General features: G+C 39.3%; 1 protein-coding gene across 7 annotated transcripts; it reads left to right on the top strand.

Annotated features, from left to right (window-relative positions):
• Positions 1–29,742: 29,742 nt before the first annotated feature.
• On the top strand, positions 29,743–125,627 carry GAB1 (GRB2 associated binding protein 1). 7 transcript variants are annotated; one of them, XM_084203927.1, is made up of 12 exons: positions 29,743–30,309; positions 85,876–86,170; positions 96,694–96,907; positions 99,973–100,053; positions 103,800–104,404; positions 106,263–106,348; positions 106,555–106,858; positions 118,155–118,244; positions 119,970–120,063; positions 120,403–120,526; positions 122,721–122,796; positions 123,412–123,534. In XM_084203927.1, the coding sequence occupies exons 1-11, from the start codon at positions 30,238–30,240 to the stop codon at positions 122,760–122,762; spliced, it is 2,007 nt and encodes a 668-aa protein (XP_084060053.1). In that variant the 5' UTR covers positions 29,743–30,237; the 3' UTR covers positions 122,763–122,796; positions 123,412–123,534. The 7 variants fall into 7 exon arrangements, with proteins under 7 accessions (XP_084060053.1, XP_084060048.1, XP_084060051.1 ...); XM_084203922.1 differs by lacking the exon at positions 120,403–120,526 and adding an exon at positions 123,742–125,627 and having other exon boundaries at positions 29,746–30,309; XM_084203925.1 differs by lacking the exon at positions 122,721–122,796 and adding an exon at positions 123,742–125,627 and having other exon boundaries at positions 29,749–30,309; positions 106,648–106,858.
• The last annotated feature ends 18,552 nt before the right edge of the window (positions 125,628–144,179 follow it).

Raw genomic sequence — 144,179 nt, 5'->3', positions numbered from 1 at the left:
GGTTATACTTTCTCAAGATAAGACATACTAATAATTTCATAATTTTTTTTTTTTATACAAACCAATAAGAGAAAATCTCAGAATGACCAAACTGGTATTGAAATAGGTCTGACCAAAGACTTTTTGGGAAATGAGTATGCCTATTTGCCTCATTTAATCTTGGTGGGTCACTTTATAGAAATACTGTGCATATTACTGTCAGTCCTTGGTCAGGAAGTCCCTTCCCTATCCTAGCTGCAGTCCTCCATGTAATGCAAGGTCAGATAGGGGCTTTGGCTGATCACTTTTTTTCCACCATGATTTTCACAGGCAGTCTTTATCTTGTACATTCCCCATTCTTTGATTACCTGACTCTGAGACCTGAAACAGGTTTGCAGGAGACAGAGAACACACAGCTACAGCTGTGTCAAGCCACATGCTCAGAAAAATTTAAAAATAAAGTGAAAAGTTATATTTTGCTTCTTGGCTGGATGCCCAAAAACCAGTAGATACATTTGGCTTTAAACCTCACATATCTCAGATGCAAATCTGTATAATGGGATAATAATACTCACTTTGCATAGGTTTTATACTGTTGAGGTTTTTTCAAAGGAGAGTTTTTCTGCCAAATTTCTTAAGCTTGTGAAAAGTTCAAACAAGTAAAATTCAACTGTGTAATTGTACTGACAGCAACAGGATTTATCAGCAGACTTGAGACTTTAAATCGGCTGCATACACATACAACCCAATCTGGAGGAACAATTATTCATGGTTTTGGGTTGGAAACCTTCCTGCCACAGAAAACCTTGTGAAGTCAAGAGTGCTCATTGTAGGCAGCATCTCTGAAGAGTGATGTTACAAAGTTCTGGACAGTCTTTACTGAACATGTGCAAATTACTGTTTTCCCAGACTTTTTTGCATCACTTTTTTGCTTTTGATTTTCAAACAGCAATCCCTTAATTCCCTATTCACCCCAAATCGCTGCTCCCTACTCAGAGCTATGTGTGGGCCAGCTTTTTCCTATGGAAGATTTAGTGTCAGGAAAACAGCATCTCTCTATTCAGCTGTATTTTTGGAAATTAGCATGGGCTTTGGCAGAAAATTTTATTTAGGGAAAAAAAAAACAACTGGAGAAGCCTAATGGGATGAAGGAAATCTGGTCACAGAGTTAAAACCAACAAATTACAGACAATACAAAAATGGAGTTTATAACGAGAAGGCTTAGGCAGCCAACCTAATAATGATTCTACTATATTAGTCTGTAATTAGATAATTTCCTTCTGAGGTGGCCAAGGAATAAATCCCTGTAAATACGAGATTTTGTAACACCAGTGATGAGATGTCTGGCACAAGTTATTGCCTGAGGTCCAAAGATGTATAGAAATATAAACTGCATTGTGCAAGCAGGAAGATGGGGGAGAAGGGGTGGGGATGGAGGAGAGAGCAAATTCTCCTTTTCAATGGCTGTGAAATTTTGGTTCAGCTTAGGTCTTTTGGAAAGCTGTGATCCCTGGTCAGACCTAAAGAACAGCATTTAGTCAGCTCAGACCTATGTGAACACACATCTTCTCAAGGGATGTGGGGGGAGAAAATGGGGCTGATGATGCTTGGCAATTTCTTCTACTTCATCACTTTGACACAGGATGTATGTGGAAAGGATAACCCCCATTGTAAATCTTCTCCTGTTATTAATATACTAGTTCAATTCTATGTGAGCAGTGCATGTCAGAATTCAGCCTTGTTCTTTATGCTGGCTTGTGACTGGTTCTTCAGACCAAAAAAATGCCAGGAAATAACATACAAAAACTAGGTCATTAGATGAAATATATTTAGGAAGTGCTGAAATGCCCAAAAACTCTTGAGGTTGTTGTGAGCATACCTAATCTAGTCCTCTTGTGTTGTGCATGTTATGGTACCTTCTTCGGGGACACGATCATTATCCTACCTGCAGCTTTCCTTCATATGAAGGAATCAGAGGTTCTGTGAAGGCTTCAGGTGGTGGGTAATAAGTAAGTCACTGGGAATTGGGAAGACTAAATATCTTACAGCTATTGAGCTCCCTGAACAGGCAATTCTGGACTAAGTGGCAGACTCAGCTGTAAAAGAATAATTTATATCCATAAAACAAATGAATTTACCCCAAAGCCTGCATGAAAGAGGGCTGAACAGCAGTTGTATGGGCAATCTAAGTTTTGGCAATAACAGGGTTTGAGAGAGTTTGATATTTGTTGTTTTCATTCTGTGGGTGGGCCCTGCACAATTGCTTGTGTGTCATTAACTTTGCAGAAATGAATAACCATCCAAAAGGCCTTTCCTATGCATGTTGTGTTCTTTACTCCATGAGGATTAACTCCTTTCTAGGCACAGCTTCAAAAGCAAAAATTATGTACTATTAAAGTAGCTCATTTTAGAGCTTCATATTTTTACTTAGATCTTAATCATTTGCTATTATTGTTATTAAAATATTCTGAAGTGAATTCAGATTTCATAAATATGGATTTTTTTTTATTTGAGCTCCTTTTGCATGCAAAGCAAGTCAGAAATGTGCACATAGCCTCTAAGGGGACTTAGTGGTTCCCATAGTATTTGTTCACAGTTCTTTTAGTGACTCAGCTGGAGACCCCAGTGATCTCTGATGTCTTCGTCACATTTATTTCTCTGACATCTCATAAAGTCCCAATTGCAAAAAGTCTCTTGTTAACTATTCTACATACAATCTTGTCAAGATTGTCAGAAAGGTACATTAAAAATCTGAATTAAATTGACAGCGTAAAATGAAATTGCTTGGGATAAAGCTCCTATTATATGCTTAAGTTCCCTCTTTCTGTGGCTCAGCATTACAACATTCTCTCAAGAGGGATGAATTGCACCTTTTAGCATCTTTTTTACTTTTGTTTTGTTAGTTTAAAACCATCTTTTAGCGCTTACCTAGCATATCTAGAATTTTTTCATGAAGCTTTTTAATAACCCTATGTTCATAAACCCAGAAATCCTGTACTGTGCAAAGCTGTGCGTACACAGACACATAGCAACCTTTTAACCTAAGCTAAAATAGAAATAACCATAACCCCCCTTCCCCTCTTAGGCCGTCCCTTCTCTTCAGCATTCATTTTGCCCTTGACCCTTGGTTCCATTAAAGCACATGTGTGATGAATGACCCTGCAATATCTAATATATTCAGGACATTATATATCAGGCAATAAACCAAAGGAGAAAGCTGCAATCGCTAGGGTTTTCTCTTTGAGGTGTTCCAGTTGCCTTCTGCCACCCAACAGCCTTCCACTACTACAAATCATAACTAAATATTCTCTTGTGTTGAGGTTTGGTTTTCCCTTATCTGTCCCAGTTACCTTTTCTCTGTTTTTACTGAAGTGCCTTCTCATTTTCTTTCCTTTTTTCTTTTTTTTTAAAGCAATACTACTTCTAGCTAGCATAACAAGTAACAGACTCACAGGTTGGGTCAGATTGGAAGGAACTACCCTAAACCCAGTTTCAGTTCCCACTTACACCTTTTGAATCTGACAGAACTGATTCCTGATTTATAGGGATGCAATGGAGAATGGAAATGAGCCAGTAGCTGAGAGCTCCTCTTGCTGGAGTTGTGATGTGTGACACCTATTGGCTACGGGGTTTCTTTCAGCAGAGACTTTTACAACTGCAGAGTTGCTGGATATATCCAATTCACTGAAAGAAATCACGAGAAAACTAGCTCATTGGAATTGCTGTTTAAGCACAATAAAACTGCTAGAATAACTATAAAATACTGATTTTGCTGACTGAATGTAAAGTAACATTAGGAGATAGTTGAGGAAGATAAGCACTATGGTCATAAAAAGAACCAATATACTGGATTGGCTGGGATAGAGTTAATCTTCTTTATGGTAGCTTGCTAGTGCTCTCTTTTGGATTTGTGACCTAAACAGTGTTGATAATAACCCCATGTTTTAACTATCACTGAGCAGAGCTTGCTTGAGGGTTTCTGTTTCTCATGCTGCCCCTCCAGTGGCTGCAGGCAACTGGGAGCTGGGAGGGGACACAGCTGGGACACATGTGCCCAACAAGAACACCTAGGAGAAAGGAGGAGCAAGGGAGAACTTTGGGAATAAGGTGTTTGGCTTTCCAAGTAACAACTACCTGTGACGGAGCCTTGTTTTCCCAGTGGTGGCTGCACACCTGCTTGTAACTTGTAAATGAGTTCCATATTTTTGCTCTTCTTAACTCACACAGCTTTTGTTTTACCTGTTAATTTGTCTTTATCAAAAAACACAGGTTTTCTGACTTTTGCCCTTCCCATTCCACCCTGTCCCACCCAGGGAGAGGTGAGCAAGGAGCTGACTGGAGCTGGTATCTTCAAGGACGGAGACTCCACATGCTCCCTAGTCCATCTGTAATTTTGCTTGGAAATAGTTCATTAAAAAATTGGGAATACTAGATATACTTGAACATACTTTTCCCCCCAGAAATTTAGGTAACATTGCTTTCTATTTTTCTAAACAAAATTCCAACCCTAAATTTGCTTTCAGTAGGTTAAACCTTTTAGACTAATTATAGCTGACTTTGAAAGCATACATTACATGTAATTTGTTGTTTTCTTATTCACTTGCTCTAATCAAGCTGCTCTAGAATATTTTTTTCTTCATTTTCTCTATTTCCTGTCTTCAGTGACCTTGCAAGTATAATAGCCCAAACTCTTTTCTGTCATGCATGATTGTTGTCACTAAAATTAGGTCTTTTTTCAGTGATCTTCACAAGGGCTTTGGTCCAGTTTCTCAGCAGTGCTGCAGAAGTCACGCACCTGCTCCCATCTCTGGTGCATCACAAACTCAGGTATAAATGTTCCATGTAGAACAAAAATACAACTATTATTACTTTTTAAATTAAAGCAAAAAAAAGCATTTCTTCTCTTTGACAGATATTGTATTGGCAGGGTGCCCGGATGAAGGAAGGAATGATGAATCTGACTCCATGTTCTCAGAAGGCTAATTTATTATTTTATGATACTTTATTATATTAAAGAATACTAAACTAAACTATACTAAAGAATACAGGAAGGATATTTACTGAATGCTAAGAAGATAATAATGCAAACTCATGACTCTCTCCAGAGTCCCAACACAGCTTGGCACTGATTGGCTGTTGAGCCAAAACAATTCACCGGAAACCAATGAAACGATCACCTGTTGGTAAACAATCTCCAAACACATTCCACATGAGCAAAACAGAGGAGAAGCACATGAGATAATTATTGTTTTCCTTTTTTTTCTGAGGCTTCTCAGCTTCCCAGGAGAAAAATCCGGGGCGAAGGGATTTTTCAGAAAATGTGAATGCCACAGACAAAAAAGTACCATCCAGATTAAAATGTGGTTGAAAAACTTTCTTTGTAAAACCAGTAATATGGTTATGGAATATTTTGCCTATGAGTAATGAATTGGAACACATACTTATTAGCCATAAAGTTGATTTTGCTAAATTACACCACTGCAGCACTCCAAACACCCTTTTTATGGTGGGGGTCCTGTTATGCCATCATCAGAGGAAGATGCCTACCCTGCCCCTCCTAAATAATCCTTAGTGCTCTATAAATGAAACAACAGGAAGGGCCCTAGGGATGTTAAATGTTTTAAACAAGAAATATGGTTTGCCATGACCCAATAGATTTGGATCCAGATTTTCTAAAATTCAGAATTGTTTCAGAGCTGAGTGGTTACCCCACAGCTACTTCTAATTTGGAAATTATTCTCCTATGTGTTTTTTTCTCCCTATGTGTTTTTTCTTGTCCTAAATATCTTTAGCAATTTTAAACTATGCATTGCCTGCTCTACCAGCAACTTTCCCTTTGCAAATATTCCATTAACAACTTCTACTTAAAGTAATAAAGTAAAAAAAAGCAATAAATTCAAGATTTCTTTCTCTCTTTCTCCCACTGTGCAGTCCACTCTCTTGCACAGAGTTCAGCTCTCAGTCCAGACCACCCACATCATGAATGAATGCTCTGATCTTGCTCTCTAACCACCTGGAACTGGATAACTGCCTTTTAAAATAGACTACACCCTCTTTTACTTCCTAATATCTCAGGTATATTTTTCAATACTTTAGGCCTTTGCAGACAAGACTAATATTCACTCTGCTGCTGTAATTATTACTACAATGTTTACCATTGGGGGGAAAAGAAAAAATACAGGACAAAAGCTATCAGCAGACAAAATTTTCACTAAACTCAGATTACACCTCATGATACATTTCTGCACAACATGAAAGTCAAACTTTTGATAGGGAACATGAGGAATTAAGCTTGCACACCTTTAATTCCTGTTGTTCTGGAGCCTGCAGAAATTTGGGGGCACATAACCTCTTGGCTCAGAGCACTTGGGTGTTACTGGTTGATGTTTGAGAAGAAACTGGTTCCTTCAATCTGCAAAAACACCTTGACTTTTGGTGATTTAGGCCTCAAAAAACTGTTCTGAAGAACAGACATCTCTCAGGGGCTGCTGTCACTCACACCTCTCTTAGATGCTGATCAAGAACCCTCATTCTTAGGGCTTCTTCTCTGAGAGAGGTAATGCTGAAGGGAATATTCAAGCTTGCCAAGGTTGGCCTGAGAGACCTGAGAAGCAGTGCCATGAACAGAAGGATCAGTAAAATGTCTCTCTGTTTCACAGGTCTGTAGTCTGTCTAAATTCCCCACTCCTTGGCATACCCACTGGAGAGCAAAAAGCAAGCTAGAATGATACAACTGTGATATAATTATCAAAAGATACCTAAAATGTCCTTTCTCATCTGCCTAACACCTTCAGAGATGAGCACTAGGAAGAAAATTACCTGTGCTCTGGGAAACAAAGAATTGTAATCTGCTGGGAATGGGCCTGGCATCAGACAGCAAGAAGGGTCCTGTTCAAGGAACGACAAACTCATAAAAAATGGCAATGATCCATGGAAATACCGTGACAAGTTTCTACCTAAAAGCCTCCATTCCTAGACAATATCACAGCATCATCTGCCATGTCTCTACTTTCAACCTATGTGACACTCAGAGAAAATAGGAGATAATTTTAGAAAGTTGTTTCTTCAGGTGCAGTGCAGAAGGGAGAGGATTAAGGAAAATAAGAAAGTGCTGATAAAGACATCAGATGTGCAATGCTGATCAACATCTCACTACATAAATAAAAGATCATTTATTGTAAAGATGGCCTTGATCTTGGAGACAAAATTCAGTCACAGTGTAACCTCAGTCATTCACCAAAAGGATTTATTTGGCTTTTATTTTTTAAATGTTCTCATCTTGTTTCTGGAAAAAGATGTGATAACAGATTTGCAATGCACCTGACCTACATTCTTCAAGTTTATAATGGCCCAGCCTAGTCCACATTCACATTCCAGTGTCTCCTCCTGGAAAAACAGAGGCACTTTCCAGATGTGTTTGATGTACTTCTGCAGTGTAAATGCTATGCCAAGGTTTCTTAATCACAAGCATTATTTTTTATTTAATTTGAGATTTTGCCTTCCAGTAAACTCATCTTTCCACAGTGACAAAGCCACTACAAGGTGCAAACTGGAAGAAGCCCTTTGAGGTTGATTACCTGACAGGATGGGAGGAGTCAGTCCCCACTGTATTTGCATCAGCAGGGGATACAGGCTCAGAGGATTGCAGACCACCATCAGCCAAAGGAAGGGAGGAGGGAGAAACACAAACCTGGAACTTTCCAAAGTATTTCTTCATTGTATCCTGGCTTATCTGTTTTGTCTTTCAGATTAAAAACTCAATATTTTTATAATCAGTTTTAAAGGAAAAATCAGCTCCCCTTACAGTCAAGTGTTTAGAACATATGTTAGCTATTCATAAGACTAATACTTTAAATTTGTTCCTGTCATTATTCATGCAGGAGGCTAAACAGTATTTAAAAATGGTTTAATACAGTTTTTGCTAATGAGTCTAAAAACATAACCTATTTTCCCAGACTAGATAGATGTTTATTGCAACACTGCATTTTAAGCTGCTTTCCACTGCTTGCAAGAGATATATTTTGTCTTTTGGAAAAGATCTTTTAAGAAGTGAGAAATTAAAAAATGCTGGCCTCATCAATGTTTACATCCAGAACACTTCCCTTTGCTTTATGGTTGCCAAGAGGCCAAGAGCTTTTATCCACTAAGAATATAGACACTTACACAGGCTCAGTTTGCTTACACAGATCTGTACATATTGAGATTCCCCACAGTTACCTGACTACAGAATGACTCTCCTACAAAACCATGCATTTAAATGGAAGGTAACATACTATCAGGCAAACTTTATTAGATTAAGTGGCTACTGAAGCGTGGGGGGGGGGGGGGGGGGGGAGGGTAATCAAAACATTTCTAAAGTAATAAAAATTAATTTTTACTGGATGGAAATTTGACAGCACATACTCCCTTGATACTCCCTTGCTTCTCTTTATGGTGTGACTCTTGCTTAGATGTCAAACTGAGTTGAGTCTGGAGATAAAATATTGTGAAAATGATGCCTTGAGAAGCTACCTAGAACAGAAGCTAGACAGTGTTAAAGGAATAAAGTAGGTATTTATTGAAAGGCCTTCAAAGGATTCACCTTGGGCAGTGCAAGAGCCTGGCTGAGGCTACACCCGAGATGGATGATGAGTCACGAGTTTTCACACTTTTATAAGTTTTGGTTCATTTACATATTGGGGTTAATTGTCCAGTTACAGCTTCAGGTTATAAAGTCCCATCCTCCCAGATTGCTCTCCTCAATTCATTGTTGTTTATACTTTTTTTGGGGTCTTGGTTCTCTCTCCCTTCTTGGCTGGAAAAGGACTGTTTTGTCTAACTTAACTGTGAAAAGAACTTGCTAACACTTTATATGAAGTTCAGCATTATATACTAATGCAGTACAAAATATGAAAGCTAAAACTTAAGGCATCAATAACGTAGTAGCTTCCTTTCTAATAACTGGTCATTCATATTCTCTACATTCACATTCAGATATATTTTCCATAAGTGTTTATTTTTCCCTTCATATCCCTCAGACTTCCCTTATGTCCTTCTGAAGTACTCTGCTATGTCAGCTGCACAAAGATTTCTGGCTATAAGCAATATCAAACAAACTGCTTTCAGTTCTCCTCCAGTTGCCCCCTCCCACCTTGCTATGACAAATTTCTTATAGTTGTTCCATATGGTTATTGCCATATCTAACACGACCAAAGTATATGTGGCTGCTCATGTTTGGAAATGGTCTACGTTTTTCTAGCACTGTTGCTAACATTAGTGTTCTTTATTTTACTAACCAGAAGGCACACAAGGATATTTGTCTGCACCACATTTTAGGTTATCCAATTTTCTTCCTTTGAACAGCATTAGCTTCTTGTAATTCACATTCATCAGGCTCTATGGAAAAAGCAAGCCTTTTGTCAGGAATTTTGAGATGTCATATTTTTATTTTAACTTTAATTTTTGTAAGGGGAACTAGCTGAACATGTTGTTTTTCCGCAGTTTCTTTGGAATATCATCCTTGGCTGGCCATATATGATTCCAAAGCAGCTGAATCTGCTATTGATAGTGACTTTTTGCTTGCCTTCTACTTCTATTTAGAATAATTCATTTGAATTTTGGTTTTACTGGGTTCAGACATGGCTCCTTGCTATCTGATTTTATTGACTCAAGTATTTGTTGTGTTTTCCAGTGAAAGACAAAAAAAGAGCATGATATTTTATTGCCATAACTTGTCCCCTTGTCAGCTGCTGATCACAGAGAAGCAACGAGCTCAGGGAGACTCTTGGGCATTGTGTTTTCTGAGAACAGTGCTGAACACCCCTTGCTTCAGACCCCTCAGTAGTGCTCCCTGCCCCTTTTGGTGATACATTTGTTGTTCTAGAGCAGTAATTTGCTCATACTCAGGGGTGGTAGTTTGGGTTCTGTTCTTCACTTCATCCTGGGTACAGGGCACTCCCTGAACAGAAAACCTGCATGCAGTATCAAAGAATTCATGCAATTGTTGTGACTCCTCTGCTCATGTCTCCTCAGGGAGAGCATCTCCTCTTATCCAACAGGTTTGCCAGTCCCCTGACACCTACACAGCTGCACGGGATCAGGAGCAATTTTTTGTTTACTGTTCACAGCAAACTTTCTGGTATGTTCTCTCTGCCTGGTGCTTTTCCAGGCTCGCTTCTCAGAGGAGAAGATCCTGTTTGGAGGCTCTTGAGGCTGGCTCGAGAGGTGCTCCTGTTGGGAACTGAGCAAGCACAAGCTGTCCCTGTGATCCATGAGGAAACAGCAGGCTCAATGCCCTCACAATTTCCTTCCTCCTTCAAGGAACAGGTGTCTGCCCGCCAGATCCAAACTTTTTCTTCTGCCTTCCTATATCATGAATATTTCTGCTGAGGCCATCAAAGTGACATCTCTGCAGCATCTCCAACTCTCCAATAGGATTTCAACACGAACTGGGTTCTTAGCAGAAATACACTGTGTTTTCCAGTTGGGTGTGAGAAAAACAAGCTCTCTGCTCTGCACTTCTTGTAGTAGTCCTCTGCATATCAACTAATCGAGAAGAAGAAAATCCCACTATTCCATACAAGTCTTCTGTTCTGCATCTGTACATCTATACATAGAACATCTATAAATATAAGCTTCCCTCACAAAGAAACTTTATATATATAAATACTATAGCATTAATTATTTGCTTGCAGAAGTTCAGAAGAGTCCATATTTTGGTGCAGATGTCCCCAAAATTTCCTTCCCCATGTGTTTGATTCAGCACTGTCAGAGCACAGCCTGCAGCCTGGCTGTGTGCCCTTCCTAGTACAATTTGTCATGCATTTGTCTTGCAGGGGGAATGTCTCATCACCCAGTGACACACATAGATTATTTCGTTCTTAGGAGTATGCTTCCGTTTGTTTTGTCCCAGTGGGAAAAAAAAAGACTTTGTAGATCTCACCCTGTAAAGACCACTTTGCTTCCGCAGTGCATACTCTCACATGGGAGAGAAGGGACAATTCCTTTAGGTATTCTTCTGCTGGGTGCTGCTTGAGGAAGTGTCATCCCCTCAGCATGACAGCCAGTTGATTTGACCACTTGGGAAACTTCAACAGCACAAACCCACATTTTCCTGTTCATTTTTTTTCCTGGAAAGCTGACTTAAAAATAGTGTGTAGCCACACACCCATGCAAAATGCAGGTGTCAGTTTTTAACAGGTTTTTTTTGCATGTGCATTATGTAGAGGTTTGCTATTTAAACACAGACCTTATCTGGAATATTGTGCCCTTTGAATCATATATGTTTGAAATGCTGTTACTCAGAATCAACAAAAATCTTCCTCTGGCTATTTTCATGGGTTTCTAACAGAAGGTGCTGAGTGACCCCAGTTTAAGGCATTCCAAGAAACATTTCTGTGTCTCTGTGGGCGTGTCTGCTTTCTCTAGTGCTGAAGCAGAGATGTGAACCTCCCTTGCCGTTCCCTTGTGACTCAGTCTGGGAATGCTGGCTCTGATGCAAGGGCAGAGGTGCTGAACTGCCCATCTCCATCCCTTGTAGCGAGGTGTTGAGCCTCTCCCACTGCCCCCCAAACCAGCATGGCCAAGAAATGCTCATGCTCTGCGAGGAGCAGACAGTGCAAGAGGTGGTACAGGAGTAAGAAGAGGGTGGAGTGGGGTGTGGTCCTTGCTGTGGAGCCAGCAGGTTCACTCCACAGCTGCCCTTGCTTCCCCTCTTCCCAGAACAGAGCAGGCTTCAGAGTACAGCATCATTAACCAAAATAAACAGATTAATCCACTTAGTTTGGCTGTTATCTGAGCATTTCCAACCAGATTTGGCATGTTGGCTGTGCTTTCTGGGGGAAAAACACAGCAAAAATAAACTTTCTTGGGTATACACCATGCTTTCAGATGGCAAACCTCTCAGGGTATTATCTTTTTCATATAAGGAAAATCCCAGATGAAAAAAATCAAAATATTTTCCGCCTTCTTGAGAGGGACTGAAAAATTTAACTGTCGCTGCCAGTCAACAAAAGGAAGAAATCACATCTAAATCTGATTAGACCATGACTGTACATTTATTAACACAGACCTTCTGTGCCAAGCTACTAAGTGAGGCCTTGATAAACAGTTAAGAAAACAAAACTGGTGACAGAAAAGAGGAAGTCAAAGGGAAGGGTAAAAAAAAAAAAATGCTGCACCAGAAAAAAATTTACTGTATGGTCCGGGGGTGACTTTATGATGCTGAATTGTATCCCCATTTGTCTGTTTATCCCAGAAATAAGTTTTGCGCATTTAAGACTGGTTCAGAGAATGAAAGGTGGGAGAGAAGAAGAGCACAGTTTGTTTGCAGAAGCTGCTCTCACTCCTCCACATACCTGCTCCTGGACTATGTTGTCTGTGGATGGACAGACAACAGGACAGAGCTCTCCTTTGCTCTTAGTTAGTTTTTAGCTAGCTGGGACAGAGGAATTCTCTGGACTGCAGTTTTTCTTTTTCTTGGACCTGTTTAAACCTGCTCTGAACACCCAGAAAGAGAACCAGCAGCTCTAGGCTGAGCCTGGGCCGTGGCATTTCCAGCCCCAGAGGGGCCGATAACAAACGGAGTGAGCTGAGCACAGCCCACCAAGGGCACTTTCTGAGTTTGCCATCTCTTCAGAGCAGCAAGAGGTTTTATTGTTTGATATTGTTCGGGGTTTTTTGTGCTGGTGGATGCTTTGCCTGTTAGATAAACAGGTTTTTTCCACACTTCTCCAAGGAGATTTTTTTCCCAAATCAACTGGGGGAGGGTCTGGTTAAATCTACTTTCTAGAGGAACCCCTTTGGAGGTTCTCTCCCAAATTTGCCCTAAACTTGGACAAGGGAATAAAAAGTGAAAGTTGGACTCTGAGACTTCTTCTCACAGTCCTAGGAAAATGAGGAGAGGCAATATGAACATAGGAGCAGTGAACTGAAAACCAAACAAGGGAAGATAATGATAGTCCTGTCGATATTTTAGGGAATCTTCTGAAGTCTTTGAGATGCTGACAATGACCAAAGATACATTAAGTGACAGGTACCCTGCACGCAGAGTCAGAAGTCTTTCTTTTAGAAAATGGTCCTGCTCATCCCTTGAAAAAAAATCACAGAAAGCAGAAAGGCTTTCTAGACAGTTCTTATATCTCATAGATAGGTATTAATCTAAGAGAAAATTTTATATTTTGTAAGAAAAAAGTCAGGCTTTACTTTCTGAAGAGTCATTTAAAGAGGTTGGGGGAAACAGAGCTCAGCTGAGTACCACACACTTACTCTCCAGCCCCAAAGGGAGGAAAAATATGGGGTTTTGCCTTTTTTTGTTGTTTGCCTTTTCTGTGAGAGGTTCAGGGTATATTCTATCCATTGGTGAAATGTTGTCTCCGCCATTTCACTCAGGCACAAGAGTACACAGCTTTCTTCACTAGGGAAGGAGATAATTTTGAGGTTAAGGGAGATAGCTACTGGAAAAGAATCCTATTTAATAAAGGAACAAGCAATTCATTTGGCAGAGCAGACAAGAAAGGCCTGACAAAGCAACAATAATAGCTTTAACCTCAGACTGTGTGTGGTCCACTGTAGAAGTGTTTTGAAAGCCATGGTTTATCTGTCCTGACTGAGCAGGGAGAGAGAGAAAAACAACAGACTTTGTGCCATTGCTGCCTGTGAATTTTTTGCCTTGTTACAGGAAAGGCAAAGGAAACTGTGAGGCCAACTCATTCTCTGCTTGAGATTGAGCATCCTATTGTTGCGGTCATGACAAAAACTAAGCAGTGGTTTAGGCTCAATAGACCCCACCCTAAGTTCTAGATTTCACCAAGAATACCCCAAGTTTAAAGGAACAAATTATTTTTTAATCATTGTTTTCCAAGAGAAGTTTAATTTAAAAGATGCATTTATAACTGAGTAAAATCCTAAGCCATGCAAACAAAACAATTATTGTGTGAAATAATTCCTGTCTTGTTGGGGTGAGGTCCAGAAGTCATATTTTGTCAGAGCCAAGCTGCAATGAAGTGACCAGAATTCTCTTCCAAACCTAGTAATCCACAGCTTCAAGGGCCAAATCCTGCCTTCAGCTCCACCATTGTATGTTCAAATCTTCTCCACTGACTTCACATTTGGCCCTATATATGGAAAACAAGATTTCACCTCCATGTCACGTTTTTCTCAATTTCTTCTTGGATTTCTCTTTCTCCATTTTGCTCCCAGATTTAAGACCAAGGTTTTAAATCAGTCAGTAGATTAACTCAAAGCAATAAAGAGTCCATATACCACAGGCCAAAAAGCCAGTAGAATTTGGAATGTCCTGGTGCCTGGAACAGAGGTCCAAAGATATAAAGCATCTTTTGCTCTGGGTGATGGGGAGCTGCCTCCTAGTTTTTGGTGTTGTTTTTTTTTTTTTTTTTTTTTTTTTTTTGCTTGTTTTTTGTTGTTGGGTTTTGGGGTTTTTTTGGAAGAAGGCAGAGAAACCCGGTGCCAGTTATTGCACAAACTAAAATATATTTTAATTAATTGCAGGCATCAGGGCCTGTCTGATATAAGGATCTCATTATAAGGATCTCATTTCACCATGTTTTTCAGTAAATTGTTACCATAATTGATTCTGCCTTAGGTACCAAACCTGGCTCTTCTATGTGTGAAGGCAATGAGGAAGAAGGAGTCTCCATTAGCAGCCTTTCCATTTGCATGGTTCACACAGGAGTGAAATGAAATCTCACTCTGTGCCTTCCTCCCTTTTCTCCTTCCCACCCTAATTATGAAAGAGGAGGAAAAGAAATGTGTGGGAAAATAACTTTGCAAACTTAAAGTTTCTTGAAAGTCTGATTGAATAATAAATTACGTATCCACATAGAGCTTGGGAGTTATCATTTTATTGCAAATCTCCCATACCTCCGTAGTGATATCTCTTGAGCAACCCCTCCCAGCACAACCAACAAACTCAAGCTCTCTTCTTGACCAGCTAACCCACTCTTTTATAGCACTCATCCATATTGGACACAGCTGTGGCCTATTAAGGGCAGGCCTGTTCCTAATCTTTGGTAATTAGTACAGCTGCAACTCCTCAGGGGTGATATTACCTTCTGCACTATCCCTATTCTTTTACATTATTTCCCCCCACAAGGAGTCATCTTTCTAAACTTCTGTCCACAACCAAAAATATCAGACCTTTTGGGGGAAGAGTGGAAGTTGGGGCAACCAAATGTCCTCACGCTGACGTGCCTCTGGAAGAGCATAGAAGTAAGTATAAGATTAGGCAACAAGCACTGTTTTTCAGCTCCACACTCATTACTGGAACTGGATAGACTTGCATGTGTAGGGAAAGAAATAGAAAATGATCCTGTTCCAGAAAAATCATTCCTTTCCTACACATATGAACTCAGAAACCTTGACATGATTTATTGTTTCCTTAATGGAAATTAAAACTCAGATATGTTGTTAAAAATATTTCTTTCAGGCAATAATGTTAGAGGTGCAGAAGCAACTGCAGAGAATGATCAGAGATCAGCACTGATGCAGGTAAATAACCTTTGGGAACTACCTAAGCAAAATATGGTTTTTTATGACACAGTGCCTCACGATTCACAGCCTAAATCTGGCTTCTATTGAAAGTGCAGATATGTTTGATCAAAAATTTAGCAAGGCTGCCTTTCCATATCAGAAACATATGAATCCATTAACTGCATTCCCATCTGCTTTTTATTCTTGCCTTGTTCTTTTCTGCCCTCTAAAGCTTTGGCTTGCTTTATATAATTTCACAGGGCTGTGTGTGAAGGAGTTTCTAATTATTGTTGGTTTTGTCATTACTGTTGTGGTTAGGGACACTTTCACAGGGATTGGGGATGGCGAGCAGAAGGAAGAGGGTGGGAAGCAAATGACAAAGTAGTTGGTTGCTTTGCAACTCTTCCTACAGCAGAATCCGTCCTGCCTCTTCCCACTTCTAGTCAAGAAATAGGATTCAAAAAGTTTGTCATAGCCCAAAGAAGAAGTCTGCTGAGATGCACTGTTGCACACGACTGCTCTGGGTTTTATCTAACTCACAAGTCACTGAAGGTTACCTTCTTCCCTTGGCTTCTTGTAGTAAAGCATTTCATCTATAAACAGCAGATGGGACCAAAAAAAAACCACTGACAGAAGAAAACTGCAGCAGACACAGTTTTGTGGTCACTGCACAATCTCAGGTTGTTTGACTGTAGAAACCTATTATTATTTTTATTATTATTTATTCAGTATTTTCTGCTGAGATTTTCTTTGCAATGACATTGCTTTGTTGCTTGTCACTGCTGTCACTTGTTCTTGTGCACAGAAGGCTCAAGGGCCCATTTCTCTGTGCCCTCCTATGCCCTTTTTTCTTCCTGGGGACATTCAGAAGTGCAGGGATGCCCAGGCAGGCCCAATGCTGCTGAACATAAATGCAGCCAGGCTTCAAGTTCACTTGGATGGAGGTGATAGATTGATCTGCTCCTGTTCCCCAGGTAAAAAGGGAACATGATTCATTGTGTTTCAGTGAATTTACATTAAAAGAATTTACCTAAAAAGCTCATACAAATCTTGTGCAATTTATGAAGTGCAATTTTTAAGCAAGAGGAGGGGGTTCTTAGCAGAGAAATGTCAGGTAGGGCTTTAAAAGGTATCCCTGCTTCTTCACTTGTGTGTTTTAAATACACATAGTTAATGTGTGTCCTAAATGTGTTGCTGCTAATGAAGTCTCTCCTACAGATAGTGTGAGATAGTCTCAAATATCTTCCATCAGAAGTACTTGCTAATTACTTTGCATGGTTGTACTAAGCAGAAATTTCTGTGTGAAAAGGGCCTGAAAATTAGTCGCCCCCACACAGTAAATAAACTCCTCCAAAGTTTTCTCCAGGTGGTAATAGGAGAAGAAAGACACTGGGAAGCTCTGAGATCCTGGCTAGTACATTTCAGGAAGAAACAAGACAGCATTATTTTTTCAATTCCAATAGTGGTCTAAAATAAAAACTCAGGATAGAAATTATACTCCAAACATTCAGTAACAATGCAGGTCAGTTTCCACTCTGTTCAAGGACCATGCCAGAAATTGCTATAGTGCTTGTCAAAAGAAACAGTCATGATCATTTAGGCAAAATAATTGCCTTTGACATTTCCTTTCCCAGTGAATAGTCTTTCTTCTGAAGCAAACATCATTACACTTCCTAATGATGGCCGTTGTCCAAAATGGTATAGAAGTGCTTATTCATTATTGATGTGGTTATCATTGGAAAATCCATGTTATGTCAGATTTTTGCTATTATGAGTAAATTCCAAAAAGCCCAGTGCTGACTTCTTTCACCTAAAAGAACAGATGACTTGAATGAGAAAAGAAAGAGCAAATCCATCCTAGCAGGGAGCAGTGCATCCATTTTGTGGATACAGCACTTAGTGCTTTATCCCTGTTCAAGTCAGGTGCAATCTTGGCCCCTGGATATTCACATGTTTCTGGCATGTTTTACCAACTTCAAAGCTCAGAGGAGAGATTTGCTGCTTCCTGAAGCTGTCTCCTTCTTCAAAAAGATGTTCCTCCTCTGGCATTTTCCCCAGACTTGAGCCTTCACTTGTAAAACCCTCCAGGTGTTTCCAGTGTGTGTGAATGCACTGCCAGGGTGCACTCCAAAGCCTGTATAACTGGTGGTAATAGGGGTATTAATTTTTAAGCCTTCTGTGGGTGAAACTGTGTCTGATACAATGGTAATTCTTGTATGGAGAGAATTGTAAAATCACAGAATTATTTGAATGGGAAGGGATCTTAAATGTCACCTAGCTCTAATTCCCCCACCAAACCTTCCACTCGACCAGGCTGCTCAGAGTCCCATTCAACCAGGCCTTGAATTCTTCCAGAGATGAGGCGCCCACAACTTCCCTGGGCAACCTGTGCCAGTGTCTGAGCTGATACTAAATCAAAAGCTATTATGGCATTCCTAATGCCCATGGTACCACTGTGACATGGCCTCACTGAGATTCAAAGGTCCTAAGAGGGATTGTCTATGTGGGATTGTCTGCCTTTGCTTCCTGTTCTCTTTGGGCTTGGTCAATCCCTCCTGGGACCAACATTTCACCTTCTAGAGAAAGCTGGGGCACAAAGCTGTCCTGGAGCTCCTCCAGCTCTGATGGCCTCTTCAGAAGTCACCTCTATGTCTTCATACATCAATTTGCCTCCTAGGCCCTATATGCCACAGCAGACCTCGGGGTACAGGGAATTCTGTGGGACAGAAGGTGGAGTCCTGAAAATCTGGATGCAAAGGTGCCACAGCCTCTCTTTGTCCTGAATGAGGAAAAAGGCTATATAGTTACCACTGCCTTACTTAGTGTGGAAAGATCTATAGGTGGTAGAAAGCAATGTACAACACCACATAAATCTACTGCTCTTAGTACTGATGTGCTGCAATAGCACATAATTGTTTGGGCATGATTTGACATTTTGTACAATTGCAATTTTGATTATTCCACAGGATATTCCTTACAACCAAGGAAATGTGGATTATGTATCATCACATGGATACACACCTGCCCTTCCACAAGCTGCACTGCTGCATCAGCACTAGCAGGTCTCCATGTCCATATCAATACAACCACAAAGGTTTTGCAAAACTTAATTATTTGTTTCAGCATAGGAAAATGCCATAAATAAATAGTACTGATTGTTTCAGTCTTCTAAGCTCGTTATACCTGTGGATACTGAAAAGGCATTTAGGCCCAGGAGATTATACAGGGCAAAGTTCCTTCTGTAATGCTCCAGAGGATTACAGGAATATAGTTACAGATATACTCACACATGCACCTTAGTGGCGTTCCATGTAATTGCAATGATTTATTAATCAAAGTGATACTTGCTCTAGTAGATCTCTTACAAAGCTGCTGATGTTCTACACCATGTTGATTTGCCAAAGTTGTGTTGCTGATTCCCATGACATATAGGCCTTCCTGATGTGGCAGGTCTGCCTTGGTCAATGATGGTTGCACTGTAGAAGTGGCACTGTCATATGCATGCAGAGCCCTGCACTGTGCAGGAAGGCATCCTGAACTACTTGGTGTTTATTGGTTCCCTCTCTACAGGCAAGCTGGGGGACCTGCTCTTACCTTACCAAGCCCACATTTTTGGAGCTGAAGGTCACAAATTCCAAAAAAGCTTGATCACAACATGGTACAAGCCTGTGTTTGTGTCTGCAAATAGTCTCAGGCGCACCAAACAATAGCTGGGTATCTAAATGGAAGACTGTGATCCAAGGCATTTCAACCACATTCTGAAATATTTTTAATGTGTGATCCACCTATCCCAAGCAATTTCACTTCCCCTTCTCTGGTGCTGTCTAGGCACTTTGACCAGGAAACAGCAAACACAGCATCTTTCTTTCTCATTCTGCTGTTTTCCCACAGAAGCTTAGGAAATTGCAATTGTTATAAATTGAGTTACAGCTTAGTTAGACCAAAAGACCAAACTTTGCACCATGATATGGTCTCTTATTTAAATTTACACTTTCTCTTCATGCAGTTGTGAGAAACATGCCATGTGCTTTCCCCCCTAGGTTTAGTATAATGCAAAATAACTTCAGTTCCCACCAGCTTCAACAACTAGGGCATTTCTTCTTATATGCTGCTGTTCTGGCAGGGGCTGTGTGGAAACAGCAGTACAGACATATAGTCATGTAAGAGCAGATTCATAGTTGTGCATGAACCTTTTAGTGGTTTAAGTTCACAGTCCTCTTGCATTTGGGCTTTTCAGTGTGTTAAGTAGAATAAATATGTGTATTTGCAAGTGTATCTCTTCTGGTTGCTTATGCAAATGCAGGGCAGAAAGACATTCCCCACCTCAAAAAACTTATGACCTAAGACAAAAAATCCGTGCACAATACAAGTACTGCTCTCCCCTTCATCTTACAGCTCTATTTACTTCTCCCATCCTTATTTCTGATTTTTGCCTTGTCTTTCTCTTTGCTTGACTAATAACAGCATCCACCTGCCCTAAAAAAACCCAACATGTTCCTTACTTGCATGCAATGTGGCTTTGGGAATGCTGCATCTAGGTTGTTACAGAACAAAGTTAAAACAAAATCACTGCTAGCCATTAATATCAGCAGACTCTTAAATAATTTCCTTTCATGGTTTCATGCTCTGTTTTTATTACATATTTAAGGCACTGTGTCCTTATTAAAATTACAGGATGTACAGGATGTTGCAACTAATGAAAATAAGTCATTGGAACAACTTCGACATTACTAATGAGGAACAGTTCCCATTTCATAAACCTGTTTTATGGGAACCTCTAATTATACATTCATAAGAAAATATGAACTGTACACAGTTTGCATGATCTTCAATTTTCAGCCAGAAAATTTTGGCGTAGAAGCTAATCATTTTCAAAGGGAAGCATGTGCTATATTGGACCAGAGTATGGAAGAATCTAGTTTACGCAGAACAGAACATATCCTTGCAAACGAAACCATTGTTGAACAAAACATGGTGGTGCAAATTTCAGTGTTTTGCAGTAAAGAGCCTGATTCCTCCATGGAGATGGAGACATATAATCATGGGCAGATATAAAAGTAATCAAAATCATAAGATGCAGGTGAGGTTATAATAATTTTCACCTTATCACATTAAGTGATTTCAAGTCACTTTTAACCTTTTCTTATGTCATAAATATGTCTTTATCAAGGCTGCATATGTGTGTAACAAATTAGACTTTAGCTTATTATCACCATTACTCTATATGCCTTTGCTCAGTTGGGTATGTTGGGCACTTCTCAAATGGAATTAAGCCCCTCCCTTTTTCCTGTTGTAAATGCACCAAGACCCAGACCAGGAAGTGCGAAATGGTACCACCGTACATGACAAGGCACCTACATCCCACAGCACACTGCGAGGGGCGGATGCTACAGGAGCTAGGAAAGACACACCATCACTGCTCCTTTCCTAGAGTCCTGGTGGAACACAAGTTGTGCACTCACCACCAAAAATGAAGGAAAGAAAAAAAAAAGGAAAATGTTTAGTCTCTTGAAGACTGTTTCTGTCCCAAGGTTCTTTCTCTCTCCCAAAGCTGTTTCCCTGATGCCTGAAATTTCCACTTGAGTCTTCTTCATTCTGGGCACGCAGTCTACTTCTGCTGAACTGGAGGATGCTGCTCCTAAGGATGAAAACTGCCTAAGTCATTCTTGTCCTTATATGTGGAAAGGCAGTCAGTTTGTAAGTTAGTCTACATTGCTGAAAAGCCTTCTACTACCTCTAGGTAAAAAATTCACACATTAAAAATATTAAGACAAATCAGGCAATTAACAGATTAGAAATATTAAGAAGCAGTAAAGTATAAATGAGTTTTCCCACTTTCTGGGGAGGTGAATGAACCACAACTCACCGTCTGTTTGCACCTTTCTCTCTGTTTTGTGTGAGGATTTTGTTTGCACCAGTGATTTATAAAGACACTGGCAACACATCCAGCTTCTAGAGGAACATGAATACCCAGAGGAAAATTTAAGCAATCTAAAAACACCAGGAAGAAGGAGCATTAAAAAACTTGCAGTAACATTTATAGAGAATTATAGTAGGTGCTACCCTTTAAAAACAGTGTTTATCACTACTTAGCAAAATTGTTATTTTAATTGCTTTTTTCACATGCTAACTCTAAACGGTTTTTTTTTCCCCTCAGGGAAAAAACCCACAAAAATCCCAAACAAAACCACAAACAAACAAACAAACAAACAAACAAACAAAACACACCAGAGGAACATTTTGTGAAATATTCAGTGATTGTGATTAAAAAACCTTAATGATACCTGAGGCCTATACCAATGGCTGTATGATGAACCTCAGAACTGAATGCCTTTTTCCCACAGCACCTGTGTAATAGATACTGGGTGGCAGGAATGCATGTGCCTGTCTGCCTGCAAGAACTACTGTTCTGGAACTGGTTCCAGCTCATAGCAAGTGAAGCAACTGATTCAAGCTACAGCTATGTTTTAAAAGTCCATAAGAATAAATATTTCATCCCTAAAATACCAAATCCTTTGCTAAAGTCTTACATGTCAAAACCCACAAAGAGCTGTCTGTCTGTGAAAGTCTGCAGCAAATATGGATAGCTTACAGATAAGCACAAGATTTATATTCTAAGCAAAATGGTGACGCTAAATCCTTTAAAATATAATGTAATAGTCTTTAGTAGAGTTAGATGAATTAATAAGTAGAAAACATTTATTTGGGGGTCAAATGTAGCTCTTACACTAAATCAGAAGTTTTCTGTGAGGAGTTTAATTCTTCTTTTTTGCTAATTGGGGCAATTTTGCTATGAACAGTTCATGTTGACTATTCACATATCAATATTGGAGTTGTGTGGCTGATCAAGTAAGCAATATTTTCATTTCTTTTCACCTTGGATGACCTTGTGGACATAGTGATGGCCTGATCAGTGACCTGGGATATTGTTAGTCTTCAGGAAACACTGGTGGATGGAGGGATAGAAATGGGGGATAATTTTTAAGAAATTCAAGTTTTTGCTTTTCAATACAAGTAGAACATTCTATTTTTTCATCTGTAATTTATAAGCATTCCCCCCCCCCCCCCCCCCCAATCCTTTATGTTAAAATAAAAATACTTGTTTCTGCCTGGAAAGAAGCAAGGTGTGTGGCATTTCTGTTTCATGACTGAGGAGCTGCAGAAGGGACAAAGCCTCCTAACACTTCAGCCTCACTCAGAATAGTCAAAGAGGCATCATTTTGTAGCAAGAAGAAAAAAGAAAGAATTATTATCATAGTGACTTTTAATGAACTCCTCAGGGTTCATCTGCATTTTGCAGTGTTGGAGAGAATGAGTTCATACCTGCCTTAAATTTTTCTTCCCAGTATTCCTCACATTCATGTCATCCTGTATTACTGATAACTCTGACTCTCATCCAGAATTAATGGAAATAATGCCAGAGAAAATGAACCTCATCCCTAAATTTTGAACCTGACCACTGATGTCACTTGTCAAATTACTTGTGGTTATCCCTTCCTCCCCTTGTTTCTGGGCTTGGCCTGGGGCATCCTGAGGAAACAGCTGTGACTCCACACTGTGTTACCCCGAGGCCAGGAGTTTCTTCCTCCCTGAGAGTGGCACCACAAACATCCAGTCTGATTTTTCCTTTGGGTTTTGAGGAGTACATAAATATTTGGAGGATGTAATTGAAACTCAGGCAATATAGGATGTTCCACTCACTTAGCTGAGACAGTCTGCTTTGCTCCACTGTGGTGCATTCCTGATGAGACAATAATTCCTGCCAGGAAAACTCAGATTTAGCCTGAAAGAGTTCAGGTCTACAAAAAGGATTTTTCTGATGGGACCAGAGTCCAGTGTGAGACCTCTTAAAATGAAACAAAATTATAAAAATTTTGCAAAGAAAGAAAAGCTTTTTCTCCCTATTTAGAAAGGCAGAAAAGAAGTACACCCTCCTGTTTTGTATGTTGGGGATTTAAAATGCTATAGTGATCTTAGGTATCAGACACTGATGAAACAATGATAATGGTAGAAACATATTTTAAATCTCTTTAGCTTCAGACTCTGGAAATCTCAGGCCAAAGCACTAAAGATTTTATAAATGCCTACAGAAAAAACTACATCTCACCTCTGTGATCTGTCCTGTCATCAAGCAAAGTGTTTGGCTCTGTCTCTCAGATCTTTTAATCCAATCTGTAAATTTATTACACCTTCCATCCCTGCTATTGATGAAAATTCTCAAAGATACTGAGCTGAGATAGATAATAGATAGATAGATAGATAGATAGATAGATAGATAGATAGATAGATAGATAGATAGACAGACAGATAAATCCACATTCAGGACTGAGAATATGGTTGTTTTTCTCACTTACACACTATGATTTTCATCTTCCCTAAATCTACATGGCACAAGCATGGCTGCTTTCCTCTGAGCAAGGTGTCTAGAAAATTTTATAGACAATGGAGATAAACAAGAGCTTCAAGAACATAATTCAGTTTAGCCCTCTGCCTTTGGAAGAGATGTGTTCCAGCTGCCAGTTCCCTGTATCTCTCACTGACTATACAGGAGGTGTAGGTGAGTGGTGCATATGCAAACCCCTACGCTGTCGGTGATGAACGTAGAGGAATCCCAGCCTTGCTGACTGGCACTGCTAGTTTGAATGCTGTGATAACAATCCCTGTGTCTGAGGCTGCAGGCAAGTGTCAGCACTACCCCTGAAACTGCCCTCACCCCAGCAGGAAGTGTTACTACCTTGCATTTCTTATTCTTTCAATAAAACATAAGATAAGGAAATGTGACTATCTGAAAAGTAGCAGCACAAAATGAGGGTGAAGCATTTCTGATGAAGGCATCCTCAAGTCTGCAGAGAAGGAAATTTGTAGTGGTGCCAATTTCTCTGTGAAGTACCAGATGCCAAAATGTGAGTTTCGGCCCTAATGTGTCCCTGTGTAGCCTGAGAACAGGTTGGAAAGGCACTTCCTTGCCATTGTCCCCATCTTGTGATGGTAGGTCCTCTTTTTGCAGTGTTTAGAGCCATTTATGTTTTCCTTAGGTGAGCCTCCAGCAAAACCATATATATTTTTACTGCCTAATTCCCTTGGTTTTGAATATATGTTCCCACTAGGTATCAAAGTATTCCAAGACATCCAACCCAATTTTGGTTTAAATAATTTTAATAATTGAAATTTGGGAGCACTGCGCATTGTTCTCGGATTAATCTCTTAGGGGAAGAGAGGAGCTCTGGCTAAACACCCTTTAACCCTGCCTGGCATTCAGACAATTTTCCTTCTCCCTTCAGATATTTCTAGGTAATCTTTTGGCTTCCCTACTTTACTTTCAAAATGCCAGTTGTAATTAACTGTTTAAGCATGGAGATTCCAACAAAGAAAAATAAGAAAAAGCATAACATCTAGTTGACATGACTTACTATTACACTTGCATTGTAAGCAGAATTATTGAAATTGTTGACTTGTACAAAATGGCTCTCTAGCCAAAATATTCTCTGATATAAGCCTACTATTTTTAAAGCAGTAACAGAAACCACCAGCCTGCAGTGTTACCATATTTGCTGTCTCTTAGACTTAACTTGTTCCTCAGGATTCTACATTGCAATAAATTTTTCTTTTGGGAGGTGTTCAGTACAAATTCCACCTTGTGCTTTTTGAGGACAAACCATGCTCAACCAGAGAGCCTGGCTGATGTGTCCTTTGACAATGTACAGCTTTGGAGTACTTGTCTCTCATGTGACCATACATTACTTTCTTTCTGGAAACATGATCATGTCTACAATAATTCTTATTTCTGTTACAAGACCAAGCCTAAGGTGGATGAATGATTAAGTTTCCATTGTGCTGAACTTGTAAAATCCTTCCTATTATAGAAAAAGTCCACACATTTTCAGTATATAGGTGCAAAGGCATTGTCCTTATGGAGGGAAAAGCTTCTGATTAATTTTTTAACAGCAAAGACCTGATGAAGTTTCTGCATGGCTGGCCAATCAGCCAGCTTGCTCCTTCTTCCTTTTCTAGCCTAGGAAAAAAGGGGAAATTCCCTTGCATGAAATAAGGTAGTCAACTGATCCTCTGGCAAAAAAACAGAGGACAAACATTTACCAGTGAATTTCCACTCCAGAAGTGGGAGTGAGAGTATTCCACAGAATACACAAAGGAAATCTCAATGTATTACAGCTACGCAGAACTGAAAACTGCTCCTTTTTTGTATGAGTTCTGCAGTATACTCGCCATTATTTGCCTACATCAATATTAAAAGTAATCACAGAAAAGAGATGAGGTAGCTTAACAACCAGTAAACAACTCTAAAGTGTGTGGACATGCAGTCATCTTATTTAATTATGTCTGTTTTGTTTTACTTTCCTCAATCTGTTTGCCAAATAATCTAAATAACTACAGTCTGAAACAGTAAATAATGTCATCCACAAACTGACCAAAATAACTGCATAGATTAAATTAACCTGGGAATAATCTTGAAATCAAAATGGAAGTTTTTGAGATGAAAATAAACATATAAATGCAGATTTTTGCAAACTTAAAAGAATCTTTTTTTTTTTTTCACTGATTCATTGTTACATAAACACCTAAAGATGTTTAGGGTTATAGACTGACATGCAAAATTTTTTGCTAAGCTAATTCATACTCTTTAATTAGACCTTTGGTTCTTTTTTTTTTTTTTTTGTCAAAGTACAAATTTTGTCTTCAGTTGTAAGCAAGGGGCATAGAGGAGTTTAGGGATCACTATCAGGAGCCACAGCTGTCTGTGACTGCAAGGTGAAACCAGAGAGGAATGCATAGATTTTCATTCTAGAAGTATAACACAAAGGTGGTGCTGTAGTAAGCACCATCTTATTATGCAAGTCCAGAATTCTTAAGCTATTTGCATGAGAAATTAGCATCATTTATATTTTTGAAAGCAAGCCCATGTGTATTCTCCTCTTCTATCAGCTCCTGCTTCCTTTGTCAAGGCAACTTGGCAAGCAAACTAGACACAAATGGATTTCCACATGACCTACTTTATCTGGCAAGATATATAAATAGTCTACTCCAAAATTTTGGAGAACTCATTTAAACATTTTGGAATCAGTTGTGGAAAAACACAAGGCCAGTGGAGGAATCAAGGCATCTTGCACCTGCTTCCCGAGCTGGGAGGCAGCACCGGCACTGTGACCACAGGTGTGTAGTCATCACATTCCATGTGACCATGGCACCACCTTGCTGGTTAAAGTGCACTTTATTGAGCATTGTGTGCACTGCAGGTTGGTCACAATGTCCAGTCACAGCACAGGGACTGTTTCAGATGGCAATGGCTATGTGGGATCCAGGAATGGCAACATTCCCAACATTCCCAATCCTGTAGCAGGATTTGGCACTGTAGGCAGAGAGGATGGATCCCTTCAGAGCTCCCTTCTCGAGCTGCTCTGCTGGCCACATCCTCTTCTTCAAAACCAACAGCTGTCATTGCAACATCCTTGTTAAAAACCGGCAAAATAACTTTTCCTCCAAGTAAAAAAATCCTCTTTCTTTCTCTCTTCTTTCTCAAAGGCCCTGTTCTCAAATACTAAAGACCTATGTAGTGCAAATAATTGAATTTGAAACACCTTTATCTTCCAGGCTTCCCAATGAACAGCACAGAAATAACCTGAGGGAACAAAGTGAGGGGAGAGGGTGGTCAGGTCCTGACATAGGGTTACAGTCCTTCAAGTCCTGAAGGGAGTTTGGTTCTTCCAAGCACAAGCTGTATTGCAGAAGAATTTCAAAATGGGGCATGCCTAATGTTGTTTAAACTTTCAAGACAGAAGTATGGCTCAAACAGCTATTCTCAACAGAGGTCTTCGAGACTTTTATCCTTAAGTAGAGGAAATTATGCCCTAGCCTAATGTGTCTGAGTGTAAAAATTTTTCAACATGGATGATCTGACTAGTGTAATTATTTCACCACTCTCTTCATAGAGAGTTTTACAGTTATAAATATGCAGGTGTTAAAAGTCAGATTGAAATATTGTGCTCTTTATGCATTTCATTAGCCTTAATTTCTTCAGTTTACCCTAATACTGGGCATGCATATTATGAACTGTGGAACACTGCTGGATATGCACAGAAATCCAAAGAATTAATATTCTTGGATTTTCTAGCTTTTCAATAACTTGGAAAGAGAGGTACAGATCTGTGCAGCCCTGCCCTGAGATGGTAAGTGAAGGCACCAGTGGGACTGTGGATGGGTAGGTCAAATGAGAGCAGAAAAGGAAATCCACTGCCATGACTAGGAAAGGAGCAGTCCGTGAGACAATATCTTAACATTTGGAAAATGTTCTTTGCTGTATTATGTTTTCTTCAGTTCCACAATGCAACAGAAACATTTTATGTCCAGTCTTGGGGCTTGTGAGTACGCTCAACAACTAAGTACAGTCTAAAAGGCAAGCTTTATTGTTTATTATTCATCACTATGACATTAACTCTTTTTCCCTAGCATGTGTTTTATCGTTACATGACAGGGATGAAACCCCCTCACAAAGCTGATAAACAAATACATGAAAACTTAAGCTGGAGTCCAGGCTGACACTGGTTTCAGCGTGTTTTAGAACACAAATGTAATGATTTGAAATTTGACCTCAGAGACAATCTTGTATCTCTGGACCAGTTAACTTGTTTGGTTGGTGCCTCCATGGAGACTGCTTAAGCCAAAACAAGCTTTCTTTGATTGGCTCTCAAGGCATGGGTTAATTAATGGGTTTCAAATGAACCATTGGATCATGTCACAATGCCCTAGTGCCAATGGCATTTTTAGTTAGTTCGCACTGACTCCACATGTTCTAAATACTAAATCTTCTCCAAGGATCTATAAGGGAAACTGGAAAATTTTGTGGTCTTATCTGGCACTTGGATAATCTCAAATGTTAAGATTATTAAACAATGGCATTAGTGGTTTAAACAAAAGAGTTGCACTGAAACCCAGCTTGAAATCTAAACCTAAGAATACAATTTGAGTTCATGTTTACCAACCAAATAACTTTTTTATTGTTTCCACCAAGCCCTGCTGAGGAAGCTGAAAAGGTGTGCAGAAATTCATGCAAGGATGGTTTGAATGCTAGGATTCATGTGCTTTGATTATTGCTAAAGGCCGACGTTCACCTCTTTTCTTATTTCAAATGCTTTCGGCAAAATATCTTTTTGATGCTCTTTCTTGTAGCGCTTAATAACGCTTCATAATGTCATAATTATCTTGAAAATATTTAAGTTGAAATTGATGCACAGACTTTAACACCTCAGCCTTTCTCCTTTATTTTTTCTTGTTATTTCTTCGATTGCCCCTATATGCTACAACCACTGCTTTTAACTTTTTAATACGCTTATACCTAGATGAATGGTAGCATCGTCGGGCTCCTTTCAGCCAAGGCACACTAGGGGGACTATTTTTCTGCAGTGGAAGATCACTGGGGCTAGACAACACAGCAGTGATCCCATTCCAGAACCTGCCATTTAGTAACCTGAAAAAAAAATTTTAAAAATCATAACTATTTTTGCTAAAAGTGTGTTATTATTTTTCTTTATTTAAGAATATATTATTAATTGATCATATTTATTAATTTCTTTGTTATTACTTATTTAACCATTTTCTGCCAGAGTGGAAGAGACAGAGAGCACCCACAGCAGAGATGGTGAACGACTTGGATAATTAAATATTTTTTTCCTTTTTTGCTACGGCAGTTTCAGACTTGCTAAGAGGAATTTACTTAGGCCGCGCTATTTTAAATGCAGTTTTAATAGGGATCTTTAGGTTGGTTTTTGTTTCTTTGTTTTCTTGCTTGGGGTTTTGTTTGTTTATTTGTTTTCCTCGTAGGGACCGAGCCCGTCCCTCGCCCCGTACCCTTCGCTCCCGGCCGCGCCGCCGCAGTTCTCACCGGCCGCCGACTACAGCTCCCAGGATCCCTCTGGAAGCGCCGGCCGGCCGGCCGTCCCTCCCTCCCTGCCTGCTTCCCTGCTTCCAAGCCCTTGTTGTTTGAAAAGGCTCCGGCAGAGTTTCGGGGGGAGCCGCGGCGCTCGGAGCGGCACTGGGCGGGGGCAGGCGGGGCCGGCCGGGGCGGCACCACCGCTCGGCGCCGGGAAAAAGGGGGCTCGGGGGGGACACGGCGCCGTGAATTCCAGGGCAAAGCCCTCCCTTCACTGGCCGGCAGGGAGCGGAGCCAACCCCGGGCCACGGCCCCAGCCTCGGGGCCAGACCCCCGCCCCGCCACTCCCTGCGGAAGGGAAAGCGAGGAAGGGAAGGCAGGAGTGCTGCTGATCCCCTCCTCCCGGCGCAGGGGGAGGAGGAAGAAGGGGAAGGAGCGACCGGGCTGCCACGGCGGCCGACGCTGAGCTCGGAGGGGCGGGCGGTAGTAAGCCCCCCGCGGCCCTCCGCAGCGGGAGGGTCCCGGCGGCGCGGAGGAGGCGCCACCGGCGAGGGGCGGTGGCTGGATCCTGGATCCTGTCCCGGGACGCCGAAGTTGCGGCCGGGCGGCGGCCGCCCCTGTCGTCTCTCTCGATGTCCGTGTAACTCGGCGGCGGCGAGGAGGAGCAGGAGGAGGAGGCGAGGGACCCTCCCGCCTCACTCCCGCTCGCCGCCCCGCTCCGCCGGGCTGTTGTGCGAGAGAGACAGACAGACACACACACCCTGCGCCCCGTCCCGCCCCGCAGCCCCGGGAGGCCGGGCCGGGCGCGGTGCTGCCGCCGCCGCCGATCGCGGTTCCCTGTGTCCGTTGCCTGAGGAAGAGAAGGAGCAGGAGGCGGAGGGAGCGCCCCGGCGGGCACCGGCGCAGCCATGAGCGGCGGGGAGGTGGTCTGCTCGGGCTGGCTCCGAAAGTCCCCGCCGGAGAAGAAGTTGAAACGCTACGTGAGTGCCCTCTCCCACTCGCGGGCCGCGCTCCCCCTCACTCCCTCCCTTCCTCCCTACCCCGCTTCTCTCCCGCCGGAGCTCGGCGCTCTCCCCCCGCTCCCGCCGGCCCGGCCCGGCTTCCCCGCGCGATCCCTCCCGGCCGGGCCCGGCCGAGCCGCCCTCCCGGCCGCCTCCCCGTTCCAGCCGGGACTTCTGCACGCCACGTCCCTGCCGCTTCCCCAGCGTTTGTCTTTTCTCCTTTCTTTTCTCCTTTCTTTTCTCCTTTCTTTTCTCCTTTCTTTTCTCCTTTCTTTTCTCCTTTCTTTTCTCCTTTCTTTTCTCCTTTCTTTTCTCCTTTCTTTTCTCCTTTCTTTTCTCCTTTCTTTTCTCCTTTCTTTTCTCCTTTCTTTTCTCCTTTCTTTTCTCCTTTCTTTTCTCCTTTCTTTTCTCCTTTCTTTTCTTTTCTTCCTTAAAAAAAGGACGCTGAGCAGTCAGATGTTTCAGCCCAGCTTTTATTGCTTTTCCAAGGGAGGGGGCGGAGTTTTCCCCTCTTCCCTCTGGGTCCGTACTCGGTATATATGTATTTTTAAACGTAAACACTTGCTGTCCCGGGGCTGGTGCCCGATCCCAGAGAGGGCGGGGGCAGCCCCGGTTCCGCGCCGCTCCCGGAGGGATTGCACCGGAGGCTGGTGGCCCGGAGACGGCGGGAACCGGGGATGCCCCCGGAGCGCTCCCGCTGGGGCGGGGGGAGCTCTGCCCTTGCTCTCCGCACCGGGAAAAAAGAGGAGGGAGTTGTGAGAGAAGCGCCTGTGTCTTTCCCGAAGTTGTTCCCGCTGTTGCTCGGTAGTGGCTGCGCTCGCTGTGGCTGCGGCGGAGCGGACACTGCGCTGCTGGCAAGAAAATGGAGCGCGTTTGCTGAGCGGGCAGATTCCATGACAGTGCACAGCCGAGCTGCGGGGCCGCCGGGGAGGCTGTCAGGTCACGTAGGAGGGATGGGTGATGCCAGGAGTCATCGCTGCTGGCTGAGCCCTTTCCCACTGGCACCCGGCTTGTTTCGCGGCATCTGTGTAATTGGGACAAAATGTTGGGCCTTTTTTTTTCTCTTTTCTTTCTTCTCCTTCATTCCCCCCTCCCCGGTGTTTACTTTTTTTAAGCAGCTAAACTTCAGATTTATTTGAGAATCTGTGAATACAGATCTTAACGTCACCACGTTATTTTTGTCTGTTACCGATTAGCAGTCTCTTCTTGAAGAACCGTTCTGGGCTTTATTTTAATGCCAAGAAATTTATGAAATGAATCTCTATTTAAATTAAAAACCAATATTTGGGGTAGCCTGTTCTCTGGTTCCCAATATCAAAAATCCTCTTTGTGTGAAGGAAAGAGAACATTCTGATAGGTCATAGCAGGGTTCTCTTTCCGTGCTGAATTGGACATGGACTGTATTCTTAGCCAATTCTCCATGTCTGTGTGTGTATTCACAGGATATCTCTTTACCAGTGTGGAGGAATTAAGAGCAGTATTCATGTTTTTAAAGACTTTTAATAAATTTTCCGCTCGAACTCTAAATCCCGTGAAGGCTGCTGTCTGTAAATGGACAGAGTTTGCCCCCATAAATCAATCTCATTAATCAGTCTCTTAATGTGCCAGCTTTTTTCCATGTAGCTGCCCCTTCAGTGTATTTATAGCTCCATTTCCATACTGGAATTACACAAGAACCTTTGAGGGGAAAACCCTGACTACAGCACTGGTCAAGTGGTTCCCTGTCCTAAAGAGGTAATGCCTTAATTTTCACTTGAAAGGGGGATCTGCTTTTTGAGTATCAGGGAGATAATATGGCAAGCTTATGTTAGCATGATTTGGTTTAACATCACCATGCATTGTAGGCCATAAGGTTGTGAGTTTAAATCCTACATGTTATTTTTGACTCTTTTCTGCTTGTATAAAAGAAAGGTACCACTTTAAGAAGGGCTTAAAGTAAAATTCCTCCTGTTTGTATGTAGTGCCTGATCTGTAGCAGGCTGAAGGCTGACACTCCCTTCCAAGACTAAAAGTGACCTTGCCATTATGGTTGCCGTCTTCAAGCAAACAAAAAGTTGATGTACTTAAGACAATGAACTTTAGCTGACTGCACTGGCTGGAGAGTTGGCTTGTGCTCCCTGTAATTCTATCCTTACACTAAGGCACAGCAGAGAACTGCCTTTTCCAAAGCCATGTTTTATGGTGGTGGTATTTCAAGGGGCTGCACCAGATGAAAAGATGGGAAAGTGATTTCAAAAGGAAACTGCTTTTCTGCAATTCATACTTTTCACAGGTATATATGAGAAATTGCAACTTCGTGCTCTATTAGTTGCAAGTATTGGGGCAAACCCAAGTTACCATCTGGGAATGAAAAGTCAGATATTGCCATCAAATATGGTTTAGTTCTTAGAAAGGGTGAAAAGGAGGACTTTGAAGCTAGTGCACAGACATATGTTTCACAGGGATTTTAATTTTTAGTTTGAAACTGTTGGACATTAACTGTTGGTGTTAAAGCTAGCTTATACTCATTTTGAAGCTAAAAAAAGTAAAATCCCTCCAACCAGCCCTGTCCTGCAGGTGGAATAATCAGATTTCCTTGAGTGTATGCCTTATATCATGAGTGTCTGTTTCGCCTCTTCAATGTTGTGTTCTCGTGTCTTCTTTATGTGGTTTTGGTATGGAATTACTGTTTTGACAGCTATTGGCACCTGCTGTCAGTTCCCTGGAGCTGCTGTTCAGAACAGTTTGTTTGAGGGAATAGACTGGTTGTTTCCAGCAGCAGATCTCTGAAGAAAGTACAGGTAACTTTTGGTGCTGGTGGGGGGGTCAAGATGTGGATTTAGCAGGGGAGAAGGAAAAGGGAGTTGGGACTAAATCCTGCATCGTTCTCCACAGCCTGTGCTCTGGTTTCATGAGTACATGAGAGAACTTGTTTGTGCAGAGAGATGGAGGACTGCTAAATTTCACAGCTTCTGCTATTTTCTTGTATGTTTTTCTTTCTTCCCTTGTTCCATTGCCTTAAAATTTGCGAATGTTTATGTGCTCACTTTAACTTGCTGTGATTTTTCTGTTTTCTTATTTTTAAAAATGTAATTGGAAAGCTCCTTTCTCTCCATCTGTCACATCTCCTAAAATGTGATAGTAAACCTTGGCTTCGTGGTTTTCTGCTGCATTGCAGTTCTGCTGTGCACGTGCCAGTTAAAGTAGCTGATGCTTTGTGGTGGCAGCACAGAGGTTTTTTACTGCCATTCTGCTAGGAAACCACCAGATACTTCAACACAGCTGTCTTTGGTAAAGCAAGAAAAAAAAGCTTGAGGGAATAGGAATAAGTCTTAAATTCTCTCCTAGAATGACTAAACTTTTATCTGGGGTAGGCTAGTGCTCAGTAGGACACCTGGATGTGCTTTGAAACAGAATCTTAGCATTGATGGTTGGTTTATGGAACAAGTTGTAGAAAGTCTACTAATGTAGTATAATAATTCCCAGTATTCTGAGAGAATCTCACCAGTGCATATAAATATCTCAAAGTCTGGTGCCAAGAGGTTGATGCCAGACTTTTCAGTGATGCTCAGTGACAGGATGAGGAGCAATGGCCATAAACTAAAAACCCAAGAAGTTTCACCTTAACATGAGGAAAAACTTCTTTACATTGAGAGTGGCAGAGCACTGGAATAGGCTGTCCATGGATGTCATGGACTCTCCCTCTCTGGAGGCATTCCGGACCCACATGGACATGTTCCTGTGTTACCTGCTTCAGGTGACCCTGTCTTGGCAGGGGTTTGGACTGGATGATTTCCAGAGGACCCTTCCAGTCCTAACTGTTCTGTCATTCTAATATGTCCTACTTAAAAATACATTTTATTGGATAAAAAGTAAAACTCCATCAAAAATACTCTGTGTAGGCTAAGCACTTCAGGATAAATTGGTTCCTGTTTTTCTGTATCTAATAGACTTCCCCATTCTTCTTACAGTTCATAAGATGATTTTAAAAAAAATTAAGAAACCTTAATTTTGGTGTAGGTGTGGCTAAAAATTCTGTGGTTATTTGACTATTCCTATTGATAGTTCATTTAGTTATTTTAAAGCAAGGAGTTTAAAAATGAGAAATGGGCTTGATCTCCGTAGGATGTAAGGGGCACAGATATGATTCAGGCAAGGCTACAGATAGCATCCTCTTACTTTCTGATCTTTTCAGTTGTAGACAGTGACTAAAAAAATGCCAGATTATTAAGCTAGTTATTGATGTTTAAACTAGAGGCTCAGACAGCATAGATACAGAAGTGGAATATTTTGGTGATTTTTTGTTTGGCAGTTGCTCTTTGGCACTAGTCACATGGGTGCATCTTCTGTCTTTAGTAATACTTACATGTGCTACGATATGTAAGGGTTTTAAGAAATGTAATATTCATCAGAATAGTTGTAATTTGGTAAAAGCTGCAGTGCCTGACCAAAGCCCTTTTTCTGGAAGACACCTGTTTGTGTTAAGCTTTTTTTTTGGTGATCTTTCATCAGCATAGTGAGCAAATTTAAGAAGCTGGTTAGTTTACGGGAAAAAACCAAGCCAAACTAAGATGAGCTTGTCTGACATCATTCAGTACAGTCCCTCTGGAACAGGGTCAAGTTAAGTTAACTTGAGACAGATGAGTATCATCAAGAAATATTACGTGACATCTTTTGTATTCTGAACTTGATTGTGCTTGTGCTACTCAAGAAGTTGCTGAAGACCTCACAGGGATTGGTCTTCAGGCAGGAAACTTTCCTTCTGGAAGGAAGTCTGACCCTCCCCTTCTGTGGTGCACTGGTCAGAAAACAGCAGTTTCACTTTTGATCCTTTCAGACATGGCTTAGTAAGCCCTAAACACGGCGTTTTTGTGGATTAGAGGAGGAAGTTGCATTGTTTTGTGTGCCAGCTGAAGATGCTGATACGTTCCTTGGTAGGACTTTAGGGCTGTAGCTATGTCCTGAGCAAGCTGTTAGGGTGTAAGGCTCACTTGAGGAGCATGGAACTCATCATACAAGTATTTGTCATCTTTGACAGGACATCAGCAGCTGGTGTTGGCTTTGCTGCCAAAGCTGCAGTACTCTTAGTGACTGACCTGTGGTGCATGCTCTGAATTAACTCCCAGCGGATGGTTGCAGAGGGTAAGAGCAGGCACCAGCATATAAAACAGATTAAGAAGTCTAATGTGTGCATAATAAGATTATCTTCTCCTAGTTATTTTAATTTTTATGTAGTTTACTATACTATTAATTTAAGCATTTCTGAGCTTGGGGGTGAGATGGTACCTGAACCACTTGAATGCTTTTTTTCCTTGGTGTAGATAGGAAAATTGGAGACCTAATTAACAGAAATTGTCCTGTTCCTCTTGAAGTGCAGGTGAATAATTGGATATATGAAATAAGCCAGATATTCTAGATATGTTAAATGATGTGAAAAATTTTTCCTAACATGAAATAACAACTCCTAATTTGAGAACACAGTAGCTGAGAAATGAAGGAACAATCAAATTCTGACTTTTCATGATGTTGAAGATGGTTTTCAATTGGATATATAGCAACTTATGGATAGCTTTTTGGTATTGTGTTTTGATAAGTCTGTTAATGAGATTTGGTGCAGCTAATCACAGGGGATTACAGTTCAATGAGAAACTAACAGGGAGCAGGGAGAGGAAGTGGAAAAACAAATCAGTGTCTGCTACTTTCTTGATGCTGCATAGTGGCTGCTCTTCCATGTGTGCACAGTCTTGCAGCATTGAAATTAAGAATAAGTAACATATGTCTAAGAAGAGGAAATAATGAAATAATTTTAATTTCCAGTTATATAGAAATGAGCTTGATTTGCATGCCTTTTAGTCAATCATCAGCCCAGAGCAGCTGTGTGAAATGTCAGTTGGATAAATTGAGAAAAGAATGTTTTATAGGACAGTTTAGCTTAAAAAAGTATAGATCTTGACTGTCAAAATGAGCATCAATTCTGGAAATCTTTGGTAGAGCAGCTAACTCTTTCAGCTGAGAGGTAATTCTTGGTATTCAACAGTCCAAGAGGGAGAAGAAAGTGACAAACAGAACTGTTTCTAGTGTTCTTTTTTCTCCCTCTTTAAGTTTTAAAAATGTTGTAATAATGGTCACTTCTGAGGCATGTTTTAATTTTGTCTTTTTTGACATAACTTTTGTATCACTTTATTAGAATCAAATGCACTCTTCTACAGGCATTTAGAAAACATTTACTCCCCACTAAATTTTACAGATGCCTTTGATAGAAGTGTTGGCAAAAAAGTGAAAGGAACATCAGTTATTCAAAACATAGTAAATTTAAGGAAAAGGATAGACCTGTGGGTTGTAGATGATTCTGGCTTGGGTATCTTATACTTATTTAGTCCTTCTTTCATCTTTTCCCAGTCTAAAAGTAGATGCCACTGAAATATATTGGGTGAAATATTTTCCTAAATCAAGAAGGGGAGTACAACTGATGAGGTGCAAGTTTTGTTTTGACGCAGAGCTAAGATTCACCTCCTTAGTTTTTCATTCCCACTTTTGCAGTGTTGCAGTGACAGTCTTCTTGAGTCCTTTTCAAAATTACCTTAATGTTTCTGTGCTTCAGTGAGTAAGCGTTTTATTGCCAATAGAACCAAGTTCAACTGTTGCAATTTCATTGCAGTGTTTCATTAGGAGGGACAGACCTTATGTCTTGCAAATTACTTGAACAAGGCAGGCAGAAAGATCACACAGAAAGGGATAATCTTGTCAAGGGAGGTAGGTAAGTGTTGTATACAGGTGAATATTGTAGGACAGTATAATTTGCTGCTGTTTTAGGAACTCTAATGTGAATTCAGCTCCTTATATGTACAAACAACTAGCTGTAAAGGAGTACTATGTATTTCTTTTTTCCTTTCTTTTTTGGTTTATTTTTTTTGAAAGATGGAGGGAGAATTCTGCCATCTCCCAGCTGTAATAATATACTATTTATTTTCGATTCCCTCTTTATCAATTCTTGATTAGGCTTTTACATTGGTTCTTTTATGAATTTTCTTGCTTGTTTGCTTCAGAAATAGTGTTCATAGTTGCACAAATAATGTTAGCATTGTAACTATGCTAGTTGTATTTGTGAAGCTTTTTTTTTTAAATACCACCCCCCCCCCCCGTTTTCCAATAAAAGATTCCATAGTATGTTTTTTGTACTTGTGTTTGCTACTAGCTGTTAACAAAGGTTTTGTTTCTCACGAAAAACTTTTGAAGCTCTTTCAAACGTGTCACAGTGCTTTTAGTTGTAAAAAGTACTCGTGTTGCGTTGTATCTGACTGTCTCCTTAGCAGTATCCAGCGAGGCAATGTTAAAATGTTAACGAGGTCACTTTCTGTGAGATCAAAGAGACTGAATTAGCTGAACTCTCTAACCATCTTTTTCTTGATGTGTTTTTGTTTTTCAGCTGAGGAGAAGGAACATATCTAAATGCTTTTTATGCCCAAAATTACAACTTTATGATTAAACTCCCTGAGGTTATGGTGACACATTTTTCTTCCTTTTTTCTCTTGGTATATGGCAGCTATTCGGGGTAAATGGCAAACAGGGTATTTGGAGTTGTCTCTCTCTGGTGGCACAGCAGCATGTAACTAAAAAGGTCAGGCACCTATGTCTATAGCTTTATAAGGCTTGTGTATTATTAAATATAATATCTGTGCATAATAGAGATAATTCTGTTTAAAAACATACCTGGAGAAGGAGGTGATACTTGGCTGGAAAGCTGTGCCAGGAACTAGCCTCTCTCTTCAGACAGCCAGGTTTAGGCCCCAAATCAAGAAGTGAATTAAATGAAAAGCTTTTGCTCCTTTTTATTTTGTACAGCAATTTCTTGGCAGACTGATTTAAGAACAACTACGCTTTTTCAGGAGCTGTGCTTGTTCTTTTGTCCGAGAAGTTCTAGGAAGCCAGAAAAAAGCTTTTCCCTCTCTGTGTTCTTTAAAAGGAGGTAGTTTTTGCCTTCTGCCACAGGCTGGCTAGCTCATATGAGAAACCTTGATGGGCCTGCTGTGCAGGCCAGTGGCTGTACCTGGTGGCTGAGAATGGTGGCCAGGCATTGGGATAACCTTGCTAGCAGGAGTAAAGCAGCCTCATCCCTTTGCCTGTTCCCCACACAAGTTTTCCAGCCATCTCGCCAGTGACATGAGGGTTGTTCTACTGCTTTGTAAGTGAAACTGACGCCAGATAAACCCTTCATGGCATGGAGATAGTGGATGTCGCAAAGTAAATCTGCTTTCCCGCCCACTTCGCAGCACAGCCAGCCTTGGGGCAGGGTGATGGCAGATGTGCTCCCTCCTTCCTCCTGAGTAAGCATGTCTTCACCCCGGGAGGAAAGCCGTGGGTTTCAGTGGAGGCCAGCAGGCTCCTCTCTCTGGTGCTACAGCCACCACCAGGCTCCTTAGTACTTCTGCCTCAAAGGAAAAGGGGGAAAAAGAAAAACAACACAAAATTTGACTTCGGTTTATTTTTCTATGTTGTCTGGGGTTTGGGATTTGAAAGCAAAATAAACCCTCTGTAGGTGTTTATTTCTGACAGTAGGAGGTCACTCTGGGGTATGGAATAAGAATACAGGAAGCTCTTCAAAAACAGTTCAAATAGATCTTTGATGCAATCAACATTGAAGAATTACAGAGCTTTTGGAAAAGTTATTAAAAGGGTTAACACAAATTATATCAGATGAAAAATGGATTTTGAGTTTCAAAATGGAATGCTACCCATTTCTTAAAAAAAAGGCAGTTCTGAATGTTATGTGTCAGTTTGTCACTTTCCCTTTGTATGAAGGATAACTGCACTGAGTCACGTACTGTGTTAGACAAATGTTCCCATTCACACTTAATGCATGTTTCTGTTACAGTTTTCTGATGCTTGTGTTTCCATGTAGATTCTTAAACAGGATCAGATGTGGTGGAAAAGCTGCACCTGGTTTTGGGATGGTGCAGGAAAAATTGCTGCTTTGTAAGGAAAGCTTTTTGAAACCAGTATAAGTCCTTATACAGAATTTAACAAACATTTATGATTTTTAAAAATGTGTATACATATCTGTGATCCTTAAAAATAGGGTAAAATACTGACAGCAAGTGTGCCCCTTTGCAGCAAACGCTGAAAAGTAAGGAATTTATTAGGAAAAAGCTGGTGGGGATAATTTATTTGATGCTTCTAATGGTTGTTATAAGGGTTGGTGTGTGTTTGTTTCATCAATAAGCAACCAAGAAAGAGGATGTCAGAGGAATGTATGAACTTGATGTGAATTGACAATTTGTCCTTGCATTGTTTAATTAAAAAAAAAAAAAAAAAGAGGGGGCAGAGAGAAAGAGAGGAGTGTTTGAAGTGTAGTTTGAAACAGAAGAGGCTGGTGTTTTCCCGGGCAAACAAGGCTGTGGAATGCTCTGCCATATGGTATCCACACTGGGAATGCAGGAGATTCTGGGGAGGCTTGGAGAGAATCCCCCATCTGTAAAGCATGAACAGTTGGAGGTCTAGGCTGTGATAAGAGGAAACCTCTAAAATGTCATATTGTAACTGGTTCCTTTGGTTCACTTGTGTGATCCCGTCTTTTCCTAGTTCTGCTGATGTGCAGGAAGAGTCAGAGGTAGGCTGTGAGTGTGATGCCATCTGGCAGTTCTGCTTTCCTAGAAAATAGTGATCTATATGAACTTAATTTGAGATTTGAACCACAAACTGACAAAAACTTATTCTTTTTGAATCTTTTACTTGTTACATAATTCTATTATTTCTTTTGGTGCCCTTCATTAAAGAAATGTTTTTTCTTTCAATTACATGTTACACTGGGTGATGTTCTCATGGTGGCATTAGACAAACTTCTTGTTTACAAAATCCTTCCCTGTTGCTAAGGGAGATAACTGTAGTAAGTGCAGGAGTAGGGATGTCAATAAGTGTATCTTACTGAATCTTGCATGTCCTAGTGCCTATCCCTTCACTGTTTGTATGCAATTATTGCTGAAAGTATTAGCATCATGCTGTGTGAGCAAGTTTTGCAGTCTATGCCTTGTTACTCAGTGTGAAATAATGCCCTCAAAGCTGAGGTCATGTCATGCTCTTAGTTATGATGTATATGATGCAGTTGTCTGTGTGCACAAATGAAGGAAAATTGCATAAGCTTCTCAGCACTGTGAGAGATAACTAAAATGACTCTTCCCTACCAAAGGCCTGTTAGCAGAGAGGACATACTTTTATTCCTTTAGGAGTCAGTTGTTACTAAAATAAAACATGTTTTTTCTTTTCTGGAGTTTGGCATGGGGAAGGGAGAAATGGGACAGGGGGAAGATCTAAACTGAAGAGTAGTATACAAGTGACTCATTAGTGTAAATTGGGAAACTTAACCCAGTTTTCATCCCAGGGTAATTTTGTCCTGGGACAAGTAACTACAGAGTTTTCTGCTGTGGTGTGTACTTCAGTGCTAAGTTAATTCACAGTCCTTTGAATTTTTCCTTGATCTGATGGCCCTGTTGGTCTGTGAATCTCTGCAGCTCCAGGAAAAAAAAAAAAGAGCAGGAATTTATTCCTATTTAGAAAGAAAATGGCAGGAAGATCTTTAATGATAATATAATGGAGGCACCACTATCATTACATAAATTTGAGAGTATTCTTTGGTGGGGTTTTCTTACAGTACCGCCATAACTAACTGTGATACAAATCTGCTTGTTTGCTGTTTTAGCCTTGAAATGGGGATGTTAATAATGCAGTTTAAGGAACTTAAAACTTCTGTTGGATCTAATGAACTGTGGATGGGAGGTGCAAAGTCGTAAGCAGCACTGCTGAGATTGCTTCCAACAACTGCTGGGAATGCAGTGCTATTCCCATTAGGGTGCATCTCCTGCCTTCTGCTTATGGGAAGAGGCTTTCCTGTCAGTCTCTGCAACCAGCATCAAACAGCTGGAGAGTGTTCCTAACTCCTTTAGCTGGCTGGAGAATGAGCTCTTTGATCCTTTGCTTCAGGTAGTTGTTGTTTAAAGGGAGGGCAAATAAAATGTTCTTCTGAAATCTCAGTCTGCTTAAATAAAATAAAGAGTAAGGAAGACTATGATCTGTCCTTTCCAACTGAGAGACTGAGCTGAACAGATGTTTCTTACTCAGTGATGAGGAGGAAAGTCCCTGGCTAGGGACTCTAGAAGGAGGGTTAAAAGGTGAAGGAATCCTGTGGGGGCCTCCTGCTGCAATGATGGATTCAGCCCTGCACAAGTAGGATCGAAGATACAAAACTTGAGTCTCTTCATCCTTTCCCCCTCCTCTCCCTCCTCCTCCTCCTCTTCCTCCTTCCTCTCATTGCAACTACTTTGTGTTTATTTTTCTACTTTCAAATTACATAATTTAGTCCTTCCCGTCACTTCCTAATGTCTGAATCATAGGTAGGTCTTCCTGCCTGCAATAAACAAACATTTTATTCCTGGCACCTTTCCAAACATTGAGATTGTGTTTATGAAGGTGGAGGGGGTCCCTCTGGCAGTGTGCTTGGGAAGCTAATTCAGTTGTGTACAGGTTGGGTAATCTGCTTACTGCATGCTTCTGTGCCCAGCTGATTTCCTTGTCTTTCCAATCTTCCCAAACTGATGGAGTTGCTTGGCTAATCAGGGCCAAGCAGGTGAATAGTAACAGATGATAAAAGCAGAGCATAAACAGTGGGTTATGAGCTTCTGCAGTTAATAACAGTAGCAAGTAGATTGCCTCAAGTCTTGCTGCTGTTTGTGGTGCCTCTTGGCTCTCTCACACCTTGCATATAGGTGCAGTGCTGAGGTACCTGGTGTGGGTCATCTAGTCATCTGTCTAGTCACTTGGGAGAAACATTCCTTGGTCTAACACTCAGGCTTTGCTCATTTTTTGTATTCTTTCACTGCAAGGCAAGAAGATAACACAGGATACTTTGGAGCATGTGTCAGCCTCCATCAGCCTGCTGTATATCTTGGACCACATTTGTAAAAGCTGCAAAATAGAAGTGTGTCATCCTCATTTTCCATGTTATTACTCCTCTTTCTTAGCTTTGAAAATGCTTTATTTTGTTTTTGAATTGACTGTGACTCCAGAATGATACAGAGAAGACAGCTAACACCCATGGAGGCTTCCTACCTCTCCTGTTGCATTTGCACACTTTTTACTGGTTACGGTTCTTTATGAAGAAAATTTATCTTGAGTCATCATAGACCAGCCTCACAATGTGTTGAACACTACAGCTCCTGCACAGCATGTGAAACTATTAAATGGACTTCATTCGGTAAATGGAGACAGTAGGGGAAAGATCCAGTCTTTTGTTTGGCAGCTTTGCACTTCTACCTTCCTGCTCATCTCTGCCTCCTCACTACCCTCTCTGGTTCTTACTACTAAGATGCAGGAAGGTGAGAATAAGTTAAATATGTTTAGGATAGATTAGATGAGGAAAGAATACCCTGAATATTAGGCTGACTTAATAGTGTTTTCTTGTAAAAGATAAAGAGATTGCCTTTTTCTTAAGCTACAATTTACCCTGACTTTTCTGACAGTGGTTTTTATAGCATGGGAAGTATATTCTCTATACAGATGATCTAAAAAAGCTACCAATGCCATTTTGCAGGTTGTGCCAATAAGACAAAGCAAGAGAATGTTACTGTAGTCTAGTTTAGTACCAGTTTCAAAAAAGACAATTGAAGCAAAAGAACCCTGCTATTACATGCCATAGGAATGCCTCATGTTCCAGTTTGTTCTGGCTGAGGCTGCATATGCACAGGGACGTGGGGCTTTCCCTTGTGCCATTTTTTCTCATCCAGTCAGTAAATGAATTAATGAAGTTCCTCAGAAAGATAAGTTTGAGAGACTTTGAACCTGAGAGCTTGTTTTAGTTGTGGTTGGGTTGGATACCCTTTTTGCCATCATTGCCTACTTGCAGTGTTTGCCTATGTGTAATGAAAGAATTTACATTTTTATTTTGCAATAGTAGGAGGAGTTGCTTTTTCCTATGGTTGAGGTTGAAATGAGTTTTCTGTATGTGGAGTATGAAAGTAATTTTCTTGGGGGTGCAATTTGGGTAATGTACTATTCGTTGTACATACTAGGGAATTGGAAAGAAAACACTGTGATAGAAGACAGCACCCTCTTAATAGTATATTCCAGTCTAAAATCATGGCAACCTCTTTCATAATAATACTGTACCATGTGGAAACAATTACATGAAAATATTTTCATCTGTTTGCTACATGCATTTTGGAAATCTTGAAACTTAACAGTACATATTCAAATGCCATGTTAAATAATGTAGAAAATATTTATCTGTCCTTTCTATGCCATGTGGTGAAAGTTTTGCTGAATCAGAAACAAAATGTAAGGGCTGGGTCCTGTGATTATAGTATTGTAGGGCCTGCCTACTACTGTCTTTTAAGCTTGTAATATAAAGTGTTTTGGTTAAAATGAAGATAGCACTTAACAAGTACAATGAAGCCCAATTTTGCAGTTATTTTCATCACTTTGTCTTGTAACATTCCACCAGTTCTTATCAATAAACATCACAGTGGTGTCCTAATCTTTCCATTGGAATTTGAGGTTATTAAATTATACTCTTGCACTGAATTTCAGTGATTGCATTATTGTCATTCATCTGATGACAACCTTTCCTTCTCAAAGAATGTTGGTTTTTTATTTCTTTGAGAAGACATAAGTGGTGTTAAAGTGAAATCTGATCGGGTGTTGTGTGATTGTTGTATGAACAAGTTGAGCAACGTTTCTGAGTTGCTTGTGAAATTTCAATAAGTCTCATTGTAAAGTGCAAGTTTTTCTCTACACAATTGAACTATGCAGCCTTAAGTTGCTATTAAACACCTATATAGTATAATGAAAAAAATCACGCTAAGCTTTATACCAAAACTTGTGACTGTGGACAGGTGTAAGTCAAGAAAATGGTTGTGGCTATAGTAGAAACATGCTTTCCCATGAAATAAAATCCAGGGATGTAGCCACTGTAACTGTGCAATAAATTATCATAAATGTGATGTCATAGTCTCTGCAACTTTCTGAAGGGGTTGTCTGATTTTGAAATCAACCAACTAGTTAGTGAATAACAAGCCTCTGAATTGACTGAGACAACAGCAGACAAGTCTGCATCATTTGGGGAAAGTAGTCATCTCCTTAGTGAATTAAACTATTTCAAAATAGAACTTGTTGACTCAATGTGTTAATCTTGGCTTTTCATGAAGAAATGCAGTATCCAACACTGATTAATTATTTTTTTTATAACAGATCCCTAAACTGCAGGCTATACAGTTAGGAAGAGACTGATTGGTAGAGAGTTCATTGAGGCTATTAAACGTAACTCTTCTGAACTGCAGTTTTTCTCTGGTAGCATTCAAACATTCTTATTCACCTGTAGAAAAAGATCCCAGGATGCAGATGGGATTGCAGGACTGAGCTTTTGATTTACAAGGACAATTTCACAAGGGTGAAATTACCCAAGGGTGTATCATTAAGATTAGACAGAACCCAGCAAATCTTTAACATTTCAATGGCGTAATTCAGAAAGTTTGTTTGGGATAATTATTGTATGTGATAACAAGGACATACTGCTTTAACTGTTGCTCTGTTAGTCATTTGCTATTGTAACTTTAAAAAAAAAAGGGAGAGTCCTCCTAGTTTATTATGGGTCTTCATTATAAATTAAGTGTTGTTAATGAAATTATTTGAAAGAACAAATTGAAATTCAATTGAGTGTGGTAAAACTTATCTCAATGTCCAAATAAGGATAAATTCTAAATGTAATAAAGCACAGTTTATGCTTTTCAGTGATTACCAGAACCTCTTGAGAGATATATATATATATAGATATAGATATATACATATATACATATATATAGTAATTAAAGCAGTTGAAACAGCTTAGGAATTAGTGATGTGCCAACAAAATAAATCTCTGTGCCTTCCTAGTATGAAATAGGAGAATCTTTACAAAACCTCCATTCCTGTGGTGTTCAGGTAAAAACGTGGGTAAATAAATAAGTCTTGCAGTGTGCCCAGAAGGTTATCTGTGAGGAGTTGGCTGGAGCAAAATTCGGAGCCAAAAGCTGTCCTAGAAAGTGAAGCCTTGGCTTTAGCCTGGCTCAGTCTTTCCTCAAGACTTTTGCAGATACCTGCAGATGCCTACAGGGGACATTTTCTAAGCTGGTACCCATTCATTCTCTTTATTTTTTTTTCTCTTTTAGCCATTATTCACTTTAGAAGCAATCAAAAACTCCTTGCTTGAGCTCTTTTACTTAGCCTTGTGTCATAATACCCTGCTACCCTTGTACCTTAATTAATGTCTTTCCTAAAAGGTAGTAGTGTTTTATTTTTTCCTTTTCCTTTTGGTCTCACTTTCCCTTGAAGATCTGCAGCTTCTGTGTCAGCTCGCATCTGTTAGTTTTTGCTCTACATTGCCATTGATCTGTCTGTGGATGGGTCCTCATGCTCTTTGTATGTAAACTTTGCATCAATGGCACACACTCAATCTCTCTGCTTCTAAATGCTGCCTTTTCTCAGACTTGTCTTCAGTACACTACTACCACTAATGTTTTCCTACCAAATTAAGTATATTTTCTGTTTTCTTGGAAGTTGGTTTTGCAACTGACATCTCTGTTCCTTTAACATACACCCAACATTTTCCTGACATTTAAGTCTCTTTACCACTAGAATTGCCTATTCCAGGAAATTGTAGATGGCCTTGCCCACGTTCATCATAGCCTGGGCATGTAGGCATTTACCAGACAGAGCTCACTGTAGCTGTATTTTTGTTTTGTTTTGTTGGTTTTTGTTTTGGTTTTTTGTTTGTTTGCTTTTAGTTTTTGGTTGGTTGTTTGTTTTTTGGGGTTTTTTTTGTGTCAGTCCTCCCTGAGCCTCCTTTTCTCCAGGCTACAGAGCTCCAGCTCTTTCAACTGCTTCTCATAGCACTTGTGTTCCAGACTCTTCCCCAGGTCCATTGCCCTTCTCTGGACATGCTCCAGAATCTCAATGTCAGTTCTTTTATTGAGGAGCCCAAACAACAGAATTGAGGTGTGGCCTCAGCAGTACTGAATACAGAGGGACAATCCCTGCCCTGCTCCTGCTGGCCACACTACTGCTGATCCAGGCCAGGATGCCACTGGCCTTCTCGGCCACCTGGGCACAGCTGGCTCATGTTCAGCTGCTGTTGACCAGTGCTCCCAGGTCCTTTTCAGCTGGGCAGTTTTCCAGCCGCCCTGCCCCAGCCTGTGTTGCTGCCTGGGGCTGTTGCAGCCCAAGAGAAGGACCTGGCACTGGGCCTTGTTGAACCTCACACCACTGGCCTCCTCCCATTGATCCAGCCTGTCCAGATCCCTCTGCAGAGCCTTCCTGCCCTCCTGCAGATCAACATTCCCAACCAGTTTGGTGTCATCTGTGAACTTGCTCAGAATGCACTTGAACCCCTCATCCAGATCATTGATAAAGATATTAATCAGGGCTGGCCTATATATCTCTAAATACCACAACTGTTTTTTCATCATAGATTCATAAAATGCAGTCTCCTTGAGGGTTGTATTTAAAGCCATTCACAACTGCACTGTATCTCTGTAGAGACTTATGTGTTATTATCTTTCCTGACTGCTCTAGCAGGTTTATATCTGGTTTTAAACTCTGCACTAAGTTTGCAATTAAGTGATAAAACTATTTTCCGAACTATTAGAACTAGAGGGTATTTTTTGCATTCTGTTCTCAATCATTGGACATTGAGATAAGAATTGATTTCTCCTATTATGTGTACAAAAGATTTGTAAGGTTATTCTATTCACTTATGTATTTTGTGAAATGCTCTCCTGTCTGTACTGAGGGAAGGAACTACATACAAATTTTTCAGAAGACTTCATGGTGGAACACGTCTCTTTCTCTGCTTGGAAAGTATGTAGCAGGCTTTACATGTGATTGCTCTTTTTTAGTCTAATCTAGGCAGATTAAGAGATTCCTTTGTAGTTTGGACTTTGCCCTTATGGAAATCCATGAAGGCCAAAATGGATTGAATTTGTGCATAGATAGAATTGACAGAATAGAGACTGGTGAGCACAGGAATTATCTCTGCTCTTTTGGGAGCACTGCCAAGATAAGCTGCTGTCCTCTGTATCAGCTGTGAAGTTTCTTTGTGGTCATCCTTCAGTAAAGCTCCAAATAGAGTACATGGTTCAAATTCCACTGACCTATAAAAGCACACACAAATATGAAAGCTGACCCCTAAAGGAATGCAATTTTTACTATAAAGCCAAATTTTCTTTCATTTGATGATCTCACTACTCTAATAATAAAATAATTAGGTTTTTTAAATTTTATTTTTAGTGTAACAAAACCTGAAGGCAATGGAATTCACAACATGCATTCATTCCGTCGTCTGAATGAGGTAGAAAGTTTTGGAGTCTTCAGGTGCTTTGACAGCATCAGTCATGTCTTCCCTGGACCATGCCTCAATTGGTACTTTTCTCCCACACTGTGTCATGAAAGTCTGAAGTGATTTGGAGCTGAAAGATACATTTCTAGTGGTGACATGGCCACTGGTACTACTGCTTTCTATTTTCACAAGTCTTTGAGAAATTCTCTAAGAATGATGTGTGACAAAGCAGAATTAATTACTATGCACAGGAGATAAGCCCTGTATCCTCTGCTCCAACCCTTCCAACTCAGAATATTCTGTGATTTGATGATGTCATCCAAGCCTGTTGTTGTCTAAGAGGAAATAGTTGCATGAGCCCCCTCACCAGGATCCTGCACAGATCCTGCATATAGTGACACAGATCAAGGCACCGAGGTCTGCTGCTGGTTGCACTAAAACTGACCAGGCTGCATGTTTTGAGTTTTGCAATGACCCTGACTGGGGGAAAAAGAGCTGTCTGCATATCGCTGGGAAAGCAAATTGGAAGTGGTCCAGACCTGTTTGTGTACTCTCCAATTGTTCTGCTGCATCAATCTATGCAAAGTATTCCTGAAAGGGGAGTCCAGGGTGGGGGGTGGAGAAGGTGATGGCTTGTTATTTTCTGGTCTTGCTAACCAGCAGTGTTCTTAATGGGAATAACTGCAAATGAAGAGGCTACTCAGGTGTAATGAGGTTTACCTAATGTAACCAATGTTTCAACTTGTTCTACTGCATGTTTGCTCTAAGGCTTGTTTACGTATTGTATAAGCCAAACTAGCCTGTCTTGTTCGGTGAGTGTAGTAAAGTCTGTACTGTAATATCTTACATAGCATTAACAAAATATGCTCCTGTGCTATGACACACTAAGGGCACATGAAATCTCTGTGCTTCACAGACATCTGAGAATGATTATACCAATTTTTTACAGATTGTGGGAAATCAGGCACACTCCAAAAATATCGTAATAACAGCCTTTTGTATTAAAAAAATGAATCAAGGGGCATGAGTTCCTGAGAGAGGCAAATGGGAATTGCAGTTTTTCTTATTGATTAGTCTGAAATGTAGTGAAAATGTGTTGATGGACAGTTTGTATCAAGTGAGGCGACTTATTTTTCTTTTTTTTAAACCCCTTTCCCAACCTCCCTGCCTTATTGGTTTCCTGGTGACCATTTGGAGTTAACCACAAGAATATTTTTGGTATTTCATATAATATAGCTACTATGAACAGCTTCTTTCACTGAGAAGATCTAGAGTAATAAGAACATAGTAGTCATTGTGCATAACACTTCCAATGCAAAGGAAAGTTTTATTTTCCTCTTGGACTAAGCTTCATGAGTTAATATGAAGCAAAATCTAGGAAAGAATTTTTCAAGTGAGCCACTTAATCAGAGCAATTTGATTGTTATTGTGCTGAAAAGAAAAACATGAAATTAATCTGGTTGTGAACCAAGTTCTGCAGGTAATATATGTTTTACTAGTTTTGTTCATGAGAGCTGCTTCAACTATAGAATCAGATCTGTTGTAAAAATTTGGGGCTTTGATGTCTAGAATTACTTTTTGAATCCCTTTTGAACATTAGTATGTAATTCTTGTTTGTCTCCAAGAATCTGAAGTTTCTCAAAAGAGTTGATGTTTCCCTCCAGAGAGTTATTCATAGTAGTTGTCTAGATGAAGTATCTAATTATAATCCATTGATTTAATGACCTTTGAATAAAAATGTTTTGATAAAATAGAAACATTTAATTATTATTTCTGTCACAGTAAAAAATAAAATATTTTAAATTTGTATGAAAGCAATAAAAAAATTTAATCAGAAAACTAAAAATACAGCTCCACTGAAGCAATTTATGTTTCCAGATATTTTTTTCATCTGCTCTTCCCACTCTCCCAAAAGGTTGGAAGGAAATGTAACTTCACAATTTTTGATTTTCCTGACTTTTTCTATTTTGAGAGCCTTCCTAATGTGCTTATTATAGTTTGCTTGGGGTAGATTGTTCTGAGTTTCTTAGGTTAACTTAAAATGGAGATAATGAGCCTATATTTATGCACGGTTTACCATGTGTCTTGCATCTCAATATTTCTGAGCAGTTTTCTGACCTCCATAATCTGTGTTACAGAAAGAAGGTTTGTGTAAAATGCTGGTTTTACAACTGGAGAGGCCATGACCCATAGTGATTTTTATCTGGAAGTAGCTAGAAGGGAAGATGTTCCCTTATTTGAAACTTCTCAGTAGTGTGGTTTTTTTGGTGGTTTTGTTGGGGTTTTTTCCATTATTTAAATTTTCAGTCCAATTATTTTGTGTGAGAAACTGCTGTTTTCAGACTATAGTGATGTTAGCCCAGTGTGTGGATACCATAGGGATGAAAATCTGGCTTTCCCTGGGATTCAGGGGTACTGGTGGAGCCAGCAAGGGGCAAGGAGCACTGTGAAGATGTTAGACTTTACAATTCTGTATCACAATGTCTGACATTCCTGTATGTTGAGAAACCTACAGGCAGAAGCTCAGGCTTGAAGTGAAGGAAATTGTGACTGGTAAATCTTAAACTTACTCTGGAGTATAATAGATTTATCTAGCAAACTGGAGATAGAAGAATTCCTTGCTGCTCTTATTGCCTTAAACTGAGAGGATACAGAGAAGAATTGAGTAATGTGGGCTGCATGCACTGTGGGTGATTGGATGGCTTTGTATATTTACATTTGACTTATTATAGTATAGTCATTCTTCATCTTCTAAAATTAGCAAAGCACAGCACAATTATAATACTTTCATGCTTCAGGATTAGCTTTGCATTTCATTAGTTCTTTGGTTCTTGTTTATGCTATGTCAGTTCAGGAAGAAAATGTTGAACTGGAATAACTTGTTTTGAAAGTTCAGTACAAGTGTGTGCTTTCTTCATCTCTAGTTTTGGATCTCCCACCTCTTCTGTTAATGTCAGAGTCTGCCTACCTGTCCTCTCTGTTGAGGCGTAGACACCACTGCGGAGCAGCATCAAAGCGGTTTATTTGCTTTCAAATGCATGCATGCATTTGATGAGAAATTTTTAGTTGACACCCCACTAAATCCTCCTTATTTTTTTTTTCTTTCCTCCTCCCCCACACAAATATTTTTAGGACAAGATTTACTGGTAAAAATAGCAACAAGTTAGAGGCACCTTGCTTTAGCTTGATTGTGCTTCTCTAATTAGAGACTGGTGCTTGTGCTTGTCTGTGTGGTGGCCTTTGTCACCTGGAGGGCACCATGCTGTGAGTAGCCACTTCTTTCTTCCAAGTCATGGCCTTCAGCAAAAGTGGTTTCTAACTGTTTGGGCAGGAAGTTTGGTCAGAAATGTGAGGGCAGCTTTTCTTCTTCCCCCTCAGCCTTCGAGTGTACGGCTGGAGGCTGCTCCCTGCCCCTCTCCCCCCTGCTGTGGGGCTCTGTCTCACTCCATGCACTGCTTTCCAAGGAGTGTGTCTGACTGTCCCCAGGGAAGCCCCAGAAGTTCCTGCCCCTCTACCTTAGGCTGGCATTGCTGATTGGCTTTTGCACCTTGTGGGGTTTCTCCCACCTGGGCTGGATGCTGGTGGGAAAGGAAGTCAGGCTGTTGTGTTTATCTTCCTTGAGCGCCGCTTTAAAGTTATCTGGCAAGGAGAGCACGCTCTTTCAAGATGACAGTCTTGCAGTGTTTTTATGGGTACTTTGAAAGGCAAAAGAGCACTCGGCTGGATTAGTGGGCAGATGAATGGATGTGGCCCGGGCGCCTCCTGCACTGCTGGAGCACTGCACTAAGAAGCCTTCAGACAAAACCAAAAGGATGAGGCAGTCAGCAGTCACATTTTTCTTCCTCCTGTGACGTGGTGCAGAGGCTGGAGTGAAAGATGAAACACTTGCCCTTACACCAATGTTCAGGGTGCAGCCATGTACTTCATCTCGGTGTCTTTCCTGGCAGTTGATGGTAATGGAAATGGCCTTTTTCACCACACATTTTTCTTGCTTGCAGGCTTCTCCATGACCTTGTAGTGAAGTCATAAAAGCTTGAATCTTTGCTATCACAGTCCTTGCCATAGCAACACACGTCATAGCTGAATAATAATTTATTTAATGGGTTTAATTATGAAAACTGGGAAAGGCACTTATGAAAGCTGGATCAGGTAGGGAGGAAAAAAAGCACTAGTTTTAAAGTAAAAACAAAAAAGCAGCAACACTTTCATGATACTGGAGACAGGAATAAGTTTAATACTGCAGCGTTGGTTTTAACTACTTTACTTTCTTCTCGGTCTGCCTTTTCCTCCCATTGAATTGTTTTTTCTTGTCTGCTGTGCAAAAGCCATGCAGCTGCTTCAGTTTTTTCCCCCCCTCCCCCATTTTCAAATCTATAAATACACTTCCTTTGTTATGTTGTTCCTTAAAAGCTTCACTTCCAGATAGCTTTGCTACTTAAAATCTTCCATTTTCAATTTCCTGCTATCGTGTAAAAAATAATTAGGAAGCCCAAAATCAAATGCTCTTTTTCAGTCTTCAAATTTCAGATTGTCTACAGCTTTCACTCTGTATGTTCAGAAATCAGTGTTTCTATTGACAAGCCTTCTTAGAAAGAACCACCTCTAGGAATAAAATTTAAAGTACTTAAGGACATACAGACATTAGCACATCTGTAGAGCAGAGAAACTGCGTTTATTTTTGTAGCAATGACTGCTATGCTCTGGAGGATTTCCTCATTTATTCTTGTAAGTATATGCACCAAAAGTTGCACAATCTGCAGCACCTGGTGAACTGATCTCTGATCAGTAGTTGTTCTTTTTCCTTCATTCATGAGGCAAGAATGAAATGAGACAAATAGCTTTATTGATTCCATTTCAAATTTACTGGCATGTTGGGAATCTTTCAATTTGAATTGATAGAGAACTCAGTAACCATAGGAGAAAAATACTTGGACTCCTGGTAGAGGTACCCTTTCCTTGTCTCTGCTTTCAGGCTGTACTGGAGTCTTGAATGAGAGTGGGAGCAAGTGGAGTGGGAATATCAGAGCAGGTTTTGGCAGTTCAGGATTTTATGGATTGTTCTTGCCACAAATACACTGAAGGCTCATTGCAAAATATGTCTTGGTGACAGAGCAATGAATTGTTAGTCCAGGATGGGACTAGTATTTCAGATTTTTTAACTTTTGGCATGGAGAGAAGGGTGGGGTTTTTGAAGGAAATTTATTTGTTGGATCATGATATAAAATGCAAAGACTTTTGACTGAATTTTTATTCAAAAAATAACTTGAAACAACTTTTCTGTTGAAGTTATTACTGGAGTCATAAGCCATCACTAGTGAATATTCCTGCTCAGGTCTGATGCATGGAAGCAGAATTTCCTGGTTTTGTGATGTGTGTTTGTTTTTGCTGGGATTTTTCTTAGGGGTTTGGTTGGGTCTTTTTTCAGTGCTGAAAAGGAAAGCTTTATGTGTTGGCTGACTTAAATACTCTTTTGGTAGTCTCTTACTCACTATATAGGAAAAGGAGACATCTACTTCCCAGCTGCCTGCAGAGAGCTTTGTGGGACATAATCTTTCTTTTTTTTCCTTGGAAAATTACTTTGTTGCATTTTGTTCCACAGATGTGATGCAAGACTGTGTACAGGACTCACAGGCTGATAACAGTATTTTGGGAGAAAAGTCTTGCCTTAATAGTTACATTCTTGTTGTATCTTCTCAGCTGCCCACAAAAGTCTGCATTTTGGAATTGCAATGAGGGAGTGCCTTAGACTTGGGAGCTATTTTGTGGCATTGCTCTTCACAGGAGGAATCAGCAAAACCCTTTTGGGTTAAAAACAGGAAAGAAAAAAGGGAAAAAGGCAGTTCTAAAAGCAGACTGTGGGCTGTGTGAGTGACAGATGTATTTTTTAACCTGCAGATGTAAATCACCTGTGGGAAAATAAATTCATGTGCCCCCTGGGCTACAACAGCAAAGCCTCAGAAGTACAGTTCTGGAGCTTTGTGAGGTTCACAGATAGACTTGGTGGTGGTCCAAAAAAGCATCCCTTTATACTGCTAATTAATCTTTACCCTGCATTCAATCCAAGCATAAGGTTAATATTCACAATATTAAAGTTTCTCTGGTCCTTCAAAGAAAAAGCCATACCAAGTTAAAACTACTAATGCAAAGGTATGCAGAAGTGTGTACAAACTTGTAATGTATCTCTCTCTGCAGCTGTTTTGACTTGAACTGTCTCTCTTAGTCAAGCTTCCAGAATTTGGAGGAAACTTGAAGTGGACAGTTTTCAATTAAAAATAGAAGGAGATCTTCCATTTAAAATCATGACACTATATTGTCAATTTGGATAACCAAGAGCTATCTGGGATCACAGATGTTGTAATAGTGTTGGCTGAGGAACTTGAGGTATCTTTTTGGTGTCTGGCTTGTGTGTCCAGCAGATGCTTCCCTATTAGGGATCCCTACTAGGGATCAAAAATTTGTTTGGGTGAAGGGCAGCTTTTGCATTTGGAAAGGCCAGTGAAGTTCTGACAGTGTCCTTTCCTCCTAAGGTACTTTCCTCTTTTCTGGATCAAAGTGGAGCAGCACCTAGAGTTTGTAGTTGCTGGGGAGGAATGCTCATGTATATTATTTCTGTCTGCAGCAGAAAAGTAGCAAATCCACAGTAGAGCTCTGCAGTCTCCTTGAGTGACTGTCCTGGTTCAACCGCAGCTGGCAACTGTGTAACAGTTACATGGGAAGACCAAACATAGCTCCTTTCTTCTTCTTCCCTCCCTTTTATATGGTGAGCATGGTGTTAAATGGCCTGGAATATCCATCCCTTTGATCAGGCAGGGTCAGCTGTCCCAGCTATGTCCCCTCCCAGCTGCTTGTACATCCCCACCCCACTCACTGGTGGGCCAGGGTGAGAGACAGAAAAGGTCTTGGCTCTGTGTAAGCCCTGCTCAGCAGTAACAAAAGCCATCCCCGTTATCAACACTGCTTCCAGCACAAATCCAAGTTACCCCATACCAGCTACTATGAAAAAAATGAACTCTAGCCCAGCCAAAAGCAACACATTGACACTTTTAGGAAACGTGGTGTAGAAGAAGATATGCAGGTGGACTTCTTTCTCCACTGTTGCTAATCTCTGCTGGATTCCTTCTCTCTTGATGTGATGAATGCTCTTGCTTCCTACAGAAACTTTTGTTCTTATCTTGCACTCTGAGTATAGAAACCTGGAGGATAGCTGGCCTGCAGCAGCCAGGCTGTGCTTCTGAGGAGATGTGGTTTACTGGGAGCTTTAGAAGTGAGCCTGCACCTGCTGAGAAGGAAGTGGAGGGAATAACACAAGACACTTGCACCTAAAAATGCAAACAAGAAAAGCCAAAAGAAATAGAATTTTGTAATGTTACTGTCTCTTCCATCTTCTTCAAGCAAGGTCATTAAATTCACCCTTTGCTTCCATAAAACTTTCACTGGGTGTGGGAAGCCATAGATTTATAATCCAGGAACTGTTGAAGAAACCCCGTTTCTTCCACTTCAGTTTTTTCATCTTTTTTCCCTGCCACTATCTTGACAGTGAAACTGTATTTCTTCAGAGGAAGATCAGATGTTCTTTTAACATTGCAGCAAAACTGTACCACTTAACCATATTTTGATGCATAATGTAATCAGCTTGATTGCTTTTTAATGTCATTCAGACCTACAGTTGCTGTCAGCTGGGCTGAATTGTTCTCTTGGGGAATTTCAGTATTACTTTCTGGTGGATCACAGCACCTGGTGGTAACCGGTTTTTTTTTCTTAGGTGCAAATCTGTGTCCCCAGATGACTTTAGAGGGGAGAGCTGAAACAAGATGTGAAAAATGTGCTGGGTTCTTGGTATTCCTCTGCTTTTACAGTGAAAGGGCAAGGGCTGAACAGAGTTCAGCCTTTCTGCACAAGTACCAGGTGGCGCAGCTGCACTGGTGTATGACAGGCATAAGTGATGCCGGGTACATACATTGCAGGTTTTCTCTGGAGGAGAAGCTGAGGAGGATGAAGTGGCAGCCTGGAAACTGTGCTACTTAGAAGTCTTCCTTCTTGAATATTAGTTGTGCATGGCTTATTATGGTTTGAGCACTGCAAAACTATTACTGAATTGTAACCGCTTTAAATGTATTCTGTTTACTTTGCAAGTCACAGTGACAGGTTCCATTAAGAGACAGCGTTTTTCTTTTTGAGTGTTTTGCTTTTGAAAGGCTTTATTGACAGTATTAGGTGTGAAAATAAGGCATATATGTGGCTGTGGGTTTTTTTCTTCCATTTCTAAGTGTTGTAGCATATCATGTTGAATATGAATGTGATCTCACTAAAATACCAGCTGGTTGAATGTGGAACCTCTTCATGCTATACATTCTTGATTAATCGTGAACTAGACAGGTTTGAGTAATTAAGATTTTCAGTTTTCTTATTGGAATGTGCTGGTTGGAGAAAATATGGGTGCTTTCATTTTTCCTTCATTTAAAGGATGTATGACAAAACCCTGAACAAATCAAACCCATATGGACTCATAAGAAATCTGCAATTGACATAGGTAAGAAATTACATTTGGCATTTTCATGTGTTTGCTTGCTTAAGAATACCATTATAGCTCTAAGTATTCAGAGACTTTTCATTTAACAGCAATGTGCCTAATTTTCTGTGGCAAGATGTTTGGCTACAGCTTGGATGATTTAAAAATGGCACATCGCTGTTTTATATATACTGGGCACAAAAAAAAAAAATTGAACATAATGAGGTACTTGTGAAGTGTCCTTAGGAAAGAAAAAGGCCTCTGTGTGGGAGTGTGAGGAAGGATTGAAAATGAGACAGTCATTTATCCCCCTCCCCTCTTTTTAAAGAAAGAAGGATTTCTAAGGAATGTCGGAGAGGAGAATATTGCTAATTAGAAAGACTTAGAGATAAGAGCATATTGGTTAAAACAAGGCTAATAACTCACCCCTTCAGGCTGATTCTGCACGGTGAGTGACTTTATTATGCATAAAATACAGATACTGGTTTCTTATTTTCATGCCTGCTTCTTTAGCCTTTCCGCCTCTTTTCTTTTCTCTGTAGAAAACTTTTTGTTGAGGCTATTGATGCAAATTTGACCTTTAAGTTTTTGACTGAACAGCTCGTGTATCAGGAGATAGCTTAGAATGTGGAAGATAATTTATTGCAGGAATTTGGTGCATTTTATCACTCTTGGAAAATTCCAAGGCTTTTTAAAATTCCATCTCTCTAATCTTACCCTTTACCACGGGGAGTTTCTGCTTGTCAGGTGTCTGCATGTGGTGCTTGATGGTGAGGCTGAGGAGGTGGTTGTGTGTGGACAGTGGCCTTGGTGTGTGAACAGTGAACAGCTATCCAGCGGGGGGGGGATGTCTGTCTGTCTTTTTGTGTCTTGCACCAAACTGTGTCCTCTGTTAGTTGGCACAGCAGGTGCCAGCATGGATAGCACTCCAGAGCTGGTCCCATGTGGACGAGCAGGTCCCTTGCCCATCTCTCTGCATGCCTGCTGCTGAAGGGGGATTGCTGAGCAGAGGGTGCAAACCCCTGCATTTCCTCTGGTGGTCCCCTGCCTGCTGCTTCTGTCACCGTGTTAATGTGGAGCAGTTGAAATTGCTCAGTTGGCTGAGGGCCAGCCTGTGCTGGATGTGCAGCTGGATGTAAAGACCACTCAAATCCACAGGCAGGGATGTTAGCTATGGAGAGGGGCAGCACCAAGAGCACAGGTGTGTCTTGATCTTTCTGTCCCACCATCTTCGGTGTATCCAAATCCTGCACTTGTAATTTCCTGGATTCTCTTAATGAGACTGTCTCTTTGTCCCGTTGGGATAATTCTACTTTCTCGCTGGGTAGGCAGAGTGATGCTGGTTTGTAAGCTAATGTCTGCCTCCATTAAGTCATTAAGCAAGCGCACTTCATTGGTCAAAGTCGTGTTCAACAGGCTTGGCTTTTAAGGTCAGTAGATCTCTGTGTAACAAAAGGGCAGGTATGTAGGCCTGTAAGTATATCATACAAGCCAAACTTTTAAGAATCGTAGCAAGGGTTCTTTGCACATGATAACTACTGGTACAATAAATAGAAAGAGCAACGCAAATTATCATCATCATTATTATCTTGAAAGTTTCTGTATTAGCTGTTTCTTTTTCGGGAAAAGTCAAGCATTTTACCTAAAATCATGTAGAGGTTACTAAATTTGGGTGAAAAAAAGAGACATGAAATCTGAAGTCATCTTGACAGGGATTTCCTATCCTAAATTGATAAACCACTTTCACAGGCATTTCTGTTTGCTTGTAATCTCAGTGCCTTTTTACTTGGATGTAAAGAGACTGTGGTGGAACACTAACTGGATTTACTACAGTATATAATATGCTTTTTCTTGAAACAATGTTCATCAGCTCTAGAGAAAGCAGTTCCTCATAATCTTTTTATGAGTTCTTCTCAAAAACCGCAACAATAAATAAAAGGGATGATGTTTGAAAACATACTGCAGAAAACTAGCAAAAAAGTTCCAATGGGTTTTGCTTCATTAGAACATATAGCTTGAAGAAGAGAAAAAAAATCCTGATAGGGCTTTGCTAACTATCTAGATTCTTATAACTTCCTGAAAAAAACCAAATAAACTATTGCAATTCAGTCTTTGCTGTTGCAGTAGCTTTTTCAAACTTCTACTTGTGCTACTGAAATGATTGGTGTTTAGGTTTAAAACTGTGACTTCTGGTTTACCAAGGCTGTTGCAAAATATTTTGTTTCTTCTTAGTGCAATAGATCTGGCAAGTGCCTCAGTCCATGCTTTTAAGAAAAACTGTGAAAGGTAGAGAAAAGAGAAACTGTATTTTGGAAATGCCCTGCACACTTTGTTTCTCTCCATGTGAAGAACAGTCTTTTCCCTCCTCATGCATCACCTGTGTTAAAGAAACTTCCGTGAGATAATGTATTGTCCAGAGATAACTGGACACCTCAAGTGAGAAAATGTAAAACTAACCTTAGCTGCTATTATGTTCTGGGTACTGATGTTCTTATACTGAAAATAAACTTAACTCTTGCACTATTTCTGCTTTTATGAGTTGTTGCACTGACTTCATTTTAAGGGAGGAACTATGGCAATGCTTTCAAGTTCACCCAACAGTAGTAAACACTCACATGAAGGTCTTTATTCTGTGTTTTTGTTTTGGTTTTCTGTTGTTTTTTTCTTTAACTGTAGACTTTGGGATAGGTGCTTATAAGACTGGGATCTGAGATATGTCTTGATTTTTGTAAATTCTTGTGTCTTATACATGCAGTTTTGGCTGTAACTGCCTTTTGTTATAATTTGCAAACTATGTTCTGAGTGGCAAATCTCTATAATAGCTCATATAAAATACAACCAGGATTTCTTATTTAAGTGTCAGGATCTGATGGGAATACAAAATGAGAATATCTGTAGAGAGAAGTGAAATAGTTTCTAGTCACTTATTTCAGTATGACTTTCTGTATGCTTAATTAAAAAAACCAAACAGCAGAATATTAAATGTCCCAAAGAGGACTAGGGAGATGGCAAGGTTTTCCACCTTTCCAGTCTGACAAACTAGATGACATAGGCATAAAACTGAGTTTGAGATCTCTTGTGGTTTTAATTTTTTTTCTGTGTGCCTGCTTCTCCTGCTGTATGTATTTTTTGGTAATACTTCTTAGGAGTATCATGATTACCACTTGTGCTTTATTACAAATTGGTTGTTTACTCATGGCACAAATACCAACCTCTTTGTTTCACATCAATATGAACAGAGATTCTGCTCTAATCCATAGCTATTGAAGTAATTATTTGTAGCTCTTGGATTAAAATTTTTGGTTAAAACATTTACATAATTCCTGTTGAAGTATTCCTTAGCCTTTCATAATATAAGACAAAAGATATATGTTGACTGATGGGAGTTGGTGCTTTCTCCTTCCTTTTGGTTGTTTACTCTACAAACATGGTTTTATTCCACATGAACAGGATTACAGTGACAACATTAGTTTTGTCTGTCCTAACACGTTCCTAGTAAATAAGATAGATGTATATTTCCTAGTGATTGACATGAGTCAATTTGCTAAATACCATGATAGCCAAGAGATGTCAAATGCAAGAGTTGTTGATTTGTCCTCCATGCATTGCCTTAGTTGTCACTTGATATTTTGCACATGCAAACCTGAAGTCACTGTGGTAACTGGAGTTTTGCCTGGTGTTTTTTTTTCTTTTTTCTTCTTTTTAACTTTTGAAAAGCTGAGATTTGGTTTGCTGTTGGAGCTACTGCTGTTTGTGCTGGGCTGCTAAATGTCTAAACATGAACTGAAGTTGTGGCGAAAACAGTAGCCTATAACCAAAATTTTTGGAATTTGCAGGTGTGGGCAAAGTCTCGTTGATATTGCTGTGCTACTTTTGAACCTGCAGGTGATAGCAAAAATAGTCTTGCATTTAGATGGTATTGCAGAAAAATTCTTGCATGTGACACAAAAGAGAACTAACAGTTGCGTAAACAGATGCTTGAATCCTTTTGCATACATGTTTGCCAGTGAAGGACCCTCTTCAGTTTACCAAATGTAAATTTGTTTAAATTAATAAACCTTCTTTTTTGATAATCCATTTGTAGAGCTGCTGGTTGTGCTGCATAGAAGGGGAGAGTAGTTCTAAAAACTCAAATGGCAAAAGAGTCTTTTTTTTTCTTTTTGCTAATACAGTTAATCCAACCCATTTTTATCATAATAAGAAATGTTTTCTATGCTTACTAAAAAGGATCCTTGCTTTGTATGTGGCTAAATTTTTGACTCCTTAAATTATTCTTATTAAGACCAAGATGAGAACTGGAAAAAAGGAATACAATGCTCTACTGTCACTTGTGCATACTGTAGTAAGTCTTAGCAGCATTGAATCATCCAGTGTAATTCTGATTGTTTTGCTCTTCACCATTTTTGGAGGATTCCCCCCACCTCAAGACTATTTCCTTTATTTAAATTCTTTGTCTGTTATCATTTAGTCTGAGGAAAACAGTCATCCTTATCAACATGAAACTGAGGTAATTTTGATGTCATTCTTCAGAAAGAATTTAAATTTCTTTGCAACAGGACACTACTGTGAAAAATGACTTTTTAAAATGAACTACTTTATTTGCATTGTAATTTCAGCTTGGCCTTTAATCAAAGGCAATTCAGTTTAGTCCCTACATAGCTTTAGTCTGTGAAACTTATAATTTTTTTCTGAATAGTTGGCAGTGTGATCAATATTTCTGTGACTTAGTATTCAAATAGTAATGGCAGCAGCGAGGAGATGATGAATTGAGGCAGTTGCAAAAGTAGCAGTCAGTTTCCTCTCTAAATGAGTCACATTGCTAAAGTACACCAAGAGCAGTCACAGTCCAAAAGAAACACATCAGTAACAGTTTAAAATCATAGCGCCACATCTTGATGGCATCTTTTGTTTTCTTGATGGAAGAAGTAATGTCAACGTGTTATTAGGCCAGTTCTAGTCACCCACTTTTACAAATTGGTAGCAGAAGACTTCTGAGATTCCTTTGTTGGCTCTGAGATGTAGGACACAGCTAATTAGCAAGCTCCTTCATTTGAAGCATCTTCATTAAAGATAATGCTTAATCATGGTTAATGACAGTATTTATTATAATAGTGGATAGTCTGGAGCTGCATCAAATAGTGAGTTATTACTCAATGCTGCTGAATAATTAGGCTGTTCCAGTAATTACCCTGTCCATGGTTATTTTCTTGCAAGAACGCCTTGTATTGGAGTATTCTGACTGGCTTGCCATGGTTGCACTGATATGTCTTGATTCTTACTTGGACACCTAAGATTCCCAGATGACACAAGTTGTCACCGTCTTTCCTAGCTCCTCCTCAAAATAATTCAACTGTTTATTATTTTCTGCCCCACACCAGGAAATAGAATAGCTCTTAAGAGATCAATTGTTCTATCTTGCAGGATGATGTGTAAAATAGAGGCAACATTTTCTTATTTGTTTTTCTTCCCTGATGATGTAAATTATCTCCAGGCAAGACTAACCTTAGCTTGTGAGATGCTGTAATGGCAAAACTCTACTGTGTCATCTAAATTCTAAAGAATTTAGCCATCTCTTTTTGCTACACACACCCGGTCATTACTAGTGTTTTGTTTAGTTTACACAATTATCTTATGTAGATAAAATGAGTTACTTTTTATAAGTATAATTTAACAAGCATTTACACAATATGGAATGGCTTAGATGACCCTTAATCACTTGTGATTCAACTTGTTGGATGAGAAAATTTGCCAGTACTTATTTTAAGGAAAACACAGAAACAAAACTTTAAAATTAAACTCTATGTAGCACAACTGCATCCTTCAGACAACTGTGTGTCATATTGAGCAATGCTGGGAGGACTGTTGATTGCAGGAAGTCTAAAAATACTTTGTATAAGTTCATTGCCTCAGACACACTTGAAGTGACTTGAAATCTAATGCATGCTTGTTAATATCCCACACCTTGCAGTTCCAGAGTTACGAACAGAGAGCCTCTGTAGAAAAAGCAGTAAAACTCTCAATTTGCATTTAGAATTATGTGCTTAGGCAATCAACTGTCTTGTCCTGTGCAGAGTTACTGCAGTTTCTCTTTCCCTCTGTAAACATCTGGGATTGTGGTAATTCTCTAGATTACCTTGGAAATACAGCAGGACATTACATTTGCAGGAAATCAATTGTTGTTCTCCCTGTTCTCCCAAGATACATGTGTACAAGTGTGTGTGCACCCATGCACAGCTGCAGGGAGATTCTTGGAGGATGAGCAAGAGTTGTTTTCCTTATGATCTTAAGAGGCACCTCTGATCAAGTATAAATAAATACAACCAGCTTTCCCTTTTAAGTTGGAATCTTGAAGCCAAAGCATCAGAGATGCAGCCACATGCAGTCTGTACAGACATCCTTCCTGCAGATGGCCTTGGATAACTATGGCCCTAGGTGGAGGTTCAGTGGGTGGTGAGGTGTGTGCCACCCCACACATCCCTTCAGAGCAGGACAGGGCTCAGAGCTGGCCCTGTGTGGGCCGGGCTTTGCTGAAATACACATGGTGTATTACTGCTAGCTAATGCTACTTTGACTTGTCAGGTCTTGGGGCTCATTAATCAGTTTTTCCTCTTCTTGAAGGTGTGTTTCTTCCATGATATTTTGCACTTGGAACAGCATACCCTATACATATGTCTTGTCTCTGGTTTCATGAATGTACTTCAGTGCTTCCACCTCTTCCATAAATATCACTGTACTTTGTGAAACTTTTCAAGTGTGCTTTTAGTAAGTAAAATTAATGAGACTGTTCTGTTTTTCTTTTTGATTATAAATTTATACCATAAAATCTCATGTCGTTTCAATTCATATGTTAGCGAATGACTAGTTGGTACTCTTGGAACAATAGTTGAAATCACTTTCTTACCAAATGTTGGTAATTTATAATTGTAAAATCCTGTTGTTTCTGGTGTATGCATACCATATCTCTGCGTGTAATAATGTACAACAGAAATTAGGGGGAGGAGGCAGATTCCAAAAAAAAAAGATGTTATCCTTTATTTTCATCCCTGAATCAGCACTACAGAGATTAGGAGATAGCACAGGTTGGTCATTAGCAACATCTTGGATCTAGAGCTCACTCTGCTAGAGCTCTGGTGCCTCTGAAGACTTGTCTAGGCCAGCTTTTTATTTTGGCCATTAGGAAGACAATGCCCTGGAGCTCCTTACTCTTCAGCTGGTCTGCCCCTTGGTAATGGTTGTCCCTGCTCACCTGTCTGAGAGAGCTGGCTGGAGGATAAGATCAGTAGAAGTGGTCAGGGTTCCCTGCTCTGAGAAGTTGGGATACACTGGCTTTGCCAGCCTGTGTATAAATGTGTGTGTGTCCCTCATCTGGTGCTGCTCAGGGAGGTTGTTCAGTGTGCTGGGCAGGAGCTGCGAGGGCAGGCTGAGATATGCCTTGCTACAGCCATGGTCTTGGCGGTGCCATGCAGCAAATATGTTGAGGTTTGTGGTTCTGAACTGCATCCATTGCAAATCCTGTAGGCGAGGTTTGCTTATGCTGGCCTGAGGAGCACCTGCACTTTCCCAGGACAGACTCTTTTAAATATTCAAAATTACAAAAACACCCAAACAACCCCAATCCTATACGTAATGTGGTCAAATGTCCACCTCCAGAAGCATTTTCTCATCTTTAAAGTTTTCTGTGGGTGTAAGTTCCAGTGCAGCTTCACACTCTGCTTCATCATAATGAAGTCAGAAAGAAATTACTGTCAGGTGGGAAGATATTTCTTAAAGCCTTCTTTCAATATTTGCACCTATTGCAATGCCCTGGTTAGAAGTGTGGAGCAATCTATAGGTTCTGACCAATGAGAAATGTGCCAGAAATAGCACGTTTTAATAACCCAAAATGACTTGTCTTGCATCAAGCATTATTCTGGTTGTGCATACCAAGCTTGAGATAATAATTTTTTGATATGTGGCAGTAATTGGAATTTTTAAAAAATTATTTTTATAATTGCTGTTCCTATTCCAAAACAAATCCCTACTTTTTACTTGTCCTGCACTGAAAATCAGTTTCTTCCTGTCTTTCACTCTTTTCTATTCACTGTTTGCTTGCATGTTTCTGCAATTTTAAGATGCTTATCTTGCACTAGGAGAAGTATTTTAGAACCTTGGAGATCAACAAGAATAAGCAAATGCAGGAATAGCATGAATCTGTCACTTGGTTTCAATCAAAAAAAAGGCAATTTCCTAATTTAGTCTTAGTCTATTCTGAATGATAGGTCACCTGCATGCATAAATTCTTATCTTCTGCTCTCTCCTATCCCTCCTCCCCATTCCAGATCCTCCAGAAAAATTAACAGAAAGGTGAACAGTGGTTTGATATGTTTGATTTTTTTTTTCAGGGCAACTTCTTTTCCTCCTTTTTAATTCTCTGAGTACTCTTGGTGATTCACTGGTCTTTCACCATAATGAGCTAGTACCTGGGTATCTCTGTGATGCTCAGACTGGGTCTAGTCAGCAGCACAGTGTGCTTATTTCTGGCCGCGTTGTGCCTTTCTGTTGTGAATAATAAAAATTATTGTGGGAGAAAAATGGTCCCACTGATAAATGAGTGACAGAAAGCCAATAAATTCTGTGCTCTGCTATTAGAAATTATTTTAGAAAAATGATATTAGAAATGAGTTCTCTCATCCTAATGCATCTCCTCTGGGCTTTATGTGACTCTCCTACCTAAGCTTACAGTTACTTTAATCTAAATGACAATTTTAAAGAGCATCACATGGAGGCATTAAGCAAACTTGGGATGCATGGTAAAACAAACTTCATATAAAGTTGATCTCTTGTTGTTTTGTTTGGGGTTTTTTTTTGAGAGTGCAACTCACACATTTTTTGACTTTTCATTTAATTAACATTTTGGATCCGTATGAAAACTAACATAATGACATCAGGAATCTTATTACAGGTAGATCATCCAATGAATTTCAAAGTTTTAGGTTGCCTAACATCTCCCATTATAGTATTGCCTTAGCTAAATCATGTTTGAACTAGTTGTGCTAATGACTTTCATCATGACCACTTTTGGTTCTGGATATCTGTTGTAAGCTGTGTGTGAGAAAAGGAGTAAAAACGAGATAATTACTGGTTTGTTTAAGCAAGATGTCCTTCTTTGTCCTCTACCCCTCTTAAATTGTTTCAGTAGCAAGGCTGAGAGACTCTGGAAGGCATTTCCCTGTTTTTCAACAAGAGCTTTTTTGGTGGGGATGGGAAGGAAAATATTGGTCTCAGAAGGAAGAGACTTTTGGAATATTGTTCAAAGTCAAAAACAATAGAAAGTTCCTAGATGGGACAGAAGTAAATATTTAAGTCTATTGACAGCTCAGCAGTGTGAGGACAGACACTTTTGCACTGTAAGTGTTCCATGCTTAGAAAGACCAGCTAAGAGTTGCCCGTTCTAGGTAGGTTTCAGTGTTATGCTTGTGGCAGAATAATAATGCTACTTTTTAAATAATTGGTATTATTGGTATTGGTATTATTTTTTTAATAATACCAATATTTGATACTTTAGATGAACTGAAACATTATTAGCAAGCTATATTTTTTCCTTCTCTTTGCAGCCAAGTCACATGCATTTTCCCTTCTCTGTCTTATCTCCTTTTTATCAGCTCAGTTATTTTGTTGAAATAGTGGAAGAAGCATTGCTGATTTGTATCTAGCATTTTGATTTTGTGCATTTTTAAAATTATATTACAATTTTACATTCTATTCTGAAGGGCTAGTATGTATTTGGATAGCAAATGATTTGTAAGTCTTTAATTATTTGAACTAGAGCTGTCTGCCTTCACTTTGGGGTGTCCAAAGATGGTATCCTAAAAATACAACTGCTTGAATTACGTATGCTTGGTGATAAGTAGGGCAGAAAATCTAGATATTTTTAAAGCTGTGTGTTTTGTCTCGAATGTCAAATTACACAAAGTCACTTTTGGTATCTTAATGTCTAAAGAAAAATATTGCTCAGCAAAGCAAGTGTCCTAAGTGAGATCCTGGCTTCTGTTGGGCCAACTGAATCAGTTGCTTACTAGACAGTTAATTTGGGATAACAAGGTCCAAAGCCTTATTTCCCTGACATTGCTGGTTTTCCTATTTTGCATTTCCATTTTAAGTGAGTATTCCTGCAGTGGAGTGAAATGCATTCAGAGGAGTTTTGGATGCTTGGCCCAGCAAAATGGGTTGATAATCAGGGTTGTAAATATGTAAAGCTGCTTCATATTAGTTGTGTCAGTTGTGTGTGTGTTTAATATTTAGACTTTCTCATTACCCTCATCTGTCAAACAGAACAAGTTTTATTTGTACATGCCTTATATTACTTTGAGGTTGGATGCTCCTGGCTTGGGTGAATGAAGGGCATTAATTACTGTAGCATTTTTATATTGGTAACAGTAAAATGGGCAGGGGCTCTGCTTTGTGAGCTCCACTTGATGGTACCTGGGGAAGAAGCTTGTGCTTCAGAAAAGGCAACTACTGATGTTCTGTGAAGGTTTAAGATTTTTCCAATGTGATATCTATTAACTGTAAACATGTAAATTGTTATATGTAAACTTCATGTTCTCCATGAGAGCTGTTGTATAGAATGCATAGCATATGTATGTAAAATTTAACAATGGAATGTGGCTCCTAACCTGCTGGGTAGAAGTGACATTAATTTTAGGCTTGGACCTAGCGTTGTTTACTCTCCACAATTCCTTTTAACCTGTGGTTTAAAATGGTGAAAAACGGTGAGAAATGGTGTCTGGTTTTGGTTTCTGTGCATGGTAGCATGTCTCTGTAGGAGTGATAGGAGAGCAAGCCGATTAGTATGATTGATACAGCGTGTCAGGGGTCTGGCATAATGGGCTACCATTGAGACTGCATCATGAAACCACACATGGATGAGGTAATCTCATTAGATGATTAAAACCTTCGTTGAGTCTACCAGATTGCAGAGCTTTCAGTTGTATTGCTGTTGGGAACTGATGCTAAATAAGTGACGTGCTCTCCTCGGAGTGAATGCTGAAATGGAGACCTTGCTGGGTTTTTCTCCAGGATAATAGTTGCAGCAGCTGGAAGCTGATGAAGAGTTTTCCATCTTTCTGTGTTTAAAAGTAAGATTTTGCATGATGATGTCATTTTCTCTTAGCCTTATCATGCTTTGCTGTTTTATGTGAAATTCTGTACTATTTATGTTGGGAGGATATGCTTTGTGTAACTTTGTATCAAATATTGCAGTGTATGTATCGCTGTTCTGTTTTTGTAGTGTGTGTGTTTTTCCTGCAGGTTGGCTTTGCCTTTGTGATGAGGTTTAGTGTAAGTGTCACTCCTTATCCACTTGCCTGTTCTGTTTACAAGCAGTGTGGTAGGCACCACATGTTCATACCAGAGCTGGTGGTATACAGAAACGCCACCTGACTTCTTCACATGTTACTTTTTTTTTTTAAGGAGCTCATTGAAAACACTGAATTTCAAATTAAAAGTAGTATGCTTGATTAATCCTATACTTGAGCTTTGCTTTTGCTAGCAAGCTACAAAATTTCTAATTCTGGATCTCCAGTGTTACAGTATTTGTAAGGCAAGGGTTACTAGAACAGAATTTTGGAAAGTCAGGACTGCTATTGTAAGACTAGTAGTGACCACTGTTGCTGTATAATCAGATTTTTCTGTATTAAAAGATAGTCCAGTTAACCTGTTGGGAGTTTGGGCACAAACAGAAGAAAGATTTGTAACTTCCATTGTGTGTCCTGAGCAGTTTGTCCATTTTTTTGCTTACAGAAAGCACAGTATGACACTAATAAGCACATCTAGTGAGACAAAAGCACACATATTCTATTTTTTGGCAAGGGAACTGCAGCAATGCTTTATTTTCTGAATTCAAATATGGTTTATTTATTTAGCAATTCTGCAAGGAAGTGACCTTTGTCTAGGAACTCTTTTTGGATCTGGTATCAGAAAAAAAAAAAAAAAAAAAAAAAGAGGCACTACTACAGACTATTCCAGTATGTGAAGAAGTGGAGTAATATACACACTGTGAAGGAAATATTCTTTCATGTGTATTTGACAAAAAACAAAATCACAAACTTGTACAAATTAGTAACAGGTTACGGACACCAGTATTGTGTGGATTTGATCTGCAGAGCAAATCTAACACATCAAGTTTTTAGGTTTAATTTTACCAGGTTTATTTTTACTAAAAATGGCATAGCTTGATTATAGGAGACATCATCATGTGATTGATTTTAAAATCCAGGGTTATGCTGGCTATTAGTGATAGGCAAATTAGACACAGGCCAATAATTTATGTGGACAATCAAATAAAGTTTCCTCAAATACCAAATACTTAAGAAAATAAATGAATTGAGAAGTGTTTTAATTTTTTCCATTTTGAAGAAAATTTTTGAACTGTTCACAAGGTGTTATTTTACTGTAGTTATCTTTCTGTGTTGTAGACTGAAGTGAATTGACTCTTACAATATCTGGTATGTGTATTTAGGCAGATATTTTCCATTTCAACTTTAGCTTGCTCTCAAGTATGAATTATCTCAAAATCTCCTTTTCGGAGACCTTGGTCAAGTCCTGATGCTTCCTGAAATGTTTAGGGCTACTCTATTAATGGCACTACTTTGCAGGTACTTTTTACTGTAAAAGCAAATGTTATGCAGCTGTATTTTGCCAGTGAAGGACCTGTTCCTCTGAACAGAATATAAAATTATGAACTGTTTCTATGAAGCAAGGCAAGTGTTTTGATTATGAGAATAGAAAACCTCCTTTGTTGATGTGAGTGCACCCAGCTTACTCTTTCCAGAGCGTCTCCTGTGAACGAAGGAGAGGAATTCACAAATGAGGGACCTCACAAGACCCTTTCCAAAGGGAATGAGTTAATGGCTTTACTTCTTCATGCAGCTTTCTTCTTTCTGCACGCTAGATGTGCTTAGAAAATGAACTACAGGGATGATATCTCAGCCTGTTGGCTGTTGGAACAGATAAGTCACTTCAGGATCACCAAGACAGAATGTAAGCCAGGGAGATTAATCCATGATTGTATTTGTTAGTCTGTCTTTCTTATTTAAAACTTATAACTCTTTTTCTGCTTATATAGGCTGGTTGTAAAAGAGCTGAAAAATCCATAATCTCTCTTGGTTCAGATATACTTGTTTCAACTCTGTATCTGTAAACTGAGTCCCCTTGAAAACAACTGTAAAAAACCTGAGTCCAAACTCCTCTCCTGACTGAAGTGAGGAAAAAAAGACTTTTAATGTCATTTTTTAGATAAATGCTGGGTAGAGTGGAGAACTGGAGTTAAGTTCCTGAGCTGTTGCAGAAGAGAGGAAGGCAAGACTGAACCCTTCTCCTTATAAAATGCAGTGAGAGATCTAGGTTTTCCAAAACGTGTGTTTTGTCCTTATTCTTTGTTCTTAAGGAAACAAATAGGTTTTTTCCACTGGCTAAAATTTTGATGATGATAATTTGTGCTTTGCCTACCAATTTCCTTTCACTGTAAGAAATCTATATCTGCTGTTTCTTTTTTTCTTTTACCTTGGGTTAAGCCAGGTGATTTAAACTACTTGATTGTCTGTATGACATGTTCAGGAGTTATTTTGCTAAGCATGAACCAGCTCTTGAGCCCTCTCTTTTTTTTCCAAGAAACTTTCCATGTTTCTTAAAATAGTGTGTTCACAACATATTTGCTCCACTGTTTTGTGCTGTTTTTCTTCCTTCCCACCTCCCGTAACAGCCTAGTGGATGAACCTGAGCAGCACCTCATGCTCTACCTCTTTGCTCTTTCTTCTGCAATGTGTTTGCTGAGCTGGCTGGCCTGTGTTTATACATGCAGCCTAATAATAGTATCATAACACCAATTTGTTTTACCTGGACTGGAAATAAAAATATAAGTATTGTGAATCAAAAAGAAAGCAGTCATTTGTATATGCCTCTCTACCCTGTCAGCTCATTTCTTTTAAGTGTGATAAAGTCACTGAAACTTTTCTTATGTTCTGTGGGAATTTTGTCAGTTCTTTTGGTATGATGTCATACCTCTTCTAAATGCTAAGAAAAGTTCAGCTGTACCTTCTCTCCCAAGCTACAGGTAAAAGGTGATTAATTTGTATGTCTAGTTCAGGCACATGGTATTGCAGAAAATCATCTATGCCTGCCACTGTGGGGAGGAATTAATAGTATAGCGAACCATTAAACTGTGAACCATTAAACTATGTTTTTATTATAGTGTTTAAGCTGAGTTGTAAGAGATAGAAAGCATACAATAAATACTGGTTATGCTTATTTATTGGTCATGAAGTGACGAGCAAAATTGATTGATCAGCGTATTTTGGTTAAGGTGCCAAGACATTAAAATAAGTGCTTTTTATTGTCACTTTGATTCAGCAACTTTCAATACCAAAATAATTTTCCTCTGGATTGAAGCAATTTGGATTGTGTCCATCAGTAGCTGATGTGAGCAGTTCTAGCAGTATTTATACTATTCTCATGCAACGGGGCCTCATGTTTTAAAGTTTATGTTTTTGAACCTAAACAGTCTGGCTATATCATCCCATTGTCCCATCCTCAAAATCTTCTGGTCTTTACTAGGTGGTAGTGTAATTTTGCTTTGGTAAAATCTTAGTTGACTTGCCCAATCTGCTGGATTATGTCTTATTTTCTGTGAAAAATTTTTACATGGGAATGGAAAAATGGATGTTCTGGCCACACTGGCACATCAGCTTGTTACCAAAAGTGAGAATTCCTTTGTTTCCATGCCACTCAGCCTTTGGCCTCTCTGCCTACTGAGCGTAACAAGTGCTGTCAAATCCTGTAGTAGCTCCAGTGAAGTGGCACCTGCCTGGCTGCAGGCTGGAGCTGACAGCAGCAGCACAAGTAAAGTGACATTAGTAGTGTCTTGCTTACACAGTCAGTGACAGTGAAGATACAGTCACTCTGCATCAGTGGTTTCCAAAATTCTGGTTTGACATTGTTATTATTGGTCTTTGTTCTTCTCTCATGATTCAAATTGTGAATAAGCAGCTTCAGCTCTGTGGCTTTCTGGGAGGAAGATGTTTCCATCAGAGGCAAAACAACATGCTCAAATTTAAATCATCAAATCAGTTGTGTGTCCAACTGGATTCATAATAATAATGTTATAAATAGTTTTAAGAGATGAAAAATTTTGTACAAGATACTGTACAAAATTAATCTTGCTTCTGATTTCATGCCTCTTGCTCTTGTCTCAAAGCGCTTTCCATTTTAAGGACTAAAATGGTCATTAGAAATAGATTACACTTTTTCAATGTCATGATACAGATGTTGAAAAACAACCAGTACTGTCGCAAATCATTTCTACTTATTACATTACTGTGAGTTATTACTCATAAGTGGCTCCAGAAAAATGAAAAGGGTTAAGTTAGGAGTTGAGATGAAGTACATACTGACTTAAGTTGTTTTGTCCATTTGAGGTTATCTGCTATTAAAAATATTTTGAAACTTCTACATGTGTACCTTATAATTCTGTTAGATGACAAAATGTAAAAAAACATGTTTTTCCCTTTCCATGGTCACATTGTTCCTGAAATGCTGGCAGTGGGAAGAGCTTCCAGTCAGTAAACAAAGTAGATGCCATTTAGGTGTATAAGAATGACAACAAATAAAGTAACAAGGCGTCCAGTTTTAGAGTTTCTTTCCTGCCTCTAAGTTAAAAATTAAACATTTTTATAGTGTATAAAACCAGTTATGAAACCAACAACAACAACAAAAAAAGTTGGATAATGCAGCGCTTGCTTTTCATGTCAAAGAGCAAAATGTAAAAATGTGAAGTACTTTGCAGACCAGATAAGGTAAAAGGTAATACTTGAATCTGCTCAAAACCAGAAAAGAAATAATAATAATCTGATGGGGCATAAATTCTCTGAGCAGTGTTGGTAATTTAATGGTAGATTTTTTTTCTTTAAAGTATTTTTAGTGTTTTTCTCTATTCCGTGATGTGACCTGATACAAATGAAGAAATTACCAGTCTCACTGTACTGAGCAAACAGCAGGCTAATTGTTCACTTTTTATTGAGTGCACAGAGGAGGAGAGGAATAGTTGGTGGTGAGATCAGAAATTTTTGATTTCCATGAATCTCTTAGTTACTCATCAGAAGGATGCTGTTATTAAAAAAATCAACAACAATCTCCACAAGGATAAATGCTTAAAAGAAGAAATCCTTCTTAGCAGTAAAAAGTGGAGATAAATGGTGATATTTAAAATGTCTTGAGTTTGTGGGCATTTCCTAGATTACAGGAATGATCTAATAGGGCCTTTTGCCTCATCTTGTTCTTTATCCAGAGAAATGCCTGGCAGAAGAATGCATTTTTAGTGAATTTAATGTTGAAATGATGCCAGTTAGATTATTTTTCCTTAGATTATACTGAAGATGTTTACATTCATCATCTGTCCAGATGCACAAAGCATGACTTCTCTTATGCTTAGATGAAGCCTTAGATGTGGGATGCTTTTAACTGATCTAAAAGTGAAACACTGGACATTTGGTAAACTAAATGCCCTTTGTCTGGTAGGTGGTTAGATGCGGGGAGCTGTTCAGCTGGAGCTGCAGCACAGCTGTGGTATCTGGCTTTGAAAATGAGGGCTAAGAAACAAGTTCCTCCTTTCATAATACAGCTACATAGAGATATTTTTATTTTTCTCTCTTTACTTCCTTTTTGTCATATGATATTTACAGCAAAAAAAAGTATGAGTCAAAATGACAAGAACTGTTGAAGAAAGATTTCTCCCAGCAATTGTTGAAGGAAATGCTTCATTTTTAGAGAAAATGACATAAAGCTTCCTGTCTTTTCACTTACTTAAACTTAGCATCCAAACTGAATTCAAGGTGAGTCTGGGAAGAAGCATAATTATGACTGTCACCTTCCAGTTCTTTTGTTTTTGCTTTTCCTCTCTCAAACATGCTAACTCCCTATTTTTTAATTTTAATTTTATTTTTAATGAAGGTTTCATGAACCGTGAGGGTTGACCATTAATTTTAGGCCATTTTGTGAATGCTGACTACTTAAAAATAGTCATGGAGTCAACCTTGCTTCCTCTCAAGGTTTATCAGTTGGAAGCATCTTCTTTCTATCCCATGTGTAAGCAAAGACTTCTCTGGATTGACGATTTGATTTGTGTAATGGAAAATCTAGGCAGGATATCCTTTCTCTATTATTCTTTGGTGTGATGGCATCAGGTTGTGTCTTAAAATGGGGGAAGGGAAGAGGAGGATCCTATTAGCAGACAGAGTGGTATCAAGGGACTCTTAAACTGCAGGCTGGCTGAGGACCTTCTATTTACTTTCCTTGTTGGACTATTTGTGCTTCAAGCTACTCCTCTAACGGTGGCTTGTGCTGCTGTGCCCAGAAGCTTTCTTGTGTGCTGTTTCAATGTTTTGTGTTTGGAAGTTGTTGTTGGATACCGAGGTCTGTGAGGGGCTTCTCTGCAGTTATTTTCAGCTCTAGCAGACCTTAATGAAATGCTGCATTGACAAGGTACATCCAGTCTTATCCTGCAGAAGTGCAGTGCCTGAGCTTACCCTGCCAAGAAAAGAATGTTTCTGTTGTGATTCCAATATTAAAACGCTTCTGAAATGGAGCAGCGCCTAATGTGCAATAGAGGTGCAGTGAATGCTTAATGAAGTGTGTGCATGGGGTAGCAAACATATTCAGTATTATGTTGGAACATTAATAATGTTGGGAAATTATTATGACCTTGCATTTCAGCATGCTTGTAACTATTCCATGTAATACTCATAGCTTGAGATTTTCCTTGGTATTTGCAAGGCAGAGGATGTTACCAACCTCTCTGATTGTGGAAGAACCTTGGGTTTGGTCATCCTGTGCTCAGGACCAGGAGTCTGTGTAAAAATGACACTGTCTCTTTATCCCACCCGCTGCTCCTTCCTTGGTACAGAAAACACAGTGTAGCTCTGGTACAAGAGCGAGTCCCTCTCTGAGTTGGTGCTTCTGTTGTTCTGACTGTGGCTTCTGTGTCTTGTGGTGTAACAGCAGAGGAGGAACCTGGGACATGATTGTGGCTTTGCAAAATAATAATCAGCAGGTACTTGGGGTGCAAAGCAAAAAGCATTAAAACTAATAAAAGGAAATGCTTTAATTGCTTATTTGGACTTTGGAATCTCTAACCATCCCGTGTTTGTGTCAAGCTATTGATACAATTTAAAGTACATGAATTTTTTACTGTTAATGAAGGTATATATGGGATCATTGCTTGGGCTTTTATGTGAGGAGTAAAGATCTTTCCTTCTACACTGCAAAGTGCATCTCGGCTACTTAGAGTTAGCAAAAGTCCATTAGCAAACTGATCTGTGACTTTCCATCACCATGGATTAACTGCAATTTTTAAACGGACGCTTGCATTTCTCACAAGAATGTCTTGTAACTTTATGGGACATATACCTATTTGTGATCTAAAATCTCACATAAATAAAAGTTTTTTAAAGAACTACAAAATGCTTTAAGAAACTTCTACCGCTCTTGCTTACACTGCTGGTAAACTAATTTTGTTGTATATAACAGCCTAATGACTATGACTTAAGCACAACATCTCAACATATGCAAGCATTTGTACCTCTGTGCTCTTAGTGCCTAGTAAGTTTCACAGTTTTTAGCCCCATTCAATCTAGGATTTTGAGTAACATTTTAAGTCTATGAAGATAACGTGTTTTAAGTAGCTGTTGAAAAACCAAAGCAAGAGAAGTTTTTCAAATCTTAAGCCCACCCCTCATGTATTAAATCATTTGAAATCTTACAATTGCTGTTATTTTCAGTCCATTGTGTCTGCTTCCTGTTGGTCAAAGGTTATGAGGATAGGGTGGTGTAGAGTGAGGTGGGAAGCTGGCAGGAAAAAGAAAGCTTTGCTTATTTTGGGGTGGACAAAACTACAGAAATGGCCACATTGCTTAAATTTTCTGGAGACTTGAAGAGGTAAACTAGTCAAAAACTGTGTTCTTGATGTTGTTTATGTTCTGCTTTGTAACTTAAGTATGGGGAGAATGAATTGGAGTGAGGGGGCTTCCTTAAAGAATGTTATCTTTGTGCTTGAATTTTTTTTGTTCAAAAAGAGCTTTCATTTTGATTTACAAGTTTACTTGGTGAATGCTGTTGCTGAAGCAAGAGCCTAAACCTCTCTACCTGTTTGCTCACTCATATCTACTAGCTCTAAAAAAGAAAAACAAGAGAAAGGTGTTGTGCCGTGGAGTACAAATAGAAGCTCTGGTGTATTTCTTCAGTACATTGTGGGTATGTGTAAAACACATAATTTACATTATTTACTAAAATACTTAAATAAATTATTTACTAAAAATACAGTTTATCTTAATATTTGTGCTGTTACTGAAGAGCTGTCTGTGATTCCTTGTCTGTCCTTGTATGTGAATTGGTTGTGGTGGTTACGTTCTACAAAGCTGTTCATCCTAATAATATATGGCATGAGGGTACTCTTACAGTCCAGGAAGCAGTCGAAAACATTTTATGTGAGCTGATGAGAGCTAGAGGAGTGTTTTGTAGCTAATCCAAGTAATTATATTGAAGCATCTTAATATTCAAGTATCCTGGTATGTAGTTGAATTAGCTATTGGTATGTGAGGTTGCTGGTTCCTGAATTTCTTAACCATTTTGTTACTGCCAGTGAGTTATTAGTATCTAAAAGTATTGTGTGCATTGTTGGAAAAACAATATTTTTGCTACAATAGGAACTCAGGGTTAAGGAGCATAGTGAAAGGAATCTATATATCATAATGTCTTGAAAAGAATTTGGACTTTATGCTTGTTTACTTTGAAATTAATTTTTCTCTGGAGTTATGCAGGTCAGTTCTGCTCAGGAAAAAACTGCTGGAGCCTAATTGGTAAATATTTTCAGCCATGTAAAGTGAGAATGTATTTATCAGACAGAATACTGAGTTTTATTTTATGTTAGCTTTTACCTTTCTTAGCAACTCTCTCTGCCATCTCTGCATATGCACATTTCAGAACTGGTGATTTGTAATGGGAAAGTTTATAGTTTGTGTTAAAATGTAAATTGCCATTTCTAATTCTTCCCATTTCTTATACACAGGGGGAAAATTACATGTTCCTTATATATGAACAGGGAATTCCTTGCAATGCCTCACAGTATATAAAAACTACTGTGCCAAATCTTTGAAGCTTTGGCAGAAGAACAGGTTTCCTTTAGCTTTCCCTTCACTGTGCCTGAGGAAAAGGGCTTGAGTAAGTGTCAGTCCTTTCATTGCTGGAGCAGTGGGTGACTCATTTGCAAGAGATGCTTTGTTCTGCACATACTTGATTTGCAAAGATGTTAGTGACTGTACATCCTTGCTCTCATGAGGAATGGATAAGGATGGAGTGTCAACATGTCCTAAGTTTAATTTGTAGGGGCTATTTAAAACATAGTCTGAATTTCCATTGGAGACTGTGTGTTAATGGATGGCTAGGAGCTTCTTTAATGCAACTGGTAGGTTAAACCAGATTAATTACTTGGGAGACAAATTGTAGAAATTATGGGATATCTTTGTACCATCATCCTTAATTCATTGCTAAATCCCTCTTAATTCATCATTCCCTATTGAAGCTGGAGAAACTGATGCTTCTGTAGCTCAAATCCCCTTTCTTTTGTAGGGTGTACAAAGCACAGGACTTAAGCCTATGAATATTTTGTTGAAGAGATGATGTACAAAATGCTTGGCCTCTTGCCATCTGTAGAAAACTCTTGTATTGTTTGCAAATGAGCATGCTTGAGTGATCCAAGCATGAAGCAGCGATGCAAGCATGTGTTGTATGTTCATTGCAACTGCAGTGTTCCAGGATCTAAACCCGTATTAGGAATGGCATGGTTTTACAAAATTCTAGTGTCTAGTCTTTCTTTTCCTTGTGTATAAGTCTTTCACAGATGATGAAGATAGATATCTACACAGGAGAGTAAGAAGGAAAAAAGATAAAACTCAGTTTGTACAAAATATTACAGGAAGCCCTGGGCTTGTGATCTGGAGAAATGGGAATTTTTCCCCAACATGTTACAAACACTGCTTCAAAACTCCTGTCCTCCTAGGAAATGAGGAATGAATGGATAAAAAAACATGGTGAAACAGTTAATTCCCAGCCATTAGAAGGCAAGCAGCTGTTGATATCAGTAGAGTGTAGGCTTGACTTCTCAGGAATCCAAGTCAAACGGCATGGCTGGTGTCTTCTCTGCCTTGTCTTGTTAAGGGGGTCTTGTGAGCATTGTGGCAATCCTTGTGATAAGCAATGTACAGAGACTTCTAGAAACAGGGCAGAGGAAACCCCGAATTATTTGCTTTCTTAAATTAAGAGTTGTGGGGAGAAGTAAATTCTAATTAAAAGCTGGTGAAAAGACTGAAGCAACTTTTAAAAAAAGACCTTAACAAAAAAACCTTTGTCTGGTGAGTACACAAAACCATCATTTCTTAAATAAATGCATGTGATGCATAGCCAGATTGTAATTTGGTTGGGTGATCACAAACACTGTCAAAGAGGCTGATCTTTAGGAGGAATCTGGAGGAACGAGATATCTTGCCCTTGCTTATTTGTTCAGGAAGCCTTCAAAAGAAAGATGAGAGCTGCTGGAGAGAAGGAAAAATTATCCAAATCTGGTATCAGTGGTAAAGCGAAAAGCAATAGGGGGAGGCTTGCAAGAGGGAGAGAGTCAAGTAAAGTCACTAAATAGAAAAAGCATCAAAATAGGAAAAGAGGCCCCAAAGTACAATGCGGCAAGTCAATAAATGGAGAACTTTAAAATAGATGATGATGTAATCAGAATGAGAGAAGGGAGATTCTCCTGGCAGCATTATTTCAAATAGGATGGATATGGGAAAGACTAGAGAGGGGTATGATCAGAGCATGCTCATGATCAGAGAGGAAATAGCCAAGTTTTAGAAATATTCTGGGAGACAGAGCAGCAAACCAAAGATCATGTAGATGTGTGAGTAAGGGACCTGCAGTAACTGTATTTCTCCTTGTGCCAAGGCAGACCCCATGCCGTGAGTACTGTGTCTTCATTGCTGACTAAGGAGCAAGATGGAGTAGTGAAAGGAGATGGCAAAGCTCATATCAGTGGTGGGGAACATGTTCCCAGCAAGTTTCTAGGAGTTATGTCTTGGTTACACAGGATGGGTGGTGGAGGAGAAGTGAAAAGGTGGGTTTGCAAGAGGTCAGAACCACTGGAACTATTATAGGCATTTCAATTGGATTAGAGAATGAAGGAATAGAGAGAGACGATCTGGTTGCTGGTCCTGGCTTGGAGACAGTGAAATGGGGGCTCAGGTTCTGGCGCTGCTGCAGGGCTCCTGCTTCATTGCTCTGTACAGCTATGAATAGGTTCTTCTTTGGTGAAGAGATGATAATCTCCTTTGGTGTTAATTCCCAGGTGTGCAGGAGTAAGTTTGTGCTTGCCATTAGAAAATTTCTGGCATGTTTCAGAAAAGTATTTACTGAAACCAGTTGTAATAAAGATCAGTTTAATGTGAATTTGATGATACAGACCTGGCTGCACTATTGCACATGGGGAATAGGAATAAGTATGTAGGAAAAAAAGATGTTAAAGGCAAGAAAAAATTAAGAATTCCTATGCAAAATTAAGAGGAAAACAAAGATATTCAGTTAGTTTCAGATTCACAAAATAAAGCAGCAGTTTGTGCTACACTGTTTGCATTTTATTTTCTACCTTTTTTGGCACTTTATTAATGCTGGGAGACTAATTCACGTGCTGAAACATTGGTTGTGAAACAGAGCTCACAGTAAATGTGTGTGGAAGTATTGTTCTACTGTACAGAACAGTGTTTTGTTTATTTAACAAGCTAAAGTTAGAATTGACAGCACAAGACTAGAAAATGGTGACAATAGTTTGAAAACAGGAAATTTTGGCCTTGTGTGTATTCGGAACAGATGATCAGGATGATGGCCAGGAGAGTGGAAACTTCCACTGAGACTGTTTTTTCCTTATTTTGCTCAGTGAGAAAAGATGGTGCTTCCTGGAAAACAAGTCTTAAGTATTTAAAGAAAGTCATAACATATTCAGTATTTTCCTCATATCCCATTTGTTTGTTTCCCAGCAATCTGTTTACACTTCTTAGTATCTAGTACTACTTAGAGTAGAATATTTGGACTATTGTCAAATCATGGAATTGTAGATTCTGCTGTATAGAATTAAGACACTAAATATGCTTTGGGTTGTTTTTTTGTTTGTTTTTGTGGGTTTTTTTTTGTTTGTTTGTTTGTTTTCGGTTGGTTTTTTTTTTTTTTCGTTCTTGGTTTAATTGTTCTGTCTTAGGTTTCAAAAAATAAAGGGCATCATTTTTAGGGAAGAGGATAAGAGGATGTCTGTTGCTAGTTGGTGTTATGACAAGGGTTTCAGAAATAACTTGTAATTACATATTCACATATTCTTCAGTTCCTGATGCTCATGATATGGCCTTTAAAAAAGAAACCAGATTAAAAAACTCCACAAAACCAACGAACCTGAAAGATTTAAAAGAATTACAGAAAATGCTTTCCTTAAAACACCCCAAAATAAGATATCTATATAGAAATCCATATGGAAATCTGCCAGTGTTAATTTCTTAGGGAAAACATTTGAAATTTTGCAATTTCACCATGTTGGAGTTAGTTCTGCAAGCTGGAAGAGCAGCAAGTGGACACAGTAAAGTCCTGTACTTGAAATATTGTTACCTAACGTGACCTCTTTCTGCTACTTCCCAGCAGTCCTCCCAAGTACGTGCCTTGTGGGATGCAGCTCATCGTCTATAGTTGTCACTGGTCTAGGCTGACCACAAACAGGATTTAAAAAGAAGCACAGTGTGAAGGAACACTTTCATTTTTGTTTCCTTGGAGCTTCTATTGGGATGCAGAGCCCAGGTCTAATCCACAAGTCAGTGAAGTTGTGCCAGAGGTGTGTTTGTCTTCTGCAATGGCTGGAATACCTGCATACTGGAAATGTGGAGACAGAAAGGAGCAGAAATACTCAGCTGCTGTTTGGGATCCTTTTTCTGGTTGTTTGTCAGCGACATATACCAATTTCACTGTTATTTAATCTTTGCACTGAGAAGTAAGTAGAAAGAGAGGAATAGATTAGATAGATGGAAGCAAAAAGCATAAAGATGGTTAAATCTTGATCCCAGCAGACAATTGAAAAATGCTCAATTGTAGCTACAGGACTTAAATGTTCGTAAGACCATTACAAAGTCACCTCAGGCTGTGTCTTTTGCTATTCCTACATCTCTCTGGTTCATGTTCTGCCTTCTGTCTTCTCTTTACTCTGTCTTCTGTTTACTCCTTACTCCATAGTTCTTTTGGAGTAAGGAAAAGTCTTGCTGTGCATTTATGAAACACCAGGTATTTTTTGGAGCCTTCCTTGTGCCCCTGGGCAAGTAATTTCTTTCTACCAGGTCTTAGTTGATGTCTCTGAGACAGAAGGATGCTAAATAGTGCCCTTTTAAAGTACTCTGTGAATACAGAGATGAAAACCTAAGCACAAACATCCACACACTTGAGGGATGAAAAGGAAGGCCTGAGATTTGTAATTTTATTCTTGAGTTTACTGGTCATACATAGGGAAATATTTATTAGCAATGTTACTGGGGTGGAGTGTAAGGAGCCATCTTTGACTTAGCCAGTTCTCAGGAGTTTTGGTAGGGTTGTTTTACTGGATGCTACCCAGAAGAAAAATGGTGGCAAATGTGCTAGAAGAGGAAAATCAGCTTTAAGCAGCCTTAGAATGGTGGGTAATAACAGTAGGAAACTACGGAAGGATAATTGATCAGTTTTTCGGTAAGCAGTCACTTGGCCATGTGAGAGCTAAATCTGTAAAAAATGGACCACAAAAAGCTATCTTTGATCTAACATGTCTAAGCTTTTATTTTGATATGTCATGTAATCATTTTGGCCTTTTGAGAAACCTCTTAAGAGGATCTAAATGGAAGGTTAAATCCTTTGAAAAATCTAAATTATCTGCTCTTTCCTGCTCCTTCCTCCTTCCTTTCCCTTTCCATTTACATATGCATCCCTATTTCCTACATCTTTGAACTACAGGCAGCAGCTGAATTAAGTACATCTTGAGTGTGTATGATGAAGAAGGGGAAAATAATCCATAAATGTAAGGATTAAGGGAAGTATAGCTATAACTTCTTCAACAGGTACACCTCTTGTAAGTAGAATATATTGTAAATTCTGTGTACTGCATACAGTAGTATGCAGTAGTCAAAAAAAAAAAAAAAGCCAAAAACCGACTAAACCCTAACACTGCTGTATGCTGCTTTCTGTCAATTTCTTAGCTCCTTCATTCACATTGAAATCAGCAGTTTGCATATACCTTAGTAAAAAAAACCAACCCTAATAGTTGAAATGTCTTGGTTTTACCTTGTAACCTAGTCAAAATGCTGTGTAAAAAATACAGAATTCCACTGTTCCTTTTATAATTTGATGCTCTGTGGGTGAGCAGCATGTCACATTTCAACCTCTCTCAAAAGCAAGTAAACAAGCTCGTTTCTATAGTGATGATGGTCTCATGAAGCGATGGTCTCATGACAGAAGCAGGACAATGTTTGGCAGGCATGGTGGTGTCCTGTGTTAGGCCAGCTGATGTGCTGTGCAGCCCAGAGGAGAAAACAAGCTGAGAGGCAAACAAGGCCTTTCTTAGACTGAAGGAAAAGAAGCAAACCTTGTTAAACTGTGTTTTGTAATAATTTACAAAGCCTACACAGGCTTTTGGTGAACTTGATAACAATGATTGTTTTGCCTTACACCACTTATAAAAGGAGCCATTTTTTGTCTGAATTAGGTATTTGCTCTGCAAGCAGTGTTTAGTGACTAAGTGCTATTATATTTATGAAATATTTTATTAAACTATATTTATATTATTAACATATTTTATATATTTGAGTGAATCTTTCATTTTAAAAAATATTTGCTCAAATTTCTTTCCAGAATTAAATAACTACAAAATACTTAAATCATATTCTGGCTATTTTTTTGACTTCTCAAACTTAAAGCAGTTGATTTCTAGCACAGAAAACCAGTGTTTGATAATGTATGGCTGATAATAGCATCAGTTATGTGACAGAAAATAATTTGGTACCTTACATTTTCCTGTGATGTAAATTGGTTGCATCTTTTTGAGTGATTATGAGAAATAGTTTGTAGCATGCACGTCTATAAAAGAAAACACAAAATTTGCAAACAAAAATGCCCAAATGGGTAAAAAAAAAAAAAGATAAAACTTGCATAAGTACATATTTACACATGTGCACTCACTTTTAGAGACTGCTCTTTGGAAAGCTGTTGCTGAAAAAGCTCTTCCTTCCACATATAACATAAATAGAACAATATTCTGTACTTCAGTGGGGCAGTGCATAGCTTTCTTTGCAGCAACAAATACTGAAATGTTAAAAATAGATCAAGCTTTAAGAATCCCAGATATTTTCAAATAACAAAGGCTGATTTATGTGAGCTCGTTTTGCACTTGGACAAAGTATAGAGGCGCTTTTGTACTATGATTAGCAAGGGTGCTGATGTCAGTTTGCTTGTCTAGCTTTAAGCTTTATTTTGCTGCTAAATTGTGCTTTGTACTGTAGTCCAGACAACCTTTGCGTCTGCCTTATTTGTGTGTAGTTTATGGAATTGCCTTTGTTTTTGAATATAATCTGTGCCAGTTTCAGATTGTGACTCACTATAGGACTGAAATAAATGCTCGCATATGCACTATGTGAAAACTCTTCAAAAATAGTAGCAGGTGCCAGCAGACTAAATTCAATGTTTTAAATATTTAAGACTTGCTGTTTTGTAGCCTGAAGGGCTGAAAGGAAATTCTTTTTAACTCAGTGTTTTTTTCTCAGTTTAGAGTCCTATTTACTCATCAATACTCAACAGAAATTGTCAGGATTGCTAAGAACCTTTCATTCCTTAACACAGTACTAGAAATAAATTCTTAGAAGAGGCATGCCTGGTTGATACAGAGATAATAGGTTTTTTTGCCTGGTATTTTGTTGTTGCACAAACTGTGAGACAAAATGCATCGTGCTTCTCAATTGCCCTTGTTCTTCTCCTATCTCTAATCCCTTTCCTCTTGATTTCTGCTTTGAAAATTTCATCTGAGTGACTGAATGTTGAGGTTAAAGATAAAGCTTGTTTCTGAAGCAGTTTGTAGCAGTTATCTGTGATCAGCCTTGCCTGAAGAGAGGCTCATCTACTGAAGTTTCGTGTTATCCCAGCATCTAAGTTGTCGCTTGATTTGGAAGCAGGAAACAAAACAAACTCTGCTAATGTTTTTGGGTCGATGTTAAATGCTGCTTATCTAGCTGTGCTGCTAGGATATACTCATGTTTGAAATCTAAATTGAAAGGGTTTAATCTGTTACATCTTCTACGTTTTAACTGTTCACCAGTTAAATTTACTGCTACCATGGAAATAGTTGCTTGAGACTTTGACTTGATTCACACCATTCGTCATTTAAAAACAGATGCTGTTATTCAGAACTGCAGTAAATACAATGGTTTCGTAAAGTATAGACATTATCTTAAAATCAAAAAACTTTTAGAGCTTTGGTGGTTGGAGAATGGATCACAAGCCTTAAGCTGCCTGTTCTTTTTCCCTTTCTCCTGTTTTCTGGATTATCTTTTCATAATAGCTTTCAAAGGAAGGTACCCCAAACAGGCATGCACAGTGGTGGTTTTATGAGTCTCTGGGGTGTCACCCTGTTCTTCTAAGTTCTTCTAAGCCTTCTGATGTTTACATTTTTGTAATGGAGTTTCTCACGCACTTTTATGTAAATAATGATTGCCTTTCTGGAGGAGGAGAAATTTGATAAACTGTTGGTTTGACTAGTGTCATTGGAGAAGTGGCAGTTCCATCCTCCAATCCAGAGTAATTTTTAAAATTCTGTATGTATCAAAGTCAAGAAATAAAGTTTCTTCTTTTTGCCTTGGAAGTTCCAGAGTGCATGTCGTTCATTTCGTGTCCTGTTGCAACACTGGGGCAAAACCTACAGCACTTGTTCAGAGTGGGGAGACGGCAGTGCGGTACTTGCTCCTTGTCCATTATGTCCCCCTTCCTTCCACTAGTTTGTTTGAAGGTAGCACCTACAAAAATGAAATGAATGCACTCTTGTGCCTCAGAAAAATGGCTCTAAATCTTTCCCTAATACACAATCAGAAACTATTGTTTTCAGAGCTGCTGTCCCAGTGTTTAAAAGGCATCACACATCTTGATCCCTTCTGGGACCATCCTTGCTGATTCCGTTCATTTCCTTGGTTATCACACAGCCAGGGCTGGCCAAAAGGAAAATGCCCTCACCTGTCTTATTTATGCATTTCTTCTGCTGGTTTTTTTGTTTAGTTTTTTTTTTTTTTTTAATCTTTCAAAGGACTTGCTGACAACCTTGTTTGAATATCCTAAGGAAGTTTAAAGTGGGGTGGCTTGGGGCATGGCGTGAGTCTGTGGTGCAATTCGCACTGTCTTGGCTACTGCACTGATTTACCTTGGTCTCCAACTTTGCTGAAAAGTATAAGAAAAAATGGATGACATGGAGGTGGCTCCCCACTGTGTCTGGGCTCTGCTTTCAGATTCTCACTGTGGAAGACGTGCAGCTCTCCTAGTGAGCAATGGCAGTGTGTGTGGTTTCTTCTGCTGTGCCCATTATCCTGGCACTGGGATATAAAAAGAAGCTGCTAGCACAGTATTGCTGGTAGAGCTGAGGAACAAAAGTGCAGCCAAGCGGTGCAATAAAAATGCTGTTGGAAGCAGCAAGCTGTATGCTGAGCTTGGTTGAGTGGTTTCAGTTAAGGTCTTTGATAAGAATTATGGCAGGTGATAGAGGCCCATGGGATGAAAGGCAGCTAAGGATTCATTAGAGAATACATTTTGCATTTGCTTTTCTCTTAGACCAGCTTCTTTCTGCAGCATCAGGAGAGCTGGTATAATAGCCATAGTGTCAGACTATCAAATTAATTTGTTCTGTCTCTTCCCCAAAGACTGCATTTATCTGGTATAGCTACAACATTTTGTCATTCCCTCCATCCCCATCTCTCTAACAGTTTCAAAAAATAATAATGTTGCTCTTTTTCTGTAAGAAGTACTACTGTAGAAATGTGATGAAGTTCTAAATGCAGAGTTCCCCTGGAATTGAGATGCATGTACAGTGTGAGCATTGTCTGTTCCTTAAATGCAGGTCATGTTGTTGATTATCAGTGAAAAATTCAGTTAAAATGCATCAGCCTGAAACAACAGATATTGGAAACAAAACCCAATGGAGCACTTAAAGATGTATTTTATTTTGTCTTTCTCATGCCTGTGACAGCTTCCTTCGGAAGCCCTTTTTGTGTGCTTTTTTTCCCCTCTCCTGATCCCTACCCCACTTTTTTCTTTGGTGTATTCATGCTTTCTCATTTTGTAATTTAATTTATATATCCAGTGATTTAATTTATATATCCACTTGGTACAAACAAAGTCAAGATATAAAATTTAAAATGCAAATTCACTAATCCTTAAGTCCACTGCTGTAACAATACCTAAATAATGTTAAATGTGGGTATTTGGTGTGTAGTCTCTTGAACTGCTTATTATTGGTTCAACCCAGGCTGGAATCACACATAAAAGGTCTTAAAGTGTGATTTCTTCCTTCTAATTTTTCTTCCTTTTGTCTCTCCCCAATTTCCAGGCATGGAAGAGAAGGTGGTTTGTGCTTCGGAGCGGCCGCTTAACGGGGGATCCAGATGTATTGGAATACTACAAAAATGACCATGCCAAGAAGCCTATCCGTATTATTGACTTAAATTTGTGTCAACAAGTGGATGCTGGATTAACATTCAACAAAAAGGAGTTTGAAAACAGCTATATTTTTGATATCAATACTATCGATCGAGTTTTCTATTTGGTAGCAGACAGCGAGGAGGAGATGAATAAGTGGGTTCGATGTATCTGTGATATCTGTGGGTTCAACCCTACAGATGAGGGTAAGTTCTGTTGCTTTTTCTGAGAAAATGTTGTGCCTATGCGTGAAGAACATTTTAAAGATCAGATGACTGTCTTTAGCTGGCGTATACTTTAAAACTTGTGTATATTGGCATTGAAACTTCCTTGTTATCCTCAAAAAAAGTAAGCAGAACAGAGGGAGATACTCAGAATTTGTTACAAATTAAGTGTGCCGTAGAACTTGGATGACACTCTTCTGTTCTGTGTGATGTTAGTTCTTGGAAGTAGAGGAAAAATCTCAAGTAAAACCATGTGAGGCAGTAGATCTTCATAATCATCAGAGGAGTCCCGTTTGGTATAAAAACATACGGTTATACAAGCAGGAATGAGTGTAACATGTCAGGTTTCTAATATTACCATTACCCCGCCTGCTTTGAAACTTGGGGAAAAAGAAATTCACCCCCATCAGCTAAAAGAAACAAAAAATAACCTGTAGTTTTTGCACTAACTCAAATCCTACCAAAATAGATACTGTATGAAGGTAGCTTGTAGGAAACATGATGGTGTGTTTAATTCCTTGCAAATACCTTGTGGCCATTGCTTTTTTATTTACTTATTATTCCTGCATTCCTTTTGGAGATTATTGGGTTACATGACTTGCTGTAGATCTGTGCGCAGTTCCAAGAAAACATTAAGTAGGAGTGGTAAGAGGGATAAGAGTCATAAGGCATAAGAGGGTTATACATAATGCCTGACTGAAGGGGCTAGAATTAAATCCCTGCTTTTTGTAGGATTGTGGATTGAGGGAGGTGAAGGAGAAAAAGGGGCTTGCATCACCTTGCTCCAGCCAAATCTTTAAAAGTGACTGGAAAATACTGTTGCATTGTGAAGAAGGGGCCCTTTTCTTTCTCCTTATTGCAGTTTTGAACTACAACTTTGTCACGAAAACCTCATCTATGAATTGCCACTCTAATAGCAAATTCAGGGAAGGTTGCTTCTTTTGACAGTTCCAGCATGTTTTTGTGGCATCCTGAGCACACCCAGAACCTGCAGCACATCTCAGAGAGCAACTGCCATGGGATTCAGTGCTCAGCCTGCCAGGCATCCCTGTGTTCCAGGGAGGTGTGGGCAGGGGGCAGTGCACCAGTGCAGCTGTGGGCAGAAGTCCTTGGTTCTCGGGACAAACTGGAAATCTTGGATCTAAGGAGGAAACGTTCACCTGGCAGCTCTTTGGCAGAGCACAAAGGAGGACATATCTATTGCACGGAACAGAGAGGTGGGGTCCCCTCAAAACCATCAGACCTTTCCTCTGAGGGCTGGTGTATTGTTAGCCCTTAGTTTTCTGTCATTGAACTAAAGATGAAACCTGCTATGGATGTGGAGAGATGTAACTATGCCCTCATAAACTGAGTTTTCGCTTCAGTCAATTGTATTGATAACTTCTCCCCATTGTAATCTCATTGCATGTTTCATTTTTGGTATTTTAGCTTTGGCTGAATGCTTTGGTTTGAAAAGACAGGTGTCTACTACACTGAATTATTCCAACACCTTTACTTCACATGACTGAGAGTTGGCAGCACTGTCTGTTTTATCAGTTTAGTGATGCCTTGCAATGCATTGAGGAAGATTTTAAAAAAAGGAAAATGGGAAAGTCAGTTGCTGAGTGTTTATTGCCAAGTTCTTATTTTTCCAAGATGAATCTTTCTCCCAGTAGAAGAGCAGGTCGTAAATGTACTTTAAAAATCTGTGTTCACCTGCCGCTTGTTTTGGGAAGTTAAAGAACGGCTGAAGTTCAGATAGTAAAAACACAGTATTATTTTAGTCTGGAGCTAAACAAAAGGAGTGTGTAGCATAACAAATCTTTATATTACCTGTGGAAGCAGAAGATAGTTTTCTTTGAAGCTGGAAAAAATGTCTCTTGCCAGACTGATTAAGGGTTGTGTTGTGAGTGTCCTGTCATTGGCATCCATTGCTCAATCAAGAACAAGGAACACCACTGCCCTGTTGCTCCTTCTGGGATTCATTTGGAAATCCAGGAACATTGCCTTCTTGGATTTATAAAGAAAAAATTTGCAAGACAGCAGTGGCTAGTGCTATTAGAAAACAATTAGGGAGTTGATATTATGGTGCTGGGACGAATGAGGGAGAAAGAGTTGCTCATGACTGTACAGCAACTAGAAATATAATGCTCAGAGTAGGTCTGAGCTGCTGCTTTCATACATAGCAAAGACTCAGTGGTTCCTGTAATGTAAAGTTTGGTCTTTGTATTGTTTAATTAGAAATTTTTTTTAGTACTTATTTTTACCTAATGCTTTGTTTTGACCTTTCAACTAGAAATTGATTTATGCATGTGAAATCTCTACATTGTGGAATGTTACATTTGTATTTGGACAGAGTAGATAATTTATGCTCTTCAATCATATTTACAAGCATTGAGTGTTCACATTTCTGGTTGCATCATAGTCTAGTGTAATCTGTAATGATTGCATTACTATTACAATATATGCAATATTTGGCTTTTTATAGGGATTTTCTTTTAAGAAAGGTTTCACAGTGATTTAGGTATTTTAAAATTAAACAAGACAGAAACAGAAAGGAATTTTTATTTTAAATAAGGTAAATAATTCTTTTACTTTTAAAAATAAAATTCTGAGTAGTTTTAAGTTTTCTTCAGCTAATGCTTCTTGTTTTCAAATGGAAGCTGTAAAGCATTTCTTTCTGTAGCATCTTTCTGTTTAAAACTTGTGCAAAGTTGGGGGGGCACCCGAGCACTGCATTTGGGTTCGCCACAGAGTTTCATACTGTGCTTTTAGCAGTCATATTTTCTCTGTAAGATCACGATACAATAGATCATCTAGAGGTTAAAATGGAGCTATGAGGCAAAAATGTGTCACTAGTGTTTTGCTTTGAACTGTACTGAGAGACAATCTGGGATGGAGAGACTGAATAGACCTGATGGGTAATGGCTGTTTTGTGTCTTCTGCTGTGGAGACATCCTCTGAAATACTTTCTTTCAGCAGGATGAGGATAAATATTTTAAAAAGGTAAAAATAGAGGAGATGGTTTTTAAAAAATAATTAATAAGAAGAAAAGTTGAAGGATTTTTTTTTCCCTGAGAAGAAGACATGGAGGGAAGAACTGACTTGCAAAAAAAAAAAAAAAAAGCTGACATAAGCAGGACATGGATTTGTTGTTATCTGAAGAAAGAACTCGGTTTTCTCTCAGTGAGTGATGTAACAATAAAGAAAACCCTTCAAAGGATATCTAAGCACAGGCTGTGAAAGTCCTTCTCTAGAATTTAGTAGACATCTGTGAAGAATGTTTTATATGTGATCCAGCTCCATGTTTCTGTAATTGAGTGAATTGTGTTCTTGGCAGAGCAGGGAAAGGAGGAAATGATCTTACTATATGTAAACATGCTACTTGCATGTATTCATTTGAATAAAGATAGAAGTAGCAAAATGAACCAGGAGAAATAACAAGGTAGAGAAGAAGAGGAAAAAAGGGAAGAACAAGACATTGAAATCTACAATTGCATTTACATAAATAATAAAATATGGTGAAAAAAGTTTCTGTCATCTTAAGAAGCATACATTGAAGGAACTGCAGCTTGCTTCACACATGATGTTTTCAAAGTTTCTTTTCAGGCTGCTGCTATCTGGTGTATGCCTTCCTACCTTTTTGCCTTTGGAACAATAAAATTTTATATTTGCTTTTTTAAAATGATGTTCTGATAATCTGTGCACTGCAGGTTGATCACAGCTTCGGTGCAGTATCAGAAACTGACAGGATGAATGTAACTTCACCTTCCCATCCTGACGCCTTGTCTTTGCTAAATAAATAGTTGGTATTAGAAGTGTTTAGGGTGCCCTTCCTGCATGAAGGGTCTCCCTGTAAGAAACAAAAAATGTTCTTCTTTGACAGCGTGTCTAGCACACATGGCAAAGCAAAATTGCCATTCCTATAGCATATGTTGAATATTCAAGACCTTAGTCCTAAAAGGTCTCAAAAGTGAGGAGAAATAGCTGAGCTTCTAGATGAAGCAAGGGTGGCTTTGGAAGAGCATAAAGGTAAGTGCAAGGACAAAGTAATAAACTTTTAAAAAATTGCAACAAGTTTGCACTTTGGAGATGATGTACTTAATGAGGAGTTGAGGCATTTTTGTATCTCTCAGATATGATTAGCTAGAAAGAATTGTTGGCTCAAAGGTGACGTGCCAGAAGGGTGGGTTATTGATCACCTGGAGTGCAGTAAAAAATAACAACAGAGCTGACTTAAGCATTAAGAGAGAAACTCTCCTGAGAAGGGACATGAGTCTGTTATCACAGAAGTGAGACAGTAGGTTTAGAAGGAATAGTGGCACAAAGGCATCTGTTTTTTGAAATAGTTTTTGGTTGCTTACTTTGAGTAAAAAAAGTTGGGGAGATAATCACCACTGAGACATACAAACATGATTTTTCTAAGAGTGGAATTACTGAGAGGAAGGTGATGATAGACTGTGAAAAATTATGTTAGAGCTTTCTAGCAAAATTGCATAGGAATAATCAAGTGTTTGATAGACCTGGTATCTGGTGGCTCGAGCTGAGATGATCACTGCCTGTTATCCAAAGGAAAAGAGAAGACAGCAGACAGGATTAAGATGTCTTCTACTGTAGTAAAAGAATGGGTGGTTAAGTGAGATGATGATGATGAATAATAGAGCACAAAATCTGCAGCAGTAGATCTGCCTTCCCTTTCAAGATGTGAAGCAAAAATACATATATTTTACATATATTTAAAAAATAATTTACTATCGGGGTATGATCAGAATCTTAATCTTGAGTGTTTGAGGTCATATTCTTAAGCTGACAGCTGCATGTAACAGAAATTCACATGGAAGGTGATTCTGTTCTTCCTTGAGGAAAAATAAGCTGAATCTATTATACCTAGGTAATTAACTTGATTTTCTCTTGTTCCTGCTGGACACTTCTTGAGCTGTTGCATTACTGTTGAGTCACTGGGAGAAGGGTTGGCAGAGCATTTTGCAGGTTCCTGTGAGTTGTGAGGTGCTGAGAGGCCGCACGTGGAATGGTGGAAGCCTCTCTGGAACACAGAGATACCTACAGTCCAGGCACCGAGCTGGAGCCCCAGCTGGGAGAAGTCACCATGTGGTCCGAGCAGCATGCTCTGCCAAGGAAAGCTCCGGGCCTTTTTGGTGAAGAAAAATTTCCAAACTTTTTAGTGTGGTGGGCTGCACCATTTTTCTTCACGAGCACCTACAGAAGTTAGTCTATAACATGACTCCTTGATTATTTTTCCTGCATCACCCAGCCTGTGTGCCATCTGAAAATGGGGAGAATGGGCTACAGATGTTTCCTTATTTCTCCTTTCAAATGAATAGTCTTCAAAACAAAATTGCGTGTGGAGAGGGCGTGTCAATTCCAAGTGCAAATTCTTTTTGTATTTTCAAATTTTAAATGGGTAACCAAAACTACAGCTTAGAATTACACATGAACTGCAGATAGCAAGAACTAAATTTTAGATTTTAGCTCTGAAAGCTGGAAACTTCTGTGTGTGTTGGAACCTGGAACAGTTATGTTTCTAGTTCAGATGCAGGAGGCAGGGTTGTCCTGGACATAATCTGCAAAGCTGAATTCTTCATTCCTTAAATAGGGTGTCATGTTTATCTTCAGGAAAGGAGAGATACTGTGAGATTATGTTAAGCTAAGAAAATAAACCTATGAAATGCATAGGAAGTTTTTATTAGAGCATTTTAAAGGACTTTCTCTGGCTGTAGCAGAAAGATTAGGTATGGAGCTTTTCTGCATAGATTTCATATTGATGCCAAGCTGATCACTTAATGCCAAATCCCAAATCCATGCTTATGTGTCTGTGCCTCTTCTGGGCTGGATCTGGCTCTCATCTATTGAATTAATGTGTGAACAATGCAAGTGCCCACCGGCATACATGTGCTTGTGCTCTGTGCGTGCACATGTGGCCTTTTGATTCCAGGATCTCTCAAACAAACAAAGAAGTTCTTTCAAGGCTTCAGGTATAGTTATGAAGCTTTTATTTGGTAGGGTTTTTTTAATTATGGCTCTTACTATTGTATCTGTGAATTTTTGGACAAGGTTATTGCTCTGATATTTTGTTGGCCACTGGTTATTTTAATAACACATGCATTACAGTAATTGGCTGGAACAAAACATCTCAGAAGAATGGAAGAATCATGCCATTACACCTCTGTTGCTGATTCATTGTTGCAATAGAAAAATCCCATTTCTGTTTTCATCTTTCTACCTATAATGTGCAAAGAATGCATTTTCTTGCTTTGATTGCAATTTTGACATTTAAAGAAATCCGTCATAAGGCCTCTGTGTTTTTTTTCACTATGTGAACATTTCAAGTTTTTGCATAATTAGAATATTAAGAGACTGTACATCATAGTGTAAAAAACAATTTCATTTTTGCTTTCATTAAAAAGCAAACAAACACCAAAATATAAACCCAATCCTAAACAGAAACTCCCACACTCAGATTTTCTAGGTTGTACACAAAGCAAGATATGTAGGAACATGTGGAATAAAGTAGCTTTGTATATTTAAGAAGGAAGAAAGTGGAGCCTTGTTGTTATTCTTGTTCAGCAAATGCTCTTTTTACATCATAAATTTTACAAGATATGAAAATGGTTATGAAGAAAAAAGTATAAATTCTAGTGAAAAATAAGCCTGTAACTACTCATAACAAGCCAACTGAGAAAAGATAAAACTCTTGCCCTGTTTTGAGAAAGCTGATTGTTCTAGCTGTACTGAATCCAGGAATTATAAAAACAAAATAGGATTCTTGTTAAACTAATTTGCATGTTAAATTTTCTGGCTGTTTTTCCAGCTCCCAGTTATTTCAAAGCAGTCCGAGTGTCTGAGCTCTGGGAACAAACCAAATGACTTACAACGCTCTTTGGTGTGCAGATGACCCCTTCCCTAAAAATCTGCTAATCCAAAGTGGAGTAAGTTGATGATGTACTCTTTGAAATCATAAATGGCTGCTGGAAGAGCAACTTTCCTTCATATCAGCTTCAGGAGTACTTGGCTGAAGAGAATATTTGAGAGAGTGCAGATAGGCAAAGAGTTTTCATTTGCTCAGTGCTGAAAGTTTTAACATTACTTCTTCCCTTGTAGTCAAATTTGAAATGGCATCAATGCATAAAGCAAATCTGAAGTGCTTTATACCAAATTCAGTAGATCTTTCAATCTGGCATTAGCCCACACTATTTAACACATACAAAATGCCTGTATGAGGATGGATTTCAGATCAGAAATTTGGTATTTTAATAGTTAATGCTCTATATGCTGGAAAAACCAAACCAAACATACCTCAACCAAACCACACAAACACCAATCTCAAGCAAACCCCACACAGATCTGTGAGAGGATCAGGGATTTTATCAAGTATTTTCTGTGTCAAAAGTAATGAGACAACTCATCAGAAGGAGAGTGTCCCTAACAGTCCGTTAACATTAATGGGCTCCAAATCCTTGCTCAGAGAACAGATCATACAGCTTTTGGACAGCATCACCTTGAATATTCAGAAGCAATTGAAAGGGAGAGGTTAGGAAAGGAATGGAACAAATCATTGTTATGTCTTTGTAAATCAGTGTGTCCTAGACTTTTTTTTTTTTTTTTTTTTTTTTGGTGCTTTGTGTGCACTAGTTAGTTTCTCTTCTCAGAAAAGAAAAAGTAGCAGAGCTAGGAAAGGTGAGGGTAAAGGGAAACCAGATGTGCAATGAAACAGCCTCTGCACCAGGAAAAATTAAGCAGTACCAACTCAGTAAAAACTACAACAAAGTTGTGTAAAGTTGGGAATGGGAATTATGAGTAGGAGGTAACTGCTCCTGTTTCTTTGAAGATGGGAGCTGAAATATATCAAGTGAATATATTAGGTTTAAAAGTGGGTTTTCATGTCGTGTGTAGTAAGGTGTGGACCTCGCTGCCACAGGATGGTAGTAAAGGTCAAAAATATAAAGGCACTCAAAGAAATAGAAGAAATTCAGAGAATAGTGTGTCAGAGGTAGGTCAGCAGAGGCTGTGGAAGCAGCTTCTGCCTTGGGATGCCCAGAAGTTGGAGCAGTACATCAGACTTTGTGGATACATTGGCCCTCTTTAAAACTTTGTGGTTTTATTTTTCTCTGGAAAGTCACTCTTGAGTTTTGCTACTCTTCCTGGGAATGCTAGTGCGTGGTCTGTTTAATTGCGTCAGATCACGTAGGCATCTTACTGTGTACTTGTTGGGCTCTCCTAACTGCATGAGGGCTGACTGACACACCCATCTTCCCTGGAAGCCCCAAGGATATCCTGTTTGATTTCTTTTTTTTCTCCTGTGAACTTGGCACCGAGCAGTTCCAATGGCATGAAGGCTGTGCGTCGCCAGGCCCACGAATGGGGTGGGCACTGAGGCACAGGGAAGCTCTTAAGGATCTCATCTCTAAGTGTGGTCAAATAATTATGTATTTGGCAGGAAACTTTTCTTCCCCACTCCTACTGGTGCATACATTTACTTCTATTCTTCAGTTCTGCAGGAGGCAGGGCAGAGAGCTGCTTGTTCTTTCTCCCACTGCCACTTTTCCAGAAAGTACAAAATGTACATTCCTGGTAGGTCCATTCAGGCACTTCTCTGTTCTTGCCATTGCACCCCTGCATTAGGGGAATCAAGAAACATTAGTAGGTGCCTCAAATAGGCTCCTTCAAGCTTTTGAATTTCCTAAATGATAGAAAATTGTTCATGTTTTATATTTAAGCATGTAGAAAATAAACTACTTTTTTATTAGCTTTTGCATCCAAGTACTGTTGTATTTGAAAGGTAAAAGGAAGTGACTCTAGAATACAAATAAATAGGAAGTGCATAGGAATTATACAGACAAGGGCATTTAAGTAAACATTGCTATTTTAAGTAACAGTTTTTAGGTAACAATTAATGTAATGAATTTTACCTTTTTTTCCCCCATTTTTCTAAACCATAGGACGTGGTTTAGGAATATGTGTTTCAAGAAATGTAATGTATAAAGATTTTATTAATTATAAACATCTCTATACTATTATTTATCTGATCTGGGTGCATCAATTTCTTTTTATGTGTGTGGTCCCTCAATACAGTCTGTTTCTTTTCTTTCTTCCACTAACTAGTTCGATGAATAGGTCAGCCACAACCCTTCATAATAACTTTTTTTAGGCTATCCTACCTTTTTGGGTAGGTTGAGTTGAAGAATTTTCATACACCTAGACTTCTTCCAACCACATGGGTGTGGTGGAATTTAATTTCTGAGCCTGTTTAGATACCATGGGAGTTCAAAGCAAGTGCTGCTATTTCTATTTCCATAATGTCAGTGTCAAGTAAATCACTTGTACTTGGTGTACACAGAACTGGAAGTAGGAGGGCTGGTCCTGGGCTGCTCATCTCTTTTTTCCCAGGGTAGGGCTGAGAAGCAGAAGATGAATGAAGCTACTTTGTAGTGCATAGTTGGCCTGTAAAGCTGACAGGAGCAGGAGCATTGGATAATAATATGTTCATTTAAACAATTTAAACATTTAATCTGCATCCATTCTTGGGATGTGCAAATTGGAGTGTACAATGAGTTGCAAGTAAGCCTTGATAATTGGGAAATAGTTTGCTTAATTATGTTGTTCTTAGTCAATGTCATTAAAACAATGAAAAAGCCAAATGATTGTTTAATGTTTGATGATGTCAATATTTTCTAGTCTCCCAGATAATTGAATAGTCTGGATATATGTATTTGGAAGGCAAAAAGAAATTACATGGATAGGAAGTGGATGAGAATTATAAAGATAAGGTTATTAAAAAAAAAAGAAAACCACAGTGCAACACCTCCTCTCCCCCCACCCCAAAAGAAATCCAAACTAAGCCAAAACAAAACAAGGAAAGGAAACCAAAACCAAATCCACCCCCTCCATTTATTGCACAACAATAAATGATTAGGGTATGTAATCAGGGGGCTTAGTGGAACATGTTACCTGTTGTACCTTTGCATTATTTTTCTAGTTGTAAAGAATCTTCCATTGCCAAAGCAGCAGTTTTCCTGTCGATTTTCAGATATTGAGAGTGGCCAGGTCTTGCCTGATAACTAATCTCAAACATTGAAATTACCTTGGTCAAAAAGGAATGAATATGTGCAAGTGCTGACTCAGGTTGCCATGTTCAAATAATAACCTATGGGCTTTTGCCTGCTCTTGATTAAAACAACAGATTCGTGTTTTTAGCTGTATTACCACAGCTGTCAACATACTTGTTCTTTCTGTGGCCAGAAAGCTGGTTAAATAAGTCTTTAAATAAGCAGAACCTCTGTTTCCAAGGCTTACTTAAGAAATTGATTGCAGTTTGAAAAGATAAAGATTGATATATAAGTGTAAGTACCCTGAAACAAACGTTAACACCCAGATGTTCTCATGCCCAATTTAACAAATTTGAACTAAAACCTGAGATTCTTTCGATCCTCTGTTAATAATTTTCTTTTCTTATTATTGAAGAACTATTTCTTCACTATATAAAGAAATCTTTCCTTCTGTGTTTGCAGATGCTGTGAAGCCACCAGTTAGTTCTTTACAACCATCTACTGAGTTACCCTTGCCCATCAACACTTCACCACCTTCCATGCAAGCAGAATCTTCCCTTCCTTCTCCTTATCGGCTTATTAATGTCCCCCCTCTGGAGTCTTCCTCTGGTCAAGAAGATCCTCAAGACTACTTACTTCTAATAAACTGTCAAAGTAAAAAACCTGAACCTATGAGGTAAGTGCCTTTTGTTTCTTAATAACAGTTATTTATCTTACAGGCCAAGAATGTTTGTGCTGAATGCATTTTTTTACTACTGAGACACTGAGCATTTGGATGCGCATATCTACACAGGGAAGCTGCCTGTAACTTTTCTTTTTTTTTTTGTTCCATGCATTAAACGTTTTGCTACAACAATAAGTTATATTGCATTCTCCAGTGTTATATTGCATTCTCCAAAAGCGTTGACAGCAATTGCCAACGTGAGGTATCACAGTGATACAGCAATCCAAGCATTCCATTGGAGCTTGGAGTGATGCATGGCACAAAGTATGCTTTCTTTAGCCACAATCTGGTGTGCTTAGTCGTGTTTACTGCTAGAAAAAGCTGGAGGAATTTAGCCTTTCTCCCTCCTGGCATTTGGTTCCCCAGTTTTGCCAGTTAAAGCTTTCATGGAAGGGGTTTCGAAAACATGCTGATTTTATCATCACCTGCCAGGTTACCACATGACTGAGTACAGTGGTCTTCAAGTGGCATTTGTTTACTATTACTAGCATAGTTCAGACTCTCAAACAAGAAGAAAACCCAATTATTTTATGATAACTAAGAATGCAGAGGCTGAAACCACTCAGTTTCCATATCCTGAATTTCAGCTTTTTCCTAATAACAGATACTTAAAAGGAAACTCAAATAAGCTTTATTTTTTACTGAATAAAGAGTGCCTGCACAATCAGTTCTCTAGAGAATTGTGCAATAGGAAATTTGAAGGAAAAATTTAGAACTTATACAGAATTAAATTTCTATTTATTTCTCCAGCTGCTACTTCTAACTTAAATAAATCCACAGCACCTCCTGCATAGGAGGATATCTTATTCATAGTAGCTACCTGGGAAATATCACTATAGTTTGCCAGAAAGGATCATGGTGGCCTTTCCTAGAGCAGGCTGCCCAGGGACATACTGGAGTCTCTGTCCTCTTTTAAAAAAACTGTTTAGAAGAACCAAAAATGAACTTGACTGGACAAGCTCCTGAGGAGCTTTTCCTGATTTTGAAGGGTTTGCTTAGAGGTATTGGAAAAGCTGAGCAGATAAAGTTAAGAGGTCCCTTCCGACCTTAAACATTCTGTAGGAGAACCTTATAAATCCCTCTGGGAAGCTTCTTTTCTGCAGTAATTTCAAATTAATTTCAAATAAAATCTGCTGAGATATTTACAGAAAAAGTAACAAAACATCATATTATTTTTGTAATTACGGACAAGTACATGGAAGGTTGAGGAAAGCTTCCTTTGAGAGTATTTTCATGACTATTTCATATGCTTCCTTTTAGTGGCAGTGCCTTCTGCATCAACACCTTGATGCTCTGCGAGTTTTACCTGTGCCATGTGCTCTGCGCTCCCTTGGCATTTTTGTCTTGCTCTGTTGTTCCTGAGTTTCCTGCTCCATTTGCTGATGATTATGTAGAAAAGTATCCACCCTTTAGAGTCTTCCTTATAAAACAAGGGAATGAGCCTACAGTTCCCCTAGAGTATGGAACGTGCAGGTTACAGGCAACATGGAATGTCTCAGAACCTCCTGCAGGGGAAGGGGAAACCCAGTGTTGGAGATTTCAGTGTTTAGTGATGTTTAGAAGCTGATAGTGCTGAAGAGGAATGTCAGTGTTCCTGCCAAAAGCTTTTAAGTTTGGTATCACTTCCTGAACAGCTTGGCAGAGGAATTGACTTGGATTTCAGCAATCCTGGCCTATCAGAAATGTGTCTGAGTGCCCATTTGCTTCTGTGAGGGACAGGCTCAGAGCAGAGTTTTACCACCACAACGTGAAGGTGTTTTTAGGAATTATGAAGGCTGGGATATGTAATTGACTTTCTGACCTGACTTCCACAGTTATGTGTGGCTGAGGAGACTATAGAAGTGGCCCCAAAATGTGGTAGAGAGTCCATGATTAGCCTTCAAAATTTCTCAAGGAAGTCTCAGGTGACACAGGAGAGAAGGTACTGGGGAAGGCAAAAGGTCCAGTGGTGATAAAATACCTAGTGAACTGAAAAAACGGGACAAAATCTTTGGGAGTGTAGAGATTGTTTAAATAAATTATGGTTTTATAGAAATATCTGAAGACATTGACATTACGATCACTTGGAGATTATATGAGCTTAGTTTATTTTCTGTAACTAAAAAGCTGTGTCCTTTCATTAAAAAGGCTGTGATGATGAAAATTCAGAGTAACAGTTGTGCTGGACTTTCAGTCCCACCTAAAATGACTGCCTATGTTTTGTGTCTGGCAACGTAGGTAAGCTGCTGGATTTGGGACAGAGTATAGAGCGTATAGACATTGTCCTATGGATTGAGAGCTTTGTGTATCTCGGGAGCACATTGCTAAGATGATTAGTAAGAGCGCACCCTACCCCAATTCATACCCTTACAGGAAAAGAAAAAAAATTAAATGGCTACATCATTTCCCTATTTTCCAGGCATGGAACAATTTCTCTGGGTATTTCTTGCAGACTTAGTGTAAACTGCAAGGCTTAATAGCTGTAATTAAACAGGCAGGTACTGTTACTTAAATGTTTTCCCTTTAGACTTAAAAATTACCAATATGCAGAGGGAACATTTTCTCTTCTGATTCTGCATGTTACTTTACAGGTAACCTGAGAACCAGTGAATTTTATTTCAAGGCTTTGAGGTTCTTTTCTGGGTGAGATGGGTCACCATGAAACATAGATGTATCTGAGTCCCTTCTTTGGGATTTTTGAGAATTGTAGTGTTTCAGACCTAGAAAATAATTATTAAATGTTCTATTAAAGTGTCATAGAGTGTACCACATGCTGTTATGAGAATGTCTTGTATGCAGCAATTGCAGCTGTAGCTATCACATGCGGTACTTTGTCTAAAATAGTTTCATGCTCTGATCACTGCTGACTTAAGAAAGAGCATTGTTTCACTGTAGCATTTAGGGAGATTTTAAGGTTGTATTTGGATCCTAGATAAGAAAATGCAGCCAAACATTCCCTTGTAATTTTGGCTCATTCAGTAGGTGTATCGAAATACTAAATGCTGTCTTCTTCATCTTTCCTATTGTGTATGAACCAGCCAAGGGCCACCTTTTCTCTCAGAAGAAGGGCAGGAATACCTGCTATTAGAAGACTTTGAAAGTAAAAAGATTCCACTTCAGTGAGTGAACAGTAGCCATTCTTGGAACACGTGTGAGAAATTAATCACAGAGCCATTAACTTGCCTGAAAATATTGTTTGTTTGAGACTCATCTTGCATGGTGTTCCATGACTTTTTTAACAGTAAAACTATATAACTTTTGCTTCCCTTTTTATGTCTATCCTGTTTTTTCTGTGCTTGCTATTACTGTCCCACATTGCTGGCACACAAGAGCAGTTTTGCTGCCATTTTGTTTATAATATTCTGTTTAATCAGTCATATTGATTCCTGTGGATGGGAAAGGACTCAGCTGAAAAGGATGAGTGGTCAAGCCAGCCCAAATACTTTATTTGGAAAAATGAGATTATTACCCCTCAGACTAAAACATTTGATATACCTTTTTTCAGTGTCTCTGTCAACAAGTGTTTTTTAGTAAATGGAGGCTGGCTTTTTTACTAGGCTCCCCTTGCCTCACTGCCCCATCTCCTCTAAGTGCATCTTAATGCCCAGTCCTTGTAGCTCACTCAGCTGGCTGGACAGTTTTCTTTTCTTGGTATGTGGAAGGAAATGGCCAGTCCTAGCACTGAGTAAGGGGTAGTTTGACCACTCACCATAATATGCACATATGTGTTGCACACATGTGATAACACTGAATTCATGTCATAGTCAGCCTCTGCTAATAAACTGAGGAGTTATTATTCTGTTACATCCAGCCTTGCCATTATTTTAAATGGAGGTGTGAAAACCCTTTAATACTTATCGTAATAACCATTTGTTAATGGAATATTTAAGCCAATTCATTTTTTTTAGTGACCTGTACTAAAGGGAAAAAATAAAATTCCAGAAGTACAGAAGCCATTAAAAAAAAACCAAAAAAACCAGGAGTGCAGTCTGTTCCTGTCTACTATGCACTGTACATTTTCAGAATTATATATGGTGTTCTTATCAGTAGTTAATGATGACTTTTAAAATAGTTAAAATTCTGAGGCTGAATTCTCTGGCTTCATTTTGGCATAAACTGCTTTCTTTGTTTCACAGTGTCTTCAAATTTTCAGTTGTGCAAAATCAGATTGCTTATAACCCATTCATATTTTGAAAACTGTTTCAGTAGACTAAGGTGTTGATTCCAAAAGATTGCTTTCAAAATTTTGAATTAAATCAGAGATGCCCTCTTGTAATAAGAAATGTAAGCTGTTGCCATCAGCTGAGGCAATGACAGACCTGGCTGTCTCATGTATCATGGTTTTTGAAGGCCTTCTCTTTGCACAAGTGCTTGTGGTCAAGAAAGAAGAAGCATCATTCACTTAGACCCAGAAAAACTCCTATATTTAGAAGGATAGCATTTGTTTCTTGCATTTCATGGGTAATCCTTAGGCTCTGACATTGTAAATATGCTGTTGTTTATTTTGAGTTTTGATTATTTCTGCATGTTTTTGTAAGATAAATGTAGTGTTTATGTTTTATTCCTTCAGTTCTAGGTATATTTTTTTTCCTTTTAAAGTATATCCTAGTGAACTGAAACTAAAAACTTTGGTTCTGCAATTGATTTTCAGTGTCCAACTTCTGTAGACTGCCTACTTTATTTTTATAGTATAAAATTTAAGGATCCCAATCCTTGCCATATTTGAAAAATGCTTGACTTTTTCTGGGATTTTGGTCTAAATGGATATCATAGAACTAGGAGAGTACATCTAGAACGTGAGGAACTCCTGAATCAATCCTTTTTATAAAGAGGAAGTGCTGCAGCAGGGCCGTAGCTCAGTGTTCACAATCTATTATGCACTCTGTAGCCTCATGTGCTTCCTTCAGTACTATGTGCTCTATATTTTGCAAGTATTTTAAACTTCTAGTGGTTCATACATGAATTTTTTAAGCTCTGAGACAAAGAGCTCTGAGGCAACTGTTAAGAAGCAAGAGAAATATATATTCATGGTCAGCATCATGTGGAATGTAGGAAGTTTTACTTCCTTGGTTATGCGAAGAATAAATAATGAGAAAACTATCTTCTTTTTGGGGGGGGTCGATTAAACTAAATTCAGATTAAATTTCAGAGTTACCTAGAAACCTGTTTTGACCAGTGACAGAACTGAAATCTATGTTTAAGATAGTAATCAGAGAAAAATTACTATACTTTTTAAATGGAAATTAGAAAAAGTTTAGTAAACAATAAGCTGATAGGAAAAGGTGATGAAATTGAAAGGAGGGCAAAAAGGAGGGTAAAAGCCTCTTGTCCTGGTGGAAGATTCTATCTTTGCTGTTAAACAGAGCAAAAACCAGTTCATGAGGTGAATGACATATCTCTTGAGTGCAGATGTCCATTCCAAGCAGATCATGTTGGTTCCCCTGATAGCTGGCAGAGAGGCACTTCGGGGGTGATTCATTTGGTTTAGATGGATATCTAAGAAGAACAAATTGTGTGTCACACAGTCTCCATTCCTCTGATGACTGGAGAAGGAATCTAAAGTAATGGCTTAACTGGATTCCTTTTTCCTCAGGTTGCCAGAACCCTGAGAGATAAATCCAGCTGACCCTTAGGAAATTTTTGTACAAACTTACTGACAAATTAAATGAGAATAATAAATATTGCTTGTGATCACTTTGAGGTGCAGAGCCTGTTAAATAAGGGGGGAAATGCTTCTTATGGTAGTGGGTGTACTTTATGTATTTTATTCCTCAAAACTTTTGTAACTGTGTGGTCCAATTGCTTAACAGAGCTTACTAAGAGTTGTATTGCAGGTATTCATTGATACACATGCATGCTGAAATATGCATGTATAAATTAACACAATGGTACGCTGTTGAGGTAATGAAAATAGGAAGTATGGTATGTTTGATCAAAAAGTGTATGGACCTACTTAACTACACCACTAACATCTCCAGTGTTAGTATTTTGCCACTGTTTTGACTTTCTTTTAAGCAAGGAAGCCAGACTGATAACAGAATTTCTCTGCCTGGAGCAAATTAAATGGAGAGGTTTAGAAAGGGAATCAAATTATTGTAATGTGGTTACTTTCCATGTAAGTTTACTGGTAGTGGTTAGTACCAGTACTAATGAGTGCTGTTCTCATAAAAGAATTTCCTAATCTAACACCATCATTTGCATTAAAGACAAAAGCTCTCTGTTGTACATGCAACCTATGGATTTTTTTTCCCTCAAAGAACATACTATTTTCCTCCTATTTACGATTTTATATCTTATTTCTCTTTTCCTTACATATTTCAAATGGGTTTTATATGGTCAGTGTAACTTCAGGCACATGTTTAGGGGGGGTTAAAAGCAGTTATATTTTTTCTCTTAACATTTTTTTCATAACGATTATAATGAACAAGTACTGTAAGTCCAAGAATTGAGCATCTTATTTTTGCCTTTAAAAGTGCCAATAAACTTTTGCTAGTTTGCAGCATAGGTTAAAAAAATTATTAAAAAATCTCCAGCCCCCAAACTTGGCTTGAAACTGGCATACTGAAAGTCACTTGCTTTATAAAATGTCAGCCTGTTGTGAAGCTGTTGGTAAAGCTCCACAGTCGTGCTATATATTTCACATGAATGAATTCGTATGAATGTAGTTACTTAAGATGCCTAGGTACTCCTGTTTGTTTAATAATTGAGTTCCTGCATCTCATTTTTAAAAAGTGAAAATAAAGAAATTGGAAGACACTGTTAGACTTTTCAGTTGGTTACATGATAAATGTTGTGTTTATGATTTGCAATGTTTGTTTTTCTCTGTGTGTTCATCAACATTCTAATCTCACAATCTTACATGTAGATCTCAGGCTGACTCTGCAAAATCCAGCTCCTCAGAAACAGACTGCAATGATAACCTGCCCTCCCACAAAAACCCTGTTGCATCAGGGAGCAAGCACGCTGTGAACGGCTTCTTCCCACAGCATTGCGTCTACGATTCCCCACCTTCCCGCTCGGCGCTGACACTGGCAGACTCCAGCCTCTACAACCTGCCTAGGAGTTACTCCCAGGATGTTTTGCCCAAGGCAGCGTCTCCATCTGGAACTGATGCCGAAGGAGAGCAACATGTTTTCAATACCCCATCAGCAACGTCATTAGACGCACAGATGAGGCACATCTCCATTAGCTATGACATTCCCCCCACACCCGGAGGTACTTATCAGATCCCACGAACTTTTCCAGAGGGAACATTGTCTCAGACTTCAAAACTGGAGACTATTCCAGACATCCCTCCACCTCGGCCACCCAAACCTCACCAGGCAGCAGATCGATCTCCTGTGGAAACCTGTAGCATCAGCCGCACTGCTTCAGATACTGACAGCAATTACTGCATCCCCGCTGGAGGAGGAGTGCTGCCCTCACGCAGTAACACCATTTCAACGGGAGATCTGAATGTCTTCCGGAAAGGTCAGCATTCCATGTGTTATCCTGCAGAATTTTTGTCTTGAGCTATGTGATCTGAATGATACAAATGGGCTGAATAATGTGAGGGGCATTTCTAGCCTGTAGGAACAAGTGTTTAGCCCCTCACAAACTGGTCTGTGTTCACTATGTTTAAAATATATTATAAAGAGGAATGGAGATTTTTAAAGGAAACCATCAAAACAGCAAAGCACAGAACATCCATTAGGGATGTATATTGCACTGTGGCATTCAGCCTTGGCTAAAAATATTTGAAGATCTAGACATACTTATTTGGAAATAAGCTCATATAACTGAATTCAATACTACCATTTTCAGTCTTTCAGAATGTGGTAAAATGTGAAATGTGGTACAATCTGCAGAAGCTGAAATGGTTTCATGAAATGAGTGGGATATGGTGTATACCCAGAGCTTTGAGATCAACCCTGATTTGATGATCATTGCCACCAGCCTTTCTTTCTGTCCATATGATAGATATGCTTACTGCAGTCTTTTAGTTAAATCAAAGTTGTTCCTTGTGGCCGCCTAAATGTTGCTACTCCAGATGTGCTGTCATGTGCATTGTCTTGTTAACCACTTTTGGGCTGAGGGTTTCACTTTCTTTGAGATTTCTGAAGCAGGTGGGTATTACAGTGTTGTTTTTAAAGTGAAATTTTTTATTCATGTAAGTCAATGTTTATGTTACAGATGATTTTAAAGGAGAATTGTTTGAAATGAGGGGTGAATACAAGGATTTTAGAGGAGGCAGTATGCAGAATGGATGGGATCATACAGATGCTCATATACTATTGTCATGTTTGTCATTAATTTTGTAGACTGAGCATAAAATTAGTGTTTTAAAATTACAAACAAACACTATGAAAGATCCTTTCTTGCTTTGCTTATTTTCCATCATGTAGTATTTTCTCCCAAGTAAAACCAAAACACTCATTTTGCTAAGTTTATAGGTGAGTATTCCTATACTGAATCTGAGATTGTCTGCCTCAAGAAAATTAGTCTTTCTGAAAATATTGTTTAAATTTGGTACTTAAGAGCATAGTTGTTTATCTTTCCTCTGTGGTGAAAATCTTAAAAAAACTTCAAAGGTTTTTTTTCAGGGCAAGGTGGGGATAAATCCCATAGTTTACCCAGTTTCTGTGCTGGCTTCAGGAGGAGGGGCATCCCTGCCACAGGGTAAAGCAGCCTGCTGGATGAGCAGCACCTGGAGCCAGGAGTCTCACAAAGACCCCTGTCCAGCAAAGAATCAGCCACAGAGCTGAGGACCTGCTTAGTGGTGACTGCCAAGAGCCAGGACTCCAAAAAGGGAGAAATCTTTGGTTTTGCAGCAGTCCACTCCAACTGAAAGCCCCTGGAGACCACACTGGGGACCTGAGAGAAGGGATTCACCTGTTCCTGCAACAGATGGGATCCTGTTGAATCAGCACTTTCCAAGCAAAGGGCATCAGTCAGAAAGCCTTTTTCCAGATGTTAAACTATATCTATTGTTTGTTTATTTTAGACTAGGTTTTTCTTGAGGGCCCAGATTCTCACTCATTGCACTAAGTTCTTACACATGCTCAATTAAAAGATAGACTCTGCTGCTTCTTTAATAGCAAAAATTCATTTCTCTTTTCTTGCCATGGAAAAATGCCACTGTGAGTGCTTCAAGTTGTAACTGATGAGTGCTAAGGTTGTTTGTGAACACAGTCCTTTCAAATATAGATATATCTATGTGCCACAGCTTCAAGAGGTGTGCTTGTGTACTCTCAGATGCAGACAGTAAATAACAGTAGACTCTGGATGTCTGTGCCAAGTGACAGGAACAGGGGTGATAAATAGCCACTTTCTCTTCTTGTTTCCTTAGAAATTAGTTCTCAAGACTGTTATGATATTCCACGAACATTTCTGAATGACAGATCTAATTCATTGGAAGGCTTCCATAACCACTTTGTAAGTATGACTTGATCTGATGAGAGGCAACAGTGACAGTGCTTGAATGCTCTTTGTCCCTGTGTAAGAAAGCAAGCAGTACAGTGTTTATCATTTTTCACTTTCAATAGAATTCATTAATCTGAGTAGATTAGGTTAAAAGACTCATATGATTCACAGCTGATTGCATAACTTATTTTGTTAAAGGAAATATATGTTAATTCTAGAAAAACAGAAGCATGTTGACAGTGGGAAGTGTTTCAAGTGAAGAACTAGATGAAAATTATGTCCCAATGAATCCCAACTCTCCTCCACGACAGCATTCCAGCAGCTTCACTGAACCCATCCAGGAAACAAACTATGTACCAATGATACCTGGCACGTTTGATTTTCCATTGTTTGGAAAGCAAGTCCCTCCTCCTGCTCACATGGGTTTCAGGTCCAGCCCAAAGACCCCTCCCAGACGGTCGGTACCTGCTGCAGAATGTGAGCCACCGCCAGTAGATCGGAACCTCAAACCAGACAGAAAAGGTGAGGAAAACCTCCAAGAAAACCTAATTTTTATCATGTAAGAAAATAACATAGCTCTTTCAACTTCTGCTTAGAGGAAAATTATAATGTTTTTAGAAATTATTTTATAAATATTTTTTGTCCTATGAGATAACCAAATCACAGAGGAGCCCTGGCATTATTTTTAACATTATTAAAACACCGCAATAACAATGCCAAATAAAAGCATCGGTTTAGATTTTTTTGCCATACTTACTAATGAAAAAATGACTCTGAATTCCTAAGATTCAGAAGTGTGTCCTTGTATATAGAAGACACTTGTGATGCAGAGAGAGAACATAAGGCATTGGGTAGAACACAAATTTATAGCCATAGCAATGCTTAGTACAGGATCAGCACACGTATTCATTTTAGAGGGCCCCTTTGAATCTGTCCTAAAAAATAAATCTCCAAAATCTGACACATAATGTGTTTATTTTTCCTTGAAATAAGGATTATTTGCGTGACCAGAGTTCTTAAGGAACCAAGACGAATGGGTTGCGATGTGTCTATAAGAGCTACTTGTATAGAGAATCCCTAATAAATAGCTTGGATTTTCCAGTTTATCTAAAATGTTTTATCAACCATCTTATTAAAAATACAGGCAAATGCTTAAAGAACTTGTTTCCCTATTAAGTTTTTGAGACAAGATAACTGAATTTCTTGTAGAAGAGAGAACTAAAGAACATCAGGTCACATGTCTGTCCTATTTTGCATTTAAGTAAGTCCTATTTTTAATCTTATGTACTTGAGAATATTAGTATTTACATTGACAATGGCTGACTTCGTTGTGGGAAAGTGTAATGGCTAATATTTAGATAATCCAAAATATTCACTAATTAAACCTTTAAATTAGTATTTTTACCACTAAGTGAAAACTGTCTGTAATTAAGGGAAGTAGAGGGTGTCACTCTGATAGATGAGCTGTGTGCAATGGAAAGCACCATGTCTCATTCCACCTGTCCATCTTCAAAAATTGAGGCATGGCCTTTTTTAAGACTTTTGGCCCTCTGCTTGTGTCTAATTGTTTCTGTGTTATCAGACAACAGTTTTGTTTGGTTCTTAAGAAATACTGGAAGAGATTGATGAAAGTTGATACTGGAAAACATTCTCAGAATAAACTGAACTGAACTAAACCAATTTAAAATATTTTTCCAGACTGGCCAGTTTGTGTATTTTACAGATAAAATATTTGACCTTCAAAAGTAATAAATGTATGTGTCGAAAAGCATCTCACTTTTGCTGTTGGCAGCACAAAGCTGCCGCACAGATGTCTGCTGAGGCAGCATCATTGCTCTTGGATTTCTCTTTTTGGAACAGAATTAGTGTTTCACATTTAGAGAGTGGCATGTAAGGCTCCTGCTTTGCTCCCATCCTCAAATGCCTTATAGCTAGAAAGATGTAGCTAACACCAGGGGAAGGACTTTAAAATGTGTTAACATACCTCTTAATGAGAGTTACTGGATGAAATTTTTGCCTGTAGATTTTTGTAAAACGTTATCAAATAAAATAATAGGTTTTTTTAATGTAATTTAGAAACTAAAGTGATTTTAAAGTAAAACTATCCTTAAAAGTCAATATGGTATAGTGCTTAGGGGCTGAAAAAAGTTTTGTGAATCTCTTGAGCTGCCAAGCATGGTAATGATTCTGATTTACCACTGATGGTTTTGTCTTAGTAGCACACACACAGAGACTGCCTCACTCTAATTTTATCAAATGCACCACTGCAAGTTTTCCATTGTTGTGAAGAACAGATCTGATGACACATTGGAATGGTGATATATTCCCATTTCAGTAGTTGAGACCTCTGCACAAATAACTCCTTTGAGATATACCTTTGGGTTCCTTTGAATTAAATTATGTAAAGCCCTTGTTTAAGTGGACCTTTACCTAACTAAAACAACAGTGTGCTTTATAGTTTTCTGTGTTGCTTTTTCAGCTTTCAAGTTCTTGTAGCAGCTTCTATTATCAGGTTGTTTCTGTTTATGTAAATGTACTGCAATGCTCTTCTGCTACAAATTGGTGCAAAGGAAGTGTCAAGTAGGTCTGTGTGTTAAATAAATCTTTGGCAGACACAGAAGGGGAGGAAATGGAACATAAAATATTTACCTTCAGGCTATTGCTCCTATAAATGTTGAGGGGATTTAATATGCCATTGGTTCAAGAATGTCTATTGAAGACCATTGGTGCTTCTCCAAAAGATGGTCTCTCAAATACTGCAGAGATGAAGTGTTTTGGGGGTAAGGTGTTATAAGGGCACATTTAATGTTCTGTCAGAAGAAGCTGCTCTGTCTTTTTTTTGTATTGGTTAGAGATTGCTGCAAAAACAGTGTTTGCACTGCCTCCAAGCTTTTTGGAAGCTATTAGAAATACCATCAACACCTTTCAGATGAGCTTTAGCTTTAGGTCAGTCATGTTTCTGTGGGTCAGGGAGGTTTGTTATATCTAGTACTAAAAATGTGTTTGACAAAGGGATAATGCAGTGAAACCAGCACATAAAGGAAGGATACACTGCTTTTTGTTGTCAAATATATGTGTTTAGCATCTCTTTTCCTTTATAATAAGGGCTTGCTGCTTGCAGCCTTAGACTCTTTGAGCTCCCCAGTCTGTTTCTTTTTCCACTGACCTCTAGGAGACCTTTGTTTGAGAAAGTGGGTTAAAAAATAATAATGAATAAAAGTATCTATAGCCTTGAGATTACAATACAGATTCGGGTAGATTCATTTCTCTAGCTCACAACTGCTTCTGTAATTACGGGGAGCTTCCAGTACTTTCTGGAAATCGTGAAAGGAATTTCAAAACATGGTGTTGTCTCTCTGCCCCAATAACTTGAATAAAAACACTTTACTTGTTCTTTAGAGAAGAATGCCAAAAGGTAAGTGATGTATTGCTTGGGACAAAATGGAGACTGTTTGGCAGGTGCCTCTCTGCATTCACCTGTAATTGAATGACAAAAATAATTATTTTTAAGTTTGGATTTTTTCAGAGTGCTGTTTCTTTAGTTATTGAGGACCATTTGCTATATTTATTTTTGTATTTCTGCTTTTTTGACTGCTTTAGCTTGCCACAATTGCATGTAGTCCTGATGCTAAATTGGAAGTGTGTTTGCTGGTAAAAGGCTTCAAGCAGAAAAAATATTGCATCGCCCCCATGCAGATGGGTCTTGCTCTCTGAATTATTCAAAGACAGTGACTGGTTCTGCCACAGAGCAAAAGGGACATTTGTTGTGATGGTGACATGCCTTCTTCAAAATACTGTTTATCCAAGAAGGAGCAGTAGAATTAAAGGTGCCCAAATGCTGTGAGGTGAAGGAGAACTCCCTAGACAGATTAGGCAGCAAAGAACAACCAGGTTTTCTTTTCAAGTGAAAAGTTTGTGGTCAAAAATAAAATTAAAACGATATGAATTGTTTTTTGTGGGTCAGGAGGAAGCACTTGAGTGGTGCAACACTTGAGAGATGGGGGTCTCTGTGAACCTCTGGGCATGACAGTGACCCTCTCCTCCTGCCCCGGGATTTCTTTCAATGGCTTGGACAGAGGGGTATCTGATCTTAAAACAAGACTTTAGGACCAAACAACTACAAAAACAGACTTCTTTTTTTTTAAGTTAACAGTGTAGGAGCTGTCCAGAGCAAGTCCTTATAGCTATGTAATATCATCCCATCTGTAAGGTTGAAATCTCTTAAGAAATATGTGCTTGTCATCTTGACTGATAAAATGCAGTTTTTCAATATCTGAATCAAAGTGTAAAGTCAACAATGGAATTGGAGATGGTGGAGTTTACTTCCTCAAAATTTCAGCTTGATTCCCAGCTTACATTTAATTGGTAACTTCTTTTTTCTGTGTTAAAGCACATTTCTACCAAAGTGGGCTTTTTAAGATTCTGAAAATAAATATATGAACAGTGGGCATAGGCTGAACTAACAATGGCTATGATAAAATGAAAGTCAAAAGTTAAATCTTATTTGTTTGAATATAGTATATGATTGTAATGTGTGAATGAATGAATATAAATATAATTTTTGTAAAGTTTTTGATCAATAATACTTAAAAGCACTTTCTGAGAGAGCTCTATTTAGCTAAGGTCCTAATTCCAGGTCATGGGGAACTGAGATAGAACAATGCCCTCAAGATCACTCAGACAATTGCTGACAGAGACAATACTGAATTTAGAATTCCCAGCTTATGACATGGTACTGGGCTTTGCTTCATTTGTGTTGAATAGAAACTTTATTTGTCCAAATATTGTTAGGGTTTAATTGCATTCAAGATTATTTTGAAGAATATTTTCAGTCCTAGTTTTGGGTTGGGTGGCACAGATTATTTTGCTGATAGCAAAAATAACCAATAGTTAGTGTGGTGCTTTGGTTGTTTGGGGGTTTTTTTTGGGAGGGTGTTTGTTTTGGTGGGTTTTTTGTTTGGTTTTTGATGGCTTATATTTCAACAAAAATATATCAGCATTTAATCTGAGAGGCTTCCTACAACTTAAGTCCACGTGATTGCCTTTAAAAGAGACTGCTGCCTGGCCCTGGTAATTTTCAGCCCAGCATGTGGTAAGCTTGGATTTAGAGACAGTGAGTGATGATACATATATTTTCATGCCAAGAAAATACCCAGTTGCAGTTTGAAAACAAGAAAACAAACAAAAGAAACCAAAAGCGAGCAAGAAAATTCTCATGGAGTTGGAAATCATGATTAAAAAGGTTTAATTGTTTAATTGTTTTTAAGAATGTTTTAAAAAATTATCTGGTTGCTTTTGTTGTAGTTTTTTTTCTCATTTAAAATGTTAAAAGACATAATCTGTGTATTTAAACCACAAATATGTGGATTGCTTCTAAAAATGTGGCTGTATCTTTGCCGCCACTCCTCATAAGCATCTCCCAAATAGATTAACTTCACAGAGAATTCCAGTTTTCTTTATAAAAGTGCTGAGGCCTACTTTGAAAAGGTAATTGTGTACAGAGCGTTCCTGTGGCAGGAAGCACCTGCCACATTCTGGTCCCCATAGGATCCACTGTGATGCTTCTGTATGACTGGAATAATGATCCATTGTTGCAGTGTAGCATGGTGCTCTACAAATCCCAGGCAAAGTAGCTAATTGTTAAGGAAATTATTAACTCCCCTTAATCATGAAGGTAGCTGTAAATAGCCTGATGAACAGTTTCCTTGTTAGACATTCAAACATCTAAATATTTAAGTTGGACACTGTGAACATACTGCATGTCCTGATACAGGAGGAGCACCACACCATCCTTAAATAAAACTTCAGTGAAACACTGACAGTATTTGTGACAACGGGAACTGACAATTCTTTAAAAATAATAATAATTAGGAACTGGCAACATTTCAGTATTCTACACTATCATCATTGTCTTGCATGTTCTTTAATAAAGGTTCACTTATGTTCTGAGGGTTTAGGACAAATAGGCATTGAAAATATGATAATGGTGATTTCTGTCTGCAGCAAGAACTGAACTAAAGATCTGTTGAAAAAGAAACTATAACTTTTGTGATGACTTTTCTGAACAGAAGTATTGTTCATTTTGCTTCTGAGAAATCCATGCATTTTATCTTGTATTCTCTCTTGGAGAAAGAATACACCCCTTTGTTCATTCCATTTAGGAATTTTAAAAAATTAGGCTTTTGGGGGAAAACAAATCATGTTTTGGTGCTTCCTCAGAGTTCATAAAACAAGTTGAGTACAAATTTATTGAGATTTTTTTTTCTTCTTTGATCTACCACAAGTTCCCATTTAGCTGAAAATTAGACTTCCTCCATGCCTGTACTAAATTACTTGTACAAGTCTAGTTTTTCACTTAATGGCTTTAAATAACTCCTTGCTGTGATGTACCAGTTGTTTACTTGCAGCTGTGATTTGTCTTTTAAAACTTTGAAACAACAAATAGTTTCAATAAAGATTTCATTTGGATGGCTGTATCACAGCTGCGGAGGATTGCGATTTGCTGGACACAGTGGTTGTGAAAAAATTAAACATGCCAGTTTTCTAACGATAAGCTGCAGTACTTACTGTGATACCACCAGTGCTGGGGATGATTAAGTTTAGGGATTAGGGCTAGGGATTTTTTTTTTTTTTTTTTTGTAATTTTAAACTCCAAAGATATGAGGTAGAGCAGGAACAAGAGAACATGGGTAATAATGCCCTATTTTTAATTATCTGCATAAAATTTTTTCTCTTCTTTGCTGTGCCCTTATCACTTTTTTCAAGAAAACATAGTTTTTAATGCACATATTGTCATGCTATTCCATTACTTTTTAATAGGCTTAATCTTAATCTTTAGTTTTCCACTGAATAATTTAAATTTTGGGGGTTTTTTCTGTGTTTTGATTTTGAAGTCTTTTGGACTTCGCAAATCTTAGTGCAGCATTAAATTGCTAATCAATAAACACTCCAGAACACTGTTCTTAGGTTTTAAAACAGTCTTTGTTATGTTAAATGTTCTTAGTTCATCATGCTTTGGGGGCTTATAAAATAGAGACATGTAGAGTTACTCACAAATTAGAGTAGTCAAATAGTATCCTGATGATTAATAGCGTTGGTATTCACTGAGTAATTTTATGGCATTTGCCATTCTTTGAGGAGTTTTATAGCACTTGCCAAATATTTTAGAAATACCAGTGAACATTAGCTGTCAGATCAGTTGGACTTATTTTTTCCAATTCATTCTTAATTTCTGTAGTATTCAAATTACCAGTTCACTGTAAAAAGTTATTTTGAGGGGATAAAGATGTCTGAGAAGACTGAAGAGCAAGTCTTTATGTGACTGCTTTTTATATTTCATAATATTGAAGAATAAGTTTATTTCAGTTTGTTTTTATTGTCCTAAAGAGACCATAGTTACCAGCATCCATATCTTATCCCCAACCAGCACAAAGCACATTATTGATATTCCTATTTGTTGGTGGATACTAGTATGGAAATCCATTGGAATGTTGTATAACTAAATACATGTTTCTAATTACAAGTGCCTTAGCAGGAAACAGTCTTACAAAAACAGAGATGAAAAAGCGAATTTAGGATATTTGTAGAGCTCTGTGTTGATGTACTTGGGAATCAGGGTTCACTTGGGTGAGGAAGAGGAAGAGAAGAAAAGCAGGAGTTTACTCTGCAGAATTGAAAGCCAGATAATAAACTCTTTGGGAGCAAGACAGTGAATTTCAGCCTTGTTTTTTGAGGAAAAATCTACAGTGATTCTGAGTACGGGAATTCCTGGACCTCAGTGCAAATTTCAGTTTCATCTAATTACAAAGGGAAGGGGTCAAGATTAGTATTTTGTTGATGGAAACAAGGAACTGTGGTTAGTTATTTCTCTCTGAAAGTACTTCTGTGTGGATGCAGTGCAATTATGTGGCTGATTTCTCCTTTTGCTCTCCCCCTCCTATCCCAAGCACAGCACTGCTCTAGCATTCCTACATATGATCGATCTCCTTATCTCACAAGGATTAGTCCTGTTGGCCGGCAAATAGATAATGCATTTCTCAAATTTTCTGTTACATTAGTATATTTACCTTAAAATTTTAAGCCCTAAATAGCTAGTATTTAAATGGAAGAGTCGGCCTCTTTTGTGAGGATGTTTGAAATTTTCTGACATGAAATCCCCTTGCTAACAAGCCATGGAGCAAGCATCCAGTCAGGAAAGAAGTGTCTTTAACAGAAATCATGTTTTGTTCTGGTGTTTCAAGGCAATAATCTGAGAACAAATTAATCTCTTCAGCATTATGTCCTCAAAACCAAAAACATTAGGACCCACCTACACTGATGCAGGAATTTACTGCAGTGGGATAACTTCCCCCTTCCCCAATATTATATTCCAGGTGTTCTATGGAAAACAACAAGAGTCGGTGCAAAAACCAAAAAAGATTTTTCAGTTTAAACCATTGTTTGAAATTAATTCAAACATGTCAAATGGACTCTTCTCCTGGTGACTTCACAGACAAAGGCAGCATTGAGATGCCCCAAATACCAGGAGCAGAATTCATGCATCTGAGTGTGCTCCAGTACCACAGCCATAATTGCCTGCTCTGCCTGGCACTTGGTACAAGCAGCCATTTGTTAGAAAAATAGACTTCATTAGTAATTTTTCAGCTCAGAGTGCCCTTGTACAGCCTGATAGAACATGCAGAAGCTGTGCTTCTCTCTCCTGGCTGTAGCATTTTGCATTTCACAGGTGGTGACTTGATAGAACAGTAAAAATATCTAATTTTCACTTCTTGTTTGGTTGGTTTCACTTGACATAATTTATTTGGTTTTGGGTTTTTTCCCCCCATGTAGTTTTGCATCCAGTGATGTTGGAACATTTATTTCCTCTACAGTTTGAAAAAAAGTTAAATCGCATAGATGAAACTTTTTTTTTCCTTTACCCAGATTTATCTTTCCCAGAATAGGTGTGCAAGTTAAAAGCGTTATCTTTCCTGAGATGAGGTAAATCTGGGCCTGTGGGAACCACAGGAAGTGTGTTCCTCAGATTTGCTGGTGTTGGAATGCTGTATGGAGCCAGGCTCTCCATAGAGCCCTACTGTCACTACACTGATTTGAAGAACAGCCCTGTGACACTTTAGTGAGTATTTGTGGATAGAACAGATGTGGGAGCCCAGCCTGCTGTACAGGTGGGAAGCACTTTCCCCTTAATATTTTAATCAGTTTGTTGCTTTTCAGAGATACAGGGATGTGCTCCTGCGGAAAATTGTCATTTGAAAGCAGTAAGGGATACTATTAAGACCTTTCAGTGCCCTGGCTCATGTCCCTTTATCTTCTTAAATGAGCAAAAACAGGGTGAAAGAATTCTGCAGTTACACAAATAGGAAACCTCAGATTTGTGATTTTGATCCCCCCCTCCTCTTTTCCTTTCCCTGATGTTAGTTCTTTCCTGTTGCACAGATAAGCCCCTCAATAGAATTTAGGCCTTTGGTTTTTTATTTTGTAGGGAGGAAAAAGAAAACACTCTGCACAAATATTTTAATTCTCTGTGACACATTAAATGTGAAGAATTGCATTATCCTGGCTGGTTGGTAGCAGCAAGCTGGTTTGCCACCAAATTTATTGAGATTGAACAGTCTTCCAGCAGCAAGAGATGAAAGCTCAGTGAGTTTTGTATGTTCTTTTCTGATGTAGAAGTATTAAAGGGACCTGTACTTATTTATATAGCTCTTCTGAAAATCTGAGTGGTTGGTATAAGTGCTAAATGAAGTGGGAAGCAGGTAGTTACATAATAGCCACATTTTACAAATGGGGCTAATCCCAGTTCAGAAAGGTTGGCTGTGCTAGACCACGTAGCATCATTAATAGAAGGAGAAATAATGAGTTACAGCCTTGAGTTCCTTGAGCTTATCTCTGTATTATGGGTTTCAGGCACTTTAGTCTGTTTGGTTATAAGAGCAGAGGTTATTAAGTGCACACTGCTTAAATAATTTAATTAACTCTGTTACCTCTGCTAGTTGTCTCACTGTGCTTACAATCTGTGCTTCTATGTCAGTGCAGATTTACTTGAGTTGTATTGGGCCAGATTTCTTTTAAATCAGATTATAAAACTGTGAAATGTGAAATTATTATGATCAGCATCAAATTTTCCTTAATAAAAAGTGTTTGTATCTGAACTTCTGAAATTGTTCCATCAGTTTGAAGATCCTGGTCTTTTTAAATAGGCAGGCTCTTTTCAGAGAATTATAGGCAAGGATTTAAGAATATTGGATCAGCTCAGAATTGAGTACATCAGCATGTTGGCTCGTGCTTTTGACTTGGCTCTAGGCAGGAATACTTCATGTTCTTCACAGTCTTTGTCTTTGGTCAGCATTGCCCAACTGTTCACCCGTTTCATCAGTGCATTGAGCCATGTAAGGGAGCATCTGATTTTGAAATTGGAAAAGAACTTTCTGTGTAAAAAAAAATCATGTCCTTTTGTTTTTAAGGAAGTTGCTATGCAGCATTACTAATGAATAAATAAATTTTATCTTACCTGCATGGTCTCTCAGAAGCACTATGTAGAAGTTAAGATCCAGTACAAAACCTGTGTTTACCTTTCTTGTTGTTACTTGATTATTCCCAATACTTCAGTGATAACACTAATACAGCACTTCATATGCAAAACCCTTGGGGTAGAGATTTGCAAACTTCTGGTGGTTTTTGCCAAGTTTATTCTTTACGAAGCATTCTCACCCATTGTTGGGCGTACCACACCTGAGTCTGTACCAGTCCTTTTCCATTTTGTGCTGTAGGGCAGCTTTCTAAGATAACCAGACTTAAACTTTTCATTTGGTTTATTCATATGGCTTGTTGGTGTACCACTTGAAGGCACTTGCCTTTTTTAATATTAAATTTATAAATATTGTATAATATATTATTATGTTATATGAATATATATTATTAGTATTATATTATTAAATTATTGTTTATTAATATTATACTTTGTCAGATAGACTTTAATGAAAGCTTAGGGCTATTATACATTATTGATCATGTTTATTTAAAATAGATGGCATGACCTGGAACACTTGCAGAGTTTGGTCAAGTTGGCTAAAGAACATCCTTGTTTTGGGAGAGGATTTGCGTTGCTGTCTGTAGGGAGATGATTGGTATTTTCATGCCAGGGCCATTTCTGGTGGAGGTTGGGTTGTGCCTTGGTGGGGGGCCATATGCAGACTGGAAACTTGGGAGGAAAATCCTACTGTGTCTGCAGGGTTGGAGTGCTGGGGTTTGGTACAGACAGATGGAGACCTCTGAGGAACAAGTTTAACAAATGCACTGGTAAAAAAGATTTTTGGGGCATCTCAAGTGGGAAATACACATTGGGTAGAAGACCTCCCAAGAGCACCACAGGAGGGGAGACTCCCAAGAGTCATTATTTCCAAAGAAATTTTGTGACTAAGGAGGATTTAATTTCTCTGAGGGTATTTCAACTTGTATCTGAAACATGACTGTTCTCTTTTCATACTAAATAAACCTCAAATATGTACTTTTTTTTTTTAATCAAACCAGTAGTAATGATCAGTTGCAATATTTGTTGATGCACTTTTTAGCCTTTTTGTACAGCTTTTACATTTGCCTCCAGTATATTTATTACTTGCATGCAGTGTTTTCTTTGTTTCTGGTTTGGTGCTTAAGCCCTTAGTTTGAGTCCCAGCTAGACTGTAAAATCTCCTTCAGCAGCTTGCTTATGCTTGTGGCATTAACCTTTCTGCAGGGGGTTGTGATGTTTATTTATAAAATTCCAGTTTTCCACTTACAAATAGAATATTATTAAGAGAGTCTTCTTTTTGCCAATTAGGTCAAAGTCCTAAAATTTTAAGACCTAAACCACATGGTTTAGAGCGAACTGATTCACAAACCATAGGTGACTTTACTACAAGAAGAAAGGGTATGTACTTTAGCACTGTATGTATATGGAGCTTTATAAAAATAAGTGAAGCAAAAACTTTAAAAATTGTTATTTTAGAATAACTCTGGCATATTCTTCTCTGCTATAGTCTAAGGTTATGGATGCATTTTCCATGCCAAGCAACCAGTTTCCTGTATAAGGAATTAAAGATTTTCTGGCTTGAACAGTGAATGGAAATTTTTCTTTGATATTAACATGAATGTTCTGATCTTTTAAGTTTTGGCTGTTCATATTTTGTCTGTTTATTTAGAAGCAAGTATATAATAACTTGTAAATTGTAAGTTACTTGAAACTTTTGTTAGGCAATAACCTGAAATCACAGTTCTCTTAGGTCTCAAAAGGAAGCAAAATATTATCATACACTAGTACAGACATCTATTTATGCACCTTAAAGAGGATTGTAATTAATTTCATGGGCTTTATTGAAGATGCTGAGTTGGTGCCTTACATAGTCACAAGAAGTAGAGAAAATAATGAACAACATTAAAAATCTCAGAGAAGTATCACTGATTACCTTTGGGTTTTGAAGTCCATTGCAACAGGATGAAATACTTCTGCTGTTCTTGGTGGGCTTTGGACGAAGTCCTGGCTCTGTCTGCTGCAGCAGCACCTTGCCCACTGTTTATTCCTGCCAGGTAGTCTCAGACCTTTACAGAAAACTTGAGCCAAGCTGATAAATTTTTGTGTCAGTTGCACTTCAGTATCATCTTGCCTATGTTATGTTCAGTTCTGTTACTACATGCCTGACACTTGATCTTAGTGAACCTGCCAAGAGGCAGAAGACTCATGGTGGGAGGGGGCACAAGGACAGAAAGGGCAGTTTTTATGATGACATTGCATTTTGTTTTCCAAAAGCAGTTTTAGAGAGGATAAAGTTGACAGCAGTTTGACTCTGTGATATTTTTTTTTCCACAAGCCTTTTTATACTTTTCTTTTTTGCTAATGTTTAGGAGGTGTGAGACGTATAAGTTGGAGGGAAGCATAATGTGTTTCTTGCTAATAACTTGTTCTGTTCTGAAAATGAAATTTTAAAATGGCACTTTTTTTGCGAACAATGTTATCTGTCATGAGTGGCACAAGCTGTCATGAGTGGCACATTGCTCTGCTCGACTATGGATCATCTCTGAAGTGAGCCAGGCTCCTCCTGGTGTTGGTTCATTTCTCACTTTTGCAGACTTAGTCTTAGCCGCAGGTTCTGCCCACTCACGGAGCAATGAAACCTCACCAGTAAAGGCACATGTACACAGTGAGGGCAGAGTTTGCATATTAACAGCTGGCTCTGAGCCAAGAAAAGTCACCAGAGTTGGCTCTGCTGAAACAGCCCATCAGCCCTGCCCTGGGCTTGCCAGCTCAACAAGTCATCAAGGCAGAATGAGGACAGAACACAATACTGCCACTTTCAAAATCTCTTTTCAAAACAGAATTACAACCTATAAGTATATGCTGCAAAATTCTGAAGTTGCAGTGGGTTTTTTTTTTTAAGATTTTAATTTTTTAATTGATGTTTCCTCTCATTACCTGAAATTATTAAAAACGTAAGTTAATATATCATGTCTTTCTGAAAATGGAAGTGTCTCCCTTTCCTTACTAGTACTTACTATTTGAAAGATAGAAGTTTTTTCTGTATTTAGTCTGTGAAAAGCTATTAAATTTAAATTTGTTTAGGAAAGTTCTGTGCTTTACAGTTGTCTGTTTCTTACATAGCAAAACCAGCTCCACTAGAAATAAAACCTCTGCCTGAATGGGAAGAATTACAAGCTCCAGTTAGATCTCCTATCACCAGAAGCTTTGCACGAGAGTAAGTTTCTTGGCTTTTCCTCATTCAGATTAATAATTTTGGTGACTGGAATGTTAATAAATGTATGTACATCTGTATCATATTTTAGCTTGTTTGTAGCTTGAAATTTCCCTTGGAAGAGTATGAGTCTCTGTGTGTATCTGTGCATTGAAATAAAGTGTGTCCGTGTGAAATTTTGTTTTGCGATATTAAATATAAGGGACTGTGTGTAACCAAAAAATGTGACCCTCTAGTAAACTTGAATGAAAATTTCAGCTCTAATATGCTTATTTTTGTTGTTTACCAGGAGGTTTAAGATATTGCAGATGTATTGTTTGTAAAATAATTCCTGGTAATTAGCTCCTCCAGGTTTCCCGTGTCTCCCAGACCGGATTCAGTTCATAGCACAACTTCCAGCAGTGACTCGCACGACAGTGAAGAGAATTATGTATCCATGAACCCAAATCAGTCCACTGAAGACCCAGTATGTAAAATCTACATCTTAACTACTCTCTTCCTGTGCAGTCCTTACTTTTAAATCATGCAAACACAGCTCCTTCACTCAACATCACTCCCTTTATACTTCTAGATCAACAGAATGATTAAAAAATCTCCATAGCAAAGCTGTAATTTTGGTAGGATTTCACTGAAGAAGTTAAGAGCATAAAGAAAATCTCTTATATAAAACAGTATACAACATGACATTTTTTCTACCTCTTTCCTAGAATCTGTCCCCCATTTACAATTGTTTGTCCTTGGACTATGCATGAGTTCAGTATTATGACATGAAGGGAAATAAACTGTCCTAGGACCTCTGAGACATGCTTAAAAAAACTGTATTAAAAGGACATCTTCCAGGAAATGTAGAAGGAACAGGGGGAAAAACCAATTGATACTTGTTGTATACATTCTATGAAAATTGAACTATGTGTATTTTATTAGGCGTCTTTCAAAGAAGAAGATAGAAGAAGTTTTGTGTATTAAATGTCTGTATTTTTTCCCCTTTGAGGGGGTTTTCTGAGATAATGAAGCTTCAGATACTCAGCATGCAGTGCATCTGTGTTTTTTCTTTGGTGAGGGGAAGGAGAGAGAGAAAAAGAAGACTCAATAGCAGTAGTTTTGAGGAAGACAATAGCAGTAGACCTAGGCCTAAACTAAAATGTAGTTTATAATATGCATAAAGCACTGGAGGAAACCTGTATCTTGAACTCAGCTTTTTGTCTAGTCTAGAATCATGGAATGGTTTGGATTAAAAAGGACCTTAAAGATCATCTTGTTCCAACCTCCCATTCCATGATGAGAGTCAGTCTACTAGACCAGGTTGTTCAAAGCCCCATCCAATCAGTTCAGTGCACTCATATGTTTGGGTTGGGGATACAGCAGTATTTTTCATCTTGAAATCATTTATATATGACCTTCTTTGGGGAGGGCCTATCTAGCACCTTTTTTGTTCTGTTTGTGTGTTTGCCTTCTTATATCTTATGTGCTGGCCCATCTCACTGCCCCTGGGCTCTCCTCTCGCAATGCTGTTCGCTTTCCTGTCCCCTGCTGTTCTGGATCCCCTCCCAGCCTCCTCCAGTACCCCTGCCCCCTAGCTCACCTCTGCTACCTCTGGATGCTGCATCCCAGGTCCCCCTCGTGCCATTCCCTGTGGGAGCTGGTGGGGTGCATGCCTGCGGAGTGCCCCAAGCTGTGCCTTGTGCCGTGCCTGTTGTGCTTCCAGGGGAAAAGCACTCAGCACGGGGGAGCAGCTGATGTTAATTCTTAGGTCCTCTCTTGCGGGGCCATTGGTAAGTAATGGGTGATATCCCGTTTCACAGGTGCAAGAAACAGCCCATATTGCACCAGAGATTAGCCTCACCCCACCCGTGCCCACAGTTCTCCCTGCCCAGAATCGCAGTTCAAGCCGGGTGTTTCTGTTGATTCTTAAGGTTGTTCCAGGGGCTTAACTTCCATACCAAGATGGTACAATTAATGCTCCAGCTCATTAACATCTTCTGTTTGCTTGCACCGGTCCTATATTAAGGTTATTCAACAGATTTCCTTTCTGTTTCATTTGTATATAATTAAAGTTTCTGTTTCCTAATGCATATGTTCTGCCTGCTTAGTTTGTTTGAAATAACAGATTATTTTTTGTTTAATGAGTAAAAGCTTTTTAAATTTATCCTGGAAACATTGATACAGAATCTGATTTTTGTATCTTTAATACACAGAAATTTGTTCTGAGAATTTGAGCAACGAAAATGAACTTCATATTAGTTGTTTGTGTTTGTCCTTGTTACCGCTTAATGTTAAATGAGCTGGACAGTAGAGATATAATGGATAACTTCAATTTTAAAAACCCAGCCTGTTTGGCTTTAGCCCATAAAATATTTTACTTCCTAAAGAACCAGAACATTTCTGCATATCTCACGGCCTTTGTTTTAAAATTTGACTTTTTGAGAATTTTTGCTTGTTCCAACTCTATCTTAGCAAGGAATTCTTAATCTTTTTCTGTCATCAGCTTTGAAGACATCTTGTTTGATGTCTTACTTATGGTTTTTTTAATAAAATCAGCAATATTCTGCTTTTTCTTTTAAGTTGCTCTCAGCCTTACCCTTCTGTCTTTCCTTCTGCCTTCTTCTTCATTTTTTGCTGACTGCTGCCCTCTGTCTTCCTGTTTTTTCTTTATCTTTTAGAGAAGAGTCCTTCTATTGTACTGTTCCTATAACACCTGTTAAGAGGGAGGGATCAGGCTGGGAGAGGACAGAGGAGGTGAGGTTGTAAAAGTCTGGGCTAATTGAAATGTAGGTGTATACAATGCAGCTTCAGTTCAGGCAGCCCTACACATATTTTCCAAAGTTTTAATATTTTAATCTTGTCAGTTGAACAATACTCTTTGATTTTCACCTTAATCATGATGATTTTTGAATGAAATGTAAAATTTTCATTTTTAGATTTGCCACTACTGTCAAGCAGAAATTATTGTAGGTTTTTAACAAAAATTGAGGGAAATAGGAAAGTGTGTGCTTAAGTAATGCTAAATTTGAGATATAATAACTACATTTAAAAAGAACAAAATATGATATGTTCTTATTTCATTATATGAAGGGGACATTAAGTGGAAAACACAGATGGGTTTGGTGGCAACCTTAAATTTTTGGGGGTGGTTTTTGGGTTTTTTTCCTCCCATTGGGTTTTGACTCTGTCCCATTTTTGACGTAGAATGTATCCCCTTGCCATACAGGGTCAATGAAATTTGCATGATTTAAATGATTGCAATAGTTTCCTTAACCTTTTATATTTTGGCAGTTTATAGTGAGTATATTTGATAATGTGGACCACTAGTTTGTACATTTGTAGCTGAGGTTGTTTATATTATGATTTCAGAATTTGTTTGGAAGCAACAGCCTTGATGGAGGAAGCAGCCCTATGGTAAAACCTAAAGGAGATAAACAAGTGGAATATTTAGATCTGGACTTAGATTCAGGAAAGTCTACCCCACCTCGTAAGGTAAGCAGATGTTCAGCTCTTGCTTTTCTGCTATCAGGAATTCAAAATTGCCTTCAGTAAGATCTCTTAATGGTCATTTCTCAAATGATTAGTGTAGAGACAGTGTTGGACCTTTCAGAGAAACCAGTGCTTGTTCTGTGTCTATTTGGGACACCTACTTGCCTTTTTGTTGTTAATTTACTTGAACTTGTTTCTCACTGTTCCCAGAAAAAGAACAGTGGCTCAGGCAGCAGTGTGGCAGACGAGAGAGTTGATTACGTTGTGGTGGACCAGCAGAAAACGCTGGCGCTGAAGAGCACGCGTGAGGCATGGACTGATGGCAGACAGTCTACAGAGTCCGAGACACCCACGAAAAGTGTGAAGTGAAAACACTGCTTTGTCTTTGAAGAATGGAAATAAGTGAATTTTGAAGAATCACAGAACCACAATGGCAGTGTTGTTCACCTGCACAGTACCTAATTCCCTGGGGTGGGAATCAGTTCCTCACCGAATAGGTTGGAAGCCAAAAGACACTTTGAACATATCAAAGGAACTTTAAGATCATGAATTGGCTCTGTGGTGTCTGGAAAAATCACAGCCTGTAAATAACCTGTAAAATAATATTACTTAAGTTGCAGAAAACCTTTTGTTCTGTAGTTAACACATTTGTAGTATTACTGTGTTTATGCACTTTTTCAGTTACAACGTTGGTTCAGGTATTCACAGTTTGTGTACCTTAATGTCTAGTTCATCTGGAGAATTCTTTTTGCCTTACACTACTATTCCTCACAATTTTAGGTTAATTAAGCTACATGTAGAAACGGAAATTAATATTTGAACTTCATTTTAACAACTCAAAATTGATTTTTCAGAAATACTCTTGGAATTGAATAATCTACTTGAAATGCCAAGAGACAACTGTTAGTTACATACTTGTTTATATTTAATACATACAAGATTATGTGGAAGTCTACAGGTTACCTTCCTAACAAAAAATAGCTGTGAGTTAATAATAATGAACTGTACTGGGTTTAGACCTAAAATCCTGCCTTATATGTTAGTTGTTAGTGGTGGAACTTCTATTGTATTTGATTAATGACAGTGTTCTCTGTTCAATGGGTGAAGATTCTGCAGGGTGGGATCTTACACTTTCAAAGACTGAATAATTAAATGTCAAGTAAGCCTGCAAACCACTAATGGCATGCAGTAATATTGTGATCTCACACTTATTAACAAGAAATAACCTTTATATTATTTACAGAAGGTAGAGTATATAAATCAGGTACGTACCAAGCACTGTTGTGCTAATACACTGATCAGGTTTAGACAATGAGCTTTAGCTTTATACTGTTTAGAAGTTCTAATGTCAGTTTTCAGTTCAAGATTAATGGGACAATTTGACATTCACTTTTTGTAGTACTGGCAAAATACTGTGATTTTGAATTAGACATTAACTCAAATGGAAATACGATGTTTTAACACCATAGTGCCCTTCTTATGAGCTCTATTTTACTTTAATCTCCTGCTTGGCCTTATATTTAAATCCCTATGCAACTGATATTTTATATCTCTGTTTTTAAAAATTAGATAATATACCTAAATGATCCCCTTGTAAACCACTTGTTGCTCTTTCCTGGTACAGGATTTTAAACTCTGTATACTGTGATCCTTTATTTTACTATGCCAGTTCCATGTAATAATCTGCCTTGGTTTAGAAACATTTTTTTGTTATTTGGAAGAAGATAGAATTCTTTAAATACATGAATGAGTTAGGTCTAGATAGAAAACTTATTAACACTTTTGTTTAATACAAATGCCCTCAATTAAGTGGTTGGTTTCATTTTCCTGCCCAATTGGGGTTTTTTTTGTCCAGATCATTTAAAAGTTGAGCTTAAAGCTGCATTGTTTTCTGGCATATTTGCCTTCATACTGTGCCTAATCTACCATTGGTTGTTTGTCTCCCCGCACAGCCACAATCTAGAGTATGTAAATTATCTTTTTCTTAACAAAGGTTCTTTTTAAATTAGTAATATTTTGATGCTTTGAATGTTCATTTTAAAAAAAGAAACTAAACATAGTGCATTTTGAGGTGAATTTTAAATAAATCAAGTTGTTCTGTTTTGGTGTGTAAACTCTGTCCTGCAAAGCAGCAAACGGATATCAGTGTGTCTGGGATGGTGCCTGGTTACCAACCACATTTTTTCAGAATTGTAGATGTACAGGTAGAACAATTTTTAACTTGGATCTCTTATCTCTTGACCCTGCCTCAAGAAGCCAAATACTGTGAATTCCCACTCTTCTGGGAGCCAGGAAAAAATCAGTCTCGTAAGCCAGCCTCTCTTGCTGAGCTAGTGATAGAAGATGGATTTGCTCTAAGTTTGCTGATACCAGTCCTTGATTTACAGATTACACTTACTCTTTCTTCATTTAAAATTTGGCAGGATTCACAACATTATTTGTTATTATGATGAGAGATTTGTTATTATGATGTTATTATGTTATTGTTATGAGAATCCACTCTTAATTTCTAGGCTTTTCCCTTTCTTTTGTTAAGGAAAACAGGAATTTCCACACTCTACACACAGTGTAACATTTTCTAAGTATCAGCCTACAATTTTTCTTTAATTAGATTTCTAAGCAGTTTCCTCCCCCACATTCCAATGTTACATTTTCCATACTTACATGCTGTCCATGGTATGTTCAGAATCAGAGGAGTGATTTTAACTTTTGATGATACATCTCATTTTCACCAGTGAAGCTGCAGGGGCTTCATAGTGCAGATCTGTCTGAGCTCTTGGGTGGTCTAAGGATATGAATATAAAATTTAAAAAGTGACTCCTAAAGTTGTAGGTGATAGAAAGCAAGTGAAACTGATATCAGCCCTATGTCACTTTCAGTTACTAGCTTTGTGAGGACACTCTAGTTGACAGCAAGCTGGTGGAAACTCAAGCAGATACTGGTGCAGAAGTAGCTTGTCAATGTTGCTTGTCAAGTGTTCCTTTTTCAAATAGGTAAGTTTTCTCTTGTTTTGCTCAAACTCTATGTTACCAGTTGCAGATACAGTTTTCATTGCTGTATGTATCAGTATAAATTGCAAATGTATATATTCAATATGTCTTTTACAAGTATACAACATCTTCCTCTTAAAAACCAAAAGAAAACTTGGTGCCTTGTGCTCTAAGATTGACTTGAGAGGTGATTTGGTATCATTCCATGGTGTAATCTGAACGTTTCTTTATTGGTAAGTACCAATAGCCACACTTCTACACACCGCGATATAATCACTATTACCTCATGAAGTGCAGGTGCAAACACAGCTGCTCTGTTCCACTAGAACTTTGTCATGTGACATGGAAAAAGGTGAAAATGTGGTCATTAGTCTTTTTTCTTTACTGATACTTGTATTTATGTAAAAAAATAATAACAAACCATCCATGTGTGACAGTTGTGACATAGTGCCACGCCTAGGGAGAACAGACAAATTACAGTATGGCTGTTTTGATTAAGTAATTTAGAATTTATTGCTTCTTGTAGCTAATTAGGGAGTGATGGGCACCTCTGTAGCTTTTACAGTGCACTATGAGCCAAGCAAGATTTTCATCACAGTGAAATTTAAGTTTAGCTATTACTGCAGCAGTAAATGTATGTGTGTGTGTGTCTACATCTATATGCATATATATGTGTGTATATACACATACACACATATATATGTAGTACTCTTGCAAAAGTACTTTGGAAATTTAGCAGCCCTATAGAGAAGTTCCATTCCCTCCTTAGCTATAGAAGTTTGTGTCATGAAAAGTGAATGGACATTTATTTGCTAACGGAGAAGGTACTGCCATACAATATCAGTGTGCAATTTGGACAGCAATAGTGTCACTTCATCTGTTGAAATATTTTATACCTGCAGTTCTTAAGAAGCTCAGCACTATCCACAGGTGAACTTAAATTTCAAGATTATCCTCCATATTTCCTAGATCTGCTCTTGATCTCTCCATTGCACTGAACTGCTTCTTAAATGTTAATTTCTTGTTGTTTTATTTCTTGGGAATATTAATATGGCCATGACCACAAAAAGAGGTGCTTGTCTAGCAATTAGTGTAATAAGTGTTCCACAAAAACATTGTGTTGATTGGGTGTAGATGAACAAAATCCCAAGCAAAGAGGTTTCTGGATTTTGCCCTAACTGAACAAACATTTTGAGTTCAGCTCTTAGCCTGACAAGGTGCAGAGTATGATACAAAGAAAAGGTGTTGGGAGGGTTATGAACAATAGCTTTGATGTTTTAAGTTTTCCAGAATATGTTTATGGTTCCGCAGCCCTGATTTTAATTTTCAGTAGCAAAAGCGGGTGGAGAACAGGTATTGGATGCATGACCAGTTGAAAGGTTTTTGCTATCTCATTGTAAAGTAAACTGAACTAGACTTTTCTGGTGCCAGTGGTTTTCTTTCTAGATGGTCTAGAAAAGAAGATTTCCATGTTTCATTTGAAAGGGATGATCTGTTTGCTTCAGCTTTTTTATAAGCAGGTTAGCTGCAGTGTACAGTTGTGTAATCTGCTGTGCACACACACAAAATACTTAACTTTATTATGCTAAAATGGAATACAATAAAATCCTGTACAGTTTAGAACATAAAGCACCAAGTTGGAAAAATGGAGACTCTCAAAGTTTTCCTGCAATTATAAAGCCAGCACTTGTAGTAATCATCATGGTTTGCTCTTGAAAATTCTCCCAGGATCTCTCATCATTGTCAACCTTTTCCTAGTAAGTGTATCTGCAGTGAAATAAAAAGAAAATGTGTGTCACATTTTCAGAAAAGCCAATCGTAATAAGAGTTTAATAGATACATTTTGACATCCTGGGTTTAATGTGTGTGTTGGGCACTTGCACAAGGTACCCAGACAGATTGATTGTTTTAATCAGAAGACCAGAAGAGGAGGAAAATATAAATATGCCTTATTTTCCCTGAATTTGTACCAGACTTTAAAATATGTACGTTTTTATATTTTATGTGCTTTTTAGGGAATATACTTCAGAGGAAGGAATCACTACTTCCTTCTGTGCACTTATGCTGGTTTTTGTGCAATTATAAACTATGCAGAATAGCTGAAGGTTTAAGGTTTTTTCCTTTCTATTTTGTGTAAGAGGTGAAGGATGCAAACTTGTGAGTTTGGGGATGCCTCAGACTGGCCTGCTGGTGTACCTCAGAGTCTGGAGTTAATTGCATCAAAACAGTGATTCAACCCTCTGCTGAGGTGATCTTCATAGTAATACCTATAAACCATGGTAATTGTTTTTTTAATTAATCATAATCGAAACCAAAATGTTGGAAGCAAATAGTGTTCAGAGTTAAGGTCCCTAATCTCCAGTTAGGCATAGAGCAGCATTTGAAAAGGCATTATGTGTAACAGGGTTCAAATTCCCCAGGCACATAGATCCATTTAGGATCTTTCGAGAAGCAGAATTTCATATTGAAGGCACCGCTGTCCTCTTTAAGTAAGTGAAAGTTCCAAGAACTTTTTCAAAATCTAATTTCTACTCAATTATGTAAATATAAGTTTAGGAATTGAATTTGAAAAATACACCTTATGTTATAACTATGCTTTTTTTTTCCTCCATAAATGAAAGAAGGGATGATTCTTAAGACATTTTTGCCTTTAGTTCTACTCACTGACAGCCCAATATGAGGAAGCATAAAATAGACTTGGCCCTTGAACTTTTTAAAAAGAAGAAAAAAAGTAAAGGAGCCACCCAGGACCATGATTTAGCCTCTGATCTCCTCATACTCTATATGGTGCAGCTGCCCCCAATTCCAGTGCTCAGTTTAGAAATTGGGACAGAGATCCTGTGGCCAGTATCAGGGAAGTACCAACAAGCTCTGAAAAAATGGTTTGCTTAAAAACAGTATCAAGAGTTCAAGCAAAACTTTAGTTTTGGAGAGGGCTGGTGGGTTTGTTTCCTCTGTGTAAAATGAATAGGATAATGTTTAGAATTATGATGCAAGTATACTCAGTACCACCCTTGGGAGCTATGCTGTATCTCAATATGAATACTGTTGTTCACCCCATTTTTGGGTATCTGTGGTCTGTATTTTTGTGCAGCATTTGGTATACCAGGAAAAGGGCTGTCTTTAAAGTCTGGGATCAAGAATCAGAAAACGTTGGCTCCCAACAACGTTTTAAGTTTAAGGATAAATTTCCAGTGGATAGTTCTAAGATCTTGAGATTTTCCTTTCGTAGGTGCATTGTGGATAAGGATGGAAACTTGAAATTAAGCAAGCAGTTATTGTTCTGTAAATGGGATGTTAATCTGCTTTTAAAAAAAGCCAAACAAAAGTTTTTAAAAAATTAAATTATTTTAAATTATCCATTCTACACACAAAATGTCAGACTTTTCTCTTAGTAGTTTTTACCTCCCCTGCATCATAATGATCTGAATAAATGCTGTTACATTTTCTGCAGGACACATAGTTCTTGGTGAAGTCTTACTTTGATTCCTGTGTATTTCTGACATGATTTTCCTCCCAGCTATTCTCTTTAATTAAAGGAAGGTTGAAAACCAATTACTTTTATAAAAGCTGCTCTGTTTTTTGTGAGCGAGCAGAAGGTTTTTTTAATGTAGCAAATCTCTGTCATGATTCAGAATAGTCCCTACTGAAGAAAGGAATTCGGACAATGTATACAAAGCAGTAACTCCGAAGCAGTGACTATAGGCTAATACAAAAAGCATATTCATGTCTAAAACCAAAGGCTCAGGAAATACATGTGGCACAGCACACATGAGAGTCCATCATTTTTCCAATAAAAGCTGTGTTGGAAGCCCCTGTATGTCCTATCTATTCTGATACTATAGTTACAGGTAAGTAGATATTTAACAATGTTAAGTGTCAAAGTGTTTGTTTCAAAGTCTTTCATGACTATTTAAGTATCTAAACACTGTGGGGAAAACTGGCCCAGATGACAACTGAGTAGAAACATAGCAACATAAGAAAAGCAAGATAACCATGAAAATCAGATTAAGATGCCATGGCAGAGGCATCAATGTATGAAATTTGGGTGTAGAGGCAGATATACTTGTGTATATGTGGAATCCAAGTAGAACTATTACTGAAAGGATAAAACTGCCCAACCAGTTAAAACTGAAAAATTAAAGTATTATGTCTTGCTTAAAAAAACTCTTTTTCAGATTTATCCCTATCTTTCACTGAGGGTCTATATCCAACTTCTTTAAGTCCTTTTTTGCTCTAAGAATAACAGCAGCAGGAGGAAATCTTGATGATATCAAAGGTCTTTTCCAACCTAGTTAATTCTGTGATTCTTTAAGTCAGATGGCTTAACTGCTGTGCCAATACGTGGAGGTAAGTTTTCCAAAAGAGTCTTTCCTTGCCCTGTTTCACTCTGGTTGCACTGCTGTAAGGTGAGGAGTGAGCTTCATGAAAGGAAACAGGGCCAGGGCAGAACCTGGTTGCTGAGAGGGAGGAGAACCCGGAGTTTTGAAAAGGAAAGGATCTCTGTGTCATAAAGTATTTGTGCATTACTTTTTATACTAAAATGTATTTTACATATTGAAAAAATATATATGTTTGCCTTTTGGTGGAGCCTTTCCAGTCATAGCAGCAAAGAAATAAAATCTAAAAGCATTTATTCTGGGTTTTTCTGTAAAAGTGCTGCTTGTTACAGAATCTCCATTCTTTGAGGATTTCTGTTATGATTATCAGCAGTTGACTCTATATGGGGTCATTTTTTTTGCATGGGTAAATTTTATTGATCAAAGGGCTTGTTTTAAACTGGACACAAGCAGAGTCTGATATGCTATCTGCATGCCATGTTGCTGTTACCAAATATTCGCTGGTTTGTAGTTGGGCACAATTTGAAAGACTTTTGGTCTTCACATGTCACTATTTTTGTAGTCTTCTTTTTTAAGATGCACACAGAACAGGCTTACAGTTTGTTTAAGCACAGCAGATGAAGTCTGGGCTGTTTATTTTCTGTGGAAGTTTAATTTTACCAGGATGGCTACACTGTAATTTGAACAATCTCAATGTCATCTTCATGGTACTCAAAATTTAAAGAGCACATGGATGAAATTTATTCCCCTACATATGTTAAACTCTAAAAAGTTTCCATTGCATTAATGAATCTTCTGAAATTAATATATGGTATTATTTGCATGTGTTGGGTTTTGGGGGGGGGGGGGGATGGGTTTCTTAATACTGGAAATCAATGTGTTGACAGTTATTATGAAGCTGATGACAGTGACCTTTGCTGATGGGCAGAGGGTTTTGGGGTTTTTGTTTTGTTTTGAGGGATTTTATTGGTTTTTTGTTTGTTTTTTTTGTTTTAACAGAGGTAGCATGAGTTTAATGGCTTCTTTGACTGTTGATTGTGTGTGTGTCTGTGTCTGTGTCTGTGTCTGTGTGTACACCAACTCTTGCCGGCAGCACTATTATTCTGAGGCTAGAAGAAAAGTGACAGTGACAGAAGTGATGGCTTTGAAATGTCTAATGGTATCTACTCTTGGTGGGATAGTCCAGCTCAACATCAGCCTTGTGAGGAAGTAGAAAAACTGGCAGTATCTCATCTCACGTAGGTAGTATCTTGCTTTGGCATTGTAAACTAAAAAAAAAAAAGACAAATTTCCCCTAAGATCTGAACACAAACCAAGTTCTCACCCCTCTCTTCCCTTCTTGAACCCAAATGAATATCTCATGGAGCAACCACAAACAACTCTATTTCATTCTTTTTGTTTCCCAAATTTTGGGAAGATTTACAGTTTTGATACATGTTCAGCAATGCCTATTAGAATAATTGCTACACAGCTGATAGTATCAGAGTTGCTTTTACTTGTGGTGTTTCAATTTCTTGTTTAACAAGGAGTCATCTAAAGAATATTAATTAAAGTTATGATTGCTCAACTAAGCAACAAAATTGCAAGATGTGTCGCCCAAGAGATTTGACAAAATCTGTAATTAAACAGCTCTTTACTAACTTCACAAGCATGTAAGTAATTAGTTGTCTCTGCTGTTGGGTACTGGCTGAGGGGGGATTTCTTGCTTTATTGTGTATTTGACCATAATATGGGTGTTCAGCACATCAGAAACCTCTGTCATGAACTTCTTTATGCCATTGGTTGCTTTCAGTTTAAGGTCTTCATATTTGGGCTCTGTGTGGTTCATGAAGATTTTCATGTTAACTTGGAAAGTCCTCTTTCCTGCTTTGGTTGGGGTGTTGCTTTGGAAGGGGGATGGTTTGGTCTGGTTTGGTTGTTGTTGTTGGGTGGGGTTTTCTTTCAGTTTTGGTTTTCTGGGGTTTTTTTGCATAGTCTTCTGCTCTGCTTTCAGGACTTCAGAAAATTCAAAAATAAATTTAGAACCTTTTAACTTTTGGCAAGATTTTTTTTTTTCAATTATTTTGTCTGTTGAAGTAGAGATGAATGTTCACCTTTTCTGATACCAAGCACACAAATATCTCAACACCCACACAGCCTGGCATGGTGCTGTTTTATTTTGCTGGATGGCCAAGGATCAATGAGATTTGGATGGAGGTTGTGTTTTTCTCCCTTCCCCACCAAATCAGATCCTACCTGTCAGTTTTAGTCTAAGAGAGGGTATCATAGGTGCTGAAATATCCTCACCACTCTTCCCAAACACCTGACTTCTTCCCAAGGGCCTTCTACCCCATTTTCCTTCACCAGTGATTCTCTATGTGTGGTTTTCTTTGTGTGCTTTGCAGGGAAGGTAAAAGAATGAAAAATAGGAAAGGTGGAATATAGCTCCCCCCCACCATGACCTACACTCCTCACCACAGAGAGAGCACTGCATTATCTGGAGCAGCTCTGGGAGAGGAGGTAGGAGCTGAGGCACAGCAGGTGGACGCAAGACTATGCTGGAAGAGTAGAGCTGGCTAAAATAACACTGTTATTTTAATTTGTAATTTGCTGCCACATGTATTTAAAAAGTTCAAGCTGTGTCCCTGAATAGCATTTAGCAAAGATCAGGGACTAAGTTTTCATCTGTGATAAGAGATGACAATGAGGAGTGGGAAAATATGTCAATAAATTTGTGATTAGCTGAGAAATCCTATTCTAGGAAAATTGAGATTTTCTGGGAATTTATTCTTCTGAGTAGTTCTGGCAGAAACAAAGACAGCATCTTTTGAAATGTCAAAGCTAATAATTTTAACTTCAAAAAATATTAAAGGATGTCTGTAATAAAAGACAATGGAATGAAGGTTGTAATAATTGTCATAAAGATGGTCTGTTTTGCTGCTACATTCCAGGTTACAATGGCTTCTCAGGATGTGGAAGAGGCAGCTTCACAAACCTGTGCACTAAGTGGCTGCCTCTGCACTGAAAACACTTGTAAATACTGCTGGAATACCTACAGGTGTGACAGGAGAAAATGTGTAGAGCAATTCAGATGATGTGGAGAATGTGGCTGTCCTCGCTGTGAACCAGTCAGGGGACTTTTGCTTCTGACTAGGTCAGATCTGGCCCTTTGGACAGCCTCTGTTAGCACCTGGAGTGCAATAGGACTGCTCTTGAGCAGATTTTCCTGTTCAGTTTCATCCTATTCTGTGCACTCTGGTGTTCTGGGATGCACGCTCTTCTAGGTGGCACCTGGCAGGTTATCAGTGAGGAGGTGCACTCCTCCCATAAACAAAAGATGGTGCAGGTGTAGATCTGCTCAGTCTCATCCTAAAGCAGGGGGCTGCAGCCCACGATGCTTCAAGTTGGGAGCAGACACTGTTGTATTTTTCAGGTGTAACAAAACTGTACTTCTGTACCTACAAACTTGGTCTGGCTCCATCAGCCTGAACAAGTGAGAGCAGGGGACTTGAGAGGGTGGCTCTGTGTGACACTCTTTCTGTGAATGTTCAAGTCCCTCTACCCAGAGCTCATGGAGAGATGAGAAGCCCATGCAGCAACCTGAAGCTGCCTCTCAGCAACTTACTGTATAGCATCTCCTGCTTTAACCACACCCCCCTGCTGCTCCCGCCTGGCGGTGCCGGAGCAGTGAGGAGGCATGGGGCGGGGGGGGGGGGGGGGGGGGGGCGCTGCTGCTGCTGGGCTCCAGCCAGAGCATGGCTTCACCTCCTCAGGTGATTCCTGAGCCTTTCCTGGAGGGCTGTGAAGATGGTGAAGGGCCTTGAGGGGAGTCCGTGTGAGGAGCGACGGAGGTCACTTGGTCTTTTCAGCCTGTAGGAGACTGAGGGGAGACCCCATTGCAGCTACATATTGAGGGGAAGAGGAGGGGCAAGCACTGAGCTCTTCTCTGTGGTGACAGTGACAGAACCCTGAGGGAACGGCTTGAAGTTGTGTTCAGGAAGTTTAGATTTGTGCAAAACGCCAATCACTTGTTTTAAAATTTTTTAAAGTTTGATAGTAATAAAATGGTTATAAAAAAATAATAATACAAATTACAGCAATAAGAATTTGGACAATCAGAATTTGGAAAATAAAGGACAATAAAAAGGCAAAAAATCATGAACGTTCAGATGCTTTCCTAAAAGAAGCATGTCTGCTAACAAAGGATTAACCCTTAAAAGCAAGAGCCTGTTGCATATTCCTATATCTCATACATGATGCAAACATTCCATTCAAACTAGGGATTTTTCTGTTTCTTGTCAACCCCCCCCATCTTGTAAATCATGGTTTGGCTCCGTGCAGTCTTGTTATCTATATAGAGCTAATTCATGCTATTTATATATATGTGTATATAAAATATTGTAAACATCCACCTCATGTCTTTGACCACCCTGGCTGGGAGCAGAGTCCTATTTCTATTCAAGATAAGATCAAGTCCGTTAGCTTAAGAATAAAAGCTTCCCAGACCATGAGCATCGACTTCCCAGGAATGCCTGAGCCTTTCACAGACCTGCACCTGGAGCAGATTGCATCTACCATCTCGAATACTGGCACCACTCGGTTACATGTGAAAGAAAGAAATTCAGACAGCCATCCAGACACTTGGACTGGCTCTTGTATCCTTATGGTCCAAGTTGTACATGTGAAAGAAGGCTATTCTGGAGAAGCTCAGACAGCCATCTGGGCACCTGGACTGGCTTGGTATCTATGTGGTCCCAGTTCTACATGTGAAGGGACACACAAAGACATTCTGTCATTTCTGCCCCAGGCAGAATACACAGGATATAAGCTGGCTGTATGAGACAGTCGGGGTGAACCACTGGGGAGACGCTGGCACTCTGTCAGTCGGATCCAGGTTCACCCAGCGCCAAATTCCGGAGTTGACGCTGCCTTGGCTGTGGTGGGTTTTTAGAAATTATATTTTGTTATTGATCTAATAAACCTTTGTTAAATTTTTTTAGAATTTGGCTGCAGATTTGATCATTTATAACCATTTGGTGATCCCGACATGATCTGATATTGGGGTTTGGAAAACCCTTTTCCCACCTGGGGGGTGCCCCACTGAATTCAGTGGCCCGAGCGGGAATCGAATTCCGAAACCAATCAGATTCACAAAAAGAGCCGCAACAGGAGCCGTGGATCGTAATTGGAGCCGCGTGCTGCAAACAAAGCCACAGCCAAGGGAGATAAAAGGGCCCGATTCTCGGCTCGGAAAGATCTAGAGAAATTTCTGAGACTCCAGGGTTTTCATCCATAAAAACTCAATGTGCATGAAGAGATCCATGCAAGAAAAAGAACCGTAAGTATTGTGTGGTTGGGTGGAGCGTGATCGGACACGTGTGTGAGACGTGACATTGTCACGAGGTGAGTGCGGACCCCGAGACTGCAGTTCCACTATCCTGCGAGGGATGTGGTCAGGCGAGGGGGAAATGCAAGGTTTCCGTTCGAAACACATGAGACCTGGGGCTCGGGGAAGAGTCTAGGGGGAAAACCGGTCATGTTTGGGATCAGGAGGGGAGAGACAAGCTTGGAAAACTCCAGGAACCCATCCACCTTCTGAAGCTGTAGAAAACGGGTGAGGAAAACAGCCCAAAAGTCAGCAGAGCAGTTCGCTGTCCGACTTGGTCAGGCTGGCGGCTTTTCACAAGCTGGAAAATCCGACATCAGAAAGAAAAACGGGACTCGAAATGAACGTCCCAGCGAAACAAGAGAAGGTAAGAAAAATCGTAACTTTCCTTGAGAAAATGGGGTTGGGGAAGAGCAGGCACCAACCAGAAGAAAATTCAGGACCCTCTTAAGTCCCCGAAAGAAGTTTACCAGAAATCCCCAGAGATAGTCCCCTAGGGTAGATGCTGGAGCACTGAGACGAAAACCCACAGAGGGTGGGAAAGTCCAAGGAGAAAATGATCCAGTTTTGTATGAAAAAAGGGGGAGGGAGGGAGATTGGACGGTATGCAGTCTGGCCGATATTCAGCACGTTCAAAACCTGGACTTGTGCGTCTTTGTTTGACCATGTGGCTGGACACAGTCCATGGGATCCTGAGGAACTCAAATATGCAGACGTGTGGAGGCATGTTTGCTCCAGTCTCTACCCTGAATGAGCTCGCCAGTGCATGGCGAAAGCGGGGAGGGAATGGGAACGTTGGAAAACCTTCCACCTCCTTACCTCGTGGCCCCGCAACAACCCAACCCCGTGCAGGCACAAGCGGCGCCAGGGATGCCTCCCGAGGCGGGGGCTCTGCAAGCCCAGGCGAATCCACCGCCACCGCCACCAGAGCAGGCGGCGGCATCCACTTTCCCACATGACCACGTGGCTGTGGCGCAGCCACCACCACAGGTATCTCCAAAAATTGAGGAGAAAAAAGTAGACTTCCCCAGGGACACCTCTGCCCTGGCACATCGGACAAGGTGGAGAACAAGAAGGTCTACCGAGGGGGAAAGTGGGGACGAGGAGGGAAAACCTGGTATCTATCCCTTATGGGAGGTACTGACAGCTCCGGGGGTGATTGGATATGTCCACACCCCGATTGACACCAGTGATGTAAGGGCATTCAAAAAGCAAATAGGAAAATTAATGGATGATCCTTTGGGGGTGGCGGAGAGGTTGGATGAATTTTTGGGAACTAGCATATAAACCTATGAGGATCTCCAAGCAATCTTAAGATCACTGTTTAACAACGAGGAAAAAGACATGATCCAGTCAGCTGCGACCGGGGATTGGGAAAGGCAGAACCTGAATGGGGGAGCTGGGGAGGAGCGATGGCCAAACCAAAAGCTGTCTTGAGAAGCCCAGATGGAGGAGGGGAGGCAAAAGATGATAAATTTAAGAAATATGGTTATTCAAGGTATCAGGGAGGTGGTACCAAAAGGGCAAAACATGAGTAAAGTGCTCGGGGAATGTCAGGGAAAAGACAAAACCCCGATGGAGTGGTTAGAAAGGCTCCGAAAGGGTCTGAGAATGTACTCAGGAACAGACCCTGATTCCCCAGTGGGGATGGTGTCGTTAAAAACACAATTCATGGCGAAATCTTGGGAGGATATTCGGAGAAAGCTGGAAAAGATAGATGGATGGCAGGAACAGGGATTGCAGGAACTGTTGCGGGAAGCCCAGAAAGTATACATGCGCTGGGATGAAGAAAAGCAGAAAATCCAAGCCAAAGTCCTGGTGGCGGCGGTAGAAGAGGCTCAGAAGTAAGAACGGAAGAAAGATACGGAGAAAAAGGCACCGGTAAAGAAACCAGGTACGTCTCAAGAGAAGGGCTTGGGCGAACAAAAGCAGGATTTTGAGGGTTTTTACTGCAAACAGAAGGGGCACATTAAATGGAACTGTCCTAACAGAGCCAAAGACCAGGCAATGTTTCAGGAGGATTAGGGGTGTCAGGGGCTTTTCAGTCTGGAGTCCGGGACATCTAGAGAGCCCTTGATAAAACTAAAAGTGGGACTGTACAAAGAAGAAATATGGTTTATGGTAGATTCAGGGGTGGAATGGACTACAGTGCTACAGCTACCAAAAGGGTGCTCTCTGAGTGATGACTCCATGATGGTAACTGGGGCAAAAGGAGATCCTTTTGAGGTTCCAATCATAAAAAATGTAGAAATAAATACAGGAAACAGAAAGTGGTAATATTTTATTGGCAAAGGATGCAGACTTCAATTTACTGGGGTGGGACATGATGGTTGCTCTGGGAGTGGGGTTAGCGGTGAAAAATCTCAGCTCAAAATCTGACTTTACAGCCTCACTGTTCCAGATGAGGAAAAGATAGACCCGAGGGTGTGATATGTTCCAGGGGAAGCTGGGAGGCTGGACATAGAACCAATTCGGATGGAAACTGACAGACCAGAAGACCCCATAAGGGTCAAACAATATCCCCTCTCCATGGAAGGGAGGAGGGGTTTGAACCAGTGATCGATGAATTAATAAAGAAAGGCACACTGGAGCCGTGCATGTCAAGGCATAACACGCCAATTCTGGCAATCAGAAAACCAGACGGCAGCTTTAGGCTGGTGCAAGATTTACGGGCTGTGAATCAGAGGACCAAGACTTGTTCCCCACAGTCTCAAACCCTTACACATTGCTGAACAATCTCTCTCCAGAGGACACTTGGTACAGTGTAATTGACTTAAAGGATGCTTTCTAGACGCCCTCTCACCGAGGACAGCTGCAATTATTTTGTGTTGCAGTGGGAGGACCCGGAGACAAACAAGAAGCAGCAAGTCAGGTGGACTTCTTTGCCTCAGGGCTTTGTGCACTCTCCAAGCTTATTTGGACAGGCACTTGAACAGGTTTTAAGTCATTTTGCACCGACCGGAGGGACAAAGCTTCTACAATATGTAGATGATTTGTTAGTCGCCAGTCAAGGGGAAGAGGAGGTAAGGGTGAGCACAATTGAGCTATTGAATTTCTTGAGAGAAAGGGGATTGAAGGTTTCAAAGTCAAAGTTGCAGTTCACAGAGCCAGAGGTCAAGTACTTAGGGCATTGGTTAACTAAAGGCAAAAAGAAACTAGACCCAGAAAGGGTGGCAGGGAATATTGCTCTGCCACCTCCACAGACAAAAAGGGAGGTCCGGCAGCTTCTGGGGCGGTTGGGATACTGCTGGCAGTGGATTGAAAGTTACAGCGAAAAGGTGAAATTTCTCTATGAAAAACTCACCACAGATCGGATCAAATGGACACAAAAAAATGAGGAAGAATTCAGGTGAGTCAAGGAGGCACTCACAGCAGCTCCAGTGCTGAACCTTCCGGACGTAAGGAAGCCTTTTCAATTGTTTGTGGATGCTAGCAATCACACGGCACATGGGGTGTTGACGCCAGACTGGGCGGGGATCAGGAAACCTGTGGGGTACTTGTCTCGGCTTTTAGACCCAGTCAGCAGGGGTTGGCCCACATGTTTGCAGGCGATTGTGGCTGTGGCTTTGCTAGTGGAAGAGGCAAAAAAAGTGACCTTCGGGGCACCTCTGGTAGTATTCGCACACAATGTGCAGGGCATACTACAGCAGAAAGCGGACAAATGGCTCACAGACACAAGGTTGCTAAAATATGAAGCCATTTTGATTCACTCGCAGGACTTGGAATTGAGGACAATGACTGCGCAGAATTCTCTGCAGTTTCTGTTTGGAAAAGCTGCAGAGAAGTTGGTTCACGACTGTGTGGAGATAGTTGAGTTACAAACCAAAATCAGGGAGGATTTGGAAGAAGAAGAATTAGATTACAGGGAGAAGGGGTTTGTAGATGGGTCAAGCAGAGTAATTGAAAGGAAAAGAAAATCGAGATATGCAGTTGTAGATGGGAAAACAGGAAAGGTAGTTGAGGCAGGTCCCCAGAAAACGAGCTGGTCCGCACAAGCATTCAAATAGTACACAGTTTTGAGGGCATTGAAGGGACTGAAAGAGAAAAAGGGAACAATTTTCACAGATTCAAGGTATGCCTTCGGGGTAGTTCACACGTTTGGGAAAATTTGGGAAGAGAGAGGGCTGATCAACACGAGGGAAAAGGAACTGATACACGGGGAGTTAATCTGGCAAATTTTAGAAGCCTTAAGAGGGCCGGAGGAAATTGCAGTGGTCCATGTAAAGGGGCATCAGACAAGAATTCAGTTCCGGTCCAGGAGAAACAATTTGGCAGATCAGGAGGCCAAAGCCGCGGCGCTGATGGTGGTAAGTACCCTGGAGATCGAAAAGAAAGAAACCCCTGACGACCTTCCTCAGCTCTCCCAAAAAGAAATCGAATGCTATGAAAAGATTGGAGGTGAATTAAAGGAAGGTAAGTGGAAGTTACCTGATGGGAGGGAATTAGTTTCCAGAGGTTTTACCAGAAGGATTTTACGAAAATTGCACCAGAAAACGCACTGGGGGGCGCAGGCCTTGGCAGAGCAATTTTTGAAATTTTTTAGGTGCAAAGGAATTTATGAATTGGCAAGACAAGAGGTACACGTGTGTTTGATTTGTCAAAAGGTAAACAAATCAAGGGCCAAAACAGCTGCCCTGGGGAGTTCCACCATTGCGTACTGACCATTTGAAAAAATTCAAGTTGATTTCACGGAATTGCCAAAAGTGGGAAGGTTCAAATTTGTACTGGTAATTGTAGACAAATTGACTCATTGAGTGGAAGCCTTCCCCAGTTCATGGGCAATGACCCAGACCGTGGCCAGAAAATTGTTAGAGGAAATTGTACCCCGATATGGGGTAGTGAATTGTATCGATTCAGATCAGGGAACACACTTTACTTCAAAGGTTATTAAGCAAATGGCTGATGCACTGCGCATCTGATGGGAGTACCACACCCTGTGGCACCCCCAGAGTTCAGGACAAGTGGAAAGAATGAATCAAACTTTGAAGGCACAGTTATCTAAATTGATTTTGGAAACACAGATGTCCTGGCTGAAGTGTCTGCCCTTGGCATTGCTTAATATCCGAACCATACCTCATTCAGAAACAGGGCTCTCACCGTTCGAAATGCTATACGGAATGCTGTATAAACATGGAATGCCGGTGGGAACCCCAGGTTTGAGAACGGGCAGATTCAACCATACCTGGTTGCAATCAACAGAAATTTACAGGAACTCCGGAAACAGAGAGTAGTGGCACAGAGTGCTCCTCTGGAGTTCGCTATTCACAAAATCCAACCAGGGGACAAGGTGTTTGTGAAAGTGTGGAAAGAGGTGCTGCTCTCTCCTCACTGGGAAGGTCCTTTTCGTGTGCTCCTGACAACAGACACGGCCATTCGGACAGCGGAGAAAGGCTGGATGCATGCGTCTAGAGTGAAAAAGATCGAACAGCAGGAGGAAGCACCCGAGTGGAAGATCGCTTCTTCCCCCAGTGACTTGAAAATCAGACTTCAACGTCCTCGTAAATGACCAAAAACGAGCGGATAAGTTGTATACTGTCAGATTGTGTGTACTATCCATTTGTACACTTCAAGTGTGAATATTGTCAAGAGGTTTTTGGGGTTCATTGCAGAAGGAGGCAGAGGCCAAAGGGACTGTGTACCCAGTGTTTGAGGAGGAGCTTGAATTGACTGACCGTATCCTGACCTTAGCCACCAATTTGGGCATCATTGAATTAGACTCGCAGGAGAAGTTTTGCATCTTTCAAAACGGGGTGCGTGGGAAGCTTAGATCTCAAGCAGAAATCTTAGATGTAGAGTGCCAGAAATCCATCAGGGTGCCATGCAGTTCCGATGCAATCAGAGTATCACGGTGGGGCACCTTTAAAAAGAGGTATGCGGCTAAGTTCGAGGGCATCTTCCCCAAAGAGTACTCCTGCTGCCACGAAGATGGTCTTCCTCACCGCTGGTGGCACCCCAGGGGCGCAGGCAAAGGCAGAGGAGCACGCCTAGTGGGAATCCTGATAGGCCTGAGCCTAGTCATGTGCCAGACGCAGAGTCTGGGCACTGAGGTCCCAAAGAAAGGCGGAAGCGAGAGTTCACCTGAGTGCACTCAGGTGGTCCCTGTTGCAGGGGACGAGGGACACTTGACATACCAAGCCCCAAAGGAATGTCTCAGGGGAACTGGCAGGTACTGTTGGAGGAATGGCACTCAGGTAAAATTATGTGAATTAGAAATTGGGACTTGATGTATCAATCCCGAGGCTGGGCTAAGGAACGGACAGTCAAATGATCACAGTGGAAACGAGAATTAGAACAGAGGTCAACCCCCATTTGTAACCAGTGTAATCGAACCATGTGGGTCAGGAAGAAGACAGAATCTATTTTCATTGCATATCACCAGGTGAACCCACTGTGTTATGATAACACAAGGCTGGAAATATGCGTGATGAATAGAAAAATCTACTGGGTAACAAAGAATATGAAATTTAACAGTAAGGTTACTCTGAACAAGGACCCACTCATATTGGATCTGGCACCAGTAAATGATGACAGGGTGTGCCTACAATATGATAGAGTTGTCTGCTTTACGAAAAATAAAAACAATGAAGATCCTGGGGGAAAGATGAGAGAGATAACTCAAGAAATGAAATGAAGGGAGTCAGAATCAAAGAGACAGAAAGTTGAACAGGAAAGATTGAAAACATTGGGTGAGCAGCACAAAGTACTGGAAAGGCAATATGCTGATGGGGAATTACCTTCCCCAGACAGAAACCTGTTCATTGATTTAATGCAAGAAATCGCAACAGAATTGGGTCTGTCGAATCGTTAGATTTGCAGGGGGTTGAAATCTGCGGAAAAATGGCCTTGGAAAGGGGAAAGTTTGGCTCCAGAACAGCTCTTGAAATGGGACAAAAAGTAATCTGTTGAGGGATCCATTATATGAGACCCTGAGAAAAGAGAAGTCTGAAAAAGATAATATCGGTGATAAGTGGTAAACAAGCTTGGGGGGAGGAAAAGTGGCCAGCGGCATGAATAATCGATTATTACGGGCTGGCCAGGTAAGCTCAAGATAGAAGCTACGGGTATAGGACTCCGATTTTTCTACTGAACGGGCTGATCAGATTGCAAGCAGTTATAGAAATTGTTTCAAATTACACCTCCGAAGCCCTAGATTTACTGAGTCGGCAGCACACCCAGGTACGGGCTTTTGTGTACAAGAACTGAATTGCTTTAGACTACTTGCTGGCTGAGGAATGGGGAGTGTGTAGAAAATTCAACGAATCAGAATGTTGTATTGAGATCGATGATTATGGCGAGACCATAAGAGGTCTGGCAGCCGAGATCAAAAAGGTGGCCCATGTCCCGGTCCAAAAATGGAATTCTATTTTACAGTCAACTTCCCAGGAATGTTTGAGCCTTTCATGAGGACCTGCACCTGGAGAAGATTGCATCTACCATTCCGAATACTGGCACCACTCGGTTACATGTGAAAGAAAGAAATTCAGACAGCCATCCAGACACTTGGACTGGCTTTTGTATCCTTATGGTCCAAGTTGTACATGTGAAAGAAGGCTATTCTGGAGAAGCTCAGACAGCCATCTGGGCACCTGGACTGGCTTGGTATCTATGTTCTACATGTGAAGGGACACACAAAGACATGTATCCCAGTTCTACATGTGAAGGGACACACAAAGACATTCTGTCATTTCTGCCCCAGGCAGAATACACAGGATATAAGCTGGCTGTATGAGACAGTCGGGGTGAACCACTGGGGAGACACTGGCACTCTGTCAGTCGGATCCAGGTTCACCCAGCGCCAAATTCCGGAGTTGACGCTGCCTTGGCTGTGGTGGGGTTTTAGAAATTATATTTTGTTATTGATCTAATAAACCTTTGTTAAATTTTTTTAGAATTTGGCTGCAGATTTGATCATTTATAACACTCTGAAAGGAGGTAGAAGCCTGGTTCTTCCCG

The sequence above is a fragment of the Fringilla coelebs genome, assembly GCF_963513975.1.
Source record: "Fringilla coelebs genome assembly, chromosome: 4".
NCBI classification, from domain to species: Eukaryota; Metazoa; Chordata; class Aves; order Passeriformes; family Fringillidae; genus Fringilla; species Fringilla coelebs.
The sequence above is the reverse complement of the archived record's forward strand: the minus strand, read 5'-3'. Positions and strand labels throughout refer to the sequence as shown.

Excerpts from the sequence above, each read along its gene's own strand:
- GAB1 (XM_084203921.1), top strand. The coding sequence starts at position 30,238 with ATGAGCGGCGGGGAGGTGGTCTGCTCGGGCTGGCTCCGAAAGTCCCCG. Across the intron at positions 96,908-99,972 it reads AAAAAACCTGAACCTATGAG|CCAAGGGCCACCTTTTCTCT; the intron begins GTAAGTGCCTTT and ends TGTATGAACCAG. Across the intron at positions 106,859-118,154 it reads CCTCAAACCAGACAGAAAAG|GTCAAAGTCCTAAAATTTTA; the intron begins GTGAGGAAAACC and ends TTTGCCAATTAG.